Below are 130,694 nucleotides of genomic sequence, written 5' to 3'. Positions count from 1 at the left end.
GCACTTATCTGTTATTTATATACTCTATGCTTTCCATACATTATCTAATTTAATTCTTACAACAGTGCTATGAAGTACTAGTATTATTTTGACTCTGCGGAGGAGGAAATAAATTATGTAACTATTCTTTTATTGAACATTTATTTCCTGTTTTTGTCTATGCTGAATTAAACAGTCCCCATCCTTAAGTATATGTTTTTATTTACGTTGATTTCTTTGTATAGTTTAGTAGATAATGCATGATTGCTTTTCCATATTTGTGATGAGTATAACTAGAAAAAAAACACTGGGTGGCTCAGTTGGTTAAGCAACTGCCTTCGGCTCAGGTCATGATCCTGGAGTCCTAGGATCGAGTCCCACATCGGGCTCCCTGCTCAGTGGGGAGTCTGCTTCTCCCTCTGACCCTCCCCCCTCTCGTGCTCTCTATCTCTCATTCTCTCTCTCTCAAATAAATAAATAAAATCTTTGAAAAAAATGTGCTGAAACAATACATTGTATGTTAATTAAAAAAAAGTGCTAACAGTATTTGTACTTGGTCATGTGATTGTGGCTCATCTATTTTTGCTTCCCATTTCCTACATTTCCATATGGAGCATGTACTAGTTAAAATAATAAACTTACAAATAAAATGATACAGTATAGATCATAGTGTAGCTCTAATGTAGTAATCTAATGTAGCCTCAGAGCTTAAGGAAATATCCATGCAATCTTTCCTAAAAGCAGTAACTACAAGAGAAAACATCTCCATGTAAGCCATGACACAGACATAAGATCTGAAATATTATATGTTACAGTCCATAAAGTAATTGGAATTACATCTTATAAATGCTTTATCAGCATTTATAAGCCAGTGTTATAGGAGGCTGGCTGCATGGTCCAATGTACAGGAGAAAATAAGAAAGTTGTCGAGCCAGACGGAAGCATTGACTAGGAAGGGCCCCGCCATTATAATCAGCTGGGTGCTGGTGTGTGGTTTTGAACAATCTGCCCCACGTCTCTGAGACTCCATTTCCTCTTCTGTAAATGGATATGATGATTCCCACCGTGGGGCTCTTTGCCCAGGATGAATTAACAACCAATTGGAGTGGGTTCAAAAAGGATAGAAGAGGAATTAGAGATAGCAGAGTTTTTACTCTGAGGAAAAGCAGAGAAATGGGGATGTGGCTAGAAGGGAAGTTTGTTACTGCTTTTCAGCGGGGCTACTTTAAAGCGTGTTTCTCTGCTAATGGGAACGATCCAGTGCAGAGGGAAAAACGTGATGATGGATAACTGCCGGAGTGATGTTCTTGGGTAGGTGGGAGGGATGCTTGGCCTTTGAAAGGAGCATGGTATATGGAAAGCAACAAGAGGGACAGAGGAGTGCTGGGTGTAGGGGCAGGAGAACAGGAAAGAGCCCTGATTGCTCAACTGGGTTGTGGGCACGTGATGAAGTCCCTCCCTCCAGCAACTGCAGAGACAGCAGGAATGCATTGGGAGGCCAAGTGGGGAGAAGTTGTCTACAAACTTGAGGAGAGAGAAAAGCTGTGACATAGTTACCTAGGAGGGGAAATTGACAAGAAATTGTGAGGAATTGTTGAGGTGGTGGAGGTAGGGCCCCTGGGAGTTAGTAGGCAGGAATTTGAAGTGAGATCAGAAGGCAGTGTTGTGGGGTGCCTGGGTGGCTCAGTTGGCTAAGCAACTGCCTTCGGCTCAGGTCATGATCTCAGGGTCCTGGGATTGAGCCCCGCATCAGGCTCCCTGCTCGGCAGGAAGCCTGCTTCTCCCTCTCCCACTCCCCCTGCTTGTGTTCCCTCTCTCGCTGTCTCTCTCTCTGTCAAATAAATTTAAAAAAATCTTAAAAAAAAAAAAAAGAAGGCAGTGTTGTGTGTTTTCCTCCAGGCACAGTGACTGGGCTAAAGACAAGGTGTCAGCAGGGTTGCTTCTTTCTGGAGGCTCTCGGGGAGAATCGGTTTCCTTGCCTTTGCCAGCTTCCAGAGGCCACCTGCACTTCCTGTCTCATGCTCCCTCCTACATCTTCAAACAGCAGCTTGGCCTCATTGAATGTCCTTCACAGATTCTACTTTCCTCAGGTTGCCTTCTCTCTAATGTTGGTCCTCTTGCCTCCCTCTCAGGAGGACCCATGTGATTACTTTGGGCCTCTCAGGATAATCCAGGATCATCTCCCCATCCCAGAATCTGCAAAGTCCCTTTTTGCCATGTAAAGTAACATTCACAGGTCTGCGGATTAGGACATGGACATCCTTGGGGGGACCATTATTCTCTCTCACATAATTAGTGAAGTTGGGTATGTTTTCATATGATTATTAGCTTTTTGTATTTCTTCTTTTGTGAACTACCCATTCCTGGCATTTTTTTCTATTTGTTTAGTCTTTCTAATTCATTTGTAAGAACTGTTTCTCACTTGAGGATATAAACCCTTACAGGATAGCATTTTGCATATTTCCCCCTAGTTTATTGCTTGCCTTTCAATATTGTTTGCAAGATACTATCTAATTTACAAAAGTATAGTACTTTTTAAAAACATTATATTGTGGAAAATGTCAAACAAATGAAAGTGGAGAGAATGCTGTATTAAATCTCTACATATTCATTGCCAAATTTATTTTTTTTTAATTTTATTTATTTATTTAACTGACAGAGAGAGAGACAGCTAGAGAAAGAACACAAGCAGGGGGAGTGGGGGAAGGAGAAACAGGCTTCCCGCCGAGCAGGGAGCCCGATGCGGGGCTCGATCCCAAGACCCTGGGATCATGACCTGAGCTGAAGGCAGCTGCTTAACCAACTGAGCCACCCAGGTGCCCCTCATTGCCAAGTTTAAATAATTATCAATTTAATATATATATATACATATATATATATATATATATATATCTCCTTACCCACATCCCGTAGATTATGATTTGAAGCAAATCCCAGGCATCATATTTCATCCATAAATATTTCAGCAAAATACATTTATTTCATGATTTAAATTTTCTTACATTATTTTCTCTAAGGCTTCTGTTTTCCGTGCCATGTATAAGAAAGCCCAAATCATTTGTCTTTTTAAAGGGGATGCGAAATAAAGTCTATAAGGGTTTGTACTTTTCAAGGAAGTTCTGTTTCCTTTAAATTGTTTTTATTAGCAATGACCACTTTCTGGCTGCTTAAAAACAAGTATATTTGAACACCTACCCTGTGGAAAATGCTGTGAATTTAATTTTGTTGACCTTGTGTGCATGTGAACAGGGAACTGTATAAAAGGAGTATAATTATAAAATTAGCAGGCTGCCCATTTGTGTCTGTACTCTTGATTTAGTCTTTTTTCCGTGACGACACTGATGACTGGGAACAACTGCTAGAAGGTTGGCGATTGCCTGTTGTGCCTGCATCATTTACAGGTTGAAATGTTTTTGTTTTTGTTTTGCCAAGGCCACTGGGCACTTGTGTGGAAGTAAAAACACAAATGCGCAACAAGGGAAAGAACATATCCCCTCCTGCGTAGTCAGTCTGCTGCTCCTTGACCCCTCCCTGATCCCAGAGGAATGAGCCCCGTGGTCCTTCCTTCAACATGGCTCAGACTGTGAGGGACGGTTGGCAACCACAGATGGAATTGGAGAGCTGTTGGCTTCCATTTTGAAAAAGAAGAAATATAACAAGTACAGGACTAAGTAAGCATAGATGATCTAGGTGATTTCTTATTTCTTTCCAGACATAAAAGGGGGTGGCCTGGCAGGAGTTCAGTGTGCACTTGTCATAGCCTAGCAACTCCACAGCCAAGGCAAACACAACTCCAACTTTATTGCCAGATTGGTTGGCACCCACTAGTTTCCCATTCTTAACCTCTTGCAAGCCGGTTTCCACCCCTTTCCGTGAAAACTCTTCTTCTGAAGGTTACCAACCAGATCTTGGACATTATTTCAGTCTCTGTCCTGTGTGTCCTTTCCTCAGTAAATGCCTGTTACCAGCCTCCGTTTTATTTTTTTAAAAAGTTTTTAAAATTTATTTAAATTCAATTAATTAACATATAATGTATTTAGTTTCAGAGGTAGAGGTCAGTGATTCATGAGTCTTATATAACACCCAGTGCTCATTACATCACGTGCTCTCCTTAATGCCCAGCACCCAGCTACCCCATCCCCCCACCCCCTCCCCTCCAGCAACCCTCAGTTTGTTTCCTATGGTTAAGAGTCTCTTAACAGCACCTTCTTTTAAACTCCTTGCTCTCTTAGCTTGTGATGTTAAATGATTCTGTTCTATTCAGATTTTTCTGTGTGAATCTTTGACTCTTATGGTGGTTCCTTCCCATTCCTACATCCCTTAAATGTGAATGCTTTGAGGGTGATGTGCTTCTCCCTTAGCACTGATTTCTCAGCATTCCCCCCAAATCTCAATTTCCAGTCTTCTTTCCTGAGCTCCTGACACATGTTTCTAGCTAATTTCTGGGGATGCCCGGGACTTCTTAGCCCCGCTCCCGTCTTGAACTCTAGGGGCTGCACACATGTATCCATCCCCTCCAGGCTCAAACCTGCTCAGTTCAGGAAACATCAGGGCAGGAACTGAAGGATCACCATTTGGCAAACTTAGAGTTGAGTCTGATTGGAGGGCCTTCGAGGGACTGCAGTCACACAGCCTTCCCTCCTGAGGACCTCAATGATGCTTGTCTTGCCTTCCCAAGAATGTCGTGCTTCCTGTAGGTATGAGACCTGTTTTGCTGAGGCCCTGAAGTGTTGATTCGTTTTACCAAGTCCCTTCCCAGACAATCATATCCTGTTTTGTTTTATTTTTTTCCCAGTTCCACTAGTCGGTGTCCCCCACCTTCACTGACAGAGTCTTCTGGAAACTGGGCCTTGAGCCATAGGGCCATTCTCCTGGACATTCATTAGGTCTTGATTGTTATCCCTTCTTCTGTGTCCTCCTGCCACAATTTCCTTCATGACTTTTTTACTTCATCCTCAAAATTACTGAAAATCCCGCGGACTGTTGTTTCTGGATGTGGCGCCTCACACTTCGGCTTTTCCTCCCATCTTAAATCCTGGAACTTGGTGAGATATAAACATATACTTACCTCGGAAGTAGATTTTTTTTAAATCATGAATTTTATTAGCATTCTTTTCATTACTTATTTTCAACTGTGTATCATATGTAAAGTCGGAGGGCCTAATTTAGTATTACTAGTGTTCCATAAAGTCAGGCAAGCACTCCTTTGACATATGTGCTAGCTAAAGTTGTACGTAAAATATTTTCAAGCACTCACCTTGATCATGTTGCTGCATAGGAAAATGCCTTCAGGTGACTTTCACCCCATGCCATAGTCCACACTTAAATTGGTGTGCTATTTGAGGTCTTCTACAGTTACTCTCTTTAGTATTATTATTTTTTCTTTCCCCCCCCAGATTTATTGATATATAAGTGATATGTAATATTCTGTAAGTTTAAGTTATACAGCATGAGCATTTGATATAACTCTTTGGTATTAATAGGGGGACTCTCTTTCCTTCTCTTCCTGTTCTTTCTCTCTCCCTCCCATTCTTTTTTTTTTTTTTTAAGATTTTATCTATTTGTCAGAGAGAGAGAGAGAGAGAGAGCACAAGCAGAGGGGAACGGCAGGCAGAGGGAGAAGCAGGCTCCCCCATGAGCAGGGAGCCCCATGCGGGACTTGATCCCAGGACCTCGGGATCATGACCTGAGCTGAAGTCAGATGCTTAACTGACTGAGCCACCCCGGGCGCCCCATCTCTCTCTCTCATTCTAATTGATTCATTAACTAGATAATTACTGAACACCTGGAGAAGCAGTCCAGTAAATGAAGAGGTGAAGCAGGTGGTGGTAAAGGCTGCCCAAAACTGGAGAGAGCATGCCCCATGCTGAGGGAGCAGTAGCTACTGATCTTCCCACTGTTCACATGTGGAGTGTGTGTCCAGTGCTGTCAAATCATCATCTTTTTCAAGAAAAGCTGGCCATCTGGATTTTGATATGAAATCTCCCAATTTTAAATATGAGCCATCAATTCAAAAACCTTTTAAACACTGTGAGGGCTAACCAGAACAATTGTGAGCTGGATCTGGCCTACAGGCTCCCAGGTTGCAATCTCTGCTCTCCAGAAACCTCTCAAAGTCCCTCCATTTTCCCTGATACTTTGTGCCTTTATGGCTCTTCTTTTTGTTCTTCATGTCCCATTATCTGGACTGCCCAACGCCATTCTCTCCATTGATCCAAATCCTAATACTTACCTGATCTTTTTTTTTTTTTTTTTTTAAGATTTATTTATTTATTTGGGGGCACCTGGGTGGCTCAGTCTTTAAGCGGCTGCCTTCGGCTCGGGTCATGATCCCAGTGTCCTGGGATCAGGCCCCACATCGGGCACCCGGCTCAGCGGGAAGCCTGCTTCTCCTCTCCCACTCCCCCTGCTTGTGTTCCCTCTTTTGCTGCCCCTCTCTCTGTCAAATAAATAAATAAAATCTTAAAAAAAAAAGATTTACTTATTTATTTGACAGACAGAGAGAGCATGAGCAGGAGGGGTAGAGGGAGGGGGGAGAGAGAAGATCTGAAGCAGACTCCATGCTCAGCACAGAGCCCGGCATGGGGCTCGAGCTCACGACCCTGAGCCAAAACCAAGAGTCAGGCGCTTAACCAACTTGGCCACCCAGGCACCCCACTGTTACCTGATTTTTAAGATCAAACTCAAAAGATTGCTATCTGGCATGCTAGGCTTTTCAGCAGCAATAAAGACAGAGCAAGTAGGGGAAGCCAAAATCAGAAATGGGTTGACAGGTGGTCTAGATGCCAAATCCTGTGAGGTCAGCCAAGGCAAGGATCAGGTTCCCAATCTACAAGTCCAGCGAACAGAGAGCCAGAGGGCAAGAGGTCCAGTAAGTTGGGTTAAGAAGCCTGAGCAAGTACTAGACATAGGACAAAGAACATAGAATAGAATTTGATAATAGTCACAAGACTTTTTAAATTTTTTTATTTTATTTTTTATAAAAGATTTTTATTTATTTATTTGTCAGAGAGAGAGAGCGCACAAGCAGGGGGCAGTGGCAGGCAGAGGCAGAGGGAGAAGCAGGCTCCCCACTGAGCAGGGAGCCCGATGATGCGGGACTCCATCCCAGGACCCAGGGACCATGACCCGAGCCGAAGGCAGACGCGTAACTGACTGAGCCACCCAGGCATCCAGACAACAGCTTTTTTATTTTTATTTTATTTTTTATTTTTTTTTAAGATTTTATTTATTTATTTGAGAGAGAGAGAATGAGAGGTAGAGAGCACGAGAGGGAACAGGGTCAGAGGGAGAAGCAGACTCCCTGCTGAGCAGGGAGCCCGATGATGCGGGACTTGATCCCGGGACTCCAGGATCATGACCTGAGCCGAAGGCAGTCGCTTAACCGACTGAGCCACCCAGGTGCCCCAGACAACAGCTTTTTAAAAAAAATATAATTCTCTAGGTTTTTTTCTCCCCCCCTCAAAAAAAAATTTTTTTTTTTTTACTAGAATCCCCTAGTTTTTAAAGGGAAAGATAAAAGGAAGGGCAGGGGCACCTGGCTGGCTCAGTGGGTGGAGCACGGGATGCTTGAATTTGAGCCCCATGTTGTGCATAGAGCTTACTTAAAAGAAAATGTTAGTTGCCATTTTCCCTTTTTTTTTATTAAACTCTATGCCAGGGGCGCCTGGGTGGCTCAGTCGTTAAGCGTCTGCCTTCGGCTCAGGTCATGGTCCCGGGGTCCTGGGATCGAGCCCCGCATCGGGCTCCCTGCTCAGCGGGAAGCCTGCTTCCCTTTCTCCCACTCCCCCGCTTGTGTTCCTGCTCTTGCTAACTCTCTCTCCCTGTCAAATAAATAAATAAAATCTTAAAAAAAAATAAATAAATAAACTCTATGCCTAACGTCCAATGTGGGGCTTGAACTCACTGACCCCAAGATCAAGAGTCCCGTGCTCCACCAACTGAGCCAGCCAGGCCCCCCTTCAACTAACATTTTTTATTTTTTTATTTTTATTTTTTTTTAAGATTTTATTTATTTATTTGAGAGAAAGAATGAGAGAGAGAGCTCATGAGAGGGGGTAGGGTCAGAGGGAGAAGCAGACTCCCTGCCGAGCAGGGAGCCCGATGCGGGACTCGATCCTGGGACTCCAGGATCATGACCTGAGCCGAAAGCAGTCGCTTAACCGACTGAGCCACCCAGGCGCCCTCAACTAACATTTTTTAAAAGCCTACTGTGTGCTACGTAGATCTGTCTCAAAGTCATCCCTGAAATTCACAGTGATCAAATAGTTTATTCATGTCATGTAACTAATAAATGGCAGAGTGAGAATTTAGATTTTCAATTCTTTGCGGAAACCACTATACCAGTGGTTCTCAATGTCAGTTGTATATCAGAAGCACCTGGGGAGAGATAGCATGTGCGTGTCGTGTGTGTGCACATGCACACATGGGTGTTATGTTTAGGCAGTGTATCAATGTGTGCAGATTTTGGTCCCTAGGGAGCTTTAAAAAAATTCAGATGCCTAGGTGGCAGCATTTAAATAGAATCTCTAGGGATGGGACTCGGGCATCAGTGGTTTTCAAAGTTCCCCAGATGATATCCGTGTGCAGGCAAGGTAGAGAACCATGGAGTCCTTCCCACAATATTGACTGCTGCTGAGCTTTGCTCACAGAGGGAAGGGAAGCAGTGAATAATAAACAGGTAGATGTCAGGGAGACCAGTGGAACTCAAGTAGTGTTATTTTAATTAGCTCTTTTTTCAAGTGGAAATATGTATCTGTACTCATTCCACAACCAGATAACCCAGTCTGGGAGTCTACGGAATACATAGACACCAGCCAGTGGAAATAAGCAATGAAGAGTATAACTAATCGTTCTTCGGGGCTGCTGGCTGGCTCACTTGCTGGAGCATGCGACTCTTGATCTCAAGGTTGTGAGTTCAAGTCCCACATTGGGTACAGAGATTACTTAAAAATAAAATCTTAAAGGGGCGCCTGGGTGGCTCAGTTATTAAGTGTCTGCCTTCGGCTCAGGTCATGATCTCAAGGCCCTGGGAACGAGCCCACATCGGGCTCCCTGCTCAGCCAGGAGCCTGCTTCTCCCTCTCCCGCTCACCCTGCCTGTGTTCCCTCTCTAGCTGTCTCTCTCTGTGTCAAATAAATAAATAAAATTTTGGGGGCGCCTGGGTGGCTCAGTCGTTAGGCGTCTGCCTTCTGCTCAGGTCATGATCCCAGGGTCCTGGGATTGAGCCCCGCATTGGGCTCCCTGCTCGGCGGGAAGCCTGCTTCTCCCTCTCCCACTTCCCCTGCTTGTGTTCCCTCTCTCGCTGTGTCTCTCTCTGTCAAATAAATAAATAAATAAAATCTTAAAAAAAAATAAAATCTTAAAAAAATAACAATAGTTCTTCAAATATAGGTTTTGTTTTTGTTTTTTTAAAGTGTACAATTCAGTTGTTTTTTTTTTTACCATATACACAGAGTTGTGCTACCATCACCACAGTCATTTTCAGAATGTTTTCATCACCTCAAAAAGAAACTCTGTCCCCTTTAGCCATCAGCTGCCAGTCCTAACCAACCACTAATCTACTTTCCTTCTCTATGGATTTCCCTGTTCTGGATTCAAATGTTGGTTTTTAACCCAGGTGCTTCATTGATGCAGGACCCATGATGATCTTTGCTGTTGTTGTTGTTGTTGTTTTTAATTTATTTCTTACTTATGTTCAGGAAAAAAAGCACAAACCATAAGTATACAGCTCAGTAAAATTTCGCAAACTCAGGTCACATGTAGCCAGCACCTGGGTTCAAGAAACCAAACCTTTTCAGCATCTTTCAAGCTTCCTGTATGCCTCCCTCCTTCAGGGGTAACCACTCTTCTGACTTCTACAAACATAGATTAGTTTTGCCTTTTTTAAAACTTTGTACCAATAGAAATATAGAATATGTCCCTTTTTGTGTCTGCCTTTTTACTCAACATGATGTTTGTGAGTTTCACCCATATTATTGCCCATAGCCATGATGATCTTTTGATGTTAAATTCACCTAATTTCCTTCAGAACAAATTACTTGGAGAGGTTCATTGAGACTCCAAAATATTCTTCACATGATTTATTAAATAAGCTACCTTCCTTGCTCAGTATGAAAATAATCCATACCTGAAGGATTTGTTTGGGAATTTTAATTCAGAAAACTGACATTGTTGAAAGCAAATGATATAATTTTGGTCTTGCAGAGCTAGTTGGCCAAGTCATTAAATTTGAGCTAAATAAATTTATGTTTTTTTAGAGATTTTATTTGTAAGTAATCTCTATATCCTACGTGAGGCTTAAACTCACAATCCCAAAATCGAGAGTCATGAGCTCTATTGACTGATCCAGCCAGGTGCCCCCTGAACTGAATAAATTTAAATGTGTATAACATTTAACAAACATAAGAGTTTGAATTCCTTATCTAGGTTTATCTTTCTGGGATCTTTATTTTGGGAACTGCTTATGATTTTTCTTCCTATTTAAGCTTTTTTTTTCTCTTTCACGTCTAATATCCAGTACTGTAGACCAGCTCCTTTCTTCACCCAAGAATGTCTAAGACCAAATGTATAAGACCAAACATACAGCTAAGGATGAAGTAGTGGTTTTATACGTACAAGTGTTAGAAAGTTAGAAAGTGCCTAGTTTCCTTGGCAATTTCTTCTCTCCCTGCACACTCATACAGACTAGTGGAATGCTTGCTAAACATGGCAAAGTACTGTGCACAGAAATTTGTCCTCTGGAATTTCTTTTTATGGACCAACAAGGTTTGCTCTTCACAATAAAGCAGGAGGAACGTCTTTGTGGATCAAGCCTTCCCTAATGTATGTGAATGTGCAGGTATCTAACAGCAGCTCTGAAAGTGGGGGGAAGGGTGCACATCTCCTGCTGTGCTCTCTTCCCCAAAATAAGCCTCACAGAGTAACTAGGGTGTGAGGTTGGTATCTTGGTTTGAGGCCAGCCAGATCAGAAGCATCCATAACAGAGGCTCTGACATTTAAAATACACACAACAAACATAATAACCAGTAAATGTGCTTCTTTCACTAGATAACTACTCCCTTGTGCCCATAAAATTAGCAGTGATGTTTTTAGTCCTGATGTTTAGTCAGAAATCCCTAAAAATGATTTGTTTGAAAAATGTATCCCCAAGCAAAGGGTCAGGCAGAAACCAATTGCTTCTGCAGGTTTCTATGACTTACGTGTTGTTCCAGCTTCCTCTGTGATTCCCTTAAGATCCCACATTGTACAAGAAAGGTCATCAGACCCCTGACAGTTCCGAGGGGAGAAAAAAATGCTGCTTTTAAATGCTTAAAAACTGTACATTTTCTCAGTTCGCAGAGAAAAATAGAGCGGAAATGTAGAGTTAGGTCATGGAAATTAAGCCCAGCTTTTCCACAATGTATGTCTTGTCCTTGCTCCTCACAGAAATAAGCGTTCTGTGATGGAAGTGTTTGCACAAATTACTTTTTCTAGGACTTATATACAGTAGGAAAACTTGAAGAAAGTTTTTTGTGAAATGCCATTTACTGTCCACGCCTGCCTTCTGAGATGTCATGCCCCACCTTGAACTCGATGTTGTAGTTAGAGCAAACAGTTGTACTTCCCGACACAGGTCCCATCACCTTTGCTCTTGCTGTTCCTTCTGCCTGGGACAGCGGTTGTAAGCCCTTGCACTTTCTTCCGTGGCTCCATCTCGCTTCACCTTCCAGACCCTGCTTAGGTGTCATCTCCTGCGTGAATTCGAACCTCTGGTTTGGCTTAACTGCCCCTTCTCTCTGTTCTCACAGTGCCCGGAGCCGATCTCTGTCTTAAACCTTATTCTGTTACACTGACATTAAAATTCTTCTTGGTATGTATCCCTCCCATCAGCATACACACTCCTTGAAAGCAAGTTATTAATAAAAATGATTATGTGACCCTTCTTTTAGTTTTTCAGAAATCATAATATTACCTCATTTCTAAACTTTAGGTTTAGTTAAATAATCTTCATGGAAAACATGCAGCTTTGTGAAATGCACATTATCCTTATTTTGTCTACTATTAAATAGAAACCATTTAAATGAAAAAAAAATTTTATTTCGGGGCACCTGGGTGGCTCAGTCATTAAGTGTCTGCCTTCGGCTCGGGTCATGATCCCAGGGTCCTGGGATCGAGCCCCTCATCGGGCTCCCTGCTTCAGTAGGAAGCCTGCTTCTCCCTCTCCCCCTCCCCCTGCTTGTGTTCCCTCTCTCGCTGTGTGTCTCTCTGTCAAATAAATAAATAAAATCTAAAAAAACAAATTTTTATTTTTAAAAGATATTAATTAATTAATTAGAAGGGGGCAAGAAGGGAGAGGGAGAGAGAGAAAGAGCATCTGCTTGAGATGCTCTCTCTCTCCCTCTGCCCCCCCAGCTCAAGCACATGCGCGAGTGCTTTCAATAAATAAATAAATAAATAAATAAATAAAACCTTAAAAAAAAAAGAGAAGAACATAGCATTCTTTATACTATAAAGCCTTCATTTTTTTTTTTAAAGTAAACTCTACCCCCAACGTGAGGCTTAAATTCACAACCTCAAGATCAAGAGTTGCGTGCTTTAACTGAACCAGCCAGGTGCCCCTAAAGCCTTCATCTTAATTAACCAACTTACCTTGATATACACTGAAGAAGAACGTGGTTCAGATCATGGGTTTGTTTGTTGTTGTTTTTAAAGATTTTTATTTATTCGTTTGACAGAGAGAGAGAGAGCACAAGTAGGCAGAGCAGCAGGCAGAGGAAGAAGCAGGTTCTCTGCTGAGCAGGGAGTCCAATGCGGGGCTCGATCCCAGGACCCTGGGATCATGACCTGAGCCGAAGGCAGAGCCTAACTGACTGAGCCACCCAGGCACCCCCAGATCGTGGGTTTTTAACCCTTTAGGACATAGATGCATTAGAAGGAAATGAAATACAGACTTTTTCAGAAAAACAAAGACATATACAATTGACCCTTGAACAACATGATTTAAACTGCATAGATCCACTTATATTCAGATTTTTTTCAATAAATACAGTACAGTACTATAAAGGTATTTCTTCTTCCTTAATGATTTTTAAAAAACATTTTCTTTTCTCTGGCTTACTTTATTGTAAGAATATAGTATAGAATTTATATAACATACAACATATGTATTAATCTACTGTTGATGTTACTAGTGAGGCTTCCAGTCAACAGTAGGCTATTAGTAGTTAAGTTTTCAGGGAGTCAGACGTTATATGCAGATTTTTGACTGCACGCAAGTCAGCACCCCAATCCCCATGTTGTTCAAGGGTCAACTGTGCACACATAGGTACAAAATGTGCGTGGTTTCACGAACATCCTCTATCTCCATCCCCTGAAAATGTGCATAGACCTCAGGTTAAAAACTGGTTTAGAACAACATATAAGGAAATACATTAAGGAAAATCATAAAGGAAATAAATAGATCTGAAACTCTAACAATTCTTAGGAGCACTTTTTTTTTTTTAATCTTTTCCTAACTCTGCTTATAGAAAAGCCCCAAACTCTTTTATAATTCCTTTACTTAACGGGCTGAAAGTTCCTTGGGTTTTCTACAGCTCTTGGTTGCTTAGAGAAAAAACTCCTCTGCTTCCAACATTATTGCCCCTGTGAACACACTTTAGCTGGGACTACTTTCTTGTATGCAAAAGGTCTTTGGTCGCTAACTTTCAGTTGTCTTTCCCTTTTCAGGTCACCACAAGAACTTGGGTAATTTGGGGCCATGGCTCTGGTGTTCGAGATCAGGCCTGGGATCCTTGAAGCCCAGCTAGATGTGGGAATGTAACTGGGAGCTGCTGTTTTGAGCCAGCTTGTAGGAGCCAGGAATGTTCTTCCACGGCCAGGGCTCACCCAGAGAGTGTGAGTCAGAGTGGCAATCTGGAATAAGAAAGGTAGAGATATTTTTAAAAGCCAGGCATCTGGTCTGACCAGAAGGATAGGACAAATCTTGATTCTGAGGAGGATTCTTGCCTTCGTCATAAACCTCATATATGCCTCCTGCTGAGGTAAAGCCTAGAGAAGTATTCTGCTGCCATGGGGCCAGAATCCAGAGGTTACCTAGCCTAGAACCTGCAAGGAAATGGTTACACCTGGAAACCCGTGGGTGGAAAATAAGGCCTGTTGCTGACACTCTGTGTTTTGCTCTCAACTGGGCAATGTAGAAGAAAGCCAAAATGCTTTCAGTGAGTATCAAGGGTATAATTTTTTATGATGATCTTTTTCCAATCAGAAGAAATTTCACAACTTCTTTCCTGTCTTTTAAGTTTTTGGTCTGTAGGATGAACACCTTGTAGTTTGCATACAGTTGGGTTTTTTACTACCTGGAATAGTTTTGTTTTTTTCTTCCTTCTTCCTTCCTCCCACCCTCCCTCCCTTCCTTTGTGATTTTATTTTTTTTAAAATAATCTCTACACCCAGTGTGTGGGCTTGAATTTAATAACCCTGAGATCAAGAGTCACATGCTCCACCGAGTGAGCCAGCCAGGTGCCCCACTACCTGGAACAGTTTTATAGCTTGGTTGCTAGAAGAGACTTAGTGAAAACAAATTTGCTTTTAAAGGTACTGTATGCTTTTCCTGCTCCTGAATTTGACTGTCTATTTAAGGCAAAGACTCATGGCATGGTTTCTCTGTACAACCAAACCACATATTTGACCCAAGAAGAGAATGGAGAGTGGAGGGATGGAGGGTAGACCTAGGCTAATGTCTGTTTATGATTTTATGACCCCACTGTGCTGAGGTCCCCCAATATTGAAGGTCTGCCTCAGTTTTATAATAGGAATTAGACCTATATACCGTCTATGGTAGAAACTGTGCTAAACACTATGATTAATCCTGCCAACAACTCTAACACTGGCTGTTTATCCCTGAAGAAACTAAAGGTCGAAAAAGTGAACTAACCTGACCAGTATCAAAACACTGATTAGTGAAGGGGTGCTTCTTGGCTTGATCGAAGAGCATGTATCTCTTGATCTCCAGGTGGTGAGTTGGAGCCCCACATTGGATGGAGAGATTACTTAAACAAACAAACAACAAAAACTAGTTAGTGAAGAAAATGGGATTTCATCCCTTTTTTCCCCACTCCTATATTTAAGTGGAGGATTGCCCCTCAGCTTCCCTCCTCTCCCACAACAAGGAAATCTGGCTCAGGTACACTGGTTGACACTGAGTTAATCCATTAGAGACTGATTAATAACCCACCAGAATACTATTTCACAAAGGGGGATATGCCTTTTCAATAAATAGATTATCTGCTGAGCAGGGCCCCTCCTCTGGGTCAGAGTGCTTGATGAGCATTAAGAGGAGAGAACTGGATGACCTCAAGTCTCATATCCAGACTATAAGGCTTGAAAAAGTGAACACACCGTGTAACCCAGTAATGACTAGAATATTCGTGTCTGCCGTAGATAAATACTTGGTGAAATTTTGCCTCCTTCCAAAGTCGTCACTTTTTGGACTTCAGGCAACTCAGGGCAGATGACTCTTTTATTTACATTATGTTTAGTTGTACTTCCCAGGATTACTGTATCTTTTAGATCACTCAGCCCGAGGTGATTTTAGCTGTCATCATAGCTTCATGAGCATTGGATAGAATCTATTAGAATTTACAAACCATTAATCAGATGGGTTACTTTTGTAATCCCGTAACCTAATTCTTCGGGTTGATTTTTTTTTTAAGTTTATTTATTTATTTATTTTGGAATCTCTATACCCAATGTGAGGCTCGAACTCACCACCTAGAGATCAAGAGTCACACGCTCTTCCGACTGAAATCAACTTTGGGGTGATTTTTGATGAAGATTTTCATCTTTAAATTCTGACGAAGTGACCTCCTTCAAGTCTGCAGCCTTTTTTCTCCCAAGCTGGTAGCATTTAGAATCTCCCCGGCTTGAAGACTTTAATAGTATGATCAAAACCAGTTAGGTAGCTAACACCTACCACCTACTGCAGGCAGTCATATTGTTACATTTTGTACTTAGCAAATGGGTAGGTCACTCAAATGTTTTATGCACCTTTCTGGATGAGTGACGTATTTTAACACAATGATCAAATGGAGAGGAAGAACATTTCTTTAGACCCTAACCTGTCCCAGGCTTACAAGGATAATGGATGGAAAGATTTCAGGGGAAATTAACGTTTGATTCTTTCTTCAGGCTATAATAGCCTTTCTCCTATTCTGTTCTAAAAGGAATGGATTCACCTACTCCTGGGAGCGGGTTTCTCTTTGCATCAGAAAGCTTTGCAAAGGAGCCAGCTGCACCAAGAGAGCCCTGAAATTCCCAAGTAACTTGTTTTCCATCAGGAAGCCTTGCTCCAAGGCTGCGGAGGTTCATCATTTAACAGTGGAATGTGGTATAGTGGCAGGAACCCTGGGAGATTCTGGGGTCTCTTTCTAAATTGGCCACTTTTAGCCTTGCGCAGCTTGCCTACTTTGTGAATTGCTTGTGAAACTGAAATGAATTGTGTTAGAAAGTGTTTTGAAAACTGTGAAATGCTATACAAATGTAAGTTTTACTTCCAAGCAAATCAATGAGCATTCATGGAAGAAGGAATCAGTTGAAAGCAATTGGTGCCTATACTTTTTAAAGCACCAAACATTCATTGCTTATGTTTATTGAGCATTTACCCATGGGCCAGACATGGTTGTAGATGTTTTACATCTAATCTTCACAGTACTCTAATAAGATAAATATTATTGTTCCCATTTTACAGATGAGAAACTCTGAGGCACAGAAAAGTTAAGCATCCTGCCTGAACTAAAATACCTAGGTGATATACCTAACAAGTGTTGAAGTGAAGCTAGGATGGAAATCCAGGCGGCCTGGCCCCAAAGCCCAGACTATGCTGCTGGCATCCTAATCCTTACTAACTGAATTGGTTGCTAGCCCAAGACATTTGTTATGCCTGTCTCAAAAGGTTAAATGTCATGTAAGTGTTGGAATGCTAAAATTTTGATGAGTAAAGATACTTTCCAAGAAAAACAAGTATCCTTTCAGGATTTGGATTTGACCCCCAGTGCCTAGTCTTCATATTTTGGAGTCCTACGGGGACCTTGAAACATGCATGAAAAGTCATCTCTTACATACCTACTTCATCAGCAAAATGGTGATAATGCGTTTTAAGATCCGGTTAGGTTGGTGTGCCTGGGTGGCTCAGTCGGTTAAGCACCTGCCTTCAGATCAGGTCATGATCTCTGGGTCCTGGGATCCAGTCCCACGTTGGGTTCCCTGCTCAGCAGGGGGTCTGCTTCTCCCTCTCTCTCTCTGCCTGCTGCAGCCCCTGCTTGTTCTCTCTCCCTGTCTCTGACAAATAAATAAATAAAATCTTTAATATAAAAAAATAAAATCAAACATTTAGAGTAGTTTACTGTTGCCAGACATGTTAAACTGTGATAAGAGACTAGAAATTTCTACTCATTAGTCACTTCCATTCTTGTTTTCCAGACTACAGACTATGATTTTTGGATATTTAAGATGCCTCCAGTTTTAATTTTTTTAATTTATTTTTTTATTTTTAAGATGCCTCCGGTTTTTAAATGGTGATAAATAAATAACATCACAATGAACTTTTTTTTTAAGATTTTATTTTTAAGTAATCTCTATACCTAATGTGGGGCTTGAACTCACAACCCTGAGATGAAGAGTCACATGCTCCACCAACTGAGCCAGACAGCCATCCCCAGAGCGAACTTCTTGGTGCATATCCTGAGAGGGCTATATACCTAGAAGTAGAATTATTGGCTTAAAAAGTGCAAACATTTTAAAGTTTTTGATATATCTTCCCAAATTACTTTTTTTAAAGGATGAATTAACATTCACTTCCAACAGAAATGTACAAAGGGGCTTGGTTTTGCATATTGGATGTTTTCATTTACAAATATTTACATTTATTTATGGTTTGCCCTTGTTTCATTTTGACAGCTCTTCATGTGTTTAATGCTATGCATGTTTTTCTATGAATTGGACTTCCTTTGCATGTTTTCTGATTAGGTTTTTTTTTTTAAGATTTCATTTATTTATTTGAGAGAGTGAGCAAGTGAGAGAGCACGAGCTGGGGAGGAGCAGAGGGAGAGGGAGAAGCAAACGCCTTGCTGAGCAAGGAGCCTGATGCAGGGCTCAATCCACGGACTCTCCCGGATCATGACTTGAGCCGAAGGCAGATGTTTAACCAACTGAGCCACCCAGGTGCCCCTTGATTAGGTTTTCATATTGATTTCTTATCAAATTTTATTAGTCCTTTGACTCAAATTTGTGTACAAGTCTACAAGTGTGTACACTTGTACAAGTGTACAAGTACATAGCTTATATTTATTTTGGTTATATCCTCATAATTTTCTTTATAATTGATTCTCGTGCCTCTAAGCTTAAAAAGTTATTCCCCATCTATGTAACCATTGGGAAAAAAAACATTAAGCAGACCTATGTACTAACATAAAAGGATGCCCAAATTATACTGTTAAGAAAAAAGTAGTATCCTGCAAAACAATGTTTAATTATGATCCCATTTCTCTCCATCTATCTTTATCTATATCTATCTCACACATACACACACGTTTATTCATTATTTTTGAATGTCTCCTTTGTGGCAGAGATACATCTTTGAACAAAACAGACTAAATTTGAGCCCTTATGGAACTAAAGTTTATTGGGGAGGCCAACAATTTTTAAAAACCCACCAAATCATACATGTCAGGTAGTGAGAAGTGCTATGAACAGAAATAGAACAGGGTGAGAGATGGAGAGTGAAGGGTTTCCTCTCGATTCAGTGCTCAGAGAAGACCTATGGTGGCATTCAGTTCAGCCAGAAAGTATTGAATGAAGTAACTAGTATGTTATTTTATCTAAGAGCTACCTGGTTGGCTCAGTTGGTTAAGTGTCTGACTCTTGATTTTGGCTCAGGTCCTAATCTCAGGGTTGTGGGATCAAGCCCCACCTTGGCTCCACACTCAGCAGGGAGTCTGCTTGTTTTTCTCCCCCTGCTCTCCCCCGCCCCCCTGCTCGCACTCTCCTTCTCTCTCTCAAATAAATAAAATCTTTATGAAAAAAAGAGTATGGATAGAAAATATTTGGAAGAATATTCACTGAAGTCTGTATTCACGTCTCAGTGAATAGTACCTACGGCTCTCTTGTTGCCCAGACAAAAAACAGCAAAGCCTCCTATGCTAGACTTGTCCCTTACTCCCCATATCTAGTTAATCATCACATTTTTTGCCACTTATACACTCAAATTTCTTTTCTCCTTGCCACGGTCTTCTCTTAAGTCCTTTTCACTTTTTGAAAAAATATATTAGTTCATTTTTACATGCTAAATAATGTCAAATTAACATGTTTAATGCACAGGAGCTAATTTGGTGGGGCTTCCCCTGGCCAAATTGGGGACAATGTGAGTGTGAAAATAAATGTTGATAATATTGGATTGTAAAATAGGAACCCATGAATTCATGCTGATAGAAATAAAAGAATAAAAAAATAAATGGGAAAGAAGGAAAAGTCTTCCTTATAGTAGAACTCCAGCTTATAAATATAGTAAGAATGATGGAATTAGAAAAGTCACAATTTGGCAGCCACCATAACAAAAGTTGATTTAGCAAGAATCATCAATGGATGTTAAAACTGGTGGGGTCAAAGGAAGATGAGAAATGGATATGTACATCATCTCAGAGTAGGACCTTACACAAAGTAGGACCCTAATTACAAATAGTAACTGTACAGTGGAGAATCCTGGGAGACACAGCTTCAATGAGGTGATGAAAGCTAACATAGTCATTATGGGACAAATGGACATCAGATGCCTCCTGGTATGATGAACTGAGAAGGGCAGAACAGTATTTCTCTGGTATTTTTGCCAAAAATACACAATCTAGATCTAAATATAAGGAAACATTAGAGGTTACCAAATTCAGGGGCATTCTTCAACATAATTGTCCTGTACTCTAAGAATATCATTGTCAAAGAAGAAAAAGACTGAGAAACTACTCCAAACTACAGAAGACGAGGGTGACCGGCAACTAAATGGCTTTGTCACCCTTGTTTTTTTTTTTTTTTTTAAGATTTATGTATTTATTTTAGAAAGAGAAAGAGAGAGCATGAGCAGCAGGGGCAGAGGGAGAGGTAGAGAGAATCTTAAGCAGACTCTGCACTGAGCCCGACATGGGGCTAGATCTCACGATACTGAGATCATGACTTGGGCAAAAAGCAAGAGTTGGATGCTTAACCGACTGAGCCACCCAGGTGCCCCTGTAATCCTGAATTTTCTCTTGCACCAGGAAACAATTTTTTTCTTTTGCTATAAAGGGTATTAGATGGACAATTGATGAAATTTCAATGTCTATAGATTATAGTATCATATAAATGTTAATTTCTGATTTTGATAATTGTAGTTATATAAGACAATGTCCTTGTCTTTTAAGAAATACACACTGAAGTGTTTAGGGGTAAAGGGACATCATATCAGAAAAAACTTTAGAGTCTCTTCATAGATGCTCTTTTGAGGTCAGGGAGCCTGATGCGGGGCTTGATCCCAGGACCCTGGGATCATGACCTGAGCCGAAGGCAGACGCAGACGCTTAATGACTGAGCCACCCAGGTGCCCCACCTTTGGAAGGTTTTGAAAATGTCATCTGATTGTAGCTATAAAGGATCTGGTTGCTGTGCCTGTGAGACTAGACTGTAGCGGGATAAGGGTGGAAGCATCAAGACAAAGTGGAAGGCTGTTGCAGTAGGCGATGGTAGCCTAGACTACGATAATAGTAGTAATAGTGATGAGAAGTGTTTATCCAGATTAAATATTGATGGTAGAGGGAATAGAAGTTTATTGATGATTGGCTGTGTGGTATGAGAGTCAAGGGTGACTTAAAGGTTTTTGGCTTGTGCCACTGAGTGAATGCAATTCATACTGGTTCCCTGGCTTACAGTCAATTAGGGCAGAGGGTGTTTCATGGAAGTTGTATTTGAAGGGCAGGGACATTAGGAGGGTACTGCAATCATTCTGGAAAGATGAAAGGGTCCTGAACCTGGACAGAGGCCGTAAGTATGGAGAGGCATTCAAAGGGCACAGACTTGAGAGATAATTAGGAAGTAAAAATCACTACTTAGGAAACCAGTTTATGGTTTTCTACTAAAATTGAGGATAGCTGAATCTTTCTTCCCCACTACCTCACTTATTGGTATTTATCCTAGAACAGGGGTTGCGTAAGTCCTGTTTTTGGATAGCCCTAGAGCTAAGCAAAAATGGTTTCTTATTGTTTTGTTTTTTTGAGAGAGAGCAAGGAGGGAGGGGCAGAGGGAGAGAATCTTTTTTTTTTTAAGATTTTATTTATTTATTTGAGAGAGAGAGAATGAGAGAGAGCACGAGAGGGAAGAGGGTCAGAGGGAGAAGCAGACTGCTGAGGAGGGAGCCCGACATGGGACTCGATCCCGGGACTCCAGGATCATAACCTGGGTCAAAGGCAGTCGCTTAACTAACTGAGCCACCCAGGCGCCCGAGAATCTTTTTTTTTTTTTTTTTAAGATTTATTTATTTCAGGGACGCCTGGGTGGCTCAGTCGGTTAAGTGTCTACCTTTGGCTCAGGTCATGATCTCTAGGTCTTGGGATCAATCCCCATGTCTGGCTCCCAGCTCATCGGGGAGTCGACTTCTCCCTCTGCCTCTCCCCGTTTGTGCTCTCTGTCTCTCTCTCTCAAATGGATAAATAAAATCTTAAAAAAAAAAGATGATTTATTTTAGAGAAAGCTCGCACCCGAGTGGAGGGAAGGGCAAAGGGAGAGGGAGAGAGAGAACCTCAAGCAGACTTCCTGCTGAGTGTGGAGCCCAAGGCCAGGTTCCATCTCACAACCCTGAGATCATGACCTGAGCCGAAACCAAGAGTCTGGTGCTGAACTGACCGAAGCCATCCAGGTGGCCCTGTTTCGTTACATTTTTAAAGGATTTTAAAAGGGGGTAGGGTGGGATATGTAATAAAGACCATTTGTGACCCTCAAAACTTAACATATTCACCTTCTGGTCCTTTACAGGACCAGAGTTTGCCAACCCATGCCATAGGTCAGTGAGTTTTTTTTTAAGATTTTTAAATTTTTATTTATTTGACAGAGAGAGACAGCGAGAGAGGGAACACAAGCAGGGGGAGTGGGAGAGGGAGAAGCAGGCCTCCCGCCAAGCAGGGAGCCTGATTCAGGGCTCGATCCAGGACCCTGGGATCACGACCCCGAGCCAAAGGCAGACGCCTAACGACTGAGCCACCAGGTGCCCATTTTTTTTTTTTTTTAAGATTTTTTAAGTAATCTCTACACCCAATGTGGGGCTTGAACTCACAACCCCGACATCAAGAGTTGTATGCTTCACTGGCTGAGCCAGCCAGGTGCCCCAGTCAGTGGTTTTTAAAGTGTGGTTAGGAGAGGAGCAATAGATTCATCACCAGGGAACTTGTTAGAAACGTAAATTCTCAGGCCTCAACACAGACTTGATGAATCAGAAACCCTGGGAGTGGGGCTTGGCAATCTGTGTTTCAACAAGCACTCCAGGTGATTCTGATGTAGGTTAATTTCTGAGAATCATTGCTCTAGAGAAACTTTTGTACCTATGCACTAGGATCCATTTCGGGAAGAATAACAGTAGTTGTGAATAAGAACCTCAAACTGGAAACAATCAAAATATTAATCAGTAGTAGAGGAGATAAATCCTGACAATTAATACAGTGAGAGTATATCACAACTTGTGGTTCTAAGGGCATGGAGTGTGATCGCAGACTGCTAGTGTTTGAATCCTAGCTTCACCCAACAGTAGCTGTCTGACCTTGGCAAGTTATTTGATCTCTCTAAACTTCAGCTTTCTCATTTTTAAAATGGGCATAAAATAGTAACTACTCTATAGGGTTATTGTTATGCTTAAACAATTACATAAAGTAATTTGAAGAGTGCCTGGTACAGAAGTATTAGATTTAAAGGGCAATCTTCATGTAATATGTTATGCTTCAAAGGAAAAAAAAACACGTCAAAGTTCATTTCATAAAAGTTATGGTCTTCTCAAATATTTTTCATGTAACAAAATGATTAAGCAAACTAAGGTAAAAACAGTGTAGTTTTTGAAGGTTCAGATGTTGCCAGTGCCTCTGTAAACCTCAGGTTTCACATGTGGAAAATACCTTAAAATTGCTCTTAAAACTGATGAAATGTCTATTCCCACATTATGTTTGGTACATGGGCATGTAATAAATGTGTTCTTTCCTTTTCTAATTGCCCTTTCATTTCTTTCATTATTTTGTCAGCCCTTCCTTCCAAAAATGCCTCTGCTGTCTTGATATATCTTTTGAGAAACATTGCCAGAACTAAGGTGCAAAGTGGCTTCCTTGACTGTAAGGAGATTTGGCTTTTTCCATGAATCAAGGTCACGAGAGTCAGTGTCTAGTGTTTTCCCAGCTATGCCCTGGGGCCAAGTCTGGGCCTAGATCTAGGACAGGGCTGTAATCCTGTATCTCCTGGGATTTCAGCCTTTTAACGGCCTTAGTATGTAAAACGCTTAATGTGTATTTAGCAACACCTAAATACACAACAGGCACACAAGAAATAGATTCTTTTCCCCTCTCTGCAGGCCGCATCGTATTTTTCTACATCCCAGGGCCTAGCACCTAGTAGGTTCCGTAACATATATTGCTTTGAACGGTTAGGGTGAATTTGACCTCGGTGGAGTTTAATACCTCCGTTTCCTACGATGGGTTAATAAACAATATAGGTGAGTTTGGGGTGCAAACAGCTGAATCCACTGGCTGCATTTTATGGTTTAGAACAGCAACCTGCAGACACCTAGTTCAAAGAGAAAATTCCTTCCCTTTTAACATTAATAATCAAAAGGGACCAGAAATATCGCTCTCCAAAAGACGCCGCAAAAGACACACCGCTGCAGCCAACCAGTTCCTGTTCGGGCGCAATCTCGAAGGGCGGCGAGGCCAGAGCCGTAGAGCAGTAGAAAGGCGGCCTCCTTGTGACGTCAAATCAGCGGACTCTCGCCGCGGATTGAGGCCGGTTCCGGTTCCCCGGCTTTCTGGGCGCGAGAGTACGTGAGCGCGGCGGCGTTCTGCGCGTGCTCCGCAGAGAAACGCGAGAAGGTTGGGTCCAGCTCGCGAAGGAGATGCGTGATTGGCTGAAGCCGTGCTGGGGGGTTCCCCAGCCCTTTCGGCAGGGGTAAAACAATAAGAGGGGGCGGTGGCAAAGGGGGCGGGACGTCCGTGTTCCTTGTCGCTCGCCGCAGCGCCTGGCGCCCGGGAAGAGGTGGTTGTAAGGGAAACGAGCTCGCGGCTCTCCGGCTTCCGAGGCTTGAGGTTTGTCGGAGGGAGGGGGCGGCGAGGGAGAAGAATCCGCTGCAGCCGGTCCTCGGCAACTCTCCTGCTGACCTCCGCGCGACGTACCCGCCGCCGCTGTTGGTTGGAGGTGTGTACGGGGGCCGAGAAGGGAGGTCGATGTGGTGGTCGGAAGGGGACATTCCCTTCGCGCGCCGCGGCTCGAGGCAACCGTCCTGTGCGTGAGCCGTAGTGTCGGAGGTGTCGCGGCGGAGAGAGACATTGTTCTTGCCGGCTGCCTACGCTGCCGTGTGTGCGTGAAAGAAGCCAAACCTTTCCTCTCAGGTGAGGGATGGGAGGCCGCGTGGGAAGGGAGGTGACCGGCGCGCGTTGTGCGGACGGAGGGCCCGGAGGGCACAGGTGGGGCCCGGATTTGTTGGAGATGAGGTGGCGAGCTGGGAACAGGGACGCAGCAGCTCCCAAAGGCGCGCTGGTGGAGGCTTAATACGAGACGTGGAGGAGTAGGCTTTCTGGAGAGGATGTTTTAGGGTGGGTAGCCCACCAGCCTTGTTTCCGAGGGGTTTGCGTCTCTTATTCCCGGTTCCAAGGGAGCGGGGAGGCCGTCGCCGCCCCGCCCGTGGGGGAGGGGAAAAGAGGCTGTGTCGGCGGAGGCAGAAGCGACGCAGATGCGAAAGTAGCGGCCTCCGGGCACCATTTCTGTGCGTCGAAATAGAATCCGGGTTTGAAGGCAGCCGCCGCTTTGCTTACCCAGCACCTAGTGTTCCTCGGTGTTTGACCACCCCTCGGGTTTATCCTAAAAGTATTCAGAAACCCGGGCTGTATATAACGTGCACCTTTTCCTGCTCTTTTTACGCAGACAATCCTATATTGACCCAGGAATAGAAAAGATGTTTCAGTGCTTTGGGAAATGGGTTTCTTCCTATTCCCCCACTTTGGGGGGGGGTGCGGGAAGAATAGTCAACGGGAAGAACATAAGCTTCCCTAGATTGTGTTGATTTTTGTTAGTCGAATATGATCGAATTTTATCTGCGTCTTTAAAAGCAGATTTCTTAAGATGGCTCTGTGCCGATTTGGAGTGAATATAGATTTGCATCTACAGTTTTCCGCATAGATCAATTTTTTCCCCCCAAGTCACACCTAATTTCTTAACAAATTTTTTTTGGAGGGTAGGTGCCTTTGCTCCCTTTAAAAAACAACAAAACTCGTGCACCGAAGCTGCAATGATAGCAAAGTTGATCCCCCTCCCCCAAGTTAAGATTTCAGCTTGGGTTAAAATACTGTTTTTAGGTTCAAGGCTCCACACACCGTGTTAGTCCTCTAAATGTTAGGATTGCCAGTACCTGGATCCGTGAACCATCAACTGCAGTGAGGGAGCGCCCCGTATGTTAGAGGGAAAGAAGATGGGAATTCCTTGTCTAGCTCCATATTTGGCAGTTAATATAGCCTTAGGCATGTGAACAAAGTTTCCTAAGTAAACACTTGGCCCTGTTAGTATCCAGTGGTCCTTTTGATGTCCAAAATTCCTGGTTTTAAAAGCTACACGGTAAGATTAGTTTGAACTTCTTAGAACTGGATTATGTGTAGTTTCTTGATGATATTACCTTCCTGTTTTCTTAAATTTGGGGAATTAGTCCTCTGTATTCCTGTGTTATGATTTAGTCTCTAGAGACTGTTTAATTCTGAAAGGCTATCAAGGAATTGGGAGGATAAGGAAGGACCTCAAATGGATTGCTTATTAAGAGTTGTTATGGTTCAGGTTTTTTAAATATTTGGGGTTGAAATATTAGTGGTGAACAAATCTGAGTAGAGAGAACCAGGATATTTGTGGGGTACTTAGGGATCAGAAGTAAAAGAAAGGAGAAGAAAAAAAGTCTTTAAATAATTTGATATTCTAATTTAGTGTTCATTAATAGTTTCCTTTTTTTAGAGTTTTTTTTAATGTTATGTTAATCACCATACATTACATCATTAGTTTTTGTATATGCGCTGCCGAAGCGAACACTACATCATTAGTTTTTGATGCAGTGTTCCTAGTAGGTTGATACTTGAGTTTCAGTAATATTGGTACTGTTGGTAGCAGGAAATACTCTATCCATATTTTACTCACGAGAGATCAAAAGTAAAAAATTTTCTCTATCAGTTGCTGAAAATCTGTAAATACTAATGGTGTGTTTAAATTCTTACCAGCTTTCTTATACTGCAAAATTATTGCTATTGATTACCCATTATCAGGATTGAACATTAATTCTCTCTTAGGTTACTTTAAGACTTCCCACATTTTACGCTGAATTGATATAGAAGTGGAGAATGACCTCTTTTCAAGGCTGGGTTTGATAGGTACAAACTCAAGGGTTGCTTCTGAATTTAATTTCAGTAGAATTTGACAAAGATGACTTAGTTACTCTACATTGATAGACGCTTGTTTAAGAGCTGCTAGGACAAATTGGTTCTTAACCCAGAACTCTGGACTGGCTTCAGAAGCAACAGAATCAGTTTCTTGACGGCTATTCATATCCTGTTTATTCATATCTTTTAATTTCTAGGTAGTTTACCTTATTTTGGTACATCATTGTAGATACTTTGGGATGACTCTTGGATTTTTTTTTTTTTTTGTATTATGTTACTGCCATCTCCTTTTTCGCTTCTCCCAACAGTATCAAATAAGCTAGCAGTTGGATTTCAAAAGATTTTTATGTTCTTGTGTCCATATCTGTTCTTCTAAAGTGGTTCTTAACCAGGTGTAATGAAAATATCACTAGAGACAGGAGACCTGATTTTAAATCCTCTCTCATAACTATAACTGAGGGACCTTGTAAACTCCTTTCCTTAGGCTCTCTAACCATCAGTTTCCTTTTCTCTAAATGAAGTTAAATATCCTGTCTATTTCAAGGAGATAAAGGAACCTGTAGGTTACTTGTTAAACTTTAAAGGGTAACATAAATACATGCTTTTATTTTCATGATACAGCTTTCCTTTTCCTAATGCTTGGTCAATTTTAAGAGTTTCTGAACTTCAAAATTTGCCTCCTTCACTTTGGGGTCTGAGAAAAGAAAAGGCTTACTTAATCCACAACTACCTTTTATTTATTTCTACCACTGGTACTTAGATCTTGTTTGTGATACTTTCATTCTATGGTCTGCCCAACAAATTGAAGGTTTCTGCTTTAAAGAGCTATTCATTGTTGGGGGCGACTGGCTGGCTCAGTCGGTAGAACATGGGATTCCTGATCTCACAGTTGTGAATTCCAGCCCCATGTTGGGTGTAGGGATTACTTAAAAATAAAAAAATTTTAAAAAGGTTCATTGTTTTGATTGGTAAAGACGTCTGGAGTTTCAGAAAGTTCCAGTTTTAATATGTGGTTAGGTGTTGAGATTGAGAATATCCATGGCTCAGTGAGAAAGGGCCTGGGCCTGACTAGTGTGACCCCAGCTTTGAGTAAGGGGCTCTAGAGGGGGAAAAGGAGTTAAGTATACAATGCGAGAGATAAGCTGTGTCCTAGCATAGACATAGCCTTTGTTAACAGTTTCTTTCTTTTAAAGAACTGCATCCTGTTACTAGAGATCTTATTCTTTTTATAGAAGTCAAGATATAGTACATGTAACTTAACAGTGCTGAAACTATTTTTGTAGATTTAAAAATTTTTGTAATTTTCTTTTGGTTTCCAGATTTTTTTTTTTAATAAGATTACATAGTTTCTACGCTTCTTAGCAATTTTCATTTTGGCTGTTTTTTCCAGGCATTGAAATGGCCATCAAAATGTGACATGAAATTTCATGTCAGTAGTTTGCAGTGCGTAAAAGTCTAGTCCCGTTTCCTGCCCCCCCCCCCCCCGCAATACTTGACCAAAAATGCTGCAGTTATCCCTCTTTATAAATGGTGGTCAGGACACTCCAGGTTCCTCAAAGAGTGAACTTTTGACTGTGGATTTCGAGGCTTATATATTGTGGTTGCAGCCAGGTCTTTGAAATTAACAGAATAGTTAGATTTTATGATTTATGTAGATCTAGCCATTTTCTCACTGTATGGAGAAGTTCCTTTAATGAGAATGGAGATGCCATTTCAGAGATCCCCAAGATTAAAGAGAACTGATGGAATACATTTTTTTGCTTGCATTACCATGTCTTTTCTATTGGAATCTGCTCTGAAAACTATTTTGCTAGAGTAGATCTAAAAAATTAATTTCATTTTCTTGCCCAAGTGAATGCATACCCTTTACATTATTGAAATCATACTTTATTTGTAAATTTTATACTGTGTTCAGTGTTTTTGATGGTTTTATTGTCTTTGACAGTATTTTAATGACTGTATATGAATTGGTGCTTTATATTATAGTCAGCGTTCGATTTATTTTTGTTTCTAAGACCGTTAATAGGTTACCAAAAAATAGCATTATATCAAGTGAGCGTATCAAGATGTTTTTTAAATCAGCTTTTGGAAACCTTGGAGAGTGCACCTTACGATCCTAGGCAGTAAGTTTTTTTTTTCCCCCCCAGTAAGTTTTTCTTTATTACTCATTCTGTATGTAACTGCTCAATTTAATTCCAGCATGGTATTAGTCTGTTTTCCCCATCTCAGCCTCCTCAATCCTATCTTCAGTTAGTTGGTAATATTTAAGCACACTTAAACTTTAACCCTGAATTGTCACTAATGTAGGCATAATGTCAGGGATTGCTTGTTTGTTTTAGTAGTAGTGGTGAATGAATTCTCACACTCTTGGCCTTTATTCTAGCGACATATTTTCTTTTCTTCTTATTTTTTAAGTTTAATTATTTCTTTTAGTAATCTCTACACCTGTTTGGGTTCACACTCAAAACTCCCAGATTAGGAGTTGCTTGCTCTACCGACTGAGCCAGCCAGGTACCCCTAGAGCCATGTTTTCTAACCAGTAACATGTATCTGTTAGAAGGTTATCAGAAATTAAATGAAAATTTTAAAATAGGATTTAATGTCTTACTGGTGGTGTTAAGAATTGGTATATAGCTTGTGTTCCCCCCCTCGCCCCTGCTGGACCCATGAGTGTGTGTGGTTGTTTTTTTTTTTTTATCTTATCATGCTTTTTCCAAAGATGGGGTTTGTAAATTATTCTACAATTTGATTATTACTTTTGTGGACAGTAGTTCTTGTCCACATTTGTAACTTTAATCTTATTTTCCCCTATTTTAAATGAGTGCATAATTTGGTATTTTATAGCTTTCCATTTTCCTATTGATGGACATTTAGACTGCTTGATTTTCTTTTGTGGCAATGAACAACTTTGAATATTCATCTCAGTGCAGTTGTATGTGTATTTCTTTGTAATGTATCTTAGAAGTGGAATTACTGGTTATATGCATTCAATTTTAATTAATTTTATTAAATCCGCAAAATTACATCTCCAAAAGGTTGTAACAGAGTTTATATTTTCACCATCACTGTGGAAGTGCCCATTTCCCCACACTCAGCAATACTGGATATTACTAATAATTTTCATTTTTTTAAATTTTATAGGTGAAAGGTGTTGACTTTGAATAAATTGCCTTTTTTTGAACTGGATAGTCTCAATTTCAGGGTACCATGGTTACTCTTACGTTGTGTTAAGGGATTCTCCGTAAATGTTCGTGAAATGATTGACATAATGAAGCATAATTGTATTGCTAAATTTAAAATTTGAGGAATAATTTACCAACAGTAGAGGCCACTCTTTATGCACAGTTTAATGACTTTAGACAGACATACAGTCATGAAACCACCACCACGATCAAGTTCTCTCCTATTCCTTTATAGTCATTTCTATCTCCAGCCTCTGATCTGGTTTAACCCTATGGTTCTGCATTTTACAGAATGTCCTATCAGTAGATTCATGTAATACCAACTTCTTTAGCTTTCAGTAATGATTTTTTTTAAGTTATTAGAGATCTGTTTTTTTTTTCCCCTGAATACAAGTCCTTTATCATATATGTATTCTACAGATACTTTTTTCAGACTGTGACTTGTCTTTTCATTTTCTAAATGGTGACTTTAAATGAAAGGTTTTACATTTTGATGGAGGTCCAATTTGTAGGGTTTTTTTTTTTAATTCTTTTTGTGTCATCAAAATCTTAACGTAAGTTTACAAAAGTTTTCTTCTAGAAGCCTAGAGTTTTAGGTTTTACATTTATGTCTGTGGTCCATTTCAACGTAATTTTTGTACATGGGTGCCAGGTATGAGTCAGACTTCCCTTTTGTTTTTATTTTATTTTTTATTTTTTTTTAAAGATTTATTTATTTATTTGAAGAGAGAGAGCGAGAGAGGGAACACAAGCAGGGGGAGCAGGAGCGGGAGACGGAGAGGGAGAAGCAGGCTTCCCGCAGAGCAGGGCTCAATCCCAGGACCCTGAGATCATGACCTGAGCCAAAGGCAGATGCTTAACTACTGAGCCACCCAGGCGCCCCAAGACTTCCTTTTGTTTTTAATGTGTGGATGTCAGGTTGTCCCCAAATCATTTTGTTGAAAAGATAAAATTACCTTGGTACCTTTGAAAAGAAATTGACTATATTGTGTGGATCTGTTGTAATGCTAATTTTGGGGGTGGAATTTCTAAAATTTCTTAAAGTTCTAAAATTAGAGCTTTAAGTTCTGATTTTAAAGTTCTAAAAGTTCTTAAAATTATTTGTGCCAAAACTGCTATACTTGATTTGTTTGGACCTTTAACCTCAAAGCTCTCTAACTTCATATTACAGGAGTAGTATGTATTCTTGTAGATGACTGTGTATGAATATACATTTACATAATAAATAAGCACAGGAGTGTAGATGATTGACTTTTTTTTAAGATTTTATTTATTCATTTGAGAGAGAGTGAGAGCACAAGCAGGGGGAGAGGGAGAAGCAGACTCCCAGCTGAGCTGGGAGCCCAGTGTGGGGCTCGATCCCAGGACCTGGAGATCATGACCTGAGCCGAAGGCAGATGCCTAACCATCTGAGCCACCCATGCGCCCCAGTGATTGACTTTAAAGCTATCTTGAAATTGTGTGCTTAATGTGTTTAATCTATTAATTAACATTCCTCCATAGTTTTATTTATTAACTATTGAAATATCTTTGTATTTTAGTTGTTGCTTCTCTTAGGCCTTTAGTATCAGAATCATTCAACAGATTTTTTTAATCCTGTTATGTGCACAGCAGTGGTGGATGCTGCAAAGATTATGTCTCTTGAGCACCTGCCGGAAGCATAAAGCTGCCAGGCTTATGCTTAGCATTAGCGTAGAGGTCTTCCAAATAGAGGGATGTGCCTGTGCTCAGGTACATATATTATTAGGATTAAGTGCATTAATAAAGAGATCTGTGATACCAAGAGGAAGAAATGGTTAATCCTGCCTGATGGACCCTAGATAGGAAAGCCAGAGGTAGAATTGGAATGAGATCTTTTTTTTTTTTAAGATTTTATTTATTTGACAGATAGACAGTGAGAGGGAACACAAGCAGGGAGAGTGGGAGAGGGAGAAGCAGGCTTCCCGCTGAGCAGGGAGCCTGATGCGGGGCTGGATCCCAGGACCCTGGGATCATGATCTGAGCTGAAGGCAGACACATAACGACTGAGCCACCCAGGTGCCCCTGGAATGAGATCTTGAGCAGGTTTTTGAAGAGTGAATAGGGGAAGAATTTGGTGGCATGAGGTTTTGAGGAGATGGTCATCCCCTAAAAATTTTCTCTTTTAGCTTTGGCTTGAGATACTTCTCATTTTCTGCATGTCCAATTTCTATGCCTGTTCCAGTTTTCAAATGGTATATTCTTTGTGATAGGGCTGTAGGATTTCTAACATAATTGTGTTTAGGAATTTTGTCTCCCACTGGACTTTAGTCAGTGGAGCAGCAGATCAAGTCCTTCATGTTCACCATTGTTTTTCCTTGCATAGTTTTTGATACATATATAGTAGACATTCATTAAATGTTGGAAGAATTTGTGTTTTCCCACCTATTCACCCATCTTAGGTTGAGTGAAATAAGACAGTGGCCTAAAGAATGAAAATCACAGGTTCAGGGAATGATGGTGAGTGGCATAGTGGTCTTCGAACACAGAATTTGTTACAGAGGTGAAAAGTATAATGGGAGATAAATTTGCAGTTTGTCAGGACCATGAATGTCAGATTGAATTTCTGTGGAGTGCCTTATACTTCAAATTAAATGCAGGTGTTTGGATTTTACTGTATTTAATGTATGCTGCACATGATAAGCTTGGAAGATTTGAGGAAGATGTAGAGTGTAAATTCAGTGGGAGTGGAAAGAATGGGACAAATTCCGAGAGACTTTGAGTTGGCAGGATTTCACAGTTTGAAGCTTAAAGAAGGAAAGTTACTTAGGACTGAGCATTCTAGCCAAGAGGATGGTGGCATCATTAACAGAAATAAGGAAAACATTTTGAGGGATGCATATATTGGTAACCTCTGAGGGCATGTGTGGTTATTCAGCATGGGGTTAAAATGTAAAAATTGAGTTCGTGGTAGAGACTAGATTTACATTTAGCTTGATATGAGAGCTAAAACCATTAGACTCTCTGAAATTGCCAGGTTAGAAGACAGGACTGAGAACCTCTGCATTTTGATGAGAAGGAAAGTTGCCTAATCGTAGAAATCTAGAAGCATTAGGAGGAGGTTATCAACAATGCTAGTGCAGACAAGTGGAAGACTGAGCAGAGGTCATTGGATTTTTAAGAATTGTGACTCTCCAGCTTCCTGTGCTGATAGTGCTCTCACAAACATGGTGAACGTTCCTAAAACCCGCCGGACTTCCTGCAAGAAGTGTGGCAAGCACCAACCCCACAAAGTTACACAAGTACAAGAAAGGCGAAGATTCTCTTTATGCCCAGGGAAAGCGGCATTGTGACAGGAAGCAGCGTGGCTGTGGTGGCAGACTAAGATTTTCCGGAAAAAGGCTAAAACTACAAAGAAGAGTGTGCTGAGGGCTTGAATGTGTTGAGCCCAATTGCAGATCTTAGAGAATGCTGGCTATTAAGAGATGCAAGCATTTTGAACGGGGAGGAGATAAGAGAAAGGGCCAAGTGACCCAGTTCTAAGCTTCATACTTTGTTACATTAGGAAGACAATAAAATCTTGAGGTTATGTTCACTTTATTTGGTTGCAGTTGGTCTTTTTTTTTTTTTTAAGAATCTTAATTTATTTTTTTATTTATTTGACAGCACAAGCAGGCGGAGAAGCAGGCTCCCCGCTGAGCAAGGAGCCAGATGGTGGGGCTCGAACCCAGGGTCCAGGACCCTGGGAACATGACCTGAGCCAAGGCGGTTGCTTAACCAACTGAGCCACCCAGGCGCCCTGGAGTTGGTCTTTTAAGATGGAAATAAAGTAGTGCCATCAATTTAAAAAAAAATTGTGACTTTCCAGAGAATTATATTTGAGGGAGAGCTCAGATGATATTTGAGAGGAGAGTTGAGGAAGACTAATGCACAGTTAGTAATTTAGGGAACAATATGATTAATAAAGTGCCATGATAAAGACTCAAAGTACCTTGAGAATTCAGAGGAAAGACAATAGTTTATAGAAGAATCAGGAAAGATTTTCAGGGGTACAGTATCTGGTCCCAAAAAATGCATAGGATTTCAGTCATTACAGATAGGAAGGTATGGAATGAGTATTGGAGTAGGAATCAAAGATCTTAGTTCTTGTTTAATAGACTTTTAGAATCCTAATGTTGGAACAACCTAATCTAATGTATTTTACTATATTCCTGCTAAATTGTTCTTAGTCTCTGAAATAAATACTTAAGTGACTGGCTATTTATGAAGTAGCTCTATTCTGGTTATTCTTGTATTATGTTGAACCTAAATCTACCCTCCTGTAATTTCCATTTACTGGTCAATCAGTATGTAACTTTTACAAAGTAGAATTGTCAGCTCATTTTAGACATTACATTTATGTTGTAGCCTGAGATTGTATGCTTTGTGGGCAGCTCCATTGTACTAGTTAGTGATTCACCAAACTTACTTTTAACCAGAAAGTAAGCAAAAAACCTAAGTACTTAACTAAAAGCTGAAGTTCTAGTCGAGGAAGAAACCAAAAATTCCTTTGGTTGATAACAGTTTTTTTTTTTTTTTTAAGTATTTTGAAATTGAAGAAATCAAAGTATATTGTAGTATGAAGCCCAGTGTGACTTTCTTTTCTTTCTTGTGTATATGTGTTACTTTTCTTTCTCTCCTCCACTTCCCTCTCAATGATATTAAGAGATTCAGAAAAGATAGTGGCAATTGATAGCAATTTCCCATGAGAGCTGGAGTAGCTATGCTTGAGGAATTAGTCTAGGCAAATGGAGAGGAATCATTTTAAGAAACAAAAAAAAGATATTGATGAAGATATACAATATACGGGGATTTTAAGTGGGATAAGATTTCTGACGTAGTTGAGGCTCTAAATAGTGAGGGAAACTAGATATAATCATGTTGGTATCTAGATGAATTAAAAGGACCAATTGTTTTTAATTAACAAGGAAACTAAATTTTACAGTATGCATCCCAGTGTGACAGAAATCTCCACATTGTCAAGTGTTCATGGGAAAAGTGGGGTTTAATACATGTAATTTTACTTTAATTAAAAAGATGTTAGATGATTGTTCTTATCTTTGAAGGTGCTAGAGCTAACAACCAACTGAAGATTCTTTATAAGTATCCTTTATTCTTGGCTGTCTTTGTTGAATCGTATAGTCTTGTAGGTTTGACCAGAGATCACATCTCAATTTGTAAATTAGAAAATTAAAATCCAAAAAGGTCATAACTTTTTCATGGTCTTAGTTAAAATCTTTGTCCCATGTTCAGTGTGGTTTTCTAAAATAATTTTTGAAAAAGAAATGGGGGGCACCTGGGTGGCTCAGTCGGTTAAGCATCTGCCCTCAGCTCAGGTCATGATCCCAGAATCCTGGGATCGAGCCCCACATCGGGCTTTGGGCTCCTTGCTCGGCTGGGAACCTGCTTCTCCCTCTGCCCCTCCCCCCTCTTGTGCTCTCTCTAGCTCTCTCAAATAAATAAACATTTTTTTAGGGGCACCTGGGTGGCTCAGTGAGTTAGGCATCTGCCTTTCTGCTCAGGTCGTGATCCCAGAGTTGTGGGATTGGAGTCCCAGGATGGAACCTGCTTTTCCCTCTGCCTCTCCCTCTCCTCGCACGCTCGCTCTCAAATAAATAAAATCTTAAAAAAAGAAAAAAAGGAATTAAAAAAAGAAATGGATCCAAATCTCAGAAATTGCTTACCTAAGAGTTGGGTACTGCGCTGTGAATAATAAAAACAGCACAATTGTTCTTGTAATCACATTTATTTTGAAGGTGTAATTTGGCTCTTTTCTTTTTTCTCTTGACCAGGTTCTTGTATACATTGGCTGTGTGTGAATTATAAACGCAAACTGTATATTACTCAATCTTCCAAGTCTTAACTTCCTACAACTACCCATACTACCTGTTGGTGGTTCATTTATAATTAAATTCTAATGCTTCTTTGATGCATTCCTTATGTATTGCACTGTTAATTTTCCTACTCTAGGGGAGAAAATGGGAAGATGGGCAAGATGGCAGTTGTTTGTGTAGAACAAATAAATTAGTGTGTCATTAAAAAATAGATAAGTCAGTGAGGTTACTTTTTTCCCTTTTGTCCCTAATATCTTTATCTTCTGGTTGATATGGTTAATTTCCACCAATTATATTTTAGCCCACTAAATTCTTTTTTTTTTTTTAAGTTTTTTTATTCATTTGAGACAGAACATGAGCAGAGGGAGGGGGAAAGGGAGGGGAGAAGCAGATTATCCACTAAGCTAGGACCAACTCTGGGGGCTCAATCCCAGGACACAGAGATCATGACCTGAGCCCAAGGCAGATGCTTAACCATCTGAGCCACCCAGGCGCCCCTAGCCTGCTAAATTCTGATTTATTTTATAAATCAGAGTTAATAGTGAAGAAATAACTGCTTTGTAAGTTATATTTAAGTATAAATTGTAGCACCATTCTACAGGTAACTTCTTTTTGTTTTATCATTCTCTGTGGAAGGAAGCCTCCCTACAGCTAAAGATGGACTCTGCCTAGCCTCTGTATAGCTCTTTGCTTAGGCTCTTACCAGATTAGCATTGCCTTACCTCATCCACCATTTGAGGTTCGCTTTTCAAGTTACCTCCTTTGAATAATTTATTGAATAATCTCTGAAAGTTGCCTTCACTGTGTGTTTACCTTGCCTGTCTCTCTGATCTGTATTGATGATGTGATCACCATACTTCTGTGATTGTATATATAGATGGCAGGCATTTGAAAGCCTCTCAGACTTTGTTACAATAACTCTTTAGTGTATTTTGACCTTTCTTTGATACTGTTTTATGTATTCAGTACTTTTTTTTTTTTTTTACTTTACTGTTTATGTATGTGACAAAAATGGTAGGTAAATATATCCTTTATAAATGTGATGGAAGATTGGGGTAAATGACAGAGTGTCATTGTAGAAAATCTGGAAATATGGAAGAGAAAGAAGAAAAACATGGGAATCTTCAAATCCATAAATAGTCCCTAATAGCATTTCTATTATTCACCATTTGAACAAAACTATGTTGTACATAGCTATTTTATTTAGAGGATAAGTTAGCATCTTCCCACATCTTAGTATTATTTTAGCATCAGTTACAGTATTAAAGTATGTATTAATTTTCACATTTTGGTTATTTTATAAAATTTTACTGGATAAGTCTACTGTTCTTCACATTTCCCCATCATTCAAAATAAAAATACTATGTTGCTTGGCTTTGTTACTTTAAATGTAGCAAATGGGGGGCACCTGGGTGGCTCAGTCCTTATGCGTCTGCCTTCGGCTCAGGTCATGATCCCGGGGTCCTGGGATGGAGCCCCACATTGGGTTCCCTGCTCAGTGGGAAGCCTGCTTCTCCCTTTCTCATTCCTCCTGCTTGTGTTCCCTCTCTCGCTGTCTCTCTCTGTCAAATAAATAAGTAAAATCTTAAAAAAAAAAAATGTAGCAAATGAGAATTCTTTTATGCATTAGGATTTGTTAGTCCTTATTGGAAGTTTTTAGGTTTGGCGGGAAACAAATGGCACCTGAAATGACACTATCTGACTCTGCTTTGTGAATTAAATTTTTCTTTTTTTTTTTTTTTTTTTTAAAGAGTTGGTATAAATTGTACGTGGTATAGAATTCAAGGTAGAACAAAGACTGAAGAGCAGACTGGCAGGATTCTAGGCTGGGTTTACCCTGACGTTACAGCTAAGGTAGCAATGGCTGAGTAAGAGGGAGTAAAGAGGAAATGAGTCCCACTGTGTGGGTTTGTTTTTTTTTTTTCTTTTCCGAAGTTTATTCTTGAATGTACAACAGACTCCTAGACACACTCATTCTAGCTGTAGGTAGCAACGGATGTTAATGGCAGAGAATCCAGGTGTTTTAAACAGCAGTGGAAGTAGGGGTTACCATCTCCTGATGGAGACACAAGGAACTGCTTACTTTTTGCCAGATTTCTCGATTCTCCCTGTGGCCCAGGGACTCTTCCTTATAACCTTCACTTTAGCTCCTCCAGCTTCTTTTTCTCTTTCTGTTGGAAAGCTTTATCTTCCTCTTCCATCTCCGTGAATTGCTTCAAAGGCTTCTTGCCACTGCTTCATCCCCAGACCCTGCCACTGGAAGCAGTGAATTAACCATTTTTGAAAGCAGGTGAGGCGTTATTGACAGTTTTAAACAGATTGTGGGTTTTTTGTATACTGTTTCAGGACGGTTGTAAAAGGAGAGAAAACCTAATAGAGCATTATGTAAAAGTTGAATTGGGAGTCACTCGGATTGTATAGAGCTAGTCTTGCCTGTAGGCTCTGCCATGGTTTATTTATTTATAAAGATTTTATTTATTTATATGAGCGAGGGAGAGAAAGAGCATGAGTGGGGGTGGGGGCAGAGGGAGAGGACAAGCCGACTCCCCGCTGAGCGTGGAGCCCCACTGGATTCCAGGACCCTGAGATCATAACCTCAGCTGAAGTCAGACAATCAGCTGAGCCACCCAGGTGCCCCTCTGATTTTTATTTAAAAACATTATCACAATTGTAATGATTATGGCAGGTTATTTTTGGCTATAAAATTTTTTGTTTTAGGTTAAGTGTGACTCTAGGTTTTGACCCAGGTTATGATCTCAGAGTTGTGAGATTGAGCCCTTTGTCCTCTGTGCTGGGTTTGGAACCTGTTTAGGATTCTCTCTCTCCCCCCCACCTCCCTCTGCCCCTCCCCCCTCCCTCTCTAAAAAAAAAAAAAAGAAACCTACATTGAGATTTATTTGTTAAGCAGGAATTTAAACTGTATCCCAATTTGCGCAGTAAATACACACAGATACTGTTTTTTTTTTTCAGTACTTTTAAGTGTAATAGGAAAGGGTATTTGATTATAAATACATATTTAAACAAGTAATATTTAACTTTCTCTTTTTTTCCTCCCTCTTTTCCAATTCCTAATGTTATAATTTTGACTGATGGGGGCTATAACCATATATGTCATTGACTTTGAATGATTGTGTTTCTATTTGTGTTTTGTATTTGTTTTTCTTATTTTTTTTTTTAAGATTTTATTTATTTGACAGAGAGAGACACAGCGAGAGCGGGAACACAAGCAGGGGGAGTGGGAGAGGGAGAAGCAGGCTTCCCCGCAGAGCGGAGAGCCCGATGCGAGGCTCGATGCGGGGCTCGATCCCAGGACCCTGGGATCATGACCCGAGCTGAAGGCAGACGCTTAATGACTGAGCCACCCAGGCGCCCCTGTTTTTCTTATTTTTAAGCCCCCTCCCTGTCAGCATAGATCCTCCCTCCCCCTGCCTTGTGTATTTGTTTTCTTGATCTTATCTTTGAGATTTCAGCTTAGCAGTACTTTATCATAGTTCCTAACCCATTCTGTTTCCTATGTGCTTGTTTATAATCCATGACAGATTATAAACTTTTAAGTTTTTATTTTAATTCCAGTTGAATATATTTAAATATTAAATATTTAAATATTTAAATATATTTAAATATTAACTGGAATTAAAATATACAGTATTACATTAGTTTCAGGTGTACAGTATACTGATTCAGCACTTCCATACATCATGTTGATCACCTATTTAAGCCACCCCCCTGCCCCCCACCTCCCCTCTGGTAGCCATCAGTTTGTTCTCTGGAGTTAAGGGTCTGTTTCTTGATTTGTCTCTTATTTTTTTTCCATTTGCTTGTTTGTTTTGTTTCTTAAATTCCACCAGATTATAAACTTCTTGAGGGTAAAGTCTTAATCTTGTTCACCCACCGGGCTGTCCCCTTTATTAAAGAGCACCTGGCAATGTAGTTAGATGCTTATTACTTAGTTAACGGAAAGAATTTTTTTACATATACCAAATGTAAAAAAATACTATTCTCTGAGTACTCAGGTTATTGCTGATTTTTAATGGTAATTATCATTTTGAAGCAGTGAAATAATTCTAAGGAGAGCGAATACAAAGAAGATACTAGTCAGCACTTTCCCATAAGTCTAATCTCCCGGTCCTGACTTGTGCCTTCTGCCTAGTTTTCAAAAATAAAACATTGTAATCCACAGACCTAGATTATTGTCTCCAGAGGAAAGAGGTACTGTCTGTGAATGGAAAAGACTTGGTTATGGTGTTCATACTGTGAGGCAGCACGGTACTTTCTGGGGAATAAGAGAAAGAACTGTGTGGGGGTGGGCGGGGAGGCATTGAGGAATAGAGACAAAGAGGAACTGCAGATGTTGGGAAGTTACCAGTAGTTGTTGAAATTGGTTTTCAATAAATGTATTAATTTTCTTTATTCCTTTTTGTATGGCTAAGAAAATTTGCTTCCTAGAAGTTTACAAAGATGACTTTTTAATAGTTAATCATTCTTGTGTTTGCTCCCTTAGCATTTGACATTGTGCAGCAAAGAAATGGTTATGGAGAAGCCCAGTCCGCTGCTTGTAGGGCGGGAGTTTGTGAGGCAATATTATACTTTGCTGAATAAAGCTCCAGAATATTTACACAGGTAAATTCTAAATGGATTATTTAGTATTTTTACTTAGTTTTGTTTTCTTGAATAGGATTACGTAGTATTGTATTTCTTCATGTTCTGGTTGTTTCTTTGCAAACCATAACCAATATTTTAATTGTCTAATGGCTAAAATCATTTTTTCAAGTTTTTAAAAAATGAGATCCATAGGGGTGCCTGGGTGGCTCAGTCAAGTGTCTGGCTCTTGATCGCAGGGCCGTGAGTTCAAGCCCTGTTTTATTAAAAAAAATAAATCCACGGTAAAAAAAAAAAAAAAAGTCTTCACATTATATCCCATTATATATAACACATTCATGTTCACAATTATATCCTTCAGTATTTTGTATTTCATTTAAATAAACCTTGGGCTTGACCAACTAATGGGTTCTAGTCTGCACTTTGAAATCATAGTCATTAGTTGACTTTTTTTTAAGTTCCTTATAGCAATGTTAGAAAATGAATCATTTAAGTGATTATACTTGTGAAAATTTCTTCTGATTGATCTGCAAAATAGTATTTCTTGGTAAAACAGCAGTAGTAGCCTTGTTTACTATTTTGGCAGGAGTTGGACATCTGTAAGCTTATTTTTTCCAGAAGTTGAAATGAAATTGATTTATATTGTGAGTAGTATTTATAATTTTTGTTCTTCCTGTGTATTTTAGCAGGTGAAAGATAAATGATCCTTTTATAAGGATTAGGTTTTGCAAGTTTTTGTTGGAGAACACACCAGCCACCTTGAGTTAAGGGATAAATTATTGCCACTTCATATGGGAAAAGCTGTTAAAAGGACTTATTTTCTTTTAGCTAGGTCCTCTTTATAAGTATGCTGGGCATTCCAAAGTTAGATTTTGCAATATGTCTTGTATTATTCCATAAGACATTTTTCTATAACAAATACCCCTCCTCAAAAAAGAAGAATACCTGTACATTTTTCTAATTATAGAAATAAAAGATATTCTTGCTGACAGTGTATATAGTTTGGGGTGGGGAGGGGAGAATGGAATTAATAGGGCCTTTCCTTGTCTGAAATTTAGTCTTTTTTAATGTAGGTATTAGCATGTTTTTGTGTTTTTGTTTTTTTTTGTAGTGACTTAATAAGACTCTCCACCATCATTTCAAAAAACCCCATAAACTTCTGTTTTATACTTAGCTTATATAACCAGTTTACCTATTAATGAAAATCAGTTTGTAATTTTTCACTTGTTAAGAAACTGTGATCATTATCCTTATACATGCATCTTTGTGCACTTTTCTAGTTATTTTCTTAAGTTCCTAGAAGCAGAATTGTTAAATCAAAGTTATAATTATTTCTAAGGCTTTTCCTACACTTAACAGCCAAGTTGTCCTCCAGAAAAATGGTAGAAGTTTACATGTTTGCCAGTGGTACATGTGAGAAAATAGTGTAAACTTAAAAATACAGGTAGTAGTTAAAAACATGGACTGTGGAACTAGACTGTCTGGGTTCATGTCTTAGCTACCCCACTTGATTAGCGTGTGGCCTTAGGAGAGTTAATTTCTTCTGAACCTCAGTTTGCTCATTTATATAATAGTGCTTATTTCATGAGGTTGTTAGGGGAGGGGTAAATAAATTAATATATGTAATGCACTGAGAGCATTGCTTGGCATAGATGAAGTCTTAAATGTTTCATTAACAATAGGAGCTGAGTTCTCTTTATGAAAATATTAATTTTGCATGTTTGATAACCTTAATTTAGAAAGATACTAATTCTAATTGCTTTAGGTAATGCCAGAGAAATACTAATTAATCATGTACTTAAGAGTAGTATAAAATATTAATGAGATATCAGATACTGAAATAATGTAGATTTTCTTATTTGGTCTCTGAATTATTTCAATGATTGTAAATCTAACTAAACTGCTTTAATCTAAGCTTTTGGAATTAGTAATCATTTGGAACTTTGAGTAGAATGTTAAACAGCAAGAGCAACCGATTCCCAAACAAATCTAGAGAACTGAGTTTTGTATCTAAAGGGAAAAACTGGGTCAATTACCCAGCATCAGTTATTTAGAATGTATTTTGAATATCTCATTCTTCCACTTGAAAAAATAGATGTGATAGGAATCAGATGAGAATTACAAATAATTGAGTGTATTTTCAGTGTGCCAGGCCTGAATCCTGTCGTTACTCATTTAATCCTTACAAACAGCCCTGTGGAGTAGTTACTGTTACTGTGTTTGATAACCAAGGAAACTGAACTTAAGGACCATAAGTAACTTTATCAGAATTATACAACGAGTGACAAAGCCAGACATGCAAGCTAGGTCTGTTTTATACCAGAACTCTCCTGCCTCTTAGGCTTCTCTTGACAGTTGAATGTTAATCAAATATCATTGGCTTTACAGGTTTTATGGCAGGAATTCTTCCTATGTTCATGGTGGAGTAGATGCTAGTGGAAAGCCCCAGGAAGCTGTTTATGGCCAAAATGTAAGTATCAATTTCATACATACATTTTAGATTTTTTTCCCTTTTCTTGGTGTTAAGATAGTTGAAAATAGCCTTTTTGTGTGCCGATGGATTTCTTCCTGAATGTGATCTTTACTTGTAACTAGAAATTTATGTTACAATAGTTGTTAAATGAGCTTTCATTTCTTATAAATATCCATTTATAAGGGTGCTACACTGGATAGGATACAAAGAAGCGCTAGGAAATTATCTATCCTTGATGTATTTTGTACATGAAACAGTTAAGAACAATATATTAAGTTTATACAAATATGGGCTAAACCTTATGTACAGGAATGCACAGAAGGTTATGTGCTTTATGACATTATAGAGGATATGGGACTTTAGTTAGATGCTGAATTACAAAAATTGGCCTTAGTGTACAAGAGGAAATTAAAAGCAGAAGAAATGGCACCAACAAACTTTACCAGTAAAGTAAAATCAGCTGTGAGGTCAAGGAGTAGTCAACACAGTTTGTATGAATGATTTAAAACTTAATACAGAATACTGGGAGAGAGCTAATAAAGCCCATATTATTGCTTAATATGAGATAGCCATAGTGATCTCTTGTATTGAGCTGTGACATGTTGAAAATGGTGGTTTAGGAACATCAACCTGGCAGGAATGCATATCATGGTGGAAGGGATTCAGATGAGGCAGAAAGATTATGTAATTAATATTTTAGAGTTAGGAAATCAGTGAAGCTCTATAGTATTAAGTAATAAAGTATCATAACAGTTTGTATTTCTTCCTTCCTTTCTTCTATTAAAGGATATACACCACAAAGTATTATCTCTGAACTTCAGTGAATGTCATACTAAAATTCGTCATGTGGATGCTCATGCAACCTTGAGTGATGGAGTAGTTGTCCAGGTTATGGGTTTGCTATCTAATAGTGGTCAGCCAGAGAGGAAGTTTATGCAAACCTTTGTTCTGGCTCCTGAAGTAAGTTTTCATTTGTATGATTTTATTTGATTGTTATTAGTTGGCGTGCTGTCCAGAGTTCTTTTTACAGGTTTATATATGCATGTAGCTAAACTTGAGAAATTGGTATTGAACCCGTTGGTAAACATTTGACTCTTGAGCAACACAGGGATTTGGAGCACCGACCTCCCGGGCAGTTGAAAATCCACATACAGCTTTTGACTTTTCAAAAACTTAACTCTATGATAGCCTATCATTGACCAGAAGCCATACTGATAGTATAAATAGTCGATTAACACATATTTTATAGTTTATATGTATTCTGTAATTCTATATTGTATTCATACAATAAAGTAAGCTAGAGAAAGGAAAATGGTATTACATAAGAGAATACATTTACAGTACTGTAACGTATTGAAAAAAATCATGTGTAAGTGGACTCGTGCAGTTCAAACTTGTGTTGTTCAAGGGTCAACTGTAATTTGAGCTTTGTGTGTGTACACACTTTGTCTTTTTCATTTTATCTTTTTCACTTTGCCTATTTAGAAGTTAAAGTCTACTGATACAAATGTATCAATAGATTTACTAAGATTACAAGAATAATACAAAAAGTATCTTATTTAGTAAGTTATATGTTAAAATGGCAAAGTTTCATTTGTTAATTAGTCTTGGTTCTCTTCTGTTGAGTACCCATTTCTCGAGTTCCAATATTTGAATGACCTATAGTATACTTTATATTAACATAGCATGTTTAATTTTAGAAAATTATACTGAGTCTACATAATATTTCTATAGTGTTAAAATAGATATTGCATATGCCATGTAATTTGTTCTTTTTATGCAGTGCCACATTTATGAGTATTTAATGGAATATTTGGATTTTGTTTTCCTGTAGGGATCTGTTCCAAATAAGTTTTATGTTCACAATGATATGTTTCGTTACGAAGATGAAGTATTTGGTGATTCTGAACCAGAACTTGATGAAGGTGAGGTTAAGATAGAAGGCTTCTATCAGTATTCTTTAAGGACATGAAAAGTACGAAACTTAAAGAAATTTGCCTCTATTGTAATTGAGTCAAACCCCTTTTTCTCCTTTTTGTTAAAAAGAAATAGGAATTGATTGTATGACATTATATAAAAATCAGACATAGAAAGTAAAACAAATTTCAGTCTCATCCTCTATATATAACCAAGAGTTTGTGCCTATTATAGAATTTTGTTGTATCCCATCCTTGGATGTACTTATTTTTATAAAAATGGAATTATGCTGGTTCAAAGCTTGCTCTTTTCTATTTAATATATCTCTGGCTGTCAAGTTTTTGTCTGTATCATAATTATTGATCTTTTCATTTATTAGTTTTCATTATTGTACTATTGAATAGGTGTGACATAAGAAACTGAGTTACAGCTTAATATAATTTATTTCCTATCCTTTCCTTTTCTTACTACTAGATCATTTTTAAAGATAGGGACACCTGCATGGCTCAGTCAGTTAAGTGTCAGGCTCTTGATCTTGGTTTAGGTCTTGATCTCATGGTCATGAGTTTGAGCCCTGCATTGGGCTCTGCGTTGGGCTTCACACTGGGTGTAGAGCCTACTTAAACAAATAAAGGGACTCCTGGGTGCTCAGTTGTTTAAGCGTCTGCCTTCAGCTCAGGTCATGATCCTGGGGTCCTGGGTTCGAGTCCTGCATCGGGCTCCTTGCTCATCGGGGAGCCTGCCTCTGCCTGCTACTCCCCCTGCTTGTGCTTACTCTCTTGCCTGCTCTCTCTCTCTCTCTCTCTCTGACAAATAAACAAAATCTTAAAAAAATAAAAATAAATACCAAACTTCATCTTGCTTGCTTTTCAGTTAAGAGAACAGGGAATCCTGCATTTGAATGCCTTAGTAAGGAAAAGGTCAATTTTTAAAACTATCCTATCACTTCCTTAAACATTTAAAATATGCATGTGAAATAGTGTGTTGAGTCTCTTAAAAAAGAAATCTGTGTTCTGTATTGTCAGAATCAGAAGATGAGGTAGAAGAGGAACAAGAAGAAAGGCAACCATCTCCAGAACCTGTGCAAGAAAATGCTGATAGTGGTTACTATGAAGCTCACCCTGTGGCGTAAGAATAGTGTTTGCAAGGCCAAATTTGGTCTAAGCTATAATGTAGTTGCTAGGTGGTTTTTGTTCCTAGGATTACTGTTAGAAGTAAAATTTTTTTTTTTTTTAGAAGTAAATTTTTGATAAAGTACCTGTCAGGCCAGTATTGGAGCACTATATATAGTGTTCAAATATATATATATAAAAAATATATATTTTTATATATTATATATATATATATGCAAGAAATTTGGAAAGAGTTGTTTTATTTACAAAAAAAATTGAACATGGTTTTGCCCAAAACAGTGTGTACTTACTGATAATGCAGAATAGTTGGGACAGCACAGCATTTTATTTTATTTTTATAAATATGTGGTTTGTTTATAGGTAGTACTGAAGTAAACATTTTTAGTAATTTAATAATTCCATTTAAAAATGTTGGGGTTAAAGAAATGCTGCTTAAGACTGTTATTCCTTCTGCCTTCAAGTTCTTACTGGACTTTTGCTTCAAAACAGCTTATTACTAGTTATGCCCATTAGATTAGTGAAATACTAATTTTGTTTTATTAGAACTGATCATTTCATTCATACTGAAAAATGAACAAAATATTTTATTATAGTAATGGCATAGAGGAGCCTTTGGAAGAATCCTCTCATGAACCTGAACCTGAGCCAGAATCTGAAACAAAGACTGAAGAATTAAAGCCGCAAGTGGAGGAGAAGAACTTAGAAGAGTTAGAGGAGAAGTCTACTTCTCCTCCTCCCGCTGAACCTGTTTCTCTGCCACAGGAACCACCAAAGGTTAGATCAAAGGAACTCTTTAGGCCTGTAACAGCACACTTTCACATTTGGTGCCAATGATGAAGGATGACCTTTGTTCTATTATGTTAAATGGTTTAATATAGTAAACTATGATTTTTTTATGTATATGAAAGCTGTGGGGTTTTTGCAATCCTGAGGAAATTCCTTTGTATTCACATTCCCCCCTCCCCCCCAAATACCCCTAAGAGTGAAACTTAGGATTAATTCTTGTCTGTATGCAGTGTTTAGTCTCTTACATGAAATTATTTGAGTCCATGTATAAAGCTGAGAGTTGCTCTTCCATTCTGTATAAGTCCTCTATGCACGATGCAACTGGAGTCATGAAATTTCCCAACTTAAACAAGTTGGCCTATTAAAAGAAGAGATACCGTTATTTCTGGTTAAAATGGGAGCAATTTCCTTATACACCAAATAAACTATCTTGGAAAGATAAGTGACACCCATAGTGTATCATTTAAGCCTTCCTAAAACATCTTTTATCTTTCTGTAAAGTAGAAGGTTAAAGTATATATGAGCAGTGAGAGGAGATTCCTTGTTCAATTTGTGAATGTCTGTTAAAGTTTCCAGTGAGTACTCTCTTCTTTCCTATCCTTCCCCTCAACACCATCACACACCTTATCTTCCCCCAAAAGGGGAAAGAAATTGGTTCTATTAGGTTCTTTTTTTTCTAGCATGTGTAGTTAGTGGTTTTGTTTGCCATTGCTCATCTCCTTAGAGCAAATAGGAACTTGTGGATTTATTTAGTAGTTCAGACAAAACAAATAATCTTGCATAATGAGATTTTGAAAGCTGGCACATAGACTGGCATGTGTGTGTGTGCCTTTCTTTTGAGGAGTCCTCCAATATAGAACAATAGTTTAGAAATGAAAAGAAAATATATATTTGGAAGTTTCCCTATAGGAATGTTGGTGGTTTTCCATGATTAGTAGTCTAGGTTTGTTGCATTTCCTGCAGGCTTTCTCCTGGGCTTCAGTGACCAGTAAAAACCTGCCTCCTAGTGGTACTGTTTCTTCCTCTGGAATTCCACCCCATGTTAAAGCACCAGTCTCACAGGTAACCAATCTGTGAACACATTGGATTGTATCCTTGTTACATTGCCAATTGCTTATCTTTTTTATACTTCTTTAAATGAGTCAATCAGAAATTATGGATTAAATATACAAAAAAATTGTATTAAATGTCAGTGCACCCACTTTAAATGCCAAATCTCTATCATCTGCATAGGTGGTATTTGGGGTTTGGGTGTGAACTACACATTAAGTTGGTTTGATTGATAGATAGATGGATAGACAGTCATTTAAAAGGCTTCTTAAAATAACAAAAAAATGTTCCTTTTAAAGTTTTAAAATTTATTTAGGAAAAATATTTTAAGGAAAGGCACAAAGTAGTATGGCATTATAAAAATCACTGTTTAAAAAAGAAAAAAAAGATTCAAAAAATACACTGCCTAAGCTCTCAGTCTGTAAGTGGTTCACTCTGTTTAATTGAAGCCTGTACCAACTTATGACTGTAGTGTTCACTTAACTGATCATTCCAGTATTCTGCTTTTCATCTGTTTGTCATCTTACCCATTTCAGAGCTTTCAAAAACATTGAAAATAAGACACTGGCTACCTGATGGGTTTATTAGATACAGTTTAGAAATCACTAAAATTATTAAATTTATAGTACAGTTAAAAGGTATTCAATTCTTTTTTCTACATTTTGAGTCAAACATTATTCCACTAAAAAATTTGCATTTAAAATGGTTAGTGCATATACAGTTATTTTTGTATACGCCTCATATGCTCTAAACAGTGAAACTTTGAGGCTTCAAAAAAGTAGTAATCATTAGACAGTCTTCATGGTGTTGGTACATGTAGTCAGCTACATAATAGAATACATGGCCTCAAGATACCTGTTTTTTCAGCTAACGTTCAGGAAATGCTGAATAATGTCAGATCACAAACCAGAATTCTGTTTTAGTGAAGAAAATTAATTTGTCAAGTATTGGTTGTGCTTTTCAACCCTTCTGAAGACCTGATGAGTGACGTCTGAATTTTCTTTTGAAATGCTTGATTTCTTATCAGATTTGCATTTGGAATCCTTTGGATTGTTACTGCATCTTCTGAGTGTTGGCTATATTTTATTCTTACTGCTAGTTAAAAGTTAAAATAGCTAGTGCTTATTATGCCTTTAGTATGTGCCAGGCGTTGTGTAAAGTACTTTATATTCATTCTCATCTAATCCTCACGGTCACCCTGTAAGGGTGGTTACTGTTTCACAGATGAGTAAATTGAGGCCTAGAGTATCTCAACCTAAGATCAGACAGCTGTATAAATAGCATATTGCTTCACTTTGAATTCATGCAGTTAGACACCAGCGTCCCTTTGTGACTCATTTAAACCTATAGGTTTCTTTAGCCCTTTGGAGGGGAATGTATCTCCATTTACAACAAAGAAGAGTACTATATTCAAGGCATGTCTGAATTACATTAAATCCTATCCTTTTGCCCAGGGGAAATTTTTGTTCTTTTAGTTTTGAGGTTGTTTTTTTTTTTTAATTGTAGGAGATTAGATTGTATTTTCCAACCCATACCCGTATTAAGACATATTTAAACTACATATGTACAGTTTAAGCCTTAACTTTCTGGGGCGCCTGACTAGCTCAGTCGGTAGAGCATCCAACTCTTGATCTTCGGGTTGTGAGTTCCAGCCCAACATTGGGTATAGATCTCACTTAAATAAATCAAACTTAAAAAAAAACAACAACAAAAAACCTTTCTGATCTTTTTAGGCTATATTTAGAATGGATTCATGATTTTTCCACTTGATTTAATAAATCCTTCAATTTAATTACTTTGTAGTATATCCATTGCCTTAACACTTTTAGCATAGTTTGGTGAAAGGAGAATTAAATTTAATTCAGTGTATTGGTAGGAATTAACTTAGAAGTAGGTAAGTTAATTTTTTGGTGAAAAGGTTTTACCTGGAAATTGACTAGATTATCTAAGTAGCTTATGTTCAGTTAAAGAACTTATTGTGGTTTTATCTGCTGTCATTGGTTTGATTTGATGGTTCCATTTTTATTTCATATTCTGTTTGACCTTCTTTTGTGGAATTTGTCATCTGAGCACACTTTGTGGTTGCATGGAATTAATTTGTAAGGCTCTAAAGTGTAGTATGTGAGATGTTAACCATTTTATCTTGTTGGAGTAAATAGTTCTAATGATGAAATTGAGCCTGAAGGACTATAAATGCACAGCTGGCTTAGTTGACATAAATTAATCAGTTATTGAAAGGAATATTGTTAGATCTTGGTCTCGTTTTTTTTTTTTGCATTAGCATCCTCAAATACCTTCTGAAAGTCAGGTTGCTAAATCACTGTATGAATAATTTGAAAGACATTAGAAATTACTTGTTTGTTTTTAATTTTAAATCCTTAAAGGATAATGAACTTTTCTGTTTTGCTACTTGCTGTTATTTTTGTTTTGGTAATCAGTTTTGAAAAAAATTTAAATTAGGTTAGTGAGGACACCTCTTAAGTTCTTTGATATTCTTTGGATTCAGTGTGTCTAAGGTTTTTCTGAAATTTTTAGATTAAAAGGTACATTTGCTATTTTTATTAATTTCCTAAACACACTAGCTTCATCAAACTTTGTAGGGTACATCTGTTCTTTAATTCTGTTTTATATTCATACTGAAATAAGTTGGTGCTTTTAGGCCCCCTTAGTGTAGTGAAATTCATAAATAACTGCCCTTTTTAGGCATCACATTTCGGGTCAAATTACCATCTAGTGTTAAACTCCAAATACAAATAGCAATGGTCCCAGGGTTATAATATAGGATCCCTTGTCAGGCATAGAACTTGTTAAAGAACTAAAAATGTAATTTAATTTTAAATGAACGAAGAGTTACTGAACATCTATGCCTAACATCGCTCTGCTTGTTTTTTGGGTGTTACAGAAATGAATTAAGATAAGATACAGTCCTTAGGGTAATAAATATATATAAATGAGAAAACTGGAGAGAGTTAAAAAAATTATTTTTTTAACTAGCAAAGTTTTAGAACATGGGAAGCAACTTGATCTTGAGGGAAATGGGAAATCTTCATGGAAAAACAACTTGGAAAGATATAGACATCTGTTAAAAACTGCTAGGATAGGAATTAATATGCATTTTGATTACAGTGGGTGAAATCCTTTAAAGTAAATTGTCATTTTTGGAAGAAACATAACTCTTCATATCAAAATTTGTCCTTGTAAATTACGATATTCCAGTTATATAAATGATGAAAGAGTTTGAGACACTGGCTGGACTGAGGTCCTCAGAGATGATCAGACATGAAGACAGGCTGAAATCACTAGTTTTCTGACTTTGAGAACATTTTCTTTATATCCTGCTGAGTGTTTTCAGCATTCTTTGAAGGTGTATATTGTCTCTTCCTTGGACCATAAATATTTGGGCAATAGATGGCCGAAGAGTATGGGAATACTGAAAATGTCACTGTATTGAGGAAAAGGTAAAAGCAGATGCAGATGTTATTTTGTCGTAAAATAGTTAATTATATGTGTAATTAAGCAGTTGGCAGAAATTTTTGGAAGTCCTCTTAAAATGTCCTATTACTACTCCTTACCTGGCCCTGCCCCAAGGTGCAGTGAAAGAAAATTGGTGGGGTCAGTCCTTAAATAGTTGCCTACCTTTTCCATAAGGAAGAACAGTAGGGAGCTAAAGGACTCCTTGATTCTGAGGTGTTTTATACATGTTTCTGTCTTGTTTATTTAATTTTAACTTAAAGGTAGGATTTTTTAGTTGCTAGAGTAAGCTGAATTGTATATTTTGAACTATCCATTGTTTTAAGATTTATTTATGTGGCGGGGTTTAGAAGATACTGGCTAAGCACTTACATTTGAAGGGCAGCTAGATAATTAGAAAGTATGTGTCATAATTTTGTCTAAAATAAAGATGGCTATTTTGCATATGCATTTACATGGAGTGGCTCATCTTGCATTTTTGTGATTTTTTTGTAACAGTACCTTTAATGCTGTCTCAGTGTGGATATAAATTTATTGAAAAAATGTGGTTGTAAAAAGCAGCTTATTTTGAGTTATATATCCTTGAATGGGAAAACAAACCTACCCTACAGTCCTAGATTGGTACAGAATATCTTTATAAAAATTTATTCTTCACATACATAGGACACTATGTTAAAAATATTCTAAACTTAAAATTACCATTATGTGTGCTGGTGACTTGCTGGTAGTTGCTTTAGTTGTTTTGTCTCCTATGGAATGAGTTTCTTTATAATGTGTTTTTTCCCTTGTATTTTAGCCAAGAGTTGAAGCTAAACCAGAAGTTCAGTCTCAGCCACCTCGTGTGCGTGAACAACGACCTAGAGAACGACCTGGTTTCCCTCCTAGAGGACCAAGACCAGGTGAGTCAGCCACCTCTGTGGCCTTTCACTTTTAGTACTTGGAAAGTTGGAAAAGACTGAACTTAAAATATTATAATGTGCTTTATATACAGTTCCTTTCAATACAAAATTTCTTAAAGGTTTAAGTAACTTGCTAAAGTACAGTCTGGGGCAGAACAACTGACTTGTAGGGGAGGATTAGATGCCATGTGATGGAGACATGTATTTTGAAGGTGTAAAAATTTTGAGAAAGATTTTATTTGGTTATTGTCACTGGTTCTAAGAATTCAAAACCGAGCTGCCAATAACCTACTCTCTTACTTAGCGCTCTTATCTCTTCACAGATAAACAATAAGCACACCCTGATTCTTCTTATTTTGATTGTCTTAGGTATTAAGTAAGTTGCCATGATTTTTGACTTGTTTCCATTGTTAGCTAATATATGTAGCATCTCTATTTGAATTCTATAAGTATGTTTAGATTGCTTTTGGGAGGAGGTGGGAGATAGTATCTATTAATAGCATATGTAATTTTCCCCACAAAAGTAAAATAAAGTGATGTGTTACTAAACCAGAAGTCATGGGAACTGGGGTTTGTCCTAGCTTTGCTACTGCTTGAGTTTATGGTCTTCGGTGAGACCCTTAAAATATGAGCTTCTCTTATGCCATTTAGTTATTACACAAACTTTTCTTATGTGATGCCTTTCTTAATATGCCTCACTGTGTTCTTTGTGTTATTGGGAGGATCAATGCAGACTATCTAAATAAGATATTATTACTATTAAATTTACTGATTTGGCTATAATTTCATACAACCAAAGATTAATTTGCAAACCTCAAAATACTAAACAATATCTGAAATTTGTTTGGTTCCTGGGTGATGGCAAGAGTTTGGTTAAGGAGGAACATTTGTACTAATGTTGGACTTTCATATAATCAGACCAGTAGATCTAGAAGAAGGTACTTTAGAGGTCTCGTCAGTACCCTCACTTTACACTTTGTGTCATGTTGTTTTTTAACTAATCTACTAATAATAGGCACTTCCACCTCTGTTCAAGGAGTTCACTCTCTTATTAAACTAAAACAAGAATATCTATTGTACATTCATTGCTTCGAGCTTAGTTATTATGTGACATTATAAACCTTAATATCTGTCCTATTCCTTTTCTCAGGCCGAGGAGATATTGAACAGAACGAATCTGACAACCGTAGAATAATTCGCTATCCAGACAGTCATCAGCTTTTTGTTGGTAACTTGCCACATGATATTGATGAAAATGAACTGAAAGAGTTCTTCATGAGTGAGTAGTTTATTTTACTTTATTGGAAAATTAAGCAGGGGGGAATAGAGCTTTTCTCATAATATAATTAGAACTTTTTAGAAAAGCTTTTCTCTGTAAACTGTAGGTCTCCAGGTACCAATCACTTTAATTGATCAGAAGGGAGTAGAAGGTTCTGTTAGATGTTTCCCATGACTGTACTTAGTGTTGACTGGCCTAGTTGGAGAGGGTAAAAAAAAGAGCTGATTCAGCCTTAAATCTGGGGATGGGATTCTTTTGGAAAATATAAGTCAGAAATAGAAAATATCATTGTCTTTGTAAAATCTTGCATGTAACTTTCCTTTGGAGAGGACTGATTCAGAAGGGTAACAAACCAAGCAGCCAGGCTAGTTGTTGGCATCTTTGCGTGAATGACTTGTATGAGTGAATGTACCTTGGTTGTCACTGGATGTAGCAGCTTGTAACTTGTTTTGAATTGGTTCAAGTAGATTAAGGTTATTTCTCCTCAACAATTAAAGCTACAAAGTATTCTATTAAAACATGTATCATATGATCTCACTGATAGGAGGAATTCTTAATCTCAGGAAACAAACTGAGTGTTGCTGGAGTGGGGGGTGGGAGGGATGGGGTGGCTGGGTGATAGACATTGGGGAGGGTATGTGCTATGGTGAGCGCTGTGAATTGTGTAAGACTGTTGAATCACAGACCTGTACCTCTGAAACAAATAATACATTATATGTTAAAAAAAAAAAAAGATAGTAGGAAGGGAAAAATGAAGGAGGGGAAATCGGAGGGGGAGACGAACCATGAGAGACTATGGACTCTGAGAAACAAACTGAGGGTTCTAGAGGGGAGGGGGGTGGGGGGATGGGTTAGCCTGGTGATGGGTATTAAAGAGGGCACATATTGAATGGAGCACTGGGTGTTATACACGAACAATGAATCATGAAACACTACATCAAAAACTAATGTTGTATGGTGATTAACATAACATAATAAAATTAAAAAAATGTGAAAAAAAAATTTAACCCTTGGTGTGTAATAATATATATTTTCACAGGTTTTGGAAACGTTGTGGAACTTCGCATCAATACCAAGGGTGTTGGGGGAAAGCTTCCAAACTTTGGTTTTGTGGTTTTTGATGACTCTGAACCAGTTCAGAGAATCTTAATTGCAAAAGTAAGTGACTAAAAGGGTATACATAGTTCAAGACTTTATTATTCCTTATGTAATACTGATTAGGTGCATTTTAAAGCCATAGAAGATCTTTTCTTAATGGTGAAGCTAAAATAGTTTATCAGAAATGGTATTTATGCAAAGAATAAAGATTTGTTAGTAGTTTTAAAGTTTGAGGTGTGGATTTTTTATTTATTATTATTTTTTTACCACACAGTTACTTATGACAGTCCAGTTTGAGGTGTGGATTATTTTAAATTGCATTATTTGCTCTGGTGAAGAAGGTTGGAACAGATTGCATATTAAAAATTTCCTGGAAGTTTTTTGTCAGGATTTTCTTACATGACGGTTGCTCTCTAAACTGCCTGTGTAAATTTTTTTCTTTCCTCTTAAAGCCAATTATGTTCCGAGGTGAAGTACGTTTAAATGTGGAAGAGAAAAAAACAAGAGCTGCAAGAGAGCGAGAAACCAGAGGTGGTGGCGATGATCGCAGGGATATTAGGCGCAATGATCGAGGTCCTGGTGGTCCACGTGGCATTGTGGGTGGTGGAATGATGCGTGACCGGGATGGAAGAGGACCTCCTCCGAGAGGTGGCATGGCACAGAAACTGGGCTCTGGAAGAGGAACCGGGCAGATGGAAGGCCGCTTCACAGGACAGCGTCGCTGAAGCTCCACTGTTGGCAAAGTCTTGGCAGTGGTACATTATTCATCGTGTTTGCATTCTTGTTAATTTTTTTTGGCTTTGGAATGTGACACAGCCTTTTTGATCATTTCTTTGATGTGAAAAGCATCTTTTGGTTATCAGTTAAATTGAGGTGGACATTATTTCCCCAATTTCACAACAGGATTCACATTGTTAATTTATAAATCTAGACTTGGAGAATTAAGGACTGAGAAATGACCATATCTTAAACTATCTACAACAAAATGAACTTAAAAGGACATGCCCAACTGAATTCAGGTCCTTTGAGTCAAAAAAAAAAATCCTCTGCTGCACATTTTGTTTAAGTGTTACTGTTTCTGCCTATTAATGTTGGAAACACAAATAGTGCAATTTGTGCAATTGGAGAATCTTGCCTTTTTTCTTGGCTCCCCCCCAAAATACAACCCAACAGAAACTTGTTATGCACTCATCAAAATGCACTAATGGGTACTCTGAACTCATTAACATTGACATCTGCAACAGGAGGCAACAGGGGAAAAAAAAATCTTTCATCTTTTTTTTCCAGTAGAGAATAGTTTGTGAAATGATGAGGGCATTTTATCTGCTTGCTGTGACCAGCGTGTGTACACATAAACCTTAACAAGACTACAAGTATATTCCAGAAGGGAATCATTTAGTTATGAACTAAATAACAAAAATCAGAACTTCAAATGCTATGGTCTTGAATATTAGACCAGATTTAGTAGCTCCATATCTAAGATTTTTCTACCTGCCCCTCTTCAGTACAGGGATGGCTGGCTGCTCAACACACTCCTCCTCCCTTTTTCCTTTCTTTAAGCTGTGTACAGTGAAAATTGTCTTTACTGTATTTTTGTTCTCTGGTAATGTAATAAGCATGATGGTGCCTTCTATTAATACATCATTCCAGTCTTGCTGGTAATTTTGTACAGTATAGTGTATGAATTGCTGTGCTGCAAAGCCAAACAGCTGCAAAATGTTGAAAAATCATTGAAGTGTATAAAAATTGCAGTATCTTTAAAATCAGTAAAATTGACTAGCATATTATTTACTTTGTTCTTCAGTTAACAACTTTGTGTTCTCTGTGGGAGGGAGTCTTGTGTGTTTGGGAGGGAGAGGGAAGGAGGAGGAAGTCAGTTATTTGAGTAAGTCTCTTGTTGACTTTTCTCTTAGCATGAATGTGAACGTTGAAGCGTATCACTTGAGAGGTGCTTGGAAAAGTCAATCAACTTGATGTACATTTTTTATGACCTTTTTAAAGCAGTCAGATTCCATAAACGGCAAGTAAACCTGAAGTGAGGATACTGCAATTTTCAGAGAAAAGAACAGCAGCTCCTAAGTGTTTGCATTTTCTATTTGGGGGGCAGGGAACTGTCATTCATTTTGCACAATTCTTGAACTGATGTCAGCACCCGAGTGGCTCTGAATTTAAGTCTGGGACGACATCTTTTATTTTTACATAAATCTCTAAACAATTCTGTGAGCAAAGTTTGTAGCTGCTGGATTATTGTCTGTCTTTATAGCAAGTTCCAGTAAACCGCAAGTATGGCAAAGGATATCCAATTTTATGCTTGGAGCATTCGGTACATAACAGTTTCTGATGTTTCAGGCTAGGAGTGAGGTAAATTAAGTGTGACCACTTAAAGCTGCTTGTTAGCATGGAAGACTTCTCCATTCTTAGTAAAAACAAAAAAATGCACTTGACATAGTAGCAAACTGGATCTGAATTATGAAACTGTTTGCTATTTAGTAAACTAGCAAATGATGCACATATTTTGTTTTTCATGTACTGGGCAATATAAGTGAAATTAAATCTGTCCTTTTTCCCCCTTGAATGAGGTCTTCCATGTTTGGGGAAAAGTCTTGCACTATTTGCATATATTTTGGGGACACAGATTTCTCATAGTTTCCATTTGGGGGGGCTTAAAGATTTTTTCCTGTTTGAACACTTTTACACTTTCTGATGTATAGTACTTGAAGTTCTTACCAGAAAATTACTTTTGAGTTTTGAAGCCTTTATTCAAACTACTTTTAAGTAAGTGGTTTATTGTCAGTGTTTTGTTTTGTTGTTTTTTATAGCATATTTTTCCTCTATTCTTTTATTTCTTTCCTTCCCATTTTAAATATATATATAATTTCCAATCTAGGATATTGCCCTGCCACCCATGAAAACTCTGTTCTGGCACCAAAAGTAATGACAAATGTTAAGTGTAATAGAAAATTAAAGAGCCATTCAGCTTCAGTCTTTACATACCATGAATAAAACATTAAAACATCACATGGAGAAGTTTACATGGTGATTGTTCACCTGCAGTACTGTGGACTTTTAACATTTTGTCCCCTTTTCAGTGAACCAGAGTAAAAATATTCATTGACCATTACTGTTATTTGCTGATTTTTTTTTTTGTTTTGATGGTAATATTCTATCCTTATGACACTATTGCAACCAAATTGGCTTTACCATCTTGGCTTTAGTAGGTATAGAAGACAATGGATTACCATCTTTATTGCTGTAATGTGTTAAGCATTATATGCTAGTAGAACCTAGTTTAATTGTTTCAGGTGGAAAAGTATTCTTTGAGTTTCCATTTTGAATGTGTTTGGACTAAACAAACAATAAACTACTGATGTCTGCAGCTTTTATCTATGTCCCTAATTTAATCTGTAGGTTTGTGTTCCAAAGTATTTTCTCCTAATTGCATTTCATACAACCTAAGTAAAAATAAGGAATTGTTCTAAAACCAACTGCTGCTTGTTTGTGAAATTTGATGTCTAAAAAAGTAAAAACATTTAAGTACAACTTGAGCATGGTTATAGATGTATCCCAGTTCACTTAGCTAACTTGAATACAAGTTAAAGAATCGCATAAGGGAGTAAGTTTAAGGAAGGTGAGAATGATCGAAATTAAACTACTTATACTAAACGTTTATTTAATGAAAAACCAAAACTTGGGTTTTCTAAGGGATTGCTACCTCCTATCTCAGAAGGAAAGGGGATGGGAAGATTGAGTTTTTCTGAAGTATAGGCATGACCCAATTCAGAAATTGGAACAAATTTGTCAAGCTCTAATAGAATATTAAAGGAAAAATAGTCACATTTGCAAGTATGTATTTCAAACGAAAAATGAGGTCCTAATGCATATATAATTTTAGAACTTGAGACTTTTGTTAAAGGGGATGGTTATAAATGATTTTTTCCTGATGATGTGTTCATAGCACTGTTTATGAAGATGACTTGAATCAGTCTTCACAAGTTTGTACTGGAGAGAAGCCAGAATAATCATTTCCATACTCTCAAAGAAGTAAGACTTAAGATTTTTGTAAATGTATAGTAAATTCACTTTCAATTCTAATTATAATGTAATAATTTTTTATCTAACTTTATGACTAGGTAAAAACATTTTTTTAGGGATAAAATATATATGGTACACTATATTGAAACAACCAAATTTCAAGCAGCAAATTATCATTTGGTCCAGGAAACTTATGTGAAACAAAATATTTGAAAATTCAGCCACACAAGATGCTCCATTTCAGTTATGATATGATGTAGTCTGTGGCAAGTGAAAGAAAATTTAGTGGGTAGGTGTTCATATTTTTCCTTTAAATTAGGACAACTTGCTTATCATTTATATTTTAACTACAGAAGAACAAAGACCCTTTTTCCCCCTTTTCTGTGTTCCATAAGATTTTCTAATTATTTAGTAGTAGACTATTTTGGTTAGTTTGATGCCAGAGTTCTAAATTATTTAAAATGACTGGATAAATGAACAATATCACATCATGAACAAAATTTTCCTTTGTGATAGGTTTCAGTAGGTTCATATAGAGTAAATGTTTAAGATAATTTATGTTATTAAGCCAAATAATTCCTAAGTAATGAAGTTTCTGGGTGTTTGGTGGTTTCTTTTGACAATAGAGACTAAAATCTTTGAATCCGTTTATGTATATATGCACGTTTTATGTTTAACATGCTTCAGAATAGGAAAGTGTTTTTAGCATTACCAGATACCAGGGAAAATGCTATTAAGTGCAGGTTCAGAATTAAACATTTACAGACAGATTAGTATGCTTCTATTGCCAGATTAATTTATCTCTTTGGCCTTGATCTCGGAGATTTTTTTTTTCCAAGAGTTTGATAAAGCTGGCTGCCTATTCAAATGCTTTCTTTCACTTTTGTGACTTAGTATTCTTTTAACTGCTCTTGTTTTCTGTGCTTGATCTTACCACCTCAGAACTGCAGGCACGCCAACCATCCCCACGCCCAGTCCCTTCTGTCCTCCGTCTCTTTCCTGGTAAACTTTGGGTGGTGTCATTTAGCCCAGGCACAACTTTAGCTTCAACATACTGTCCATTCAGTGGCTTCCATATAGTAAAATGGTCAGGAGGAGGCCTTTGGAGACGGCCTGGGCTTCAGTGGCATCTCCACCATTCAGTGGTTGATCTTGTTTGGTGCTTCTGTTCGCTCATTTGTAAGGTGGGTGACTGTGAGGGTTCTCGATGACTTAGTCTCAGAGCCCCTCAAACAGCTACGGGTAGTGGGTCCTCTGCAAGTGTTAACCTGTCACTATTTTTGACTCCATCGCATTTTTTGCTGTTGTCCTCTCCTGTGATCCCAAATACGTTTTTGTTTGTTTTTTAAGATTATTTATTTGGGAGAGAGCGGAGGGACAGAGCGGGAGGAGGAAGCAGATTGCCTGCAGAGCTCGGAGCCTGATCCCACGACCCCGAGATTATGACCTAACCCGAAATCAAGAGTCAGACGCCTAACCAGCTGAGCCACTTGGGTGCCCCCCAAACACTTCCCTTTCTGCCATGGACCTCTGAAGTCCTAGAAAATTCAAAGTTCAGAAGTCCAAGACAATGTATTTTCTCTTAAGTGATTTATGTATACCTGGCTCTCTAATAATGAACATCCCACTTTTCTGACCTATTTAACCTAGAAATACCTGAAGTCTCATCTGCTCTCAATTTTCTGTCTCCCTCCTAACCATTTTTCAGGCTGTAAGAAGTATGTGGGTGCATAGTTAAGAAGGTGGCTAGGGGGCATACCATAAAGGGCCTCGCTGGCCTTAAGGAGGTTGGTCTTAAGAGCAGTGGGAAGTTGAAAATTTCAACAAGTGGGGGCACGTAATTTTTAAAGATTTTATTTATCTGACAGACACAATGAGAGAGGGAACACAAGCAGGGGGAGAGGGAGAGGGAGAAGCAGGCTTCCTGCCGAGCAGGGAGCCCGATGCAGGGCTCGATCCCAGGACTCTGGGATCATGACCTGAGCCGAAGGCAGATGCTTAATGACAGCCACCCAGGCGCCCCCCCCACGTAATTCTATTTTGAAATGTCTCTAGCTACATAGTAAACAAATTGAAGGAGTTCTGTGATGAGTAAATCAGGTAAATGGATACTGCCAGTATCTCAGTCAAGAGCTGTGATACTCGAGTGGTGGTACTAGGTTGTACTGAAGTGTGCTGCTAGAGTATTGGTGTTAGAAATGTAAAGAATCTGAAAGACTTGGGTAAAATGGCCAGGGCTTGGTGAGGGAAAGGGTGGTCTCAGAAGAATTCTAAGTTTCTCCCTTGCATAATTGGAGAAATAAAATGCTTTGTGGAACACAAGGGAAAACGCTTTCTGGGTGAGGAGGCAGGAGTGCTAGTGAAACCCTCTTGGATTTTGATGTTAAACTGGACCTGAAAAGATCAGTCTGTAGGATTGTGCAAAATTTTGGCTTGTGCCTTATTTCAGTATATGAAATAGTCAATTTTATGTATACTTACTGCAATTAAAAACATGCTGTGCACATGATAGAAAATACAGATAATCGAAAAGAATGAACTCCCATAGTCTAATCTGTAGATGTCCCTGTAAATACCTTAGCATGGGTGTATGTGTTTTCCTATATACTGTTATTTCTTAATAACAAACTGTTTAACACTTGATAAAGTGTAGATTGAGCCACCTCTGCGTGCCAGACACTGTTCTTGATTTTGAAGTTATGTGAGTGAATAAGAAGTCCATTGGTCTCCCTGAGCTTATTAATAATGGTGAAGTGTAGTTGTAAATGATATGCAAAGCATTAAGATAATACATAGCCACTGTGTGGCAACTTTAGCATGGTGTTCCCTGATCACCCATTCTGGCACTCCAGCCAGAGGGACCAGCTAATTTAAAGCCTGTAAAATTGGAAAAGCAGGGAAGGTAAGAAGATGCTGGGATTGGTGAAGTGGGGTCAAGAGTTGTCAGAATAGTTAAGAGGTAGTGTAGGAGACATAAGGGGATTAGATCACCTCAACCAGGGTAAGGAATTTGATTATTTTTCTAATTGCTTCAGGAAGCCGTTAAAAAATTAAGCACGGGAATGATAGAGTAATGCCATGTCAAGAATACATGGTATGAGGGGTGCCCGGGTGGCTCAGTTGGTTGTCTCTGCCTTTGGCTCGGGTCATGAGCTCAGGGTCCTGGGATTGAGTCCTGCGTGGGGCTCCCTGCTCAGCAGGGAGCCTACTTCTCCCTCTCTTCCCCACCTGTCACTCTGTCTCTCAAATAATTAAAATCTTAAAAAAAAAATACATGGTAGGAGGACAGAATGGAAGCAGGAAAACTAAAAAGCTATTGTAATTCAAGACTTAACATCAGAGGGAAGGAAATAGATTTAGGTTATTTTTTGGCACCTGAATTTAGGAGGTGTTTTGATAAAAGGAATTGACAAGTTCTGGATAGCATACAGCTATCAATGAAAAGCAGACGTTTCCACTTTAAAATAGTGCAACCAGTAAAATATCTTTACACCCATTTTTATCTCTAAAATGAGTTTTCTATATTGGGCACCTGGGTGGCTCAGATGGTTAAGCGTCTGCCTTCGGCTCAGGTCATGATCCCAGGGTCCTGGGATCGAGCTCTGCGTCAGGCTCCCTGCTCCTTGGGAGCCTGCTTCTCCCTCCCTCTCTCTCTCTCTCTCTCTCTCTCTCTCTCTCTCTCTCTCTCTCTCTGTCTTTCATGACTAAATAAAATGTTTAAAATAAAATGAGTTTTCTATTATATTTAAAGGTAAATTGAGTCACACTTCTGGTAGCTTTACATCTGGTTTCATATTTAGACAAGTCATTATTTTACAGCCAAGGAGACTGAAGCTCAGAAAGGATATTGCAGTCATACAAAGGATGATTTATTTTAGAAAATGAGTTTGAGGGGCGTCTGGGTGGCTCAGTTGAAGCGTCTGCCTTCACCTCAGGTCATGATCCTAGGGTCCTGGGATCGAGCCCCACATCAGGCTCCCCACTCCATGGGGGACCCGTTTCTCCCTCTCCCTCTGACTGCTGCTCCGCTGCTTGTATTCTCTCTCTGTCAAATAAAATCTTTAAAAAAAAATGAGTTTGGGGCGCCTGGGTGGCTCAGTCGTTAAGCGTCTGCCTTCGGCTCAGGTCATCATCTCAGGGTCCTGGGATCGAGCCCCGCATTGGGCTCCCTGCTTTGCAGGAAGCCTGCTTCTCCCTCTCCCATTCCCCCTGCTTGTGTTCCCTCTCTCGCTGTCTCTCTCTGTCAAATAAATAAATAAAATCTTAAAAAAAAAAATGAGTTTGAAATACCAGAAATTTAAACTTTGAATGCAGTGCTTTTTTATCCTGGGGTTATTTTAGCAAATTGTAAAATCACAGCCTCCAGCTTTAGTTGGATCCTAAAATTAAGGCTCCCTTAATCAGGAACTACATTCAGGAAGCACAGCATTAAGTAATGAGGCAGAGTAGAGAATTGGACAGAAGTCAAATCGCTGCAGGGGTGCCTGACTGGCTTGGTAGAGCACGTGACTCTTGAACTCTGGATCTTGAGTTCAAGTCCCACGTTAGGGGTAGACTTTGAAAAAAAGTCATTGAGAAATCAAATAGCTGTCAGGTACTCCACATCTCTGAACTGATGAATAATTTCTGAGGGCCCATCATTTTACATACATTTTTTAAAACCGAATACCCTATTAAGTTTAATTTTTTTTTTTTTTTTTTTTTTTTAAGAGGTGAACTGGGCTCCCGGGTGGCTCAGTCGGTTAAGCATTGGTCTGCCTTCGGCTCAGGTCATGATCCCAGAGTCCTGGGATCCAGTCCCACATTGGGCTCCCTGCTCAGCGGGGAGTTTGCTTCTCTGCCCCTCCACTGGCTGGTGCTTTCTCTCTTGCTTGCTCGCTCTCTCTCTCAAATAAATAAAATCTTTTAAAGGAAAGAAGGTGAACTAAGGGTTGTAGAGGTAAAAAAAATTATTGCATATTGGTGATAAGGATAGCGACTTAGAAAACAGACGTGAGAGCCATAGCATGATGACTTACCAGAAATAACTTAGAGTGATGTTTTAAAGCAGGCACTCAAGTAAAAATGTGTGACAGAAGTGAGAAGGATTTACACAGCAGTCCGTGAATATTTATTAGAATCTTAGTATGTGCCAGAAATCATCCTAGGTGCTGGTTAGTAATACAGCAGGTATATAGCCTACCCTCTGGAAACTTGTATCTTTTGAGGGAGGGTGGCAACAAACATGGAAAGAAGTAGTTTCAGTCCTGATAAGTTCTGGGCACAATACAACTTATTTAGTCCGAACAGTAATCCTATGAGGAAGAGTTCTGTTTATTTTATGGAAGAGTTAATTCAGGCACAGGGGTTAGCTACTTTTCCAAGATCACATGGCTAACAGAGGGCAGAAGTAGTGAAGAATGTAATAGTGACAGGAAATGGGCTGTTCCGTAATCGTTACCGAGGGTGGTGATGAAAGCCTCTCTGAAGAGGTACATTTGAGGTCCAAAATTAAGAGAAGGCAGTCTTGATAAGATCTGGTAGTCGACGTTCCAAATAGAATGAAGAGCAAATGCACAGGCTCTGTGTTTGGAAGCTTGGTGTATATGTGAGCAATAAGGCCAGTGGGGCCATAACAGCAGATATCAAGAGATAAGAGCTAAATTGTGGGTGGCCTTGTAGTTTGGATTTTACCCTTGTACTGGGATTGTAAGGATCCGAACAGGGAGGTGATGTGATCTGAATTAGTGTGGAGACGGTCAGGAAGGGATATCAGGTGATGGAGATGGTGGCTTAGGTTAGGGTTGCAGTTGTGAAGATGGTGATAAATGGTCAGATAAATGGTAAGATATATTGTGGAGATAGAACCTAGAAGACTTAATTATGGATTAGATTCTGAATGTGAGGGAAAGAATGTTTAAGGATGATCCCTGGGATTTTTATGGAACTTGGGTGGAAAGCTGTACTCTATTGAGATATTGAAGGAGCAGAGTAGATTGTGGAGGGAAAAATCAACAGTTCTCTTTTAGCAATGTTAAGTTTCATATGCTAGTTGGATAGCCAGGAAGAAATGTCAGGTGGTTTGATTTTGGAATTCTCTGAGGAGAGCTCAGTGCTATGAGTGGCCAGTATAGGTCTTTGCAGCTGGTGGATGAGATGAGATCACCTAGGAGGTAAGTGTACAGAAGAGAAGAGGCTGAGTGAGGACTGAGCCCTCAGATACTCTTTAAAATTCAGGGTTTTAGGGGCACCTGGGTGGCTCAGTCAGTTGGGCATCTGCCTTCAGCTCAGGTCATGGTCCCGGGGTCCTGGGATCGAGCCCCACATCAGGCTTCCTTTTCCCCGGGGAGCCTGCTTCTCCCTCTCCCTCTGCCACTCCCCCTGCTTGTGCTCTCTGTCAAGTAAAATCTTAAAACAGAAAATTTGGGGTTCTAGTACAGGAGAAGCCTGCAAAGGAAACTGAGGGAGACAAAATATAGCAAGTACTGGTGTCATGGAAAGCTAAGTTTCAAGAGTTTATCTCAAAAGGAAAGAATAGACAGTTGTGTCAAATGCTGCTGAGGTCAAAGAAGGTAGTGAATTAATTAAGCTGGGCTATCTGCTATAGTAAATAGACCCCAAAGTGTCTAATGGCACCAACAATTGTTTTTTACCCCTCATATAAAAAATAGAGTGGTAGTGAAGAGGCCAGTGGTCTGGCCCTCCCCCACTTGGTCATTTAGGAACACAGATGAATGAAAGCTCTACCAACTTTAATGTGTGGCTTCAAGATCATGCTGTAGTCATCTTTGTTATAGCCAGGTGAAAGAGAAAAGGAATATGGAGGATCTTGTGTGGAGATGTTTATGGGCCAGGACTGGGAATGGTAGATATCTCATGTTCTATTGGCTTGACTTAAGTCACATGACCCCGACCTCAATGGAGATTGCAGAAAATAAAAAAGCCATACATACAGGAAAAAGGAACCAGCTTATTGTGAGTAGTTAGTAATCTCTGCTACAGATGGCCTTGGCAAGATATAGGCCATAGTGACTTTTGGGAAAAACTATTTCAGTGATGTGATAAGGATGAAAGCCTGAGAGAACCAGAAGTAAGAAACAAATAGACTTTTTCTGTAGTTTTGTTATAAAGATTAGAGGAATGGGGTAGAGGTTAGAGGGAGATGGAACGTCAAGGGAGAGTTTTTGTAAGAGGCATGTTACCAGTGCAAACAATGTGTTTTTAACATTTGAGGAATGGATTTCCAGTGTTCACACTGTTACGATATAGTATAGATGTATGTTGAATTTGGCAAAGTAAGTGGTATATTGTGCTTTAGATTTTCAATCCTAATTGTCATCTTAATCACTTTTATATGTAGTAATGAGGTCATTGAATCAACTACTAGGTTGAGAACAGAATTCTTCTATGGCAAGTGTCCTTCCATCAAAGAACCAGAATTTCAAAATAAGTCAGTCCATTTTCTTCATAGAATGAGGAGATGTATTCATACATAGCTGCATGTTCTATAATATATGAATGACTACTTTTTGTAGTCTGAAGTTTTATGACCCTTCTGTTCACTTGGTGATTCATTTGAAGTGATGCCAAAAACCTATGATAATTCAGTATCTGGGACCTAAGTGAGAGGTATTTTTTGTTTGTTTGTTTGGCAAGAAACTGACCCAAGCACATAGTTTTGGGATGTCAAGATGTGTAGAGAATGATCATTGCCAAGAGTCATTTAATATAGGGATGATCACTAATGTGAGGAAGACAATTGGGCTACTCTAAGCTAAAATATGTAAATTTATTGAAAAAGATTTCTGGGAAGGGCATATATTTCTTGTCCTGTAGTCTATTTTTGTTTTGAGATATAATTTACATACATAAAATCCACTTTTAATACAGATCAGTGGTTTTTAGTATATTCACAAGATTGTATAACCATGACCGCTATCTAATTTCAGGACATTTTCACCACCCTAGAAGGAAATCCATACCCATCCAAATCCAAATCCATTCCCATCTCTCCCTCAGTCCCTGGTAACTACTAATCTTTCTGTTTCTATGGATTTGCCTATGCTGGACACTACATAAATGGAATCAACACATGGCTTTTTGTGTCAGACTTCTTTCACTTAGCATAATGTTTTCAAGATTCATCCATGTTATAGCATGTATCAATACTTCATTCGTTTTATATTCCATGTATGGATATACCATAGTTTATCCATTCATCAGTTGATGGACATTTGAGTTTCACTTTTTGGCTATTATGAATATCATTGCTGCTATAAGCATTTGTTTAAAGTTTTATGTGAACATATGTTTTCATTTTTCTTGGGTATATACCTAGGAATGGAATTGCTGGGTCATACGGTCCTTAGTCTCTTTTATCTTTTGTTTCTTTGCCATATCTCCACTTCTTCTCTCTTGTTGCCAATCTCATGCACACCCACATTGTTTTCTTTAGATTTTTAGAATATTTTCACTTTTTTTAGTGATTAAAATGACCCTCTCAACCTCTCCCTGTATTTTCCCACTTGAGTAGTTCATGTTATGATTTTTCATACAAAGTTCGTCACTTTTCATACTGTGACCTCATGGAGTTGAACTCAATTCCAGTGACGTTCTTCAGTAATCTTCAGCTACCCAAAGGAACAACCAAACATTCCACCCTTTAGAACCCACCATCATCATCATCTTGTGCCAATTCCAAGGTCTTAAATTCACAAATTGCTTTAACAGTCACTCTTTCTCCTATTTCATTCCCGTTAAACTTCATGCCTATGTGAACTCCACTCCTTCAGTGCCTCTGCATTTTCAGTTTATTAATAGCTAAATTCTGTCAAAATTTGTCTTCCTGTCTAGCTGGAACCCATGGCAAACCATTTCAATGGTGCTTTCTCCATCCTACTTGATTTCTTTTTTTTCCTTTTTTTTTTTTTTTTTAAGTAAGCTATACACCCAGCGTGGGACTTGAACTCATGATCAAGAGTCACACGCTCTTCTGACTGAGCCAGCTAGGTGCCCCTCCATCATACTTGATTTCTTAACTCCTTTGTTTATTCTTCTTGCTGTACGAATTAACAGTTAGCTTGTGTGCCATCTGTTTTCTCCATTCTTGACCCCGGGGATGCCAAGTCCTATAAAATAGTCAGTTGGTTTCACTGCAAATTCATGGTGTCCAGGCTTAAGTGGGCACATTTTACTATTTTATATTCTTTTCATATCAAAATGACTTCTTTGTAACTATTTCAAGGTATTTCTGCTCTCAAATCCTTGAGCCTCAATCTCACCATTATCTTTTTCAGCAAAAATGAAGTTCTTTTACTGAGAAGATCTAGACCAGCCACTGTGTCTGTCCTACACTTTTCTCAGTTTTTCCTTTTTTCTTTAAGCCTCTTCAAGGCTAAGACCTTCTCATACTTTACCACCTTCACTACCTGTCCTAGGCTTTTCATTATTCCTTTTCTTGCCTCTTTAAAGCTTCTCTCCATTCTTTTTCTCTACAAAGATTTCCCAGTTGAAAACGAAAAATAAGCAATAACCCAATTCTGTTTCTACCTAATGCTACCTCCTCTTCAGCAAACCTGTAGATAGCTTTACCCAGGATGTATAATTGTTGAATAACCTATGTCTCCTCCACAGTTCGCTTTCAGACTCAGTTCTTTTTGAAACTGTCTTCTCAAGCATTGTCTATTCACCGAATCTAGTTTTTTAGTCTTTATCCTTTTGGTTAACCTTTAACCGAAGTCCCAGAGGGGCCTTTAAATGTTCATGTTGTTGGGGGCGCTGGGTGGCTCAGTCGTTGATCGTCTGCCTTCGGCTCCGGTCATGGTCCCAGGGTCCTGGGATCGAGCCCCGCATCGGGCTTCCTGCTCCGCGGGAAGCCTGCTTCTCTCTCCTACTCCCCCTGCTTGTGTTCCCTCTCTCGCTGGGTCTCTCTGTCAAATAAATAAATAAAATCTTAAAAAAAAATAAATGTTGAATATATTTGTAAGGTTGGGAAAGTAAAATATTTTTGTATTTTTTTTAAAGATTTTATTTATTTATTTATTTATTTATTTATTTATTTATTTATTTATTTATTTATTTGACAGAGACAGCGAGAAAGGGAACACAAGGGGAGTATGAGAGGGGAAGCAGACTACCTGCTGAGCAGGGAGCCCAATGCGGGGCTCGATTCCAGGACCCTGGGATCATGACCTGAGCCGAAGGCAGATGCTTTTTTTTTTTTTTTAAAGATTTTTATTTATTTTTTGAGAGAGAGAGAGAATGATAGAGAGCATGAGAGGGAAGAAGGTCAGAGGGAGAGGCAGACTCCCCGCTAAGCAGGGAGCCCGATGCGGGACTCGATCCCGGGACTCCAGGATCATGACCTGAGCCGAAGGCAGTCGCTTAACCAACTGAGCCACCCAGGCACCCCGAAGGCAGACGCTTAATGACTGAGCCACCCAGGCGCCCCAATATTTTTGTATTCTTGTTCTCAAACTTCAGTCCTAACAAACATGGATTTGCCACTTTATAAAAGGGGGTCTCCTGAATTCATATAAAAAATTCATCAGATTCTGTTATAGCCTATAGAGGTAACAAAACGGGGCATGGCTCCCTCCTACTTGGTCACAGCCAAGGATAGAGCTGATTTCTACATGAGGACATCTTGGATTGACCAAAGAATTGTATTCTTTCTATGCCCAGGTCCTAGGTCTGCTCCTCATGATTACAGGTTCAGGAACTAGATTTTAAGCAACTTAACCAAGGTGATCAAGCACTGGAAGATTAATTCATGCTAACCAAGCTTACAAAAGATAAATTATAAATCAGAATATTTATTTCTTAGTATACAAGAAAATTAATACCTTAATATTGACTATAGTTATAAATATCTGCTGTTCCAGGACATTCTCTTAATTGGATCAAGGTGTTCTAGAGACCAAATACAATTATAAAACGTTTAGTCTTCATGATTTCTTTTTATAAAGATTTATATAATCTCTACACCCAATGAGGGGCTCAAACTCAGGACCCCGAGAACAGGAGTCGCATGTTCCACGGACTGAGGCAGCCAGGCTCCCATAGTCTTCCTGATACAATGTGAAAATAACTTGAGTGCTTAAGGCCTTTCACTGGAGCGGTATGGCTTAAACCCCAAACTACTTGAAGATGAGGAAAACCCTGTTTCTTATGTGACTCAAGCCTGCATGTCATTCTGATCTACCAGTGCTACCTGGTCATGGATCTAGCCTTAAGCCATGGTCTGTACCTTTAACATCTCACCCCCAACTGCACCCTATTTGGCTGCCACAGACCCGTATCTCACATCTCTTCTAGTTCCTCTGATGGCCTAGCCCTTCTCTTATTTCATTCATCTTCTTTCTCCCTCTTCCATTATCTCCACTTAAAGTGTGTCCCTCGCTTCCAGGCTCAGGCTGTCCTCCTTGAGGTTCCTCCTAATGTTACTTGTGTTGTCACCTACTTGCTTTCACCTTGCCTTACCTACTAATCATCACCCACTAGGCTGTCACCCTCATCACCTACATGGCCCAGCCTGGCCCCACTGCCTCGACCGGAAAGGAAGCGTCGAATCGCGGTCAGGGGGGGACCTTCCCGGGTGGGGGCGCCAGGGGCGGGTCCTGCTCACCGCCCCCGCAGGGAAGCTGAGAGGAATGCTTCATCGCCCTCTGTGCCTGTCTCCCCCTTCTGTTTTCTCCCAATCCCACAAAACCACCACCCTTTTATTCTCTCCATGAGCACCGGAATCGCCTCTTGCTCTCAGTTGCGAGGAGAGGTCTCCCAGCAAAGGCAGAAAGGTGCCGCTCTACTTGAGAATTGAAGTATAAAGTGGGTGCTGGTGTCTGCGCATCAGTGAACAGAACCTGGGCCAAGCCCCAGGTGGAGGGGCAGGGTCTTTGGCGCTAAGCCAATCGTAGCTCGTGACGACAGGGCCCAGCCAATCAGAACACGGGAGGCTTGGCGCACTCAGGGCGGGGCCGGGCGGGTGGGAACCCGCCCCCTTGCAGCTCGGTGGCCAACGCCTTCGCCCAGGGCTTGCTAGAGCCAAGCAGGTTCACAGACTCCAGGAACTGGGCACCTTGAGAGCTGGGAGACGGTGCCCTCCCACCCAACTAATTTCTTTACAGGCCTTGGCCTTAACAGGCGTGTTGGTGCCTGCCGTGGACGCATTCTGACCTGCGCTGTGTCCCTCTCGGGAGACTGCCTATGGTTGGGGCAGAGTGAGGTCGTTGCCTTGACGACGGCAGCATGCGGCCCGCGGTCCTCCTGAGTGTGAGCCTGCGGCAGGCCGAGGCCAATCTGCCTCCCTGCCTGATTCGCCCCGGCCCGGTGACTGTGTCTACAGAAGAAATCAGACCAGCTCCGGAACTGCTAGTTTGCTAGTCAGCATCATTTAGACCTGCGAGCGAGATGCATTTCATCTCAAATTTGTTTCCAAGTTGAAAACCTTTGGGTCTTTCCATGTGAAAGGATTTTAAAGAAACAGTAAGTAGAATACTTTTAAAAGCTTCTATTATCTCGTTCTCTGATCTATGATAGATTTCAACCTGTCTTTAACAAAATAAAAAGTTAGCATTATTTTTATTATCTGATTGTTGGTATTAGAACCATATGCTTACATGGCACATGTCCAGAAATACCGCATTGCCGATTGGCCAGGCATCCTTTTAGTTTGTATTACCCTTACACACAGGAGTAGAAGGCATGAAAAATTGTAGTTTATGAGTAACTGTTTCAGGAAACGAGAGGCTTTTTAAGCTGTGAGACTTCTAAGGTATTTGTGGGCAGTGCCACTTGAAAAAGCAGGTGTGTTCAATGTGCTGTGACTACATGTGTGGTTCGTTTCCAGAATAAACTTGGAGTGGCCAACTTGCTTAATCTTAGCTTGTGATATGCCTCAGAACATCTTAGACATGCTTAAGGTAATCTTAATTTTGTTCACTTTGCATTTTCAAATACTGAGGACACCAATTGCAAAATGTTTGAAAATGATCCAGGTTATAAAGTCCAGCTATATGTGTTCTTGGCATGAGAAACCTAAAGTCTAGTCCTTCATAAAGCATGCTGTCTTAGTGGAAGGAAAAAAATTCAGAAAAGGAGAGAGAATTACACCAAAAATTTTTTTCAGACATTTTATTTAAAAATAGTAGATATTAAATGGAGGTTAATATGTCAAATATGTGGAATGTTAGTGTTATGGACACTGCTCTGTAAACAGTTTATAGAACCTACTATCAAAGCTAGTGGTAAAATATGAAATAATTGGAGTTGGTGTTGACTGGAATTTACTTTCATCTTTTCCCCCTTCAGGTCAGTCTTCTGGTTTTCCATGTATATCTATGCTTTATTATGTATATAAATTAAACCCTAAATTATTAGGGTAAACTGATGAAAATGTATACACACTGGGTTATCACAGTTTGCTAGAACAAAGAGGGTATTTGTTTTGTCTTTGTTATCAGTGTACTAATATGGAAGCAAATAAACCATCATAATTCACAACCTGGGTAAATTAGTTTTAGATTGCCATAAGGACACAATTCATGAAATAGGTGAGAGTTTTTTTTTTTCTTTCCACATTTTATGAATGAGTATTTTTGTATTGTTAGGTTAAAAAAATCAGCTATAAATCATCATTTGAATATATAGTTACTCAAAGATTATTTTTTTCTCCCAAAACTTTTAGAACCATATTGGAATTAGGAGAAATATTTTTTATTCTTTGTTTCTGGAATTTAATTGCAAAATCAGATTTAAAAAATAAATTTAACTTTGGAGTTATTAGCTTTTATGTTTCATGACAATCAAGACTTGTGAATTAAAATCCATCTGTATTTGAACTGAAAGTTTTTTTCTATACCAAAATATGTAGTGGAATGATCACTGATCCTTCATCAGTCATTATTAGAATTGCCATTACCAAAAAATGTCATATAATGAGATGTAAAAGAATTCTAAACACAAAATTCAAATGATCATACTTACAGTGAGTAATCATAAAAAGGACTTTTGAAATATTGTATTTGTTACTACTAGAATTTAATTTTTAAACAATTTGCTTATATACTGTGATGTCAGTGTTGTTATTTTGTAAGTTCAATATGGGAATTTAATTACTATAGTAAGAAAAGTAAAGAAAAATAGTTTATCAAAGTTTCTTAGGGTTAACTTTGTGATGATTTTGTGAACAAATATTTTTTCAAACTGAGTAGAAAGTGCATAAAGATTTTCAACTTTGCTTTTTTTAAAGATTTATTTATTTGAGAGAGAGAAAGAGAGCATGAGTGGGGGAAGGGGCAGAGGGAGAGCATCCTTAAACAGACCTCGCTCCCCACCCCCCCATCCTAAGACCAAGCCTGACTTGGGGCTCCATCCCACCACCCATGAGATCTTGACCTGAGCTGAAACCAAGAGTCAGTCACTTAACTGACTGAGCGGACCTACGTGCCCCTCAACTTTGCTTTTTTAAACCTGATGTAAAAAAAATAAATTTGATCTTCACTAAAACCAAACTCACTGAGGCGCCTGGCTGGCTCAGTTGGTAGTGTGAGTGACTCTTGATCTCAGGGCTGTGAGTCTGAGTCTCACTTAGGTGAGGAGATTACTGAACATAAAATCTTAAAAAACAAAACAAAACAAAACTCACTTGTGCTTTTTCACCTCTGAGTGAAAAGAAGTTGCATTTTTCTAAAGTAAGCTATAATTGTTTTGCATGATAGTTCAACTATTGCTTCATCTGAATTAAAAATATATTGAATTTCATTAACATGACATTTAATAATTTAAATTTAATGGCTTTAATTATTGTCTATTATGAAATGTCTTATCTAAATGAAATAATTTGAAAACATAGCTTAGATGCAGAAACAGTAAGAAATTGTGAGTCAGAACAGAACAGCCATTAACACAGCGACTGCTCTAATATGGAAAACAAGTACGGAAGAATTAATTTACTGGGAAGTTGGAAGAAATTAATATACTCAACATTATTAACTCTATGTTTTGGTTTCCACAGCAAGAATTCCTACCGGTTTTGAATTAAAATGGAAAAATATGAGAACCTAGGATTGGTTGGAGAAGGGAGCTATGGAATGGTGATGAAGTGTAGGAATAAAGATAGTGGAAGAATTGTGGCCATCAAGAAGTTCTTAGAAAGTGATGATGACAAAATGGTTAAAAAAATTGCTATGCGAGAAATCAAGTTACTAAAGGTGAGTAAATACCAATATTGAGTTAGAAAAATAAGTTGTTTCTTGACAAAGATTACATTTTTAGAAAAAAATTACTGTTTTTATATTAATTTCCATGCCAAGATTTAAGACATAAATTTCTTTTTTGACAATAAACAAATAAAATAATTATATATGCATATTCATTTATCCTATGAATACAAACATGATTTTGAAAGTATTTGTTGCTTCTTTCTGTATCTATCTATCTATCTATCTATCATCTATCTATCTGTCGTCTGTGTTGGGGGTCCTAAAGACACTCCATGGTCCATGATTCAATAAGAGGACTCAGAGCACTCAGCATATAGTTGTACTCATGGCTATGATTTATTACAGTGAAAGGATATAAAGCAAAATCAGCAAAGGAAAAGGTACATGGGGTGAATTTCAGAGGAAATCTGTCACAGGGTTCCAAGAATCCTCTTCCACTGGAGTTACACAGGATGCACTTGTTTTTTCCAAAGCAAGCTGTGACAACACACGTGAAATACTGTCTACCAAGGAGATTCAGGAGTTTCAGTGTCCAGGGTTTTTATTGGGTGATGTTCATGTAGACACCCACTACCTGGCTCTACCAAAATTCCAGAATCCCAGAAGGAATGCAGATATTCAGCATAAACAACATTTTTTTTTTTACATTGAGCCACTTTATCAGTTCTGGAAATGAAGGGAAACCTCATGAAATCCAAGTTCCCAGGGGCCAAGCAAGGGCTCACTTTGCAAGCAGACCTTTCTAAGTCTCAGGCCTGCTATGTGAATTTTTTTAAATTTAAATTCAATTTAATTAACATATAGTATATTATTAGTTTCAGAGGTAGAATTTAGTGATTCATCAGTTGCATACTACACCCAGTGCTCATTCCATCTAGTGCCCTCCTGAATGCCCATCACCCAGTTAGCCCTTCCCCCCACCCATCTCCCCTCCAGCAGCCCTCAGTTTGTTCCCTATACTTAAGAGTCTCTTATGGTTTCTCTCTCTCTCTGTTTTTGTCTTATTTTTCCTTCCCTTCCCCTATGTTCATCTATCCTGTTTCTTAAATTCCACATGTGAGTGAAATCATATGATATATTTCTTTCTCTGACTTATTTTGCTTCACATAATACCCTCTAGTTCCATCCAGGTCATTGCAAATGGCAAAATTTCATTCTTTTTGATGGTTGAGTAATAGTCCATTATATATGCATATATATATAACACCACATCTTCTTTATCCATTCATCTGTCGATGGACATCTAGGCTCTTTGCATAGTTTGACTATTGTGGACATTGCTGCTATAAACACTGGGGTGCACGTGCCCCTTCGGATCATTATGTGTCATTTGGATAAACACTTAATAGTGCAATTGCTGGGTCGTAGGTAGCTCTATTTTTTACTTTTTTAAAAAATATTTTATTTATTTATTTGAGAGAGAGAGGGAGAGCACACAGGAGTAGGGGGAGGCTCAGAGGGAGAAGCAGGGAGCCTGACACGGGGCTCGATCCCAGGACCCTGAGATCATGACTTGAGCTGAAGGCTGCCCCTAACTGACTGAGGCACCTGGGTGCCCCTATTTTTAACTTTTTGTACATTGATCCCCTTTATCAGGTCTGGAGATGAAGGGAACCCTCATGAAATCTAAGTTCCCAGGGGCCAAGCAGGGCCCTTATAATCTGAATATATACTATGTAACATTTTATCCCTTTCAAAAAAAATTTTTTAAGATTTTATTTATTTATTTGACAGAAAAAGAGAGAGTGAGCATGTGCACAAGCAGGGAGAGCGGCAGGCAGAGGGAGAGGGAGAAGCAGGCTCCCTGCTGAGCAGCGAGCCAGATATGGGGCTCGATCCCAGGACCCCGGGATCATGACCTGAGTTGGAGGCAGATGCTAAACCATTGAAGGCAGACCCATAACTGATTGAGCCACCCAGGTGCTCCCCCTCCGCCCTTCAAATTTTTTGATACTTTCTTTTTTGGTTCAGAGTATAAGTCAATGAAAAAAAATTGCTTGTGTGCTTGAAAAGTATTCCATTAAGTCTATGTTTGTGTTATTTAAATCTTCTAAATCTTCTAAATTATTACTGATTTTTTGTACACTTTTTCTATCTAGTACTGAGAAGAAATATGCTAAAATCTTCCTCTGAGGGGCGCCTGGGTGGCTCAGTCGTTAAGCGTCTGCCTTCAGCTCAGGTCATGATCCCAGTGTCCTGGGATTGAGCCCAGCACCAGGCTCCCTGCTCCGCGGGCAGCCTGCTTCTCCCTCTCCTGCTCCCTCTCTTAAAAAAAGTGCTTTTTTTAAGTGCTTTCTCTCTTAAAAAAAAAAATCTTCCTCTGAGTTTATTGATTTGTCTGTTTTTCATTGTAGTTCATTTCATGTTTAACCTTACAAACAGAAAAGCTATGTTATTAGTGCATTAAAGTTAGAATTATTATACATGTTGAATCAAATGTTTTAGCATCATGAAATAAATTATTAATGTTTTGTCTTACAATCTGTTTTGTGTGAAACTAATAAAGCTACACTATTTAATTTTGGTTAGTGTTTGCATAGCATGTCTTTTTATACATTTTTACTTGGAAGTTTCTCAATTCTTGTTTAAATGTGTCTCCTGTAAACATCATATGGTCACATTTTGCTTTTCATCTTGTTTGACAGCCTTTGCCTTTTAATTGGAATATTTAGTCTATTTACACATAATGCAATTTCTGGTATATTTCAGTATAAATCTACCATCTTTTTTTTTTAAGACTTTATTTATTTATTTGACAGAGAGAGATAGCGAGAGAGGGAACACAAGCAGGGGGGAGCTGGAGAGGGAGAAGCAGGTTTCCCACTGAGCAGGGAGCCCATTGTGGGGCTTGATCCCAGGACTTCTGGGATCATGACGTGAGCCAAAGGCAGATGCTTAATGACTGAGCCACCCAGGCGCCCTAAATCTACCATCTTAATATGTGCCATTTGTCTTACTGCTTTTGTCTTTCTTTTTCTTTTCTTTCTTTGGATTAATTATGTTTATCCTTTCTTTATTTCCCTCTAATAATTTAAAAATTATACATCGTATTTCTCACTTTTTAGTGGTATCATAGATATTTGTTGAAGTCTAACATTATCTGATACTTGTATTCTTCTTCTCGGTAGTACACATCCTTATAATACTTATCTCTGCTTATTCCCTTCTATCTTATATGCTAACATTGTTGTATATTAACTTACATATTTTTATTTATTTATTCATTTATTTATTTTTATATATTTTTTAAACATCACAAGACATAATTATTGTTCAGTGTTCATTTAGGTTTATATTTACCTATAACTTTCTTTGTTCTTCCTTTTCTTCTGCAAACCTGGCCATTTATCTGGGATCTCTTCTCTTCTTGGAGTGTATTATTTAGGATTTCCTTTTGTGAGGATCTACTGTAGACAAAACATTTCATTTTTAGTTTGCATGAAAGTGTCTTTTTTGCTGTCATCCCTGAAAGATATTTTTGCTGTATATGGAATTTTAGGTTGGCAGTTGTTTTCTTCCAACAAAATGAAGGTAACATTGCTTTGCCCTCTGGCTTCCATTGTGCTCCTGGGAAGTCAGGTATCAGTCCAGTTGCTGCTCTTTTATGCATTTATTTTTTTATTTCTGCATCTTTTTTTTCCATTCAGCTTTTTATCGACATAAAATGGATATATAGAAAAGTGTATATCTCATAAGAATACATCTCTGTGGGGGCGCCTGGGTGGCTCAGTTGGTTAAGTGACTGCCTTCGGCTCAGGTCATGATCCTGGAGTCCCAGGATCGAGTCCCACATCAGGCTCCCAGCTCAGTGGGGAGCCTGCTTCTCCTTCTGACTCTCTCCCCTCTCATGCTGTTTCTCTCTCGCTCGCTCTCTAATAAATAAATAAAATCTTTAAAAAAATTATTTAAAGAAAAAAGAATACATCTCTGTGTATTTTAAAAAATTAAACAAGTCCATGTTACCACCATGTAAGTCAAGAGAGAGAACATTAAAATCACTCCATAAGCTCCCCTTATGTCTTCTCCAGGTACTACTTCCTTCCTTCTCTATCCAGGTCAAAAGTATTTAATTCTTTTTTTTTTTTAAGATTTTATTTATTTATTTGAGAGAGAGTGAAAGCAAGAGACATCACAGAGGCAGAGGAGAAGCAGGCTTCCCGCTGAGCAGGGAGTCCGATGTGGGGCTCGATCCCAGGACCCTGGGACCATGACCTGAGCTGAAGGCAGACACCTAACCAACTGAGGCACCCAGGCGCCCCACTTTTTTTTTTTAAGATTTTATTTATTTGAGGGGGGAGGGACAGAGAGAGAATCTCAAGCAGACTCCATGCTGAGTGTGGAGCCTGATGCAGGGCTCAATCCTACAACCCAGAAATCATGACCTGAGCCAAAACCAAGAGTCAGATACTCAACTGCCTGAGCCACACAGGTGCTGTACAACTATCCTAATTCTAATCAGCATAAGTTAGTTTTGTTTTCTGGCTACTTAAAATTTTCTCTTTGATCTTGTTTTTCCGAAATTTCACTATAGTGTGTCTAGTTTGGATATCTTTTAATTTATCTTGCTTCATTGAGGTCTTTATGAATCTATGGTATGATTTCTTCCATCAATTCCAGAAAATTCTCACTTATTATTTCTTCAAATATTATTTCTTTTTTTTAATTTTAATTTAATTTTATTTATTTGACAGAGAGAGACACAGCAAGAGAGGGAACACAAGCAGGGGGAGTGGGAGAGGGAGAAGCAGGCTCCCCATGGAGCAGGGAGCCCGACGTGGGGCTCGATCCCAGGACCCTGGGATCATGACCTGAGCCGAAGGCAGATGCTTAACGACTGAGCCAGCCAGGCGCCCCTCTTCAAATATTATTTCAACTCATTCCCTTTCTCCTCTGTTTTTGGGCTTCAGTTAACATAAATCTCGTTGAATTATCTTTTACCTGTTTTTCTTTTCATCTATTTGTCTCTCTATGCACTGTTCTGTATAATTTATTCTGATTCATCATTTAGTTCACTAATTTTCTCCTCATTATGATTAATCTCCATCACTGAATTGTTAATTTTGAGTATTGTATTTTTAAGTGACTTTTTATTATGAAATATAACCAATATATAGATAGTGCACAAAAATATAATATAGCTTAATGAATTATTGGAAAGCAAACATTCATAGAACCACCACCAGGTCAAGAAATCAAACAGTGTCAACAACCCTTTTCTTGTACTATCCCAGTCACTAGCCCCTTCCCTCTCCTTTAAGGTAAACACTATCCTGACTTGTATGTTAATCACTGCCATGATTTCCCCCCCACATTTACCAAATAAACAAGCATTCTTAACCACTATAGTTTAATTTTACTTATCATCCTCATAAAAAGCTTTTTTTCACTCTCTTAATGTCATCTTTTACTCAACAGTAGTCAATTTCAATGTAGTCAAATTTTTAATATTTTCTTTTATGGTTGGTGCCATTTATATCTGCTTAAGAAGTTTTTTACTACTTAGAGATTAGGGTATCCTTCTATATTATCATTTAGACGCTTAATAGCTTTGGTTTTCGTATTTATATTTCAGTACACCTAGAATTGATCTTAATTATGGTGTATGACACAGTCAAGTCTTATTTTTCCTTTATTGATGTCCCGTTGTCCCAGAAACATTTACTGAAAATACCGTCTTTTCTCCACTGCTCTGAATTCCTCATTTGCATTTTGGCAGTAAAAAAATGGAAACTATAAAAAAAAAATCCAATGGAAATACCAGAATTGAAAAATATATCTTTAATTAAGAAATCAATGCTTAATTATAAAAGTTGATCAGAAATAGTTGAAACAGAGCTACTGAATGGGAGGGTAGGTCAGAAGAAAATATCTAGACTGAAGCAGGGAAAAATGAAAGGTTGAAAAACACAGTATAAAAGACATATGGGGAAGTCACCCCTTAGATGTAGGGGTGACTTTTCTACTCTTTATTCTGTTCCATCGATCTGTTTGTCTAAGTTTGTGCCAGTATCTCACAGTCATATTCATTCTAGTGAATCACTACAGATATATGTGATATCCCTGCTATGTATTTTAATTCTGCATATAGTTAAATCCTTTCCCAAATTGTTTAGTCAGTATTTATTAGGACATATCTAATATTTACCCTTCCCATTACTCATCAATCATTCTTATACTTCTGAGCTTCCATCTAGGGTCATTTCCCTTGTATTTAAAACATATCCTTTATTTTCTTTAAAGCAGATCCACTGGTAAGAAATGCTGTCCTCTTTTGTTTGTCTGAAAAAAAGTCTTTATTTTACTTTCTGCTTAAAAGACTATTTCCAAAGGATATAGAATTCTAAGTTGGCAGTTCATTACATTTAGTGTGTTCAAGGTATCATTCCACTGTTCCTCTGCTTTTCATTGCTTCTATTGAAATGTCAGATATTTCTTAGTATGTCTGTTTTTCTTTTGGATGTATTAAGGTTTTCTCTTTGACTTTGATTTTCAGCAATTTTACAATAATGTGCCTCGATGTGGGTTTCTTTATATTTATTTACTTTGAATTTGTCTCTTGCATCTGTAAAATAATATCATTTGTCACTTTTAGAAAATTCCTAGCTATTATTGTTTCATGTATTGCTACTGTCTTATTCTCTCTTCTCCATTTAAGAATTCAGTTTCATATATTAGACCTTCCCCATATGTCTTTTATACTGTGTTTTTCAACCTTTCATTTTTCCCTGCTTCATTCTAGATATTTTCTTCTGACATATCCTCCAATTCAGTAGCTCTGTTTCAACTATTTCCAATCAACTTTCATAATTAAGCATTGATTTCTTAATTAAAGATATATTTTTCAGTTCTGGTATTTCCATTGGATTTTTTTTATCGTTTCCATTTTTTTGCTGCCAAAACTATTGTTCTTTCTTGACTACTTAAATTAGTCTTTTCTAAAGTCTTTATCTAGTACCTATTATCTGGATCTCCCATATGTTTATTTCTATTGTTTGTTTTTTTTCTCGGTTTTTTATTAAGTTAACTTTTTGATATGCTTGTATTAATTTTTAAAAATTTTATATATAGCTTGAGTCTCTGGATGATATCTTTCCCCTGAGAGGAGTTATATTTGCTTCTATGAGGCTCTTGAGGGCACTCTTTTTTTTTAATATTTTATTTATTTATTTGGTAGAGACACAGCGAGAGAGGGAACACAAGCAGGGGGAGTGGGAAAGGGAGAAGCAGGCTTCCCGTGGAGCAGGGAGCCCGATGTGGGGCTCAATCCCAGGACCCTGGGATCATGACCTGAGCCGAAGGCAGACGCTTAACGACTGAGCCACCCAGGCACCCCTCTTGAGGGCACTCTTGAGGGTACACAAGGAAACCTAACATTGTGCCATCATCTTAATCCAATTTGAGGAATTAAGGTTATTTGAATTTGAATTGTAGTCCGTGAGAATGCCTATTTATTATTCACCCTTACCATAGTTTGTGGACTTTTAGGGCCAACCCAAAGTGAAAGGGTCTCATCAGGCTGTACCCCTTCTTTCTACCTTGATGGTCCCCAGACACCAATCACTATTACCTTAGGCCACAAGACTGTCAAAAGTGCCACTCAGACTCTTAATCTTCTCTCTGAATTGGTATGTTTCCAGGGTTTAAAAAAAATAACTCTAATTGCTTGGCTCACTTCCCTGGGTCTCCTTCTTCAAGATCTTATCTAGATATTCTTTATTATCTTATCTCTCTTACCCCTTAGAATAGTGGTTTTATAATTTTGTCCAGCTTTTCCACTTGTACTCAGTATGAGAGTTGTTATAAATCACCTAGTCTACTGTTATTGTAAACAGAAATTATTGTACTTTTCTGTTCTAAATTTTTTATTTGGTTCTAAATCTGCTATATCACTTTTTCTTTTTTTTTTTTAGTAACATGGAAATTCTTTTTTTTAAATTTTTTATTGTTATGTTAATCACCATATATTACATCATTTGTTTTTGATGTAGTGTTCCACGATTCATTGTTTGTTCATAACACCCAGTGCTCCATGCAGAACGTGCCCTCTTTAATACCCATCACCAGGCTAACCCATCCCCCTACCCTCCTCCCCTCTAGAACCCTCAGTTTGTTTTTCAGAGTCCATCATCTCTCATGGTTCGTCTCCCCCTCTGACTTACTCCCCTTCATTCTTCATATATCACTTTTTCTGATTTCAGGTTCCCTCAAAACATTTTTTTTTAAGTAAGCTCTATACTCAATTCAGAGATCAAGAGTCATATGCTCTGTCAACTGAGCCAGTCAGGAGCCGCATTTTTTTTTTTCTCTAAGCTTTGCTTTTTTGTTTTAGTATTTATTTATTTATTTATTTACTTAAACTCCACCCCCAACATAGGGCTCCCACTCACAACCCAGAGATCACGAGCCCCATGTTCTACCAACTGAGCCAGCCAGGTGCCTCAAGTTCCCTCAATTTTTTTGAGGTTGACTTTTTTCTTTTTAAACATAATTCCAATATCTGAACTCATTCTATATCTGCTTTGGTTTTCTTATGTTCCAATAGTTTTTATTTGTGGCATCGTATTTCTTTGTATGTCTTTGATTTTTCACTGGACATTGTATTGAAATATTATTTTTTGGGACTAATTTGAGGCTAAAGTGAAGTCGAGGACTGGTTCAGAATTTCTGTCCATTTTTACTGGAGAAGGTGTAGTTTTTAGGGTCCCAGCTTAAACTGGGCTTCAGAGACCCCACCTTTGGAAGGCATTTGGACTTTTACCTTTCCTTCCTTCTTAGCCCCAACAGGCCACAAAAATCCAAACTCAGTTACACACCTGTTAGTTGATGGCAAAATCAGCTTAAGTACTGAAATTAACTCTCTGAATTCTCCTGTTCTTGATTTTGGCCCAGTAATTCCTCACTGTCTTCTTGGGTCTTTTATATGTTTAAGAAGATTTTAAAATATTTTGTCCAACTTCTAAGAATTCTCAATAGGAGAGTTGGTCTGAGTTATCTACCCCTACCAAATGTGGTAGTCACCAGCTTTTAAAAATAAAAGCACAGAGAAAGTGAGAGAGAGAGAAAGAGAAAGGTGGAACTGATAGTCTGTGTTTTCATTTTAGAAGTGTGTTGTTTAATCTCCACACCAAAATTTTGGAATTTTCTAGTTATCCTCTTGTCACTGATTTCTAGTTTAATTCCATTATGGTACAAGAGCAGATATTGTGTGATTTCTTTTTTTTTTTTTTAAAGATTTTATGTATTTACTTGACAGAGAGAGAGAGAGAGACACACAGTGGGAGAGGGAACACAAGCAGGGGGAGTGGGAGAGGGAGAAGCAGGCTTCCCGCAGAGCGGGGAGCCCGATGCGGGTCTCCATCCCAGGATCCTGGGATCATCACCTGAGCCCAAGGCAGATGCTTAACGACTGAGCCACCCAGGCGCCCCATGATTTCTATTATTTTAAATTTGTTAAGGTGTGTTTTGTGGCCTATAATGTGGTCTATCTTGGTGAATGTTCCATTTGAACTTGAGAAAAATGTGAATTCTGCTGTTGGGTAGTCTGTAGATGTCAGTTATATCAAGTTGGTTGATGGTGTTGTTGAATTTAACTGTGTGTCCTTACTGATTTTCTACCTGTTGGATCTATCTATTTCTGAGAGGAATGGTTGACATTTCCAACTATGATAGTGGATTTGTTTATTTCTCCCTGCAGTTCTATCCTCATATAGTTTTTACCTCATATAGTTTGATGCTCTGTTGTTAGGCACATACATGTTAAGAATTATTATGTCTCCTTGGAGAATTGACACCTTTTAATTATGTAATGCCCTCTTTATCTTTGATAACTTTTCTTACTTTGCAGTTTGGTTTAGTCTGGAATAACTGCTCCCACTTTCTTTTGATTAGTGTGGTATATTTTCTTCATCCATTTAATTTACCTTATTTATTTATCTTAAAGATTTTATTTTTAAGTTATCTCTACACCCAACATGGGGCTCGAATTCACAACCCTGAGATCAAGAGTTGCATGCTCTACTGACTGAACCAGCCAGGTGCCCCTCTATCCATTTACTTTTAATTTATACGTATTTTTATACTTAATGTGTGTTTCTTGTAGATAACATATAGTAAGTTTGTTTGTTTTGATCCATTCTGACAATCTGCTTCCTTTAATTGGTACATTTGGATCATTGATATTCAAAATGACCATTTTGTGATATAGTTGGGTTAATATCTACCATATTTGTTACTATTTTCAATTTGTTGCCTTTGTTCTTTGTTTCTGTTTTTGTCTTCCACTCTTTTTCTGCCTTTTGTGGTTGTAACTGAGCATTTAATATGATTCCATTTTTTTCTTCCTTTCTTAGCTTATCAGTTAGAGTTCTTTTTAAACTTCTTCTTTTTTTAGTGGTTGCACTACAATTTGCAACATACATTTGCAATTAATCCAAATCCACCTTCAGCTAACACTATACCACTTCCTGTATGTATGAGTAATGTTTAATAATAAAGTAATCCTAATTCCTTCATCCTGTCTCTTGTATCATTGCTGCCATTCATCTCCCTTATATTTAAGCATACCTAAGCATATATATACATAAGATATATTCATAAGCATATATGATCAAATACATTATTACTCTTATTATTTTGAACGAACTTATCTGTTTTATCAATTAAGAATAAGAAAAATAAAATTTTTATATTACCTTCACTACTCCTTTGATTCTCTTCCTTCCTTTATGTAGACCAGATTTTCTGACCTATATTATTTTCCTTCTCTCTAAAGAATTTCTTTTAACATTTCTTGCAAGGCAGGTCCACTGGCAACACATTTCCCCAATTTCTGTTTGTCTCAAAACTCTGTTTTTCCTTTACTTTTGAAGTATTATTTTGCAGGATACAGAAATCTAGGTTGGTGGTTTTTTTCTCTCAATACTTTAAATATTTCTCTCCACTCTTCTTGCTTGTATGGTTTCTGAGGAGAAGGTGGATGTAATTCTTATTTTGTTTCTGGGTAGGTAGGATGTTTCTGTCCTCTGGCTTCTTTCAGGATTTTTTCATCATCTTTTATTTTCTATATTTTGAAAATGGTATGCCTATGTGTAGGTTTTTTGTTTGTTTTTTCCCTGGAATTTATCCTGCTTGGTGTTCTCTAAGCTTCCTGGATCTGTGATATAGTGTCTGACATTAATTTTGAGGAATTGCCAATCATTATTGTTTCAAATATTTCCTTCCTTTCTCTCTTTCTTCTTCTTCTGGTATTCCCATTACATGTATGTTATACCTTTTATAGTTGTCCTACAGTCTTTGGATATTTTTCTTTTCTTTTCTTGTCCCTGTTCTCTTTTATTTTTATTTTTGAAAATTCTATTGACATATGCTCTAGCTTAGAGATTATTTCCTCAGGTGTGTCTAGTCTACAAATAAACCCATCAAAGACATTTTTCATTTTTTTAGTGTTTTTTATCTCCAGCGTTTCTTTTTGGCTCTTTCTTAGGATTTTCATCTCTCTGCTTCCATTGCCCATCCGTTATTGCATGCTGTCGACTTTACCCATTACAGCCCTTAGCATATTAATCATAGTTGCTTTAAATTCCTACATCTCTGCCATGTCTGGTTTTGATACTTGTTCTGTCTCTTGTTTTTTGCCTTTTGGCATATCTTGTAATATTTTCTTTTTTTTTATTCTTTTTAAAAAATTTATTTATTTTTCAGAGAGAGAGTGAACACAAGTAGGGGGTGTGGCAGGCAGAGGGAGAAGCAGACTCCCCGCTGAGCAGGGAGCCCGATGCGGGGCTCCATCCCAGGACCCTGGCACCATGACCTGAGCCGAAGGCAGACACTTAACTTGACTGAGCCACCCACGTGCCCCTCTTGTAATATTTTCTTGATGTCCTGGGTAGAAGGGACTGCTGTAAACAGGCTTTAGTAATGTGGAGGTGAGGTAAGGGGGAGGCAAAGAGCTTTATAGTCTTATGGTAGGTCTCAGTCTTTTAGTCTACCTATGCTTCTGGACAGTGAACTTTGCAAGCGTTTCTCAGTTTTTTCTCCCTTCCTTAGGTGGGACAGGAGGGCTAGAGTAGGATGAAGTTGAGTATTTCCCTTCCTCAGGCCACTTAGGCTCTGATAATACCACAGCTGCTTAGACTCTGCCTAACTGGTTTTTGCTGAGGGCAGGCCTTGTTAAGAACACAGCGCTGGCATATTTCAGAATGGTTCCTTTCTCCTCCTGTGGAAGGAGGAGAGTTTTCTCCAAAATCGACTGTGGGACTCTGGCTGAGCTCCTGGAGATAAGTCTTACAATGTTGTGGGGGCCCCTCTCTGATTGGGTTCTTCTGGAGTTTTTAACTTTTAGATTTGTCCACGCTGAGCCTCTAGTAATTTGTCAATTCCAGTTCAGGTTTTCCTGCCTTGGCACTGGTTCCTGCAAAGGTTTCCACTTGTGAGTCTGCTCCAGTTCAGATACTGGAACTTAAAAACAACCACTCACAAACAGCAAACTAGGCTTTCCCCAGTAATGCAGTCACATACAGGACAACCAACCAAATAATTTCCTCCCTTTGCTTCCACGTCTGCTCTATAAAATCCTTTCCCTTAGCTTCTACCACTAGAGTACTCCTAACCTCTTTCAGTTTGATGATGCCTTGTGCAAATTGATGTTTGATCAAATAAGCTCACATAAATTTTAATGTGCTTCCGTTTCTCTTTTCACACACTGATACCTATTTTATTTATCTACTTACCTTGATTTTTGAAAAGGTAACACATGAATATGCTATAAAATTTGATTGAGTTTCCCTGCCACCTTTGTATGTTGACTATTTAGTTATATCTTGTATAAACAACCATATCCATCAGAGGGATTTTATTCATATACACAAATATGGGTGTATATGAAGCAGTGTGTGTGTGTGTGTGTGTGTGTGTGTGTGTGTGTGTGTATCAAATGACAACATACTCTACACACTGACCTGCATCTTGCTTTTTTCTCTTAATATATCTTAGAGATTATTGCATATCAGTAGACATAAAACTGCCTTTTTCTTTTTCTTTTAAGATTGTATTTATTTATTTGAGAGAGAGAGAGTGTGAGAGAGAGCACAAGAGGGGGAGAGGCAGACTCCTTACTGAGCAGAGAGCCCTATGTGGGGCTTGATCTGACCCTGGGATCATGACCCTGGGATCATGACCTGAGCTGAAGGCAGATGCTTAATGGACTGATCCACCCAGCTGCCTCTATCTTTTTCTTTTTAATTGCTGTGGTTTATTTCATTGTATGGATACCCCTTAATTCACTTAACCAGTGATATATTTGGAAAGTGCTTTGTGATTCAATCTGGAATCTTTTATTTTAATAGGTGAGTTTAGCCCATTTATAGTTAATGATGTAACAGATAAATGCAGTCTTAGTTTTCAACTTTAAGAGTCAGTAGTATGGGAGCACCTGGGTGGCTCAGTCGGTTAAGCATCTGCCTTCAGCTCAGGTCATGATCCCGGAGTCCCAGGATCAAGCCCCAGATCAGGCTCCCTGCTCAGCAAGGAGTCTGTTTCTCCCTCTCCCTCCTCCTGCTCTCTCTCTTTCTCTCAAATAAATAAATACAATCTTAAAAAAATGTCAGTAGGGCTTAGTGGTTAAGAATAAGAAATCTAAATATTTTGCATTCAAGTCAGCTGCAGGTCTGGGTGTGCCTATATCACAGACATTCTAGACATGGAGGAGGAACTAAACAAAAATGAAATGTTTTCAGGAAAAGACAGAGGTCACAGTCGCTAGGTTCTAATCCTGCCTCTAGCAGTTATTGCTTGGTGACCTTGGACAGGTTACTTAACTTCTATGTGCTTTAGTTTCCTCATCTATAAAAAAGAATAATGATGGTATCTATTTCATAGGGTTTTTGTGCTTGAATAGTGTCTGGAACATAGTAAGGAGTATGTAAATATTGGTTATCATTGTTTATAATATGCTGTTTTAGTACACCTTTAAAAATATTTTTCTATATAATCTCTGAATTATGTTTAAAATATTGGATATGTTTCTTTGATAATTTGGAAATTACCTTTTGTAATTATTTGGGTGTATTTTTTTACTTTTTCCTATTTTTTCCTATTTTTTTTTCCTATTTGTTACTTTTATAACTATAGAATTATATATATACTTAATCCTTTGTAAAGTAATTATTATGTTTCTATTTCCTTTTCTCTCCCACTCATCTGATTTTCAAAAACATCTTATTTATCTTAGTGTTTACCATGAAACCTATAATTAGGCCTTGTAATTTAAAATTTCAGTTTGAAAATATAATTTTGACCCATTGACAAGGAAATCAGCATACATATGCTCTTGTTTGCATCTTTTTTTCTTTCTTCAAAATTTGTTAGTAATATCATTTGTGCCTTGTTAGGTTTTAAATATTCACTTTCTGTTTTGTGACCATGATGCCCACATTTGTCTAAGACTTAGTCCCTCACTAATGGATTCACTGTTCATATTCAGAATTTTCACTGTCATCTTTTATATGAATGACAATTTTGTTGGGTATAAATTTCCTGGATCATTATTTCGTTGAAGGTTTTCAGGGCTGTGTTCTAGTAGTTTCTTTCCCTTTAATGGTGGTGACGTTATCTGATGAGTATTCATCCGATGAGTATTCATCCACCATTTCTGTTTCCTTCCCCTTTCTTCCTCTTTTCTTATAGTATCTTTGAATAGATCCTGGATTGATTTCTTTTTGATTGTTTCTTATCTTGTAACAAAGTAAGCCCTTCTTGGACTAGCTATCTGTAGAAGGTTCATTTGGGGGAGAAGCTGTGATCTTGTTCCAGGCTAGCAGGAATCCACCATGGCTCACAATGTTCCTTACAATGCAAGCCTGATTTGTGGGATTGACTTCTGTTATCCTTGCATTTGCTGGTTTGTTCATAATGAGTTATTTTGCCTTCCATTTGGCCTCACCAAGAGATTGCTTCCAGCAGAGGAGTTTCTGTGTGATTATTCAGGCCTCCCTTCCCTGCTGTTCCTTGGTACCATTCAGTTCTAGGGTTGCTTTCACTGACAACCCATGAATCTTGTTCCTATTTTATCGAAGAAGGAGTTTTTTGTTTTTTTGTTTTTTTTTTCCTTTTCAGGGTGTGTCACCAATTTTGAATTACTCTGCTCTCCCAGCTTTTTAGCCACAGGCCATCTCTTGGTAGCTTCCTAAACTTCTGTTTTGACCTTGACTACATTTGGCAGTCCCATCTCATTTGTTGTGGGTAGGGGTCATAGATCCTGCTTAGTTTCATCAAAGATGGAGGTACATTTTTTTTTTCTCATTGGTTTTATTGTATTCTTTGAGAGGAGAATAGAGCAGTATGGTCTTTTGATTATAATTGAAAAACAAGAATATTCTTTTAACAATTTATACTGTTCATGAATTTTATTTATATGTTTTTCTTATGCTAAGATTTTAGATTGTGACTGATTCTGAAATAATTCAATGTTGTAAAAATGATTTTGCATTTTTTTTACAACAGCAACTGAGGCATGAAAATCTGGTAAATCTGTTGGAAGTGTGTAAGAAAAAAAAACGATGGTACCTAGTGTTTGAATTTGTTGACCATACAATTCTTGATGACTTGGAGCTCTTTCCCAATGGATTAGACTACCAACTGGTTCAAAAGTATTTGTTTCAGATTATTAATGGAATTGGATTTTGTCACAGTCACAATGTAAGTATTTAGTTTAAATAATCATTTTGCCAATGATTAACTTACCAGATACCATACTTAATGAGACACTTGCCTAGCCTGAAGTTTGGACCAGTCTTCACTCTTTTACTCTCCTTCACTCGGATTGTCCTTCCATTTCTATATTTATCCAGGCCGCACGTAGTATTGGAGACCTATATTAGAAGGCACCTCTTTCATAAAAATTTTCCATGACCACTCTAGTGTTCAGTGATAGCCTTACTCCATTAGTCTTGAAAGTAGCCATTAACGAACAATTGATTTGGTATTTAGTAATATATATTTCATCCAATATCTTTGATTGTTTAAATGAAATTTCAAGCATAAGTGTCTTTTCTTGCCTAGCCAGGTCCCAGTTACTTTAAAGCCAGGAACAATTTTATATGCTTTTATTTGTATTCATCATAGGGACAAAAACAGTACCCTGCACATGGCAGGTGCTCAAAAAATAATTTGCCTAACTTGATGTGCCCATATGTGTCATATTCTGTTTTTTTTTTCTTAGATCATACACAGAGATATAAAGCCAGAGAATATATTAGTCTCCCAGTCTGGCGTTGTCAAGTTATGTGACTTTGGATTTGCACGAACATTGGCAGCCCCTGGGGAAGTTTATACTGATTATGTGGCAACCCGATGGTACAGAGCTCCAGAACTATTGGTTGGTGATGTCAAGTATGGCAAGTAAGATATCAACAAGGGGGTGGAGGGCAGGGAGGGCAGATTTAACACTTTTTTCTTGATAAAATGGAATGTTTCTAATATAATAAAAGATCCCTCTAACACTGAAAGGAAGTTTTGCATTTAGGGAGCTTTATAAGGTAACTTGTTCTTTTTGGTGCTTCTCCTTTAAATGTTTTTTTTGTGCAATGAGTTGGGGAAAGCATACTTATTTTAAAGGTAGGGAAATCAAGGTGAGTAAGTGGTCTGTGTTTTACAGTGGGTTGGAAATAGATATGTTTATCACTTGTAAAGAGAGGGAACATTGATTGGATAAGTCTGACACTGTTGGAATGAGGCAAGGTGGAGTTGGCAAAATGGGGGTGGAAACATAATTGAGTGAAATGTTTTTAAAACATGAATTATCTACATAAATGAATTCTTCAGAGAAGAAGGGATGGTAACTTCTACTGCTTTGGGTAGAAATCTTTCTAAAATGTTTTCTGTATTTTCTGTGTTTTCAGTGCACACATCATTTAGTATTTTCTTGATTACTCTCAGTTCTCATTTTATTGTTATACTGTAAGTTTTGTACCATTTTATTTTAGTTTTTTGAAAAATTATTTCCTTTAGAGAGGGGGCAGGGGCAGAGGGAGAGTCTTAAGCAGACTTTGTGCAGAGCATGGAGTCTAATGCATGGCTGGATCTCATGACCCTGAGATCATGACCTGAGCCGAAACCAAGAGTTGGATGCCCAACCTACTGCGCCACTTAGGCGCCCCTGTACCATTTTATAATTCAGCTGTGACCTTAAGAAATTTCAAGGTAGGGGCGATTGGGTGGCTTAGTTGGTTAAGCATCTGCTTTCAGCTCAGCTCATGATCCCAGGGTCCTGGGATAGAGCCCCTTGTCGTTGGGCTCTCTGCTCAGTGGAGAGTCTCCTCCCTCTCCCTCTGCCTGATGCTCCCCCTGCTTGTGCTTTCTCTCTCTCTCTCTCTGTTAAATAAATAAATAAAATCTTAAAAAAAAAGAGAGAGAAATTTCAAGGTAGTTGTCCCTATGCTAATGACACCAGCACATTAAATTCTTGTGACTGATTTTTAAGACGGTTCTTCTATTTTTTTCCCCTGTTACTCTCAGTTCTCCCTGTTGTTAGTGAATGTGTCTCCCACAACCTCTAGTATGCTGTTTTCAGTGTATGGTGGGATAGACTGATCAACCTTGTTAGAGTTATGTGTAAACAAAGAACAAATAGGCTCTGAATGGAAACCCAAAAGGCTTATTTCCAGAATAAAGTACACATAATAAAGATTTTTGACTTTTCAGAAGCCTTTTCCCTCTTATGTCACATAATTCAAGTTCCTGGAAATCTGACTTGGGTAAAATTGGGAATTAGTACTTGAAGTTTATAGGGAAATGTATTTTTATGGGCAATTTAAAGCTTGCTACTACTACTGTTCTCAATACCCAAAATACCAAGAAGTAGTAATATGCAGAACAGACTCAGTGACAATAAACATAGTAGGATGCCAGATTTTATACCACATTGCTTTTATTCCAGGGCTGTTGATGTGTGGGCCATTGGTTGTCTGGTGACTGAAATGCTCATGGGGGAACCCCTTTTTCCTGGAGATTCTGATATCGATCAGCTATATCATATTATGATGTGTTTAGGTAAGATTATACATCTGCATTTTAAATTTTAGAGGTTTTTCCCTTATGTTTTTGCTCGTATTGGTTTTACAAGTTGTCGGTATGTTAAAGATGGTATGTGTTTTTTTTTTATAAAGATTTTATTTATTTATTTGAGAGAGAGAATGAGATAGAGAGAGAGAGCATGAGAGGGGAGAGGGTCAGAGGGAGAAGCAGACTCCCTACTGAGCAGGGAGCCTGATGTGGGACTCGATCCCGGGACTCCAGGATCATGACCTGAGCCGAAGGCAGTCGCTTAACCAACTGAGCCACCCAGGCGCCCAAGATGGTATGTGTTTTAAGTGGCAGTAGGGAGCAAATAGGAAAATCTCATCTATCTATCTATATTAATTTATTCTCAGTCTGGCTTTGGTTTGTCTGATGTATGGTCTTATTCATGCTCTCATCCACCCTCCTGTCGCACTCCCCACAAAGAAAAGAGCAAAGACTGTAAATTTTTTCTGTATTTTTGCACTCAGTAAATCACATGTAGAGGATGCAAACGATGATTTATTTTCTTTGGGTTAGCAAGCGTTTGGTGTAATATGACTATTACCCTCATCCTTCAAACTGAGAGACACAGCGACTTCCTAGGTAGTTTAATCTTAGTGCTTTGGACAGAATTTTAAAGCTAGATTATCAAAGCCTTCTTACATTTGTTGAAATGTCAATGTCATGTTCAAAGATGGGACTTGGGAAATGGAAATAATGGGAAAATACTTGAGTTATTTAACTATTGGATTTTAAGTTTCCAGGGTAAAAATTCAATAAACAATTCAATAGGTTCTTACAGTAGAATTTTCATATTTTATACTAGATTAGGTACTAAAATTGAAGAAAAAGATAAAAGTGCTCAAATCAGACCTTAGACACAGGTACAAAATCAGTAGATTTAAAAATTTTTTAAACAATTTTAATTTAAAAACATTAAAACAATTTAATCTTAATTTTAGAATTAAATTCTTAAAGGGTGGAACTGATTTATCTAGATTAGATTCTGATCATATGACTAATGATATTTTCATTGTCTTGGACAGCACTTTATGCTTTGTTGTTAGAAATGAAGTGTTGGTACTCATATCTAAAAAATTATAAAATGTTCTTTACTTGTCCTTTTTCTCTGCTCCCTCATGATTTCAGTTCTATATATAGTGGCTTGTGAATTTTCTAAATGAGTAGGTTGAGATAAGAATGTTAATTTTCTTGAGTTAAATTGCATTAACACCACTATGAAGATTGCCGGGCGCCACCACCATAAGAGCACTGTTTTGGTTGATTTTGCATGCTGAGAGAGCCCCGAGTCCATAAGTAGTATTCCACTCTTTTGTCCACTCCACTTTACCCGTTTCTTTGCTCTTTCTATCATGATGTATAATGACAGAGATATGTGCTATTCTCACTTCCAGGTAATCTAATTCCAAGACATCAGGAGCTGTTTTATAAAAATCCTATGTTTGCCGGAGTAAGGTTGCCAGAAATCAAGGAAACAGAACCTCTTGAAAGACGCTATCCCAAGCTCTCTGAAGTTGTGATAGATTTAGCAAAGGTAATCATACTGTTTACTTTTTTATGGTGAATTTATATTATAGAGACTTGGTTTTCTCTTTTTCTTGTCTAGTTGATCTTTTAGGTCAACAATTTCAATATTGATTTAATTAAATTAAATTAATTAATTTTAAATAAACTCTACCCCTGACATGGGGCTCAAACTCACGACCCTGAGATCGAGTCGGTGCTCTACCGACTGAACCAGCCAGGAAGTCCCCCCCGCCCCGCCTTTTTTTGGCCGGTGGGCTCTAAGCCCAACTTGGAGCTTAAACTCACAACCTGCAGATCAAGAGTTGCATGCTCCACTGACTGAGCCAGCCAGGCACCCTTCTGTTTATTTTAAAATTTTTTTAAAGGTTTCATTTATTTATTTGAGAGAGAGCACAAGCAGGGGTAGTGGCAGAGGGAGAGGGAAAAGCAGGCTCCCTGAGAGCCTGATGTAAGACTCTGATCCCAGGACCCTGCGATCATGACCTGAGCCGAAGGCTTAATTGACTGAGCCACCCAGGCGCCCCTGATTTTAATTTTTGTACATAAAGAGTTTAAATAATTTGGCAGAGGGATCTTCAGAGAGAAAGGCCTGAAAAATTTACTTGTTTTAAGAGACCATTTACTGTTGTTATCTAGCATGTTTTAAGTGTGAAAACATCCTCACAACAATATGTTTAACACTTAAGAGGTAAGCCTATGCAAGTGGAAAAGAGAAGAAAAGTAGGATAAGGAAATAAAAAGAAAGGTAAAGAAGTAGCAAAATATTAAAATATAGGGCATAAGATCATGACCTGTACTATCTTGTTAAAGAGGCTTTTGCTTAGCCACTGGATTCACTAAGTGAACTTACAAATAAAAGATCATCACCTTTGCCTTGTCTTCAAGGAAGATATTAAGGAAATTCTTACTGGACCTTTGGAATTGTAATCATGGAATACTACATCAAAAACTAATGGTGTAGAGCGCCTGGATGGCTCAGTTGGTTAAGCGACTGCCTTCGGCTCAGGTCATGATCCTGGAGTCCTGGGATCGAGTCCCGCATCGGGCTTCCTGTTCAGCGGGGAGTCTGCTTCTCCCTCTGACCCTCTTCCCTCTAGTGCTTTCTATCTCTCATTCTCTCTCTCTCTTAAATAAATAAATAAAATCTTAAAAAAAAAAACTAATGGTGTAATGTATGGTGAATAACATAACATAATAAAATAAAAAAATTCTTATTAATTTGGACTCTCTTGAAGCATTGATAAAATAAGTACAGTATATCTGAAACACCAGGATCATATGACATTTTTGCAAGATGTTTTTTGCTTTTTAAAATTTTTAAACGAATTGTTAAAAAAAGTTTAGTAAGCTTATGAAAAATTATAACAAGTTCTTAGAAGAATATATGTCTACTTTTCTACATAATCTTCTAACAGATTCAAATATTTTTTATTGAGACCAGCTTTATGATGTCTATAGAGATTTAATAGGAATTAAGGTAAAACTATTATCCAATTTATGTCCCTTATAACAGAATTATGTAACTTTTAAACATCTTATAATGGAAAATTTCAAATATAGAAAAGAAAGAATATAGTAGTATAATGAACCCTGTGTACTTAGCAGCTAGCTACAGCAATTAACAACCTTTTGACAATCATTTACCTATCTTCACCCTCCTCAACTTTGTTTTCTGTAGCATTTTGAACCAAATCCCAGATACTATATTATTTCACTTATAAATACCTTAATTATTTGTAGAACTTTTCTTGTTCACTTAAAGCTATTTATTGAGTTCCTTCTATTTTTATTGGCATTGAGTGGTTCCAATAAATCAGAACAAGACCTGCATTGAAATAAAATAATCAATGTAAAGTATCCAGCACAGTAATATACACAGAATAGGCCCTTTCCCTTCCATTCTGCAAGGGCTTTAAATTTCAAAAATTTATAATAATTCCCTAATATTATAAAACTTCTAGCCAATGCTCAAAGTTTCATTGATTTTCTCATAATTTCTTTTTATACTTTGAATTAGGATCTACATGACATCTGTAGATCATAATTGGTTGATATATCTTAATTTACAAGCTCATACTCATCTCTTTCTTTTTTGTTTAAACCTTGCCATTTATTTGATAAAAAAAATAGATGGTTTGACTCTTAGAATTTCCGCATAGTATAGTATAGCTTTTTATGTTCCTCCCTGTCCTGTATTTCTTATAAACGCATAATAGAACTAGAGCTTGATCTGAATCAGGTTGATTTTTGGCAAGACTGCATCTGGTGGTCTTTCTTTTTGTGATATTAGCAACCATTGGTGGTCATGGTCTAGATTTGTTCTTTATTCTTTATCATTTATTATGTGCTTTTAAAATTCATTGACTATAAAGAGCAATTTTCTATTTTTCTTTTTTCTTTCAAAGATTTTATTTATTTATTTGAGAGAGAGAGAGAAAGAGAGAGCATGAGAGGGGGGAGGGGCAGAGGAAGAAGCCGACTCCATGCTAAGCAGGGAGCCCGATGCAGGACTCGATCCCAGTACCCTGGGATCATGACCTGAGCCGAAGGCAGATGCTTAACCGACTGAGCCACCCAGGCACCCCAATTTTCTATATTTAGAAATCTAAATGTAGGCAGTTTTTCATTGATATGAGCTATGTATATTCCTTGGTTTTCCAGAAATGCTTACATATTGACCCAGACAAAAGACCCTTCTGTGCTGAGCTCCTCCATCATGATTTCTTTCATATGGATGGATTTGCTGAGAGGTATAGTACTGACTCATGTTTTCTGGGGCACCCCAACCTAGAGTTAAAGTAAAGATATTCTCTTATTTCTCTACCCACCTGCTTTTATAGGATCTCAACTATTTACAACCCTACCTCTATTCACCCTTAGCAATTATGCAGTTCCTAGAAGTGGCCCCCTGAATTCACTAAATTAGCGATCTTGGTTTTCACGAAGCAGTCACTTTGTGCTTTTCTTTCTGTTTCCCATTGGTGACATCTACCCCTCAGGTCACTGATTTGTATGTTGCTGCCAGCTGTGAGATGCCATCATCTTGGGTACTGATGCATTTACAAAGGTGCCGTATCCCGTTGCCCCTGACCTCACACCACAGCCAGTCCTATGACGCTGTTGCCACTGCTGTGCTGAGACCTTGCTGGGCCCAACCTGGGTGCGCCAGAGCTGTTGGTGTGGGCTCTTGTGCTGCCCCAGCTGCTGGCATCCATGCAGCTGACAAAACCAAAAATAGTGAGATTAGAGGCAATGACAGTGCTTTATATTTTGGCAACTTGATTTAATCTTTAGCTTAATAAAAGATACCCCGGCTCTCATATTTGCATTTGCATTCAATTAGTTGTGATATGTTGTTTCAATGGAGATGTATGAAGAAACTTTGGCCTCACACAAATATATAGTTGCAAAATGGAAGAGTATTTTAATAGCCCTTTTAGATCATTGTGAGTATTCTTTATCAATTCCATACCCAAAACTGTGATACTATACCAAAACTTGACAGTGGTAGTTTCTTAAAGGCTGGTTGCATTGTGGAATCTGAAACATATCAGTGAACTTTTCTTACCCTGTTACATTAAAATCCATTTGTCTAACTTGCACTTTTTTTTTTTAAGATTTTATTTATTTATTTGACAGATTAGAGACACAGCGAGAGAGGGAACACAAGCAGGGGGAGCGGGAGAGGGAGAAGCAGGCTTCCCGGTGAGCAGGGAGCCTGATGCGGGGCTCGATCCCAGGACCCTGGGATCATGACCTGAGTCGAAGGCAGACGCTTAATGACTGAGCCACCCAGGCGCCCCTCTAACCCCTCTAACTTGCACTCTGAATAGATCTTTTACCCATGCATGCTTTTGTAACATCATTATGAGTCATCTGGAAAATATTGTTTTGTTAAATAATGTAGATCTTTAAAATGATAACATATTTCATTATATGGTATCAAAAAGCCACATTCTCTGCCATCAGAAAAGTCTTTTTAAGTATTGGGAATCTGTTAAGGTCATGCAAGTTTAACAGAATTCTAATTTTGCATAAAAATTGGAATTTTATCATTAACACAAATATTATCTGTTGATTTCCCTTCTTCATTAAAAAAAAAAATGTCTGCAGAATACCCCAAGTCTGAATAACTGTAGTAGTTTTCTGTCAGTCTTTCTTTTAAGTAAAAATATTCCATGAAAAAAGTGGCTAGTATAGTTTGTATTTCAAATACACAGTTCCTTTTTCTTTTTTTTATTTTTAAAGATTCAATTTATTTGAGGGAGAGAGCGCAGGGGAAGGGGGGAGGGGCAGAGGGAGAGGGAGAAGTAGACTCCCTGATGAGCAGGGAGTTCAATGCTGGGCTCGAACACAGGACCTTGAGGTCATGACCTGAGCCAAAGATCAGCCGCTTAACCAACTGAGCCACCTAGGTGCCCCCATAGTCTAGTTTAGTATTCAGTTTTTTAAAAGATTTTATTTATTTATTTGAGAGAGAGGGTGAGTGAGAGAGAGAGAGAGAGAGAAGGAGCAGGGGGAGGGGCAGAGGGACAGGGAGAAGCAGACTCCCCGCTGAGCAGGGAGCCAGACATGGGGCTGGGACTCCAGGATCATGACCTGAGCCGAAGGCAGATGCTTAACCGACTGAGCCACCCAGGCGCCCCTTAATACTCAATTTTTAAAAATAAATATGTTGAAAATGAATTTTTTCTAGATTTATCTGTTTTATACAATTTTATTGAATTGACAAATGTATTTTTATGTAGATTTTCTCAGGAACTACAGTTAAAAGTACAGAAAGATGCCAGAAATATTTCTTTATCTAAAAAATCCCAAAACAGAAAGAAGGCAAAGGAAAAAGATGATTCCTTATGTGAAGAGAGAAAAACACTTGTGGTACAGGTAATGACCATGTCTTAACGTGTATTAATTTTTTTTTTTAAAGATTCTTTATTTATTTGAGAGAGAGAGAGAGAGAGAAAGAGCACAAGGGGCGGGGGTTGGAAGGGGCAGAGAGAGAAGCAGACTCCCTGGTGAGCAAGGAGCCTGACACAGGACTCCATATCAGGACCCCAGGATCATGACCTAAGCCAAAGGCAGACGTTTAACCAACTGATCCTCCCAGGTGCTCCAGTGTATATTCAGTTTTAGATTTAGTTTATCCTTAAAGTTTTGGAGTTAAAAAATGAAGATGAAAAAAGGTTTTCTGAGTGGTGAACACGTTAACTTTTAGATTAGTTGTAAAAATGTTATCTTCTCTTTAGACATTCCCTTTTAAAAAACTGTCTTAACATATCAGGTATTGAGTGCCTACTGTGTATCAGACTGTGCAATAGGTCTTGTCAGGAAATCATATTCATCTAAGAACATTTAGATACTTGTACTCACATGTAAACACATGGACACAAACACAGGCACATACCATTTTTTTCCTTAAGTGATAGGAGAGAAAAATATCATTTTAAAAATTTTGTGTAGAGCATTTTAAAATTGATATTTAAATTATTTGAAGTTTACTTTTGCATGTAGGTTATCCAGAATCTGTTCATGATGAGGTAATTCAAGTCCACTGCCAACCCACTTCCAGTTTCTCAAGTGAACTGAAAGAAGGAGTTCTCAATTTTATATTTCAATTTTGTACTTTAGATATATAAGAACAAAAGTGGGCATACTTCGTTCCTCTTTCACATTTTTTTCTACTGAAATATATATGTAAATTTGCTATACGTATGTATCATATTAATCTGATGCTAGTGTGAATTGGATTTCTTTCTTTTAGAGATTTTTTTATTTTTAAGTAATTTCTGCACCCACTGTGGGGCTCGAACTTACAATCCTGAGATCAAGAGTTGTATGCTCTACTGGCTGAGCTGGCCAAGTGCCCCGTGAATTGCATTTTTATTCAAAATACATGTCTGACCAAGAATCCTGGGTTTAATTTTAATTCTGTAGATAGAATAAAGAAAACAGGAGCACAGTAAGGTGATATTTATGGAATTTTGCTTTGGTTGACAAATTCTTTATAGGAAGAGGTGATTTTTCATTCTCCTCAGATCATTAATGTTAACTATTTTTTTAGCAGAAGGAGTATATTTTGTTTATTGCAGTGTATTTGACATACTGTTATTAATGTTTTTATTAATGGTCAGGATACCAATGCTGATCCCAAAATTAAGGATTCTAAAGTATTTAAAATAAAAGGGACAAAAATGGATGGAGAAAAAGTTGAAAAAGTCAGTCGAGCTTCAAATACGGGCTGTCTCCCTGACAATGGGATGAGCCACCTCAGAACAGTGCCTCCTACCAGCCTCCGAGATTGCAGCGATGGCAGTGTGGACCACACTAGAAGTCCGGGCGTGGCAATCCCTCCCCTTGTGCACAACCTTGCTGGGGTGGCTCCCGGCATTAATTCTGGAATGGTGACTATCCCAGCAGTGCAGAGTTACAGGTATGAATTAGGAAAATAAGAACAAAGTGTTGTTTAAAGGGTATGTTTGCAAATTGCAAGTGTTTGTCAATTCAGCTATTTTATGTTACTTTCAGGCTTCTGGGTGCTCTTCATTCTTGTCAGGGTTCTGTTTCAAAAGCCTTTTGGCCTACGTGATGAAAATTACTAGCATCTGATTAAAAAAAATTCACCTGAGCATTAAGAAAGAAGGATTGTGTATTGTTTAAGGTGAAGAAGCTTTAAACTATTTAGTCTAAAAACATGAAAGGAGGTTATCATAATAAAAGCAGTAACTGGTTTTAAGGGTCTGCTGCTACATGGTATGGCTGTGGGCATTTGGTGGTCCAAAGAAGCTCATTTTGGAAATTTTGCTGGAAGGAAAGTAATTTATTTGGTTGGAGTTGGGAGCTAGGTGGGAGGCATGAGGGTAGTGGCAAAGGACAGAATGTTTCACCAGATCTATGTTCATTGTGTATTTAAGAACAGCCATTAAATGCTGATTAAACTGCAGGTCACTTGGTTTTGTGTCATTTGGTTTTGGTTTTGTGCTTGAAAAATAATTACCACTGGTTCTAACTTAAATTTTTTGTTGTTGTTACAGAGTGGATGAGAAAACCAAGAAGTATTGTATTCCATTTGTTAAACCAAATAAACATTCTCCATCAGGCATTTATAATATTAATGTGACCACATCAGTAAGTGAACTATTCCCAGTGGTAGAAGAGTAAGCATTAGTCATTTCTAGACTTCTACTCATTTTAAATATAATAGTGAAGAACTGAGTCTTTTATTTGGAGACATATCATAAAGTGGAAACTCAATTATATGTATATCATCCCGACCTGTCATAATCAAAAATGTGAAAGTCTTAAAAGTTTAAGTAAGTTTTGCAAAGTCCAGAAGTTTAAATATAAGATATTATTTAAATGACATCTGCTTTAATTTTTTTGGTAAGTATTGTCTTAATACTTGGTGATAGGTTCTTTTGTAGAGTAGGTGACAAGATAAATTGTACCTCACTCATGCCAGATTTTTGGTTAAAGTATTCTATTTATTCATTTACAAAAATTTATTATGTATTATATATGAGACGCTGGAGATGGATAAATCAAATCCCTCTCTTCAAGGAGCTCATGGTCTAGTATAGGATCAACAGATTCAAACAGTGTCAGATTATAATAGTGGAATCATGTACAAGGTTCAGAGGTCTTCTGAAGATTCAGAGGAGTGTTATTATGCTCAACAGAGCTGCCAGAATGCTTCTTTTTAAAGTTAACTTAAATCGTCATTATTCTTCCACTCAAAACCCTCCATTGTCTTGTCATCTCTGAATAAAGACCAAAGTCCTTAACAGGGCCTGTAAATCCCTGATTGACTTTCTCATCCCTTTATTCCATTCCGGCTACTCTCATTCTTGATCAATCTGTTCCAACCCACTGATTTCCTTGTATTCCTCGGACATGACCAGACATCTCCTACATTTGGGCCTTTGCGCTTGTTATTTCCTCTCCTTTAGAACATTCTTTCCCCAGATAATCCAAAGAATTTGCTTTTTCTCCTCCTTGGCTTACATGAAGCCTTCTTGTGAGGTCCTCCCTAATATTCGAACTCATTTTGTCTCCCATTACTCTCTATCCTCTCTCCTTGCTTAATTTTTTTCCATTGCATACACCTAACAGCCTCTATATTCACTTATTTATATATTGCCTGTCTCTTCCAACTAGAATGTAAGTTTCCGAGGCAGGAATATGTGTTTTGTTTGTTTCCTTCCTACAGCTCTATCCTATACTTAATACAGTGTCTAGCACATAGAAGATGCTTGAGGAATGTGGTGAATTAATTCTTCTGCCAGGGAATGGAAGGTGTGGATGTGTTCCCAAAGGAGTATTTTTCTCCCAGATTTCCCTCCTCTACCCTTCTCATTATCCTCAGTCTGAAAAATATAGCCTTCTTTTCATATCGCTCATGATTTGGGCATTACATTTGTTTTTCTTTTTATTATTCTTGGCCCACAATTTCTATAACCATAGTACTTCCCTTTCCTTCCACACCCTACTGATTTCTCTGTAGATATTTTTGTGTTTTACATTCTTGGTCTGCTTTGGAAGATTACTTTGATCAGCAAGGCTTTTCAGAGTAGCTGGCTCAATACCACGTTGCTGGAATTGATATCGGCCTTCTTTCAGGCATTGCATAATCAAGGCTGGCTGTTAATTTTCGATCTTATTTCTGTTTATCCTTGTTTTTAAGAGGCAGTCAAGAGAGGAGGTAGAGATTGGTGGGGAGAAGACACACTTGAGTCTCTTCTTGATGAAAATTAATGGAGGCAGAGTTAAGCCTAAACTTTCTTCAACATTTGGGTTGAAGGCCAATACCCCTCTCCCCTGCCTCATGCTCTAATTTTGAGATGTGAATAATGTATTATTATAAACATCTCTTATATACTTTATTTGTCACTCTTTGAATATGTAAATCTAGTAGTTTGAACTCATTATTTTTTTTGTACTTACAGATAATTCTTTTGAACTCATTATTTTATAACTGATTTGAACCAAGAGCCTTAACACTTACTCTGTTCAGAGAACAAGAGAAAACATCCAAATAAAGAAACTCAAAAGCTCATTGCAGGACTTCTGAAGTTTTGTGTTATTCTTAAATTCCTAAAGTTTAGGATATCAATATATTAGTTACAAAACGGGCAAGCCAAGCTTACCTGGAAGCTAATTCATTTGTGTTAACCATTCTGATATTAGGTCACTAGTGAAAAGAGCCTACTTCAGGCAAATAAGAAAAGAAGGGAATACTCTAAGACAGATGTCCGTTTGCCTGAACTAAACTATAATCATCTCCCTGAACTAAGAGCCTTGGAAGGCATAGGTATGTTTATAATGCTTTTATTTTCAGCCTTTTTGTATATATTATTGAAAATGTATGTTAAATAAACTAACAAAATACCAAATATAAAAATTAGAGTAACTTTACATATTTATGTAAATATGTACAGATGTATGTAAGTAAATATGTACACTGAGTACACACTGAGGGACAGATTCAAAATATGGAAAAGCTAAAAAAATGTCTAACTTTTTCACTGTTTATGGTTGTTTTTATTTAGCTCGAAATTCCAGGTTAATAAGGAAAGAGAACAAAAATCTTTCAGAATCTCGAATTCCTTCTCTGGCCACTATTGACTTGCACACGCCCAGTATCGCATTACATCAGGTACAGAAATCCTCTCTTGGTTGGATAGAACTTGGGTCTCATAATTCCTTATTAAACTAGCTTAGGGAAAGTTTGCTTTTAAGGATTGGGCACGTTTACTGGTAGGATCTATACCATTTTGTTTGTTAAATTTTTTCTTACTGTTCACTGCCCTCAGTACCTTTATTACATATATATTTATATAGACATTTTCCAGCTAACAGTCAATCACTTTTTTATAGATTAAAAATGCATGTGTGTGTGTGTGTATATACAGCTTAACTATGGCTTTTATATAACATTTGTGGTAATTTATAGTATTTCACTGCATTAACCCCAATGTTATAACCCATATTTCATTCCTTGAATTGTTTTTATTCTTTTAAAATGTATCATCTATTTGACATTTTCCCCCAAGACAATCCACTCCACGCATGTTAAAGACTGGTTCTTCCATATATAATTATTTTTCTGTAATTTCTCTTAATTCTTCAGAATACTTATGTTTCTGCTTCTTCAACAACAGTCATATCACTCATTTTCACATTAAGAAAACAGGCAAATTTTAAATTTCCTGAGCCAACCATAACTAGTTATAAACTTTGGATATGTATCATTGTACTTAAAGATTTCTCACCTCTCCTTGATGCTGGACAACTTTTGTTTTGGAATTTAATTCTGCATCCTCATTATTGAAGCATTTCTGTTCCCTAGAAAGCACCTGTATGTTGCCTCTGTCTCTATGTGGATGTTGTTTTCTACCACTACTCCTTAAATAATTTTGTAGAGCTCTACAAACAAGGGGAATACTATTGTTGAGGGTAACAAATTACAGAGACAGTTACCCAGCGATACTGAGAAACAGGTTTATTGACTGCTATTACTTTGCCTTATCTTCTGCTAACAATTTCTGCAGCAACATAATCAAAATTAAACAAATTCCTGTTGTGTGAAGATTAATTACCATCACACATTTTACTTCTAGGAACTACAGAGTTTCAATAAATTTCTTGTATACTTCTAAACTTAAATTTAATGTGGATTTTAAAGGTGCAGAATTTTTCACTTGCTCTCTGTAAGTGTCCTACTGTTCAAAACTACTTTTCAGGGGTCACATAACCAAATCTAGTTTCATGAAATGGAAGAAAGGCTTTGGCGGCCTTCATATTTCAAATTTTTATTTGTTCCTTTGAACTAATCCTCTTATATTTATAAACTGGTCTGCATTTTTATTCTTAGTTTACTTGTTCATTTCCCAGTTGTATTTAAAATACACTAAAGGAGAAAGTAAGTGTAGCGAAAAACACAAATTAATACCAAAATAAGATGAATGTGTGTGTGGAAAATCTGAATGAGAAGAGAAACAACAGGAGACTGAAAGCAAGAGTCCTTCTGGCAGAAGCTGTGACTTGCCTTGCACTTTTCATGGTATGGATCCATACGTTGAACTCCATTTTGTTTCTGTGCCTAACACAAACATTTTCATATTTATAAAAGCCTATTTTTATAGTCTTGGGGAATATCTGTAAGATAGATTTTTGTAAGTAAAGTATGGCATAATCCATGGAATCTGTCTCCACTCGCCCACTTCCTACACACTTACACCCGTTATGTACTTTTCTATGCACGTAGCTACATGTTTTTTTCTCTAAGCAGTGGTGAAGCTTCATCCCAAAAATTTTGATATGTTGTATTTTCATTATACTCAGTCCAAACATTTTCTTAGTTCCCTTGTAATTTCTTGTTTAACCCAGGAATTATTTAGTAGTTTATTTTTTTATTTTTTTAAAGATTTATTTATTCATTTTGAGAGAGTGAGAATGAGAGAGAGAGAGAGAGAGAGAGCACATGAGAATGGGGAGGGTCGGAGGGAGAAGCAGACTCCCCGCCGAGCAGGGAGCCTGATGCGGGACTCGATCCCGGGACTCCAGGACCATGACCTGAGCCGAAGGCAGTTGCTCAACCAACTGAGGCACCCAGGCGCCCCTAACCCAGGAATTAGTTAGAAATGTGTTGTCTTATAGTTAGATATTTGAGGTTTCCCTAGTATTTTATTATTCTTGATTTGTAATTTAATTCCATGTGGTCAGGGAATATACTGTGTATGATTTTGATTGTTTTTGATTCATTGAGATATGTTTTATGGCCCAGCATATGGCCTCTCTTGGTGAATGAACCTGTTCCCTTGAAAATAATGTTTATATTCTTCAGTTGTCGGACATAGCCTTCTATAAATGTGAAATTAGATTAAGGTGGCTGATAGTGTTCTTCAGATCTCCTGTGTCCTTAATGATTTTTTTGTTTGTTTGGTCCTATCAGTTCCTGAAAGAGTACTGTCAAAATCTTTTACTGACTGTGGAATTACTTATTTTTCTCTTATATACTGTTTATTTTTGTTTCATGTATTTTACATGTATTAGGTACATATACACTTATAATTGTTTTTGTCTTCCTGATACACTGTTTCTTCTATCATTATGAAATGTCTCTCTTTATCTCTTGTGGTGCTCTGTGCCATGAAGTCAATTTTATCTGAGATTAGGATAGCCACTCCAGCCTACTTATACTTATTTGTTTCCATGGTATATCTTTTTACTTTCATACAATCTGTTTTTAAATTTTATAGTGTTTCCTGTAAGTAGGGTCTTTCTTTTGTATCCATTCTGTCAGTTCAGTTCTTTTAACTGAAATGTGTATTGGTGTTCTCTTGCTGCTAATATACTACTACCAACTTAAAATACTTACTATCTCACAGTTTCCGTGGGTCAGAAGCCCGGGCATAGCTGCTGCTCTCCTTGAGTCTCACAGGTCGAAATTAAGATGTCAGCAGGGCTGCATTTCTTTCTGGAGGCTCTAGGGGAGAATCTATTTCCAGGCCCCCTCAGATTGTTGGCAGAATTTAGTTCCATGAGGTTGTGGGACTGAGGTCCCTGTTTCTTTGCTGGCTGACCTGGGGGGGTTGTGGTCAGCTTCTAGAGACTACCCACGTTCCTTGCCTTGTGGTCTACTTCTCCATCTACAGAGCTAGCATAGTGGTCAGTCCTTCTTACTTTTTGATCCTCTCTTGCTTCCCCTTCTGTCTCATCTCTGACTTACTCTTCTGCTTTTAGAGTGCCCGTGATTGGCTTGCCAGGCCTATCCTGGGCCTGCCAGGATAATTTTTCTGTCTGAGGGTCAGCTTATTAGTAACATTAATTCCTTGTGCAAAGCTGCTTCATAGCAGGAGCTACATTAGTTTGATTGACTAAGCAGGGGCAGGACTCTTAGGGGGATAGCTTCAGAATTCTGCCTGCTAGTGAATACTTAGGCCATTAACATTTAATGTGATTATTGATATACCTGGATCTAAGTCTATAAATTATACAGATATAAAGATCTATATAGATATAATAGATATAATATATATCTTATATAGATATAAGATCTAACTCTTTAATACTATTTGTTTTTTTGTTTGTTCCCTTGTTTTCCCTTTCCAGTCTTCTTTTGTATTTGAGCGTTTTTAGTATTGGTTTTTGGGGATATTTCTTGGTATGATTTTTTTTAGTGATTGCTTTAGGTTTTGCAATGTACATAACCAATCTTTCACAGTGTACTTAGAGTAAATATTGTACCACTTATAAAATGTAGAAAACTTGCAAACATTTCCTCTTACTTCAACCTGGACTTTATGTTAGAATTATATGTCTTTTATTTACCTACATTGAAAACTGTACTAGGTCATACATTTTGCTCTAAACAGTCATAAATATTTTAAGCAATTTAGGGAGAAAAGTAGTCTTCTATATTTACCTAGCCACTTACCGTTTCTGTTGTTCTTACCTTCTTTCTTAAAGATTACAGTTTTGTTTTCCGGTATCATTTTTCTTCAGCTTGAAAAACTTTCTTTGGCATTCCTTCCAGAGCAGGTCTGATGAGTGACAAACTCTCTTAGTTTTACTTCATTTGGTAATAACTTTATTTTGCCTTCATTCCTTAAATATATTTTCACTGGATAAAGAATTTGAGTTGGTAGGTTGCTTTTTAAAAATATTTCTTCCAGGACTATAAGACATCATTCCTTTATCTTATGATCTCTCTGATTTCTGGTGGGACATTTTAGGCTTTTGAATTTTTCGCCTGTATGTAATGTTTCATTTTTCTCTAGCTGCTTTCAAGATTTTATCTTTATCTTTTTGTGTTCATTAGCTTGGATATGATGCATCTAAGCATAGTTTTTGTTGAATGTATACTGTTTGGCATTTGCCGAGCTTCTTGATTTATAAACTTATCTCTTTTACCAAATTTGGGAAGTTTTTGGTCATTATTTCTTCAATATTTTTTTGTGCCGTAATCTCTCTCTCTCTTTTTTTTCTGAGAGTCTAATGACATAGATATGAGACCTTTTGGTATTTTCTACAGGTTCCTGAGACTCTGCTTTCCTTCATCTTTTTTTTTTTTTTTTTTTTAATCTCCGCTGTTCAGACTGGGTAGTTTCTATTGATTTATCTTCAAGTTCTTTGACTCTTCACATTCTGCTATTTAAGCCCATCCAGAGAGGTTTTAAAATTTCAGGTGCTGTATTTTTAAGTCCTAAAAGTCTACATGGTTCTTTTTTAGGGCTTGTATTTCTCTGCTAGGAATTCCTGTTTCTTCATTCATTTCAAGTTTGTTTTCCTTTACCTCATGTAAAATAGTTATATTACTTCTTTAAAGTCTCTCTCTCTCTCTCTCTCTCTCTCTCTCCCTATCTATCTGTATAACTTATCTAAGTTTATAAAGTCCCAACATCTGGGCCATTTCAGGATTGGTATCTGTTGATTGCCTTTTCCCTTGAGAATTGATCACACATTCCTGGATCTTTTTTTTTTTTTTAAGATTTTATTTATTTATTTGACAGAGAGAGAGAGAAAGCACAAGCAGGGGGAGCGGCAGGCTGAGGGAGAGGGAGAAGCAGGCTCCTGGCTTAGCAGGGAGCCCGACAAGTGGCTTGATCCCCGAGCCCTGGGATCATGACCTGAGCCGAGGGCAGATGCTTAACCGACTGAGCTACCTAGGTGCCCCGCTGGATCTTTTTATGGCCAATAATTTTGATTGTATCTTGGAGACCGTGAATGTTATGTTGTGTAGTCTCTGGGTCCTAAAATTGATAATGATAAATTATAATCATTTATAATCCTCTGGAGAATATTGAAATTTTTGTTTTAGCAGGCAGTCATCCAAGTTTTGTTCACACTATAAATTCTGCCTTATCTCCTGTGAGAAGTGTTTCAAACCTCAGTTCTCTAAGTCTTTGATATCTTAGTTTGCATCTGTCCTGTGCTTACGTGGCTCCGGGGTTAGCTAGAGACTTGTGCAGGTAATTCAAATCTCAGTTCAGTCCTCCCAGGCCTTTGCTGTGCTGGTGGAGCCATGCCATGCATGCATGCTTCAGGAACTGGGCTGAGACTCCTGTGGGTCTATACACAGAATTAGAGGGTCCCCTCCTCTAATTCTCTTCCCTCCAGGACCATCCCTCTCCCCCCCATACTTCCTGGCTTGCAGGGACCCTTTTTCCTGATTTCTCTGGAATAATAAGGGAGTTTCTTTCAGAATTCTGGCCTCTTATACTTCTTCCTTACTCTGAGACTAGGGCCTGCCTTTTGGGCAAAGGCACAGAAGTGAAAAACAAACAAAATTGGAAACTGACCCCCATGTGAAGGATCACATTGCCAACTTTTGACTCCTGTCCTTAATCTTCAGTTGTTTTTTATATTTTTCTTAAAGGGGTTTGTTTGGTAAGTAGAAGAGATGGGTTGTAGTGGGTCTGTACTACCTCGGCACATCAGAAGTATCTTGTAACATATGTATCAACAAAGAGTTCAAAGAATAACATCTCTACTTCATCATCCTCTTCTGTGCCAACAACTTGAGCTATGAATAGTTAATTCTAAACATCTGGTATTTGAACAAGAATTTGGATTTGGGGAGGAGTGGGACTTTCACAATTATTGAGAATCTGTAATGCTTGCTTATTAACTTATAGGTGTCAGGATCTCCCCTGTCAGATGATTCGGAGGCTGATTTGCCTCGAATGGGACACCAGCACTGAGAGTCATTTTGGTTCTGAACTGGGTATGTCTGGTTTCTCATACTTAAAGCAAAGTAACCCTCCATGGAAATATTTTATAGCTTGCTGAAGTTCAAATTCTGCAGCTAAAGCATTCTCCAGTGATTGATTCCATGAGAACTCCTGATAGAGAAAGAGATGTGCCACTTAAAAAATCCAGAAGTGGCATCTGTCTCTGGGATGAAATCCCTTTTCATAGAGCTTGCCTCTCTTGCTCTTAAACTAATCTCCTGTATTTTATTGGCTACAGTAGTGTGAATTTACGGTGACAAGTGCTGTGGAAGGATATATACTTATCTCCATTATCAGTCATTTGTCCCTTTGGGCTTTTAAAGCAAGAAAGACAAAATGATTGCTTTGTAATCTTTTTCCCAATAAAGAAGGATCAGCACTATACTAGATGATTTTCTTCCTTTCATTTATTTTTATTTTTGTTTTTTATTTTTTTTTTTGCTTGTAATGGACTTTATCACTGTCCTGCTCCAACACCACAGTAAAAAGGGCCCTGCAAGCTCCAGGCCTGTACCATGTGTCACCACAGTGAAAACAGGGCCCACTGGAACACTTTCCCACCCCACTGTGGACCTACTCACAGGATAAACACATGTCACACTTTTTTTTTTTTTAAAGAAAACAGAATAAATTAATAACTTAAGTGACTAGGCACCAACAGTGATTTGAAAAATTAAATGTCAATTTTAAATGGTAACAGGATTGCCTTCCTTTTAAGTATAACTGTTTAGTACTAAAAAAACGAAAAACAAAAATCAGACCTTTTGAGTGGTAATTTACTATGTGACAAGTCATCCAATGTTTAGTATCTTATTAATTCTGTAAAATGTGACGATAATAAAATCCCACATTCTCATAAATGTGTTGTTGGAATTAATCTGTTCACCTCCACAAAGCCTTCTGAACGCCTGTGACATCATATGTGAATTTACTGTGAAGTGAACAAGGCTTAAGTTTCAGTTCCTCACTGGTACGGGTCCCTTCCAAGGCCCTGGGAGAAGTCTTTGCAATGCACTCATTATACATACTGTATAAACTGTAGCCCCTATGAAACTTGGATCTATTTTGTCAAAACTACTCATTACTTACATAGAAGGAGATGGTATGCTATATATGACGGTTTCGGTTGATAACTGTCCTAGAGATTGCCTTTAAAATCTTGTTTTTGATATATATGATCTGAAGTTTTCTTAGACTGTGTAATACTTACAATATTACAAATATATTCAATGTGAGAGAGCAAGTGAGATAGAAATCCATTTCTAGGAAGATTTTATGTAGACCATTTGGGCATATGTCCCCCTGTGATTTTAGATGCTGCTTTAGCCCTTGAGATGACATCATCTTGCCAGAAAAGTGCTGATATCCTACAAAGAGAGATTCGGGGGTTTGTCCTTTACTTCGGAACTGCCTGCATTTTCTGAGAAAGGCCTTGCAGAAGAAAAAAAGACAAAGACTTCCAAGTGTTTCCCAGGAAGCCCCTCCCTGACTGATATCCTGTCACCTTTCAAGTCCACTGTTGCTATTTCAAGATATATCCAATGGAAGAATAGTGATATGGTTCTTGTTACATGAATGTGTATTTACTATTAATAGATTGTGCGTTTAAAATTACCCAAGATTAAAAATGAGTTTAAAAAGGGACAAAGAAACATTGTAATGGTCATGTTAGATGAACTTTCTGTGTTATCTGTATAAACGTGTACATTTATTTAGGAATGGGTTTGGTGGAGGTCGGTGATAAAAACTAGGAGCAGTTGAAGAAATGAAAAAATTAGGATCAGTAAGAGAAAATGTTTCCTTTACCCTAATTTAACTATAAATATATATTTAAAAAGCTTGCTTGTTTCTAGGCTTTAAGGAGATATGTAATTGTTCTCTATACATAGACGTATGTCTTTGGTTTCTGTGGTTATTGTTGATGTTTGATCATTATATTATGGGAATCTGACCTCTCTGCTGATTTTCTAAGAACCACACTAATGCAAATTTCTCAAAGAAACCTTTTATGTCTAATGATTTAGTATGACTCCGACCTTAGATAGTCCTCTGTATTGTAAGATTCTGGTGCCTACGTTCCTGCATGCAGGAACAGGACTGAAATAAGAACGGTAAAGGAGAATTTTGTAGGTAATCCTTTGAGCTGAGGACTGTGCTTGTCATTGAGAAAGGAAGTATATACATAGAAAATTAGGAGATGCGAAGCTGGCTTACCGACCAACTTGGACTGATTACTTTTCTCTTGGCCAATTACTGTTGAACTCCACCCTGAAGAGGCTTTGGGAAGGAAATGTCCACTGTTATGGACTTCACTCCTGTCTGCTGATAGTTTGAAGGTGATAGCAGACAGCACCCAGAGGTGTTCCTGTCTTCTCCTTTCCTCAAACACTTAGGCCTTCCCGAAAATTCTTCATCAACAGGCAAAACTATCTACCTACCGTCCACACATCTTTTCTCGTGCCCCAGTCCACGACTTTCAGGTTGGAAGCTTAAGCCAGTTTGGCTCTAGGTATTTGGTTTCTAGTGTGCTGGTCATACTCTGCATTTATTGTTTTAGAGAACAGTTGTTAAGGGGACCAGAATTTGTGTGAGATTTTTGCCTTAACCAGTTAACAACGTGTTGTTTTTTTCCAAAAGGCACTGACTAGAACTTAGCCCAAGAATTTAACTAGCACTTTTCTCTATTACTCTGTGGAGCTTAATATTGAAATTCTGACTTTAGATACTTGGTCCTCAAAAGAGCAGGACATTCAGGAGGAGGCAAATTGAGGGATTCCAATGTAGAAGCCTTAGGTGGTTCAATTAAAATTCGGTCTTAATTTTGAAGCTCTATTTTTAACCTCTGACCAGGTGTTTGACTAGATTGGTATGACTAACATGCTAGACAAAATTAGTGTGTAGGCATTAATAGGCTTCACATTGAGATATTGTTTTATTTTTACTTTAAAAAGTATTGCCAACAGACTGTACAGTGTGGGAAGCAGACAATACTTAAAAGCCAAGTGGCTTTCCAGCTTATTTTGATGTTATTTTTATTTAAAGATCAGTGTGACCATATCACCTCAATGTCTGAGGATCTAGGATCAATTACCTTTTCATTTCTACATTTGCTTTTGGTATCTTTGTCTATGAAAACTGTTTGTGAACTTTAGAATTAAGGAACTAAATATAATTTACTGTAAGTGCAAGTTGAGACTGGAGGATCGTACGTGGTTAGAACCTTGGCAGAACTACTTGAAAAAGAAGATTTTGCAAACAGGCTATAGATACGGAACCAAAAATAATTCTTTCAGTTTAAGATTACTTTGCTCTCCTTACAAGGATGCAATTAAACCTAATAGGAAATATGTGTATGTCCTGGTGGGGAGAAATGGGCTTGCTGTGTGGATGTATGTTTTACAATTAATAAATATTATATCTTACTGAGCTCCACAGATGGTTTTATTTGCATTTATTTAAGAGCATACAAATAATGTATACAACATTGTATGGAATTTAACAAATTTGAAATAAGCTGTTAATTCTTTTTTGGAAACTTTGGATACAGGGGTGGCAAGTTGTCTTTTTTTCAATTAAGTTTTTAATTTTAATTCCAGTATAGTTAACATAGTGTTATGTTAGTTTCAGGTGTACAATATAGTGATCTAGCAATTCTAAATATTGCTCAGTGCTCATCATGGTAAGTGTGCTCTTAATCCCCTTACCTATTTCATCCATGCCCCCACCCACCTCCCCTCTGGTGACCCTCTATTTGCTCTCTATTTAAGGGTCTGTTTTGAGGCACCAGGGTGGCTCAGTCGGTTAAGCATCTGCTTTTGGCTCAGGTCATAATCTTGGGGTCCTGGGATCGAGCCCCATATTGGGCTCCCTGCTCAGTGGGGAGTCTGCTTCTCCCTCTCCTTCTGCCCCTCCCCCCACCTGTTCTCTCTCTCTCTAACAAATAAATAAATAAAACCTTTAAAAAAAAAGGGTTTTTTTGGCTTGTCTTTTTTCCCCCTTTGTTTGTTTTGTTTCTTAAATTCCACATGAGTGAAGTCATATGGTATTTGTCTCTGACTCGATTATTTCTCTTAGCTAATGCTACTCTCTAGATCCATCCATGTTGTTGCAAATGGCAAGATTTCATTCTTTTTGATGGCTGAATAATATTCCATTTGTGTGTGTATATATATATATACCACTTTACCCATTCATCTATAGGTGGACCCTTGTGCTGCTTCCATAATTTGGCTATTGTAAATAATGCTGCTATAAACATAGGGGCACATGTATATTTTTGAATTAGTATTTTTGTATTCTTTATATTGTATTCAATACAATTAGTATATTTGTATTCCACTACCCAGTAGTGGACTTACTGGATCATACGGTAGTTCTGGTTTTAATTTTCTGAGGACCCTTCATACTGTTTTCCACAGTGGCTACATCAGTTTGCATTCCCACCAACAGTGCATGAAGGTTCCTTCTCCATATCCTTGCCAATACGTCTGAGGTGGTATCTCATTGTAGTTTTGATTTGCATTTCCCTGATATGAGTGATGTTGAGCATCTTTTCATGTGTCTTTTGGCCATCTGGATGTCTTCTTTGGAGAAATGTCTGTTCATGTCTTCTCATTTTAATGAGATTATTTGTTTTGGGGGTGTTGCTGAGTTAGTTTTCCTGTACAGCACATGATACAAGCAGCCTGGTCATAAAGAAACATGTCTTGTAAAGACTACCTGGTCAAAGTTGTGACAGACTGAGGCTTAGAACTTGGGTCTCCTGATTGAGAATCCCTTGCTTGTTTGGAATAGCTGACTTCCTATCAAAATGGAAACACAGAAGATGGGTTTCCTTATGTGACTCTCTCATTATTGATTTTTTTTTTTTAAGATTTTATTTATTTGGCAGAGACAGACACTGTGAGAGAGGGAACATAAGCAGGGGGAGGGGAGAGGGAGAAGCAGGCTTCCCTCGGAGCAGGGAGCCCGATGTGAGGCTCTATCCCAGGACCCTGGGACCACGACCTGAGATGAAGACAGACGCTTAACAACTGAGCCACCCAGGCGCTGCTCATTATTGGTTCTTTTATCTGAGTTGTGCGACAATAGAAGTCTCAATCTGTAGTGAACTCTGAATCAGACTAGACTGAAAAATGTGGATTGACTTGTTTTCTAAGCCTTCCTCAATATAAATGAACCACTGGCAGGGAATTAGAAAGAGCAGGGTCACTGCTCCTAAGGCTTTAGGGCTGGTCCTCATTAATTGGACTAAATGGATTTTTCTTTATTGTTTTGTGTTGTGTTTTTATATTGGTAATGGACTCTTAACACTCCTCTATGTGAATGAAAGATTATGTTTTCATTCACTGCTTTTTGAGGGCCTTATTTTTCCACTTGATAGCTTCAGACGTGAGAAAACTTGAAACTGTAATTAACATACAGTTTGTTTCTTAACATGTTCTTTGGAGAAGTATCTTACCACAAACCTTGACATCACTTGTCAGCACTTGTAAGTAACTTGTGATTTAGAGCTTTGTGTTTATCGATGTTTGTGGATATCTAATGTTGAATGTATAAAACACTGAGAAAATTTTCTCTACCAACCCTTCCACAAAATGTCATTTTCTTTTCTTTCAGTGAAATTTTATTTTCCCCCCATTGCATAGTCTTATTCAATCCTTTATGTTCTACTTTGGCATGCAGGGTCATCTCCTGTAGAAGTGAGGAAGGCTCTAGCAAAATTTTAGAAAATGTATTATTGGTTAACATGAATTAAAATAAGAACGAATAAGGGAAATGAAACAAAAATATCTTAATTCAGCACGTTTTTCTGTCCCTAGTTCATGGGAGGATCCCCTATCAGTCAAGAGAATAGGTTTTTTTGTCAGTTAATTTCCATGTGGCTATCTCCATGTCTCTAGATCTAGAAAATGATCTCTATTAGTGTAGCTGCCGGAATTGAAAACTCTCCCTCCACCCCATGACAGTAGTGTTGTAATTGGCTACACCGCTCCCCCACATGTTCTAGCCTCTTCCTTGGATCATGACCGCTTCTGCTTACAGGTACACCTGCCATCTGTCCTCCTCCCACCCCCACTGTATGTATTTTTTAGGAGAAAAGCTGTTAGTTATGTTGTTCCTAGAGCCTCCAGAAGAGTCAGGCCCTGATCCTGAAGTCACATGGGCAGCAACAACAATCCAGTGTCACCACCACCACTAAATTGTCTGTGTCTCTAAAGACTGGGAATCATAAGTTATTTATCTATTTCAGTTCCACACCATCTCACACATTGATTTCCTCTCTTCCCTCCTCTTCTCCCTCCTCTCCTCCCCCAGGGCCTCTTTAAGTCATCTCTACACTCAGCATAGGGCTCAAACTCACAACCCCAAGATCAGGAGTCACATGCTTTTCTGTCTGAGCCAGCCAGGTGCCCCTAACACAGTGATTTCTTTGCGACAATAGTAATAATAATCCTACAAAGGAAAGAATGTAAGTCGAATTTTATAGGCAAGGTACTTGGCTTAGAAGGTTTAAGGAACGTGTGCAGCGTCACTCAATAAATGGTAGAGCCATGTGTGTTTGTTAAATACATGAGTATGATTCTTTAGATCTGGAATGAATTTTAAAATTTTTGTTTAGATAATATACAGTTTGGGAGATTTGACTCCTGGAGCCACATGCTTCTTCATTCACTTATGGAGGAGGATGTGTGTTTCTCTAGCCATCACACAAAACTTCACTTCATCCTAAGTTGAATTTGGATATTGCTCACTGTGAATCAAGCACTGTAGCCAAGGGAATGGCATGTACTTATTGGCTTGGGCCTTTGTCAAATTCCTCTGTTGGAATTAATAATGGGAGCAAAAGGAAACAGGATGGTACTGATTGGTTTAGGCCAATGACAGTTTACCTGTGGAACCACCTGGCTTCTACAAAGCTAGGGAAATATATGTGGAAAGGATGCTGGAGAAAAAAATTGTAATGCTCACCAGAGATGGACAGTTGAAGCGGCAAAAGGTATGCTTCATTTTATTTTAATTATTTTAATTATTTTTTAAAGATTTTATTCATTTATTTGAGTGTGGGAGGGAGAGAGATCACGACCAGGGAGGAAGGGTAGAGGGAGAAGCAGACTCCCCACTGAGCAGGGAGTCCAACGTGGGGCTCCATCCCAGGACCACTGGATCACGACCTGAGCCAAAGGCACATGCTCAACTGACTGAACCACCCAGGCACGCTTTATTTTTATTTTTTAAAGATTTATTTATTTATTTTAGAGAGAGAGCACAAGTAGGGGAAGAGGCAGAGGGAGAGAATATCCAAGCAGGCTCCTGCTGCGCATGGAGCCCAACACAGGGCCCGATCTCACCACCGGAGATCAGGACCTGAGCCGAAACCAAGAGTCAGAAGCTTAACCCATTGAGCCACCCACGTGCCCCAGGTATGCTTCATTTTAGATTTTGACTGATTCTGCCAAACTGTATTCTAAAAATGCTGTACCAGTTTATATTTACACGCACAGTGTATAAGAAAATCTATTTCCCCACATCCAGACCATATTAGATATTACTAATAATTCCATTTTGACCAGTCTGATGGGTGAAAATTATCTTGCTTTAGTTTATATTTTCTTGTTTACTACTGAGGTTACATGTATTTTTTTTTAAGATTTTATTTATTTATTTGACAGAGAGAGAGTGAGAAAGCAAGCGCACAAGCAGGGGGAGGGGCAGAGGGAGAAGCAGACTCTCCACTGAGCCAGGGAGCCTGATGTGGGGCTCGATCCCAGGACCCTGAGATCATGACCTGAGCTGAAGGCAGACACCTAACCGACTGAGCCACCCAGGCGCCCCAGTTACATGTATTTTTATGTATTTTTTCTTTTTGTGTATTTATCAGTCATTTGGGTTCCTCCTGTAAATAAAAGATATTAAAGGTCTTTAAAAGAAGGTAGATTGTAGCTTGAGTTTTGGAGATTTTCCGTTATAAATGTTTTTCCTATCTACTGAAAACAAAGGCAAGCACCAGATTTAGATAATATAATTTGGCTCAAGCTATATTTTATACTTATTTATTTGAGAGAAAGAGAGCGGGGGTAGAAACAGAAGGACAGGGGCAAACAGACTCTGAGCTGAGTGGGGAGCCTGACACAGGGCTTGATCCCCAGGACCCCGAGATCATGACCTGAGCCGAAACCAAGTCAGATGCTCAACGGACGGAGCCACCCAGGTGCCCCTCAAGCTATATTTTAGATCAAAATTATTTTGTACTGGGAAATGCAACCCAGCCAGCAGAATGTATTTGTTTATTTTTTAAATGTTATTTTAATTCCATGTAGTTACCATACAGTGTTATATTCATTTCAGGTGTACAATATAGTGATTCAGCACTTCTATGTATTACTCAGTGCTCCTCAAGATAAGTGCACTCTTAATCCCCTTTCTCTATTTCATCCATCGCCCCCTTCCCTTCTAGCAATCCTCTGTTAGTTCTCTATTTAAGGGTCTGTTTTTTGGTTTTTTTCTCTCTTCCCCCCCCGCCCCGTTCATTTGTTTTTGTTTTTGTTTTTAAATTCCACACATGAGTGAAATCATATGGTATTTGTCTCTGACTGGCTTATTTCTCTTAGCTAATGCTACTCTCTAGACCCATCCATGTTGTTGCAAATGGCAAGATTTCATTCTTCTTTTTTTTTTTTAAGATTTTATTTATTTGACAGAGAGAGAGAGAGAGAGCACACAAGCAGGGGGAGCAGCAGAGGGAGAGGGAGAAGCAGGCTTCCCGCGGAGCAGGGAGCCCGATGCGGGGCTCGATCCCAGGACCCTGGGCTCATAACCTGAGCTGAAGGCAGACGCCCAACGACTGAGCCACCCAGGCGTCCCGGCAAGATTTCATTCTTTTTATGGCTGAGTAATATTCCATTATGTATATATACACCATATCTTGTTTATCTATTCATTTATTGATGGACACTTAAGTTGCTTCCATAATTTGGCTATTGTAAATAATGCTTGCAATAAACATTGGGGTGCATGTATCCCTTTGAATTAGTGTTTTTGTATTTTTTGGGTAAATATCCAGTAGTGGAATTACCGGATCATATGGTAGTTCTCTTTTTAATTTTTTGAGGAACCGCCATACTTGTCTTCCACAGTGCTAGCCAGCAGAAAGTATTTTTAAATACACTTGTCTTTTTAAATAAGGTGGTCATGTTCTCATTCTTCTGTTGGGTTCTGAGAAGAAATAAATCGGTAAGAGATAAGCACTTCTCCCTTCTCGGGTAGAGGTTGAAGGAGAAGTCAGTTCTGTTTGGGCGGACAGGAATTATTTAAGAATTATGAAAGTTCTGAGCTTGGGGGTTGCTACAGTTGGCTTTAAATCCTTTTCACTAAGATGACACCCCACTCCTTTGGCTCTGCCCAGGATAGCCCAGTGCTGCCACGCCACGATCCAGGAGGGGGCAGTAAAGCCCCACTCACTGTACTCAACACTCACTGTAAGCCATATCCTCCACAAGGGCAGAAGTACTAAAACCAGAGATGAACTTTACCTGAGGGGTATGATCCGCTCCTTTTGCCCATGGTCTTTTTCCATTTTAAGGGCTCAATGTTGTTGAGTTCTTAATCTATTTGAACCGAAGGGGTGGCAAGGGAGAACTGTGACCCATGGTTCATCACATGGTACAACCCACGGAGTGGCGCACTCTAGTGGATATTGATAGTTAAACACTCCGGTAGTCCCGTCCCAGGGGTTTAAGAAGCACCATGCGAGCAGAAGAGACCTGCTCATATGGCCTTGGTCTCTGAGATTGTGTCCGCGCTTCCTTGATGTCAGGTGGCTAGTGACTCAGAGGTCAGAAGGCAGAAGCAGTGGCTGGAGGAGGGCTAGGCTGACGGGAGTCCGGGTTGGGTGGGGAAGCCCTGTGGACTTCACCGAAAATCCCGAGTAAAAGAAAAAGTAGTTGGAGAATTATGAAAGGAAATTTGCCTCACAGAGATGAAATGTGAGCAGAAGAGCAAAAGCAGAGCTGCAGGATGTTCCTATCCGGCCACTTCCAAGAGTGCTAATCCAAAGAGGGCTCGGGACATTTTGTGAGTCACTGGAAGCATGATTTTCACGTGCGGTTTCTGTACAAGCGGCAAAATGTAAGCCGATGCTCACGATGAATGGAAATTTGAAGGTCTGCGCTGACACTGGCTATTTGTGTTGGCATGCAGCCTGGGGAGTTTGCCTGGTACAGCCCCAGACACACTCACAACCTTGATGTTTGTGGGCTAGTATGTGTAAGTCGGCGGTCAGTCCACTAGAACTCGAAATTTGAAATAGTGTCGAGCATGTTGTTGAGGGGAAATAAGCGATCCACTTTGGCTCTAAAATTTAAGCCCTTAATGTACTTCTCAACATGTTGATTTGAGAAAAGTATCACCAAACAAAACTGAAAAGGAACTATAGAAAACAGGAAATACTTTGCCAATATGGGAGCAGAACTTTAAAACACATTTTGAACATAATTTTATTATAATTACTGTATGAACTCTACCTCTATTCTGAATGAAGGTGGGCATCTGATTCTCCAAGTGAAGGAAATTTTTTATGATAATTTTATTTATTATTATTTTTTATTTTATTATGTTATGTTAGTCACCATACAATACATCATTAGTTTTTGATGTAGTGTTCCATGATTCATTGTTTGCATATAACACCCAGTGCTCCATGCAGAACTGCCCTCCTTAATACTTGCATCACCGGGCTCACCCATCCCCCCATCCCCCTCCCCTCTAAAAGACCTTTCTAAAGAAATTAAAGAATTTACTATGTACAGAACATGTAATAAGCCTTCTGTTTAGAACATGAACCAAGATGTGTTATTAATTTTGTTGCCAGAAAATCAGTTTTTCTTGCCTGGTGAACAGATATTTAAAGAATAACAGTTTGAAGAGACATCTCAGATAATTAGCCCTCCCAGGAAACATATATGTCTTGCCTTAGCCTGGAGGAAAACTTTACAAAGAGGACTGGACTCAAATTTCTTTTTTTAAGTGATAGATGATGCTAGTAAAAGCCTGAAAAAAATTACAAAATGAGTGAGAAATTAAATTGGTGGATTCTCTATCTCTGGTTGCCATTCCGACCTGTTCTTGAACAAACTAGCAAAAGAGAGAAATGTTATATGCAGTGAAACAGAGGAATATTCATGTCAAAATTCCTAAAAGAAGGTCAAAGATATGCATGGGTGGCAGTAACTTTTTTTTTTTTTGAGAGGAATGTATGTGCCTTATTTTCTTCTCCTCGATAGAAGTTCCTTTTTTCTGGAGATTTTAAAATCCTGAGGTTTCCCCTGATATGTGGAAACTGATTTGGAAGCAACTAGGGATTGAATATCGGGAAGTTTAAAAGTTCATTAACAAATATTTATTGAGTCCCTACTATATGCAGGTATTGTTTTAAGTCCTGGACATAAGGGAGTGAACACAATAGGTACAAATCACTGCCTTTAAGGAACTTATTTTCTGATAGGAAAGACAAATAATAAAAAGATAACTAGGAATACATTTAGAGTAATTGAATGTGATACATGCTAGGGATAGAAATACAGCTGGGAACTGGGTGAGGAAGTACATCTGTGCCTGCTTATTTAGGCAGGGTTGCCAGGGAAAGGAGAGGTGGTATTTTATGAATGTCCTGAAAGAAGTGAGGGAAGGACCCCGGTGGAGAATGTGGGTATCTGGGGCATTGCAGGAGGAAGCACCGGCTAGAGTAGAACCCTGAGGAGGGAGTGTGTTTGGTTTGTCTGAGGAACGGTGAGGAATGCAGTGTGTCTGAGTTGAGTGAGAAAGGAAGAGAGTAATAGGAGATGAGGTCGGAGAGAGAGAGGCTGGGGTTGGGGAGGGGAGGCCAGGTCATGCAGGTCACTGTAAGGACCTGACATCTGTGTCAGGGGGTTTCAGATCCAACACTTTGTTATGGTCCCTTCTGTACAAATCATCGAACTGCTACTGTCGCAGTAATAATGCTTATATTGTACATTTCCTTTTTTAAAGATTTTTATTTATTTGACGGAGAGAGACAGCAAGAGCGAGAACACAGCCAGGAGGAGTGGGAGAGGTAGAAGCAGGCTTCCCGCCGAACAGGGAGCCCGATGTGGGGCTCGATCCCAGGACCCTGGATCATGACCTGAGCCGGAGGCAGAGGCTTAACGACTGAGCCACCGAGGCGCCCCACTTATCGTACATTTCCAATGTTGAAATTGTGAGAGATATTTTCTGTTTGGAATGTGTATTAATCTCTTTGTGTCGTTCTTTGGCTCACCAACTGTATGAAGTATAGGGTTATATTTGAGGCTGTTCAAACTACTCTGGTTTAAATTTGCTTTAGCTGGGAAAGACAGACGCTTATTGGTACCTACTAAAAAATATGCAGTCTTCTGCTTACTGTTATGAGGTGATGTTCCAGTGAAATATTGCTCCCCCCCAATTTATTGAGAAACAATTGACATCTATCACTGTGTAAGTTTAAGGTGTACAACATGGTGATTTGACATACTTACATATTGCGGTATGCTTACCACAGTAGTGTTTGCTAACATCTCCATCCTGTCACATAATTACCAGTTCTGTTTTCGTGGTGAGATTATTTAAGATCTACTCTCTTAGCAACTTTCAAGTCTATAATACAGTATTGTTAACTGTAAACACCATACTGCATGTTAGATGCTCAGAACGTGTTAGTCTTATGACTGGAAGTTTATGCTCTTTGACCAGTATTTCCCCCATTTCCCGGGTTACCCTCGGCCCCTGGTAACCACCACTCTAATCTCCGTGTCTCAGAGTTTAGCTTTTTTAGATTCCACATATAAGTGATATTATACAGTATTTTTCTTTTTTTTCTAAGATTTTTATTTATTTATTTGACAGAGAGAGAGAGAGCACAAGCAGGGGGAGCAGCAGAGGGAGAGGGAGAAGCAGGCTCCCCACTGAGCAGGGAGCCCCTTGTGAGATTCGATCCCAGGACCCTGGGATCATGACCTGAGCCGAAGGCAGCCGCTTAACCGGCTGAGCCACCCAGGCGCCCCAGTATTTGTCTTTCTTTGTCTGACTTATCAGTGAAGTATTATTTTATATAATCTTGCCAATCAATAGAATATCGATTCTATCGATATCTATCAAATCAATACCAGTCAATAGAATATTTGAGTGCTTGTTTGGTAAATCTACAATTATAATTAGCATATATTTACAGATTTCCTTTATACTGCAGCACTAAAGATTTTTAACTGATAACTTACATATAGTAAGATACATAAACCTGAAGCATAGAGGTTGATGAATCTTCATTAATGTACAGACCGGGAAGATTTCCAGCTCCCAGCAGGCTCCCTCTTATCTTTCCTCAGCCAACTACCCATTAAAAGTCATCGCTGTTCTGACCTTCGTCACCATGGACTGGTTTTGCCTGTTCCTGAATTTCATATAAATGAAATCTTATTCTTTTGTATTTGACTTCTTTCACTCAACATGAACTTGTGAGATTCATTTATGTTGTGTGAAGCCTTAATCCATGGTTTTGCCTTGCTGTGCGGTATACGATACAATAACAATTTATCCATCCATTCTACTGTGGATGGACTTTGTGTTTCCAGTTTAGAGCTCTTTCACGATGACTCAGCGGTTTTACTTGGCGTTGACGGTAGGAATTGCTGAGGTATATACAACTGATTGCCCCACTACATTGTTTCTGTTGTGTCTACTCTTTCAAGGGACCTCTCATCCTTGGTTCCTTCCTCTCTCTGCTGTTTAGAACAAGGTTGGAGGTGCTAGTAGGAACCTGATATTTACTTACATTTTATCATAAAAATAAGTCAAATATGCTCTGTGCTTAAAACAGGAAAGTGCTGATTCTCTCTCTCTCTCTCTTTTTTTCTTTATGTATAAAAGTACCTGAGCATTGTTAACACTCTTTTCTTTAGAATCAAAGCCAGCTTTCTCTAGATCATGCAGCTGTTCTGGGAGTTTAGTAGTTAACTGTTATCAAAATTGGATACCTCCTGTTAGGGGCTGAATTTATCCCCCAACATTCATATGTTGAAGTGCTAACCTCCAGTACCTCAGACTGTGACTCTGTTTGGAGATAGGGCCTTTAGAGAGGTGATTTAAGTTAAAATGAGGACTTTAGAGTGGGCCGCAATCCAATCTGGTTGGTATCCTTATTAAGAAGAGAACATTTGGGGACACCTGGGTGGCTCAGTCTGTTAAGCGTCTGCCTTCGGCTCAGGTCATGATCCCATGATCGAGCCCCACACTGGGCTTCCCGCTCGGCAGGGCGACTGCTTCTCCCTCTGCCTCTGCCACTCCCCCTGCTTATGTTCTCTCTCTCTGACAAATAAAATCTTAAAGAAAAAACGAGAGAAAATTTGCGAACACGGGAAAGACACCAGGCACACATGCCCAGGGGAAAGACCATGTGAAGAGACAGCAGAGGGCAGCCATCTGCAAGCCGAGGAGAGAGGCCTCAGAGGAAACCTATCCTCTTGACATCTTGATTCTGAACTTCCAGCCTCCAGAACTGTGAGAAAGTGAATTCACTTTGCTTAAGCCTCCCAGTCGGTGGCATTTCGCGATAGCAGCTCTGGCAAACTAACACGCCTCCTCAAGTGAATTTCCAGATGCCATAAGGTAACATTTATAAAGTAAGTCCGCTCTCTGAAAGAGAGCAGAAAATTCTTCATTTTTAATCAGGAGCTTAGCAAACCCCAGAGTTTTAATGTACCACAAACCAATCATTCAGTAGCAAACCCCATGCAGCCTGCGTGTTCTTCCTCTCCTGGTTTGGCTGCCTCCTGAATAATTTGAGATTTAGTTGCAGAAATCATACTCCTTTACCTTCAAATACTTCATATTTTTATGTAAGAATGTTTTCTTACATAATTATCAAATTCAGAAAATTTAACACTGACATAGGCTATTACCTATGGAATAGGTAATACCTATTACCTATGGACCATGTATTCATGGTCCACATTAAAATTGTGCCAGTTGTCCCAATAATTTCTTTTCTGGCAATCTCTCCTCTCCTTCCCACTTCTAGGACCACATGTTACATTTAATTATCTTGTCTCTTTAATCTTATTTATTTTAAGTAAGTAAGTAACCTCTACACCCAACATGGGGCTTGAACTCACTACCTTGAGTTCGAGTCACATGCTCTTCCAACTGAGCCAGCCAGGTGCCCCTCATAGCTCTTTAATCTCCTTTAAACTTTGTCCACCATGACATCTACATTTTTAATGATTACACAGCAGGTGTTTTGTAAATGTTCCTCAGTCTGGGTTTGTCTGATGATTAGGTTCAGGTTATGCCTCTTTAGCATAATTGGAACTTTAGACTTGCATAGCTGTTCACACCACAAAGCAAAGATGCATGTAAGAGTTATCACACCCTTCCACTGCTTCAAAAGCAGCAAATAACACCTATATACTAAGAGGAACATATATATTTTTTAAAGATTTTATTTATTTATTTGACAGAGAGAGTGAGCAAGCACAAACAAGGGGAGCAGCAGAGGGAATGGGGAAGCAGGCTCCCCACTGAGCAGGGAGCCCAACGTGGGACTCCAGGATCATGACCTGAGCCGAAGGCAGACGCTTAACCAACTGAGCCACCCAGGCGCCCCTAAGAGGAACATATCTGATAAATAAATTCACTTTGAAGTATTAGTGATGAAGAGTGTTCTCCCCCTGAGTCAATACACCTGCTAGGCATCACTATTTTTTTAAAGATTTATTTATTTATTGGGGGGTGGGGAAGGAGTGGGGGAGTGGGAAGAGGGGCAGAGGGAGAGGAAGAGAAAATCCTAAGCATACTCCATGTGGAGGGCAGAGCCCATGCCCCGGCATCACTATATATATATATATATATATATATATATATATATATATATATATATATATTTTTTTTTTAAGATTTTATTTATTCATTTGAGAGAAAGAGAGCATGGGGGGAGGGTCAGTGGGGGTGGGAGAAGCAGACTCCCTACTGAGCAGGGAGCTTGAAGCAGGGACTCTATGCCAGGACCCTGGGATCATGACCTGAGCTGAAGGTAGATGCTTAACCAACTGAGTCACCCAGGTGCCCCATCACTGTATTTTTAAAGAACAATTTATTAGGCAAAAGGATGCATTTTTTAAGTCATGAAGGCATGTGTTTTTAATTACAGGTGTAGGCTACTTCTCATATAGGCAACTCTATGCATGTTCAAGGGTGAGGAATGATGCAATTATACCCAGACTTATTTTGAAAACAGTCCTTGTTACAAAACCCTACAGGAGCAGCCTGCTTTCTATAACAGATGCAGTGAGTGAAAGAGTGAAGCTGCTAAGCTTCAGTTTGTCTTAGTCTCCTGAGGTTTATGTTATCAACCAGTGAGGTCTTCATGGACTAGATTTCAGAGCAGTTGAGTTTTTGGATTACAGAAGTTCTAATGTCTGGGGAGAGAAAGCCCAGTCCAAGCAAGTTCATTTGGGCAGCTGGTGGCCCTGTGAGCACATGGAATACTTAGGTGAGGGGCGAGTAGTGGAGCGGGGGAGCATGCTGGAATAGAGGGGGCCCAGAAAGGGAGGTGAGATTCAAACACGAACCTTTCCCTGTCTTCAAGTTTGCCCTAGATTGGCCCTTTTCATCCTTCCTTCCTTCCTTCCTTCCTTCCTTCCTTCCTTCCTTCCTTCCTTCCTTCCTTCCTTCCTTCCTTCCTTCCTCCCTCCCTCCCTTCTTTCCTTCCTTCTCTCTCCCCCCTCCCTCCCTCTTTCTTTCTTTTTTAAAGATTTTATTTGAGAGAGCGAGCACAGGAGCACATGAGTGGGGGAGGGGCAGAGGGAGAGGGAAATAATTTTTTTTTTTTTTTGAGGGAAAGAAGTCTTAAGCAGACTCCATGCTGAGTGTGGAGCCTGACCTGGGGCTCAGTCCCACAACCTCGAGATCATGACCTGAGCCGAAATCAAGAGTTGGATGCTCAGGGCGCCTGGGTGGCTCAGTCGCTTAAGCGACTGCCTTCGGCTCAGGTCATGATCCTGGAGTCCCGGGATCGGGTCCCGCATCGGGCTCCCTGCTCGGCAGGGAGTCTGCTTCGCCCTCTGACCCTCCCTCCTCTCATGTGCTCTCTCTCCGTCTCTCATTGTCGCTCTCTCAAATAAATAAATAAATAAATAAAATCTTAAAAAAAAAAAGAGTTGGATGCTCAACCGACTGAGCCACATAGGTGTCCATAGATTGGCCCTTTTCTGGTTATGCTCCAACTAATCAGAAAGAAAGCAAATGAGAGAGCAAATACATTACAAAATTCGAGTTTTTTAGCGAGGATTTCAAATACAGGTTTTATTTAAGCCTGTAATTTTGAAGCAAATATCTGTCCTTATAAGCAAGTTTGCTATGAAGTGAGTGAAGGAAATAATTTGTTTTTTTCCTTTTTATCTTTTCATATAGCAAAACAGCATGGTGATTTTCTCGGTCTCTCCGTTTCCCAGGCAACACTCCCAGCGTCCTCACGTCTTTATGTTCCCTTTTTCCCTTTGTCGAAGTATCTGCACCGCAGCAACTTTTGCACCTGGGAGGAACAGGTGTAACCACTGACCTCATATGCAAAAGCCACGTTTCTATGTTACAGGCAAGGTGAGTGGCACAAACAGGAGGCAGCATTTTACGGAATGGCTACAGTGATACCCAACGAATGCAGTCAGTGGGATTTATTATTTCTGTTGCACCCTTGGCTTCCTATAGCTGAGTGAACTTATGTCTGTGGAGCTCTAGAGTTACCAGAACATCCATGTAAACTTTTAATCTGACTGTTGGGCCTAGACCCGTGTCGAAAGTTTTAGGGGAACTATATAATCTAAACTAGTATCCATACAATGATAATGGGAGAAACAGTGAGAGAGGAGGGGGTTGCTTAAAAAGTCAACATTAAAGTAACTTTAGATATCACAGTTAAAAATAGTTTTTTAAGGTAGGTAGTTTGGTTTATGACATTTTCAAGGTATTCTCTTAGACTCCCTGTAACTTTGTTTCGCTTTACTGTTTATAATTCTTTTGTTGTTGTTGTTAGAAAACTGAGTGGCGGGGCGCCTGGGTGGCTCAGTCTTAAGCGTCTGCCTTCGGCTCAGGTCATGATCCCAGGGTCCTGGGATCGAGACCCACATCGGGCTCCCTGCTCGGCAGGAAGCCTGCTTCTCCCTCTCCCACTCCCCCTGCTTGTGTTCCCTCTCTCGCTGTGTCTCTGTCAAAATAAATAAACAAATAAACAAATAAATAAATAATCTTAAAAAAAAGAAAACTGAGTGGATCTAGAAAGTCCTCACAAGAAAAAAAATTGTAACTATGTATGGTAATGGTTGCTAACTGGACTTATTGCGGTGATTATTTTGCAATATATACAAATATGGAATCATCACATTGCACATCTGAAGCTAATATAATGTAATGTCAGTTACACCTCAGTGAAACAATAAATGAATAACCACTAGCCACACCATTGCCAAATAGAGAATAAAACTATCAGTTTTCTACAATTTCCTTTAGTTCACTTTGTAAATGCGCCCTGCTCTGTAAGTTTTCCAGTGAATAAAAAGGGTGTCATTACTGTCTTCATTGGTTTATATCAATTTATTTAAATGTTTTTCACTTGAATTTAGAAGACAGAGCTGATTCTTCTGGCATCTCAGTATGTAGAGGAATTCTTGGAACTACCCCTTTTAGGATTTTATTTGCATCAATATCCTGTGATCTTCAAAAGTTGGGGATAAGGGTAATGCAGTTATTGCTCCCATTTTGCAAACTTGAATAACCTATAAACCGATATCTTCCCTGCTGACAAGAAAAACAACTTCTACTCTGTGGTGTTTAAGGTACTTCAAGTCCAGTTGTTTGAGTTTGGAAGAAGAAAGCAGAAATCTGTTTATAGTCTCCTCTGAGGCACTGGCTTCTTTTGCTTCAGCATATTTGGGGCTTCTCTTTTCTATCTGCTTTCCTCAGATGAGCTTCCTCTCCAGAGTCTTCCCCTGGGAAAATATTTATAATGAGGAGTAAGGCGACCATGTGGCCAAAAAAATGGACGAAATGGAAACCGGTGGTTGCACTTCTGAGGAAGGAAAGGTATGTGTGGAAACCTAAAGTGGACACTAGGCCCTTGCCATGGAAAAAAATGAAAGGGACACTTGGGGGTCCTTGTGACGAGCTGGATCCTTGTCACCGGATTCCTCCTAGGGGGTGGAGGGGTGAGTGTAAAGATCTGGCAGTCTGTAGGACCTCCATTATCTTGTGAGCCTCCAGGAGGGGTGGCTCCCTCTTCTTGTCCTGCAGAGAGAAATGCAAGTCAGGAAACAGGCCTGATCACAGAAGCAGAAGGGAGATCCTTTAGGTGGTAGCAGGGCCGAAAGACTAGGAGAGAGAACTAGAGAAGTCTCAAAGCGTGTTTGAAAAAACCGCCAACGTCCACCAGAATGAAACATGAACACACCTCATGACCCAGCAGTCCTACACCGGGGAGTGTATCCCAGAGAAATGGGTGCATATAGCTACAAAAGACTACTTCAGTAATGTTTATAGCAGCCTGATTCATATTAGCTTAAACTTGGAAACAGGGCAAGTGTCCATCAGTAGGAGAACGGTTAACCAAATTGTGTATACACAATGCAAAGGAAGCCATGAGAAGAAAGAGGTACTACTACAACAACATGGAGGCATCCCATGGATGTTCCGTTGAGCAAAAGGAGTTAGACACAAAAGAGGACATACTGAGATCCCCACTTATATAAGTTCAAGGAAAAAAACTGATCTCTGGTTAAAAAATTTCCCAAAAAAGTAACGAATTTACAGTTAGGGTAGGTGTTATTTTGTGGAAAAAATAGAATTCTGTAGATCTTGATCCAGGGGGTGGTCACATGGATATGGAGGTACACACACACGCACACGCACACACATATTTATATTTACACACATGTGTATGTATAGAACATACATACATGTGTATATGTAAAATGTGATCAGTCTGTACCTTTAAGATTTGTCTATGTTATTGTTCACAAATTATAACTGAATAAAGAAAATTCAGTAGAGAAAAAGAATTAATTTTAAGAAAATAAAAATAACCGCCCCTCCTGAGGCCTGTTAATCCCAGAGGTGCGCTTCACTTGACCTAGCAGTGAAATCATTCCCTAAAGAGGAGGGGAACAAGCACTGAGAACCAGGATGAAATTCGTTTCTGAGAAGAAATTTGGATCAAGCTCAAGTGTCAAGGTCTCAAGGTCTTCTCTAGAGAGAAGACCCTTCTCTGTATCATGCAACTGAATTGGCTGTGAAATAGTAAGCTTCCCTTCAGAAACGTATTCCTTCACTTTCTTGGAGGCTTACAATACAGGCCTGGAATGGGCTGCTGAGTGTGAACGATGAAAAAACAAACTCCTACAGGAAGCTGAGAGTACTGAAGTGCTTCAAAAGAGCTAGACTCCCTTTAATTTTGGAACAACCTAATCCAGATTTCTTGGTTGTATAGGATATGCCTATTGCCTGCTTGTGTTCATAGCCCCTTCGGAGATTCTGTTTTACCCACAACCTCTGGAAAGGTCGGTCCTACATATCCTTGGCTATGGCTGATTGGCCTGCTGATAGACACTCAGCTCATTCATTGGCTGACCAGTGACCAATCAGATTCTCATTTGAGAATTTCAACAAAGAGACTCAGTTGGTGGAGGATGTTAGTAGAAAGTGAAGGGCAGGGAGTGGAGTATTAGGTTTTGGCCAGTTGAATGCTGAGTAAGTAGAGAAGCCAGTCTTTCCAAAGAAGCTATAACACAGGAAGGCCCGAAAAAGAGAGACAAGAGACTATGTGGTAACAGAGTGGTGATGAGAGTAGCATTGGTTCTTGACTTTCCAGGGCTGATCCCTCTGAAGCCTGGCTGTGCTCAGGGTTCATGGAGATATCCTTTTAGTAATCACTCTACCTCCAGCTCTACTCTACTCTTTTCTTAAGTTAGTTGAATGGCTGTCTACTCCTTGAATGAAATACTGACCCTTTCTTCCATACCCACCCAGGCTACTGAGTATTGAAATCCTATGATTAAAACTAGGTTAAGACGTTTCAAACCACAGAAAAGGATTAAATCCCACATCACTCATTCTTTCCTCCTACACAGTTAGATCAGTTCTGAACCTTTGTAACATGAAAACTTTCTGTGAGATGAGAATCCAGTCCTTAGCGGAGAAGCTAGCTTTATTCTTAAGCTCCATCTTGACATTTTTGTTATCAGATCAGGCTTAGCTAGGCCTGAGCTCTGCTACTCAGGCTGTATTCCAGATGTTAAAAACAAACCAACTACCCACCCCTTGTGCTCATCTCATTTCTTAAACCTGAGGCTACCCACCAAATCCTCCTGCTGACTACAGGGTGTTAGAACCTGCTAGGCAGCTTTTCTCTAATTCTGGGATGTCCTGCAGTGTTCAGCACTCTCTTCTGGGAATTTCCAAGGTCTCCAGATCACAATACAAGCTTGTGTTGTGATCTGGAGACCCAGTAACCAACCCAAGAATGTGGGCAGGACCACATAAAACTACATTCTTCCTGCGAACTAGACACATGATGACTATTTCAGGTCACTGGTTGGCCAGCACAAGTGTTCTAAAATGTGGGAACCACAGGGATTGATTTGGGAAACTGTCACAGGGTAAGGCCACACATTTGGGTAAGGAGGTTGATGCCATTCATGGTCTCCAACTCTGGCTGAGTTGACACGGCTCATCCATTCTTTTGTTT

At 38.7% G+C, this 130,694-nt stretch overlaps 3 protein-coding genes across 4 annotated transcripts in view; 2 read left to right on the top strand and 1 right to left on the bottom strand.

The window, feature by feature from the left end:
* Nucleotides 1-24,192: 24,192 nt before the first annotated feature.
* G3BP2 (G3BP stress granule assembly factor 2) lies at nucleotides 24,193-57,731 on the top strand. 2 transcript variants are annotated; one of them, XM_027600653.2, is made up of 12 exons: nucleotides 24,193-24,414; nucleotides 40,145-40,263; nucleotides 42,631-42,712; nucleotides 43,502-43,675; nucleotides 44,550-44,640; nucleotides 45,658-45,760; nucleotides 46,359-46,539; nucleotides 47,515-47,613; nucleotides 51,869-51,971; nucleotides 53,122-53,250; nucleotides 54,290-54,408; nucleotides 54,801-57,731. In XM_027600653.2, exons 2-12 carry the CDS (start codon nucleotides 40,169-40,171, stop codon nucleotides 55,071-55,073), a joined length of 1,449 nt encoding a protein of 482 aa, XP_027456454.1. In that variant the 5' UTR covers nucleotides 24,193-24,414; nucleotides 40,145-40,168; the 3' UTR covers nucleotides 55,074-57,731. The 2 variants fall into 2 exon arrangements, with proteins under 2 accessions (XP_027456454.1, XP_027456455.1); XM_027600654.2 differs by lacking the exon at nucleotides 47,515-47,613 and having other exon boundaries at nucleotides 24,194-24,414.
* Nucleotides 57,732-70,356: 12,625 nt separating this feature from the next.
* Nucleotides 70,357-112,439, top strand: CDKL2 (cyclin dependent kinase like 2). The gene is made up of 14 exons (XM_027600379.1): nucleotides 70,357-70,842; nucleotides 73,373-73,568; nucleotides 89,079-89,273; nucleotides 89,797-89,975; nucleotides 91,513-91,625; nucleotides 93,050-93,189; nucleotides 95,844-95,932; nucleotides 97,931-98,066; nucleotides 99,314-99,612; nucleotides 100,214-100,307; nucleotides 102,366-102,489; nucleotides 102,728-102,834; nucleotides 108,818-108,906; nucleotides 110,228-112,439. The coding sequence occupies exons 2-13, from the start codon at nucleotides 73,401-73,403 to the stop codon at nucleotides 108,881-108,883; spliced, it is 1,710 nt and encodes a 569-aa protein (XP_027456180.1). The 5' UTR covers nucleotides 70,357-70,842; nucleotides 73,373-73,400; the 3' UTR covers nucleotides 108,884-108,906; nucleotides 110,228-112,439.
* Nucleotides 112,440-127,901: 15,462 nt separating this feature from the next.
* ODAPH (odontogenesis associated phosphoprotein) overlaps nucleotides 127,902-130,694 on the bottom strand; it is a 6,433-nt gene continuing 3,640 nt past the window's right edge. The window contains exons 2-3 of the mRNA XM_027600095.1: nucleotides 128,104-128,239; nucleotides 127,902-127,959 (exon numbers count right to left, since the gene is read on the bottom strand). Coding sequence (XP_027455896.1) covers nucleotides 127,902-127,959; nucleotides 128,104-128,239 — 194 coding nt within the window. The remainder of the gene's footprint in view (nucleotides 127,960-128,103; nucleotides 128,240-130,694) is intronic.

The sequence above is a fragment of the Zalophus californianus genome, chromosome 2, assembly GCF_009762305.2.
Source record: "Zalophus californianus isolate mZalCal1 chromosome 2, mZalCal1.pri.v2, whole genome shotgun sequence".
Lineage (NCBI taxonomy): Eukaryota > Metazoa > Chordata > Mammalia > Carnivora > Otariidae > Zalophus > Zalophus californianus.
The sequence above is the reverse complement of the archived record's forward strand: the minus strand, read 5'-3'. Positions and strand labels throughout refer to the sequence as shown.

What these genes read in the sequence shown, in the direction of transcription:
- G3BP2 (XM_027600653.2), top strand. Translation starts at nt 40,169, where the DNA reads ATGGTTATGGAGAAGCCCAGTCCGCTGCTTGTAGGGCGGGAGTTTGTG. An exon ending in AAGCTGTTTATGGCCAAAAT is followed by an intron (nt 42,713 to 43,501) that starts GTAAGTATCAAT and finishes CTTCTATTAAAG; the next exon opens with GATATACACCACAAAGTATT. An exon ending in TCCTAGAGGACCAAGACCAG is followed by an intron (nt 51,972 to 53,121) that starts GTGAGTCAGCCA and finishes TCCTTTTCTCAG; the next exon opens with GCCGAGGAGATATTGAACAG.
- CDKL2 (XM_027600379.1), top strand. Translation starts at nt 73,401, where the DNA reads ATGGAAAAATATGAGAACCTAGGATTGGTTGGAGAAGGGAGCTATGGA. An exon ending in GAGAAATCAAGTTACTAAAG is followed by an intron (nt 73,569 to 89,078) that starts GTGAGTAAATAC and finishes TTTTTACAACAG; the next exon opens with CAACTGAGGCATGAAAATCT. An exon ending in CCAGTATCGCATTACATCAG is followed by an intron (nt 102,835 to 108,817) that starts GTACAGAAATCC and finishes ATTAACTTATAG; the next exon opens with GTGTCAGGATCTCCCCTGTC.